The sequence below is a fragment of the Fringilla coelebs genome (assembly GCF_963513975.1).
Source record: "Fringilla coelebs genome assembly, chromosome: 16".
Classification (NCBI taxonomy): domain Eukaryota; kingdom Metazoa; phylum Chordata; class Aves; order Passeriformes; family Fringillidae; genus Fringilla; species Fringilla coelebs.
In genome coordinates this window covers 7,332,949-7,434,662 of record NC_140042.1, presented here as the reverse complement: position 1 = coordinate 7,434,662, position 101,714 = coordinate 7,332,949, and the positions used below count along the sequence as shown (strand labels likewise).

The window sequence follows — 101,714 nt, the reverse complement described above, 5'->3', positions numbered from 1 at the left end:
AACTTACAGATAAGAAAGCAAGTGTATTTTCAAATAATTTTGTTTAGCATAACTTAAGAAGTCACGACTTCCAAATATGGAGCACTGATCTGTGAAGTCCTCTAACGTGGAACACTCATGGGAGCAGCAGCCAGCCTTCAGCTCCACCGATCCTCTGTGCAGGTTTGCCAGCTCTGGTCACACAATCTCCACTCTCACAGGCCCAGAGAAGAGCAAGAGTCAGCAGCTGTAACTGCATAAAATGGCAACATTCAAGTAAACACACTGCTTCAACAGTAGGCAACCTTTAGTCCAGATATAATTTACAGGGCATAAAAAGAAACACTTTACAGCACAAACACTGGAGATGGACTTTTTTTCCTCTGTGTGAAATGACACATTATCCAAAAAGGGCTTATCTGAAGAGTGCAATTATGCAAAGATAGAAACTTATTAAAAATTAAACAAAAAAACCAGTATTACCTACAGAACCTGTTGGATTTTCAAAGACTGAGGATTGCAATAGTAGCAAGGAACCGCTGCAATGTCAGTGATTTAAGGCAAGCTGTTAGGACAAGAACATACATGCTCTTTTTACCTACTGTCTCCCATGTCCCCCTGATCTCTTGAAATACATGCCCCTCCTGACAGTGCAAGAGGTCACACCCCAAAAGCAGCCCTGGCACTGGAGGGATCTTGCAGCAGCAGTTGCCACAGCATCACACTATGGGGGATTTGCTGCGACAGCAACTGTGTTGCAGCTTGCTTTGGGGGAGGAAAGGAAGGGCACAGATCCCCCCCGACGCATTAATGAACACAGCTGAGCACCAAAGCCACTCTGGCATCTCCAGCTCTCTTAAGAACACTCCAGCTTTACTCAAGCACAAGGGTTTTATCCTGAGCAGGATTCTGACCTCAGGGAGAAAAAGGATGCGTGTAGCCTTTGCACTTTTGCAGCTCCCATCTTTGCTGGGTGGTTACCAGTCCAGTCCAACATGGAACAAAACACAGTATTTCTGATTAAAAGAAAAATACACTCATGGCACTGCATCAGGTGGGTTCCTAAAGCTTTTCAAGGGCAAACTAAAAGGCTGATGGCTCCCTCTTGGGGAGCAGCTGCTCCATCTTCAATTCACTGTCAGTACAGGCAGCCTGACCAGGGAAGAGGACGTGTGGTGACAGAAGCCCTGAGCCACAGGCCCTGTAGCTCTGCTCAGTCGCTCTATTGCACTCCAAAAGTAGCACCCAGGAGGACCAACTCTGGTTTGCAGCTTGACCCGGCCCCCTTCCAAAGGGTCCTTTGCATACAGGTTAAACACAGGATACCAAAAACTATGGCAAATAGATAATACTTAACTTGGGTCAATTAAAAAAAATAGATTACTCATCCAGGCATAAAATCCCGGGACGAAAGGATGGTAGCCTTAAACTATTCAAGTCTAAGAACAAGAGGTAGAGATACCTACGTACTTCATGGTGAAGGAGTTACAGCCTTCTTCCTGTCTTACAATCTCATGAATTTCACTTCAGTTCACACTATAAAACCAAAGGTTCAATCTTCAATAGACCAGAGAGAAAATGTTAACACTGGTGGGTTTGTTTGCACACAACAAAATTTAAGCAGACACTTTGCTTTAATACTTATTTGAAAAAATATGTTTTTCTCCATATTGAAGCACTACCCTGAAGAATTTTGAGTATCAGGTTAAGCATCTTCCTTTTTAATATGAAAGGCTAAACTCACATGCACATACTTTGAGCAGAGTGGGCTCAAGGGAAGAACTGGGTGCCCAATTTACTGAGGACCTGCTAAAAAAGCATCACACTGCAAAATGCAAGGCTGCAAGGCCCAGAAACTCACAATGACTATTATTTACCAAAGAATGGGAATGATGCAACCTCAGCCAACAAACTGTACCACAGCTGAGGTGGCTATTAACTACATGGTGTTTCTTTAACTATATTGGGCTTTTTTTGGAAACAAGGCTCATGTTGACAGTGTCACAAAAAGTCTAAGGTCACTGGTCAGTGCACAGGCCTGGGAACCAGGGGTGACAGGCTAGTCCTGGATCCCTGGGTTCTTCAGGCTCTGACAGACACACAGAGGGAAATAAGCCAGCAGAGCTGCTGCTGCCCCCAGCACTGCCCACAGCAGGAGGGGCTGCACCCTCTGCCCCCAGCCCGAGCCACCCAGCCCTCAGCAGAGCAGCCTGAGCTCATTCCATGCTCTGAACTGTGCCTGGCTGAGAACTGTCCTGGTTCAGAGCTGACCCAGGAGATCTGCTGGGCCAGCCTGGGGGAGCAGCTCTCACAGTGCCAGACCTGTGGTCATTCTCCTGTGGTCCTTTCACTAGGATTGCACAGTACTAAAGAGCTGTAATCCACCATGTAGAATAGCACCAGCAGCAAATAAACTCACAATTTGGTGTTCAATTCCAACTCACTGCCTCAGTCATGTTTTATGGCCAGCTATGGGCAGGATCTTTCAAATCCTTACTTAAATCAATAGACAGTCTTTGACCTCAGAAATGCACCCACACAAGTGACAATTAGCACAATTAAGCCTCCAGTTGATCTGGAAGCCAAATTTTAAAGGTGTTGCAAGCTATAATATGATGTAGGTGGTCAGTGTTTTATTACTAGGGGCTAAAGTTTACAGGAGTTGTATTTCTTTGCATATAAGAGAAGGCAGTAAAATGCCACAGATTGTGGATATCAAACCAGTTTTCCAGTATATTACTCCAACTATCTATATAGTTATCTATAGTTATTTATCCCAAGTTGCAGCAGATTCACTACATGCATAAAGTTTCCTAATGCATAATCTAATTTTTTAAAAAATTAAACAGTTGCAATGGATTCAAGGATTTCATCAGCATCACTGCTCACTTACAGTCCTGTGCCCTACACAATGAAGAATTAAATTATATAAAAATGAAGAGAGAATGTATTTGGCCTGTTCCACAGATATTCACAGTTTAACCATTAAACAAACGTATTTTCAGAGGCTCCAATATTATTAAAGATTTCTCAGAGACACACACAAACCCCACTCCCTCACCCCAACATTACAGAGTCCAGGCAGTCTTGTCAGGGATCACAAAATCACCAGGCAATCCAAGAGAAGGTCTGACAGCCCTGCTCACTGCCAGCACTGCCAAAGAGCTGCACCTTCAGGAGTTTAAAACTGACACAGATCTGGTTTGCATTCTGTAAATGGTAATTAAAGGACTAAAATTAGGCTAAAGATAAGTGATACTTCACTAGATAGATCATTTGGCTATTTCTGCACGTACCCTGCCCAGTGGGTGGAGCTGCTCCTGCCTGGCTGGAAGCAGCAGAACAGGAGCAGGGCTGTCCCCCACACTGAACATGTGGGTAATGGTATGTCCTTTCCCCAACAGGAAACCAGACTTTCCCTTCCTGTGTGTTCACCTCTGCCTTTAAAAAGCAGCTGTATTACCTCTGATACCTTAAAATGGCTGAGCCTGATGCACTACAGATTGATTTCCTCACTGCTGTCCACATTCCAACCACAAGATAAACACCTTCCTTAAAGAGCTCTATCCCTCATCCTTTGAGGCTGCTGCATGCTAGGGTGTAAATCAGAAGCTGCCATCTGGTGAGCTGCCCATTTGAACAGTTACTCTTCACACTCTGGACATTTTAAATTTCCTTTAGGGAAAAAAAAAATATAAGTGACGAACAAAGCATTTAATAGCTGAATGAATGAAGAGTCTCAAACTTACAAATACAGTCTTCATTTACTATCAAATCAGTCTCCATTTGGAACTTTTCCTAACAAAGCAGCCTCTGTTGGGGAATTTATTTTAGTCTTTTAAAAATAACAGCACCAGCAAAAATCTCACCATAAATTCAACTATTCCAGCACGAGTGCTTTGGCCTGCTTTGCTCACCAAATCAGAATAAGGTTTTGCTGCCCAACACTTTTGTGCCACAGAAAGTTAGAGAAGCAAGGACAAAGCTTTGGGTGTATTTACCCGTAAAACAGCAACTTCAGGGCTCTCCTGCAAAGGGACAGATTCAGCTGTATCTAAAACAACATTTGTTTACCACAGTTTGTCTCCCAGCAAGAGCAGCATGGACCAAGCTCTCCTTTTATTAGATGAAAGAGATGCTATCTGTGGCCTGTGGGTTTGTTTTTAAACAGTTTGCATTACCCACATCTTGTTAGTGATTTATGACCTCCAAGCCATTGCAGGGCTGCATACCAGCAAAGCCAGCCCCAGAATCTGGGTAGATCCTACTCCTCTCTCTGCTAACCCCTGTGGGGCACAACAGATGTGCAAAGCACGACACCCTGGACCTGGTGACAAGCTCACCACTTAAAACCTGTTTCCCTTTAGTTTTAAAACCCTTATATCACAAAAGCCATTAGATGCTAGGGATGACTGTCTAGGCTTTTGTTTTGTTTTGTTTTTTTCAGCTGAAGTTGGTTTATGATCCTGAAATGCAGCTCTGAAAATAAAAGGTGTGTAACAGAAGTGTATCAAATTCATTAAGCCAGCACTTGGCTATACAGAAAGCCTTGGCAATCAATCCTTTTACCAAAAGGTGTAAAAAAGTTGACATACTAAAATTAAAAAAGGTAGCATCAATAACCAAAAAAGTTTCAACCAGTGTTAATAAAACTCCCTTTAAGTCACAACAATTTCAACAGGCAAATAGTCCCAATACAGGCATTGTAAAATAATAAATTGACTCCTATCCAAATATTATCAAATCAGTCTAAAAATGACTCATCTACACTGCTGTCATTAAGAACACATTAAGAATTCACTTTGTCATCAGATGCCGATATTGTTGCTCCAGAAAGTGTGGAGTATTAACTGCAATTTAGCAATTAAACATATGCTTTAAAAAATTGGTTTGTCAATATTAATGCAAAAGATAGTTCCTTACATAGAAGTACTGTGCTTGCCAGACAAGTAAGGTAATACTTTAGGTATAAATCAAACAAATTAAAGCAGAATTATACCACAGTTTTCCTTGAAGACTTAGGATTTGTGTGTTGCTTCTCTCAATGTTTAGCAAACTTAAGAAGCAGAACCTTTGGTTCTTTTAGTCAAGTAAAAATATTCTCATGTAACCACAAAAATACAACTTCCAGAGAAAATGGAAGTCCATCAACAAGTCCACTTTCAATAAAACTGAGGTAGTACTGCTCTTTTATTATGTGAATGTGTAAAGAGATTTAGATACAAATCGTCATCTACCACTCAGTTGACTGACAGGTACAGTAATTTTATAAAACAATCCCAACATTTAGTTTGAAAGTCCAGAAGAGGAATGATCTGGACTCATTCACTAGGAGTTAGCTCAAAATGGGAATTAGCCATATTACAAAAAGCTGTTGCTTATGTTGGTTTTTAGAGCCTTATTACCCAGGATTAATGCATTTATAGTTAACACTGCTGTTCATCTCGGTATAAAACCTTAAAATTATTACAGCCTAAAATTTCAACAATGTAAACAGCACTACACACAGTACAGACCTGCCCTGACAGATGTAGTATGAAAAAACTTAATCTGGCACTGTATAATTTAGCAATGTTAATTTAACCTAACTAAAAAGATCTACATTGTGCAAGAAGTATCAGACTTACTTATACTAATCTGAAGTCTTAAAAATAAAATAAAATTAAAAAAAATTGCTTAACTTGTAGCCAGGGTCAAATATTTCAGGGCAAGAGTAAAAGGAATAACCAAAATTAAGAAAGTGCCTAAAACATGATACAGCATTTTAGAGCCCTTTCAAAGACAAGGCAGAAAAAGGTGTAAAGTAGAAAAATCTGGAGCCTCGGTAATTTCCAGAAACATCCAGAGTTTACATTTCGTCAAGGGCAACGAGTTGCTTTTGTCACTGCTGCTTGGCCGCCGCTAGGTCTGTCCGTCCGCACACGGCCCCTCTGTGTCCGAGGACAGAATGCATTTGGTTTCCTCCTCCTTTTTCCTCCGCTCCATTTCCCACTCCACAAAGGTATCGAAGAGACTCGGCCAGGCCTCGTCCTCGCTGTAGTTGCTAAGGTCCGGTCCAATCACCTGAGTAAAATTTAGAAACATGTTCCACGTGTCCCGGGAGATTCCCTTGATTCCTGAGGGGTTCTTGATTAGGAAGTGTAACCACTGGTCCAAAATAGGGGGCTTGTTTTGGGTGAAGACTAATTTCCAAAGGGCAATGGCTATTTCCCGATGTAGCGACCTCTGTCCCTCTTCAGAGTCCAGGCCAAACTGGAAGGTGAAACGATAGAGATCCTTGAATTTATCCTCCTGCTTGGCTTCGTTTAGGAGGCTGGGGAACCTTGCACAAATGCCATCAATGCTGTCTGCATTTATTGCTTTGCAGCCTTCAAAAAACTCCTTCCTGTTAAGCAAGAGAAGAGAAATTAGAGTGAGCCCTTCCCACTGACCTCATGAACGCGTCCCGTCTCCGTTCAGCTACACCAAATCTAAGGGGATCATCTGGACAGGACAAGGTGTACCCTCAGCCCCAGTGGCACACAGATTTTGGCAACTGTGTGGAGCCACTGCAACTGTGTGGAGCCATTTGGCAACTGGGAGCCACTGAAAGACAGACAGTTCCAAGGCATTCCTTAAGACCTGGGGAACACACAGCCCTCAGGTCTGCTGGGGCACTGTTAACATTTGAAAGATTCTGCTCTCTGGCTTTTCTGGACACTTCCACATCCTGGAATGCCTTTCACATTAAAAGGTGAATCTAATTTGCCACAGAAGAAATTCCAAATGTTTGAAACTAACAGATTTACCCCAACTTGATTCAATATTGCTGATGTCTGAATGGCCATGCTCTGGGCGAGCTATTTGCAAGAGACAGAGCAGTTGACTTCAACTATTGCTGTGGTTTGTGGTTGTTCTTTCAGCCTGCAAAACCAAAGGGGAGCCACTGGTGTCAGTCAGCAAGGCATCTGCTGGGAGCATGGAAGGGAGCACAGCATCACAGGGGCTACAGCACAATGCATGGACACTGCTCAAACCACCAGTCCTGTACCAAGTGGGACACGTTTAGCTCCAGTTTCTCTGATGCTTGTGAGCAGGTATAACAACCAGGTGTAACAATCAGGTGTACCAACCAGCCAGGAGAGCCAGCAGGCTGGCACAGGATGGGCTGGAGGGAAGACAAGAGATGGAGCAGCACTCAGGAGAACAGACCATGACGCTTTCCTTGATGCAAGAATCCATCAGCACCTGTACCATGGAGGGTGCCCTTCCACAAATATAACCTCTCACAACTGGATTTGTCCTCTCCAAGGAAATTAAAACCATGTTAATAATACTCATGGTAGCTGTGCAGAGTCACAGACACAACTTACAATTCCTTTACCATCTTAGCAAATACCTGTGCCATCAGCCTCCAGTAAATCCACATTTGCATTCCAGAGTAACTCATCCCTTTGACACACACCCTCAGCCACAAAGACTCTGAAGATGCTGTCCAGTGCACAGCAGAGGCTTGGGTCAAGGCTCTGAACACCAAAGTAATAAGCTCAGTAAAAATAAGCAGCATTACTCAAACCAATCTACATAGGGCAAAAAAAAAATTCCTTCTCTCCCTGCCAGTCCTTGTAGGCACTCCTCCCTTGCTCTTACCTGGACATTGCTAAATGAGCTGGGGGACTCTGCTGCAGTTTGATTTTGCCTATTGCTTAGTGGGGGGAGTTTTAGCCATTCCATTGTTTCCTGTAGCATCACATATGCTGTCAGCCTGCTGACTGAGCCCCTTGTCCAGAAGGGCACACAGCACTTTGAACAGCAATCATTTGTCAGCTAGTATGAAACAGCTACAAGTGTCAAAACCCCCACATTTCCTTCCCTCTCTATGCTTTAACAAGATTACTTTTGGAAAAAGACATTAAGTGTTACACTGGTTGGACAGGAACAATTCTGTCATTCTTTCACAGACTGTTAACAGAGTTAGTAGCAATTACTAAAGAATCTCACATTACTTTACAGGAAAAATTCATTTCAGTGTCCAATCTCATCACCAAGATAATGCTGGATACAGTAAATTGCTTCTGGTAAATCAAGAATAAATTAATGTCTACAGAATCTCACTACACTGTTCTTCACTAGCAGCATAATGGCCAAAACCACATTTTCTAAAATCCAGTGTGAGGGGAAGGGGAAAAGAAGACAATACAAAGCTTACCTTCTGCAGTGGTAGGAATTAATTTGATCAAAATGCAAGTGTTAGAAGAAATAAGTAAGTGAAGCTAATGAGGCTGTCTCTCCAACATTCTGCTGACAGGATATACTTTAACATATGAAAATAATTACAAGTTCTACAAGAACTAACCTTGTAAATTTGCACATGGTAGCAGCCTGGAATTTCCAAGCCAAAACTAGTACTTTAAATTCAGTGGGATCAACACAGAGGTCATTGCAAAATCGTTCCATTCCTTCTTCCAGTATGGCATCTTCCCGCTCGTCCTTATACCTCCTGAATAACTCCCCAATCCTCTGAAGAGAAGATTCCTCTGCACTGCAAACAGAGTCTTTCTTTGTATCTCCAGAAAACGTTGGAGGCTGACTGGACTCTACAGCAGCATCTGTTTTCTTTGTCCCATTCACAAGAATGTCTCCCGAAGCCTTCCCGCAAGCTGAGCCGTGGTCGTCTTTGTGGACTGCACTTCTCTTGCTGTGGGACTTGCTGCCAGATTCTCTCTCCCCATTTTTGCTGCCAAGGGTAGAAGAAGGGTTCTTGCACTTGGTGACACACTGGCCCATGATGTTGCAAGCCCAGCTCCTAGCACGGTCCCCCTGCCCTTGGACACCCTCGCAGCTGCTCTTCAACACATCTCACCATGCCATTAGCAGCACTCAGCTAACCTGAAAAACAGTTTCACAGTCAAACTGCTGTCTCTCTATAAAGAACAGCTGAAGTATTAAATGTGGGATAACACTTGCCATTAAGCAACCAACTTCAGGATATTTAAGCTTGCATACTGAAAAGGAGCAGTGTACACAAGGCTGGAATATGCCATAAATTTCAGGCAATTTCAGGCTGTTTTACCTAGAAATCAATGCAGCTCACTCAGTGGCTACACTATACTAACGGGTCCTAATAAAGGAAATTCCTAAAATTCTTACTGCAGCATAGGTTACAAAGAGGTTGATTCATGTACAGGCTTCATCACAACAGACTACTCTAACCCAGAAATACTTTAAAGGAAATGTTTTTTAAAAGTATACCCACATTTCATATATACAATATAAAACACTGAAACAAAGCAGGGAAAGCAAGACAGGGACACTGATGGGACAACTTGGCAGAGACCTAAGCATTGGATCTAGACTGTACCTCCAGCAAATCAGCAAAAGGGACTTCTCAGGGAGGGGGGAAGAGGGGGCTGGCTGTTGGCTGGCTTTGGGAAGGAGGAGAGAGAGTGAAAGTTGTGTGTTTGTTTTTAAACAGAGTTTGGAATCTAGGTTTTGTACTTAAAACATACACAGAGTGTGCCTGCAGAAAGGAGGCAACGCTTCTTATGCAAGAGGGTATTCAGAAATTGTTCATTGTTTCAAGTGGGCTCCTCCCTTCAGGTAAGGAGACAGACAGGGGAGGGGGCCTTCTTAATGAAACTTCTTCAGACAGACACACATGCAGATAAGAAGTAGTAATTCCAGTTCAGAGGGGTTTTTTTAAAACAAAAATTAAAGTGCCAAAATGATTTCATCATACTCTCTTTTTATAAATCACAAAGCCCTGCGTATTTGGAAAAGATATTTTGCCTAGAGAAAAGGGTTCTCCAATTTTCCCTGTTAAAACCAAACTAACACTCTGACACTGCCCTATCAGTGAGCAGCCACACCAAGGACAGTCTGTTTCTCAGAAATGTCAGCTCCAAGAAAGCAATTGCTTATCATAGTCCTCCTTTACCCACTAATTTGCATTTCACCTCTGCTGTCAGTTAGGCAAAAGCTTCAAACATAAAAATTTGGTTTGCTTTGACTTCGTGTACAGCTTCCAGTTTAGAATTAGAACAAGAAGGAAGAGAGATAAAAATTTAAAAATTAAGAAATACAATAGCTGTCATGTCAGTTTTACTGTATTCTTTTTTGGGCAAAGCTTTACTGAGACTGAAGTCCTCTTTAAAGCTGTAAACCAACAGCAGCAAAAAGTATAGATGAATTCTCAGATATTAGGATTACAAAAATAAATCTCTCAGCCATTATGTCTGTTTTGACAAAACAGCACGTGTGCAGCTTCATGAGCAAAAAATTTTGCCAGTGGAACTACAACAGGCAAGATGCTGGTTTTGACTACCCTGGCTTCCTTTTTCCTCCCCAGTCCCTTTTCTTAACTCACACACAAAACTAGCAAATACCTATTTTTTAAGCAGCCAAAGGAACAAAGGTATTATATATTCTTTCATCACTATGCTTTAAAGATTAACTTTGCAGCATCATTTTTATACGCAAGCAAAGTTTGATTTAATGTATTCAAGAAATTTGCAATAACTTGTATTTGAAAGGATATATAAAAATATGCATGTCAATATAAATAATCCATAAGACAATTTCACTGGTCCTTAGTACTTCACAGCTCTCTGAGTTGTGAAGCACAGCCTGGCACTGATTTCTGTGCTGCCAGGTGCCTGAGCAACATCATCCTCTCCAGTCTACACCAGTCATTATTTCATTACACCAAAACAAACAGGATATTAGTAGGCAGTGCAAAAACTGCTTAGTGATTAACTCCCACATACCAGCTTTCCCCCCCAAATCTTTAAATTCATCCAAATTCAAATGCTCAATCTACACTAATTCTTGTTCTTCCATCAGTTTCTCAGAGGCAGCTAGCACCACACTGGACAAATTTTTCTTTGGAGAGAAGTATGCAGCTAAAAGAACAGAATAAAAAATCCTGAGTACAGACTAGCATTGAGTTCAAAGCAGAGTTTAGGTAGTATAGAAAACTTTCTGCTTAAAGATGTAACAGCAGTTATTAGCTATTGGTGATTTGGAACACCTTTTCCCTATGGGGGGAGGCTAAGGAACAGCTGCCTATTAGTGAACAGTACTTTCCTCTAAAGTAGTCAAATCACACACATTGTAATTGGCAGATTAATCAAATTCACTTGAGGAATCCCAATTTGAATTTTTTTTAAAGCAGTTTGCAAGACTGACATACTGTGTCCATAATTTTCCTAATAAAAGTGACTCATGCTGTCACACTTCCTAAGCAACAGCTTGTATTATTGATGATAACAATCTAATGTTCAGGTTTCCAAAGTGACATCACCAATGTGATGAAACTGATGGGTTTTAAAGTCCTTTGCTGTCACAAAAAGAGCACTACAATTCACAGAGGGAAGATCTGCCAGCATTATTAGACACCTGTATGTAAGGAGGTGTCCCACTGGCAATTTCCAAAATCAAGCAATGCCAGTAGCATTAACCCCTAGAGGGCAAGTTATCCACCTCCCTCACATTATACCCCTTTAACAAACACATTTTCTATACTCCCACTTGCCTTACAAAGAGCTGAATGCTGCTCCTGAACAGCCACTGCATGGGCACTGCTAGCACTGCTCTTCTCTGCAGTAACAGAGTTTTTCCTTCCTCCTCCCCAGCAAGGAAGTTTTCAGAGCACAGTCCTACTCCTTATGAACAAAAACTAGAAGATGCTGATGTACAGTTGCTGCAATTCCTCACTTTTCTTCTACAAGAAACTTGATGCCATGTGCCAGATACTTAGAAGCATTCTACCCCAAAAATAGCAAAACCAGCTTGGAAAAAAAAAATCCAGACTGCATCCGCTGGCAGCTTGTGCATGTATCTGGTTTTGTAAGAGAAAAGTCTTTTGGCACTCCATCAGTTACCCTTTTGTAAATTGCCTTCGTGAGCTGGATCCACTTCACTAACTAGTCACCTCCGCTTCCTACGTGACTCAGGTTTCAAGGCATGAAAGGAACAAGAGCCTTGGAAGGAGACAGAAACAAGTGGGAGAGGCCGGGCCTTTTGTTGTGGAAGGCTGGAGAGAGGATCTAATTGCAGCATCAGGAGCTGCAGTGAAGCCAGAGCTCAAGGAGTGGGAGAGAGCACCCTCAGGAAGGTGAACAGAGCCGTGTGTTCAGCTGCAAAGTGACTGTCACACAGCACAAGGACCTGCAGAGAGATTTCCCAGCTGGATCAGGAACTATGAGTACAAAGTTATTGTGTACCCAGAGGTTAGACTGGATTGGTGGCAAAGCATCAATTCCCAAAAGGATCAGTTCCCAAGAGCAAAATTACTAAGAGGCTTGTACAGCATAAAAGCAAGACATAAAAGGCAGCAGTGACCACTGCTTTTGCTATTCTACTAAAAAGGATCAAGATTCAGGGCTAAGGTTGGAATGTGCTCAGTGCTACAGGATGCAGTGCTCCCAAAGAAGTCTATTACTCAGAAAAGTATTGAGCAATAATCTCCAGTACATATGAATCACCAAGATGCCCATGAGGCCATCTTCCTCTTTCAAAGCAGAGATCCACAATGACCTTCTCTGCACCTTTCCAGAAAGGAGTCAGCAGCTGGGAACACAGGAAGATGAGTGCTGGTGAATACAGCCAGCTAAAACCAAGTCACCCTCTAAGAACAAAGGATGTGCAGAGCCATATGGCCCCACACATTAAATGAAAACCTAGAGAAGATTACAAAGGCCTTGGCTAATGCTTGGGGGGCTTTTTGATTGGTGGGGGTTTTGAGTGGAACTTTTTTCTAAGTCCTGTAGGGAATTTGCAGCATTTTTCCTCCATTTTCAAGTGACCAGATCACACATAACCTAAAATTTGAAGGGAGCAAAACAAAGTGACTCAGTAATAACTCTCAATCATACAAGCACACCGTGGCACAATTGAAAACAGCACTAATGAAGTGTGGGGGGGGGAGCTGGCAGGAGGAGAGAAGATGCAAAGGAGATATTTAAGTAACCCAGTATTTTTCTATAATGACTGATGTTATTGTAGTAATAGAAATTATTGCGTATGTCCAGAGAATAACAAGCAAAACAAGCATTATGCTGTTTAATAAAGTGTTGCATCAGAAGGTATTTATAATGAGCTTCAAAACACAGAAAGTATCAAGAGAGTAGAGGAAAAAGCTTTCCATACGTTTAAGAAAACCTCAAAGACAAATTTAGGAAATCTCATAACAAAAAGGGAAACAGCTCACCCAACCATTAAATCCCTTTCCAAGTAGCACTGCACCAGGTAAGGCAAAGACAACATAACTAGAGCTTAGCTAAGCCTCAATCCAGCCTCAGCTTTTCACAAACACTTGAGCATAGTCTAAGAATTTTACAGAATTCCACTATGCATTATCTACCTTTTAATGGATAGGGACACATGACTTTAAAAACGGCTGAGAGTAGGGAACAGTATCGTGGATGCCCTGTCTGTTTCCAGCCCTGAACAGATACACAGAGCTTCCCACTGGGGAGGCAGGAGAGGATCACTGCCACTGCTGAAGCAGAAGCACTCGCTGCTCTAACAATTGTGCTGGACAAGTGATCTTGTAAGCAAACATCTAATACTTACATAGTTTCAGCTACACAAGGAATCATTCCACTAGCTTCACAGCTTCCTTCAGGCTCCCTAGGTTCCACATAGAATGCTGGAAAACAAAAGACCACACAAATCTTTACCTTTAGAAGAGGCTGTGAAAACCATGAAATGCACCAAATCACCGAGAACCAACTGTGTATGCAATAAAACCCTTCAGAGCCAAACTCCATTTGTTCAAAGAATCATTTTATGAAAAACTACTTAAAAGTAGCATTAACACCATTAACTCTGCATTGTCATATAAACCATAGAACAGGTACTGAAAAAAACAGACAAATTCAAATGTTTGTTTGCAGTAAGTACACACTTCCGGATACTTTCATGGCTTTCATCATGGGAGAGTTAATTCCTCATTTCATGCACTCAAAGCAAAGCAGAGGACATGCTATCACTGTCACTGCATGTTAGCTGAGCACTGTTTAATCTGTGAATGCCAGACAGCTGCTACCTAGCAAAGCATAATTTGGATCTGGAGAGTAATTCTCTTTTTTCATTCTCTAGCACATTCTTTTCCATGTTTGTTTTCCCATGTTCAGTCGAGCTGGCTCCACTTCACTTCTGTTAAATTCACAGCTCTGCTGTATAACTAGGAACCTCTGAGAGGACAGACAAAGGTATGTCTGGTTTGTGCAGCAAGAGCTGCAACTGCAGCCCCTAGTCAACACCTCTATCTGATCTAGTAGAAAAACACAACAAACAAGAAATCTCTGGCAAAGCTCCCCTGCTGTACCATACTAACATAAACACTAAAACATCTCGTTTTTACAGCTCTTAGTACATCTAGGGAGCAGACAGGTGATCAAAAGCTGCCTTGCTGCATACTTACCTTTTACAGGAGATTTACTTCTTAAGAAACAAGTAGAAACATTAGCTTGTTCAGAGCTTCCTTCAGCAGAAAGAGGGGGGTGAATATAGAAGGACAACCATGAAACAACATCTTGTCACACATGCCAATCTCCATGTGATCTTTCCCCAAACCTGAATCCTGTATGTGGATTAGGAAAATTTGACTGACACATAAAACCTAGTTCAGACCAAAGCTGTTGATAGAGCTTAAAAGCCTCAAACATTTCAAAATGCCTGGAAACTCTGGAGTGGTTCTTTCACTCATATACACACACAGAGCAAAAACATATCTCCAACGAATTATTTTTAGGCATTTACTGTTGAGATGGAGACCAAAAAGTCTACTTCACACTGGGTTTATATACTCTGCTCCCAAACCTCATCTTCCACACAAGCAACCACCCTTTTTCCCTCCTCCATGGCTTCACAGCTCTTTTAGCAGACACTCCAGTGGGTGCACAGCCACCAGGCATCTTAACATGCAGGGGAGCAGAGGAGTGTCTGCCTCTCTCACAGTGGAAGTACTAGCTTGAATTTCTTCCTATTTGACCACAGCATCCCATGAATTTCAAGAATTTAAGAAAATGTAGCATCTGGCACATCTATGTCAATTTCTTTTGGCCTCCTGCATCTAAATAATTCCTTTTATAAATCAACAGGGAGGAACACAGGGTGCTGTGCAACCTCATTCCCCAGGAACCTGTTTAAACATCTTACAGTTCACATTTTGAAAAATCATTGTCATGGCAACTTTTTGCTATGAGCTACTTTTCAAACATATCTGTATTTCTTTGGAAGAGATCTATGATCCCATGATCCACCAAATCGACATTTCCAGTTGACTTACTGCACATACTGGAAGCAAACACTTATTTCAAGTTCAAAAGAAGCTGAATCTGATGGAGATCAGCCTTACCCAGCAAAAGCCAAACTTTTTCAGGTTGTCTGAAGTCATTTCCATGTTGGCTGACCTATACACACATGCACACTGACTGGAGCCAGAAATTTTAATAGGTTAGAACCTCCAGCTAAAATTCTTCCCCTTTCTTTATATTTCTGTTCTTCAGAGTTGTCCATTTAACCTTTTCAAAATTTTTAATGTAGTAGCATGTGTAAACTTTGACAACACAATCATGGGCTATGGAACAAAAAGTTAGTATGAGTGAGCAGTTAAAAGATCAAGCTCTTCAAGGCTGTATTTAAAGGCTGTCATAGCACAGCAATGCACTGACTTCATCCTAAATCGTGTACAGTGAGTGCAGTGGGGAGAGAAGCATCAGCACTTTGGTGGCACAGGTTTTGATTCAGTCCCTGGGCCAGAGCTGCAAAGTGTAGCTGCAGGCTGTGGTCACCAACACCCCTCTCCCTGTGCTGCTGTGGAGCAGCAGCATCACAGCACAGTAACTCCCAACAGCCTGCACCGCTCATTAGCATCCCCTCAGCAACCTATGGGAAGGTAAGTAAGTAAATAGAGTGGCCCCTGGGGTGATGGAGGCCTTTGTTTTGTTCACCTGGCTCTTTTCACACCTGTGTCTAACCCCTGGGACTTGGCTCTCCTGAGCACTGGGCAGGAGGATCAGTGCAGGCCCTCCACACCCCCAGCAGCTTTCTCAGAGGTAAGAGCAGGCAGCCTTCTCACCAAAGGCAACTTTCTCTGCTCACCTGTGGGGAATCAGTGAAGGACCAAAAGCTTTGTTTCCGTCTTCAGCAGGCAGAAATTGAAAGGATCAGCTCTATGTGGAAGCTCTCACTGTGCAGTTCAGAGCTCTACACCACAGCACCAAGCACTCGGAGCACAAGTGTTACAGCATAAACCAAACTTCAGTCAAAGCCAACATGTTACAGAAACTGCTTATTTCAAGTCTGAACCTGCAATGACACTTTCTCAGCAGAAGTCCTCTGAGTGCAGCACAATGGCACATTATGGGCTCTCAGGAGCCCAGAACACACCTCACCACATCCCCAACCAAGCACTGCACTAACACCTGTGTCACGCTGATCTGCTCCACACCACTGCTGCACAAATACTTTTATGCAAAGTTACTCAAGAGGAAGTCTAAAAGCAGGAAAGTCCTGCTGCAATTAGTTAAAATGAATTATTAGTTTGTGAGGCTTCCTGCAGTTGAAGAACCTTTCAATAAATTGCAGAGAGTAATGGTTTTGTGGGCAGATACATGAGAACTTCAGCAATCTGTTCCAAAACAAGATAACAAAACTACTTCTGATTAACCTCAGTCTGAGCTTTGGAAACAAAACGGCTTTAGGAATGTGATCAAACTGGGTAAAATTTGTCTCTACAGAACATGCCTGCAAAGAGTAGAAGCTAGTTATACAGACACCTGAAAAGGCACCATACAGAGCTCCGGCTGCCACTTGGCAGAAGGCTGCATGGCAGTCTAGGGGAAAACCAAGCCAGGCAACATCAATGTTGGAGGCCTGAATACTTTCTCAAATAAGAATTGGACTTCTCTGAGAAAGGTCATACTTGAAAAGCTTAACTACCTTGGAAGAGAAGGCCAGGTACAAAAATACAAAAAAAAAAAAAATCAGAAACAACTTCACCAGTTTACAGTCCATCATGCTGGGCCAGGTCTCAGGGCCAAGAATCAGAGCTATCACCAAATCTCCTCCTAGAGGAACCCCCCCTAGTCACCAGGATGCAGGCAAAAGTCTCAGTCTCTTTACAGCACCTGAGCCTTTACTTGGTGTGCTATCACTCCAAGGCCAGAGCTTACTGATCAAAGGAGATTTTTCCATTCAAGAGTGGGCAGAAGAAACCTACTTTCTGCACCCTTGAAGAGCACCTGACTTTGCAGGCACTCAGGGAGCATGACACCACATTTCATGTTCAAAGTTCAACAAGGAGTCTCAGAAAAAGTGGAACAGATGTTTCAGATCTGTAGTTCACTGTGTACAGCTAATTGTGTAAGGCTAGTTTAAGGAAAATAAATAATAATGTAAAAAATGATAGGCAGAGAAAGACTTAAGCACCTTACTACTTTTTCTTATGGAAGATACATTCTTTAAGTAGCTTTTTCAGCAGACACAATTGCATCATCATTGAATCTCTCCCTTCCCTTTACATTCTCTAACCCCACAATACCTTACTTACTGATTACTTCTCATTGTTTTTCCTTTTGGCCCCATTAAAAAGTTTTCAATTGTTTCCTATTATGTGCTTCATCTTTCTTTATTAGGTGGGTGGAATGATTTGTTAAGATTATTGTATTTTCAAAGAACAAACCCAAGTCCGGTTAGCTAAACAGAATATAATTTTAGAAGGGTGCCTTCAGGTGCTTTTGTAATGTAAATAAATTAATGAACTAATTCAAGCAGCAGCAGTACTTGTTTTGAGAAGTCTATTTAAGCTATGAGCAAGACAATGGGCAGAGGGAAATCAAGACAGCCAAACAACAGGGCTGTTCAAGATCATGCCATCAGTTTTAAGTAAAGCTGAAACCAGAATCCAAATCAGATTCCATCCAATTCCCTACCTCGTACATACTGAGACATGAACAAGCTCATTTATTTCACTGCACATAATTCAACCACCTTCAAAAAACAAAGGTTCAGTCACTGAGCAATTTATCTCCATCCATTTAAAAACTACCAATATTCCCCTTCTCCCTCAAGATCCTTGTCAAAGGCCATAAAAGGTCCAGCATGTACAAAAAAAGCAAATAATCTTCTAATGAGAGTTTGTGTGTTTCTTCCCTTTTCATGTGCAAAGGTTGTAAAGGAATGATCCTTCAGTATTTTTCCAGGGTACACTGTAACTTTTGCACAGCATGACAGACCTTTAACACCTCAGTAGGTATTATGAATAATTAAAGCAGCTCATGGCAGGGGAAGAGCTACTCTGTGCTGACACAACCAGCTCACATCTCCACAGCAAAACTGCAGATTATGGGACCAAAAGAAACCACGGCCCCTGGGTATTTGACAGAGATGCATCCCACTAAAAGAATCTGAAAGTAGTTGTGCTACAAATATTTACCTTACCCTGGCTCAATCCATTCTGCACATTAACCTACAGAAAATTGCAACTCTCTGCAGCCAAACCAGAATAACTTTGAAAAACCACCTCAGTCTACAATCTACTTGGCTATGGAAAGAAAAACATTTACTTTTAAACTGAGCTGAGTGTGCACAGATTTTCTTCTACACTGAGTTCAGCTATCAGATTTCACCTTGAAGTGTCTGAGGTGCCTTCACCAATTACATTCAGCTGAATATAATTCAGGTCTATATCAAGTGACTCTTGTAATAATAGGATATGCTTTAAACTAATTGTAGTAAGTGAATAACTTCATATTTCTTGCTGTTCTCAACAATGAGGAAAAGACAGCAGTCACACAAAAAAAGGAAGCCCTTCCAGCAGCTCTGGCTAACAGTCTCCCTTCTCCAGCAGAAAGCAGCTGTGAGAACAGTGACCCACAAAGCACCTAACACTGAAGGGACAAGTCTAAAGACAAGAGCCAGACCACCTCATAAGATCCCTGCTGGCAGCAGATGCTCATAAGGAATTTACAGAAGGCCCACTGGCGTCTCAGTGAGTGTAACACAGTTTACAGGCTGCCAGCCAAAAGAATCACTCATTGCACACAGTTGTGTAGGAACTTCAGTACCAGCTGACCACATAAATACTGGAATCATATCTAAGTTATGTACAACAAATTGTTCTAAGTGAAAGCACTGACATGTGAAAGTGCCTTAAGAGCATATGCTTGGATTTTTAAACTGACTGAAGTTTCTAAAACAGAAAATACACATAGCCACCTGCAGAAGCCCTAATTCTCTCTCTTGACTTGATTTGCAACTTCCCTATTTCAGTGAACACCAACATTTCCCACTGTACAAGGATGCTGCAGTATTTTGATGCTAACGGTATCAGTAGCTTCAAAGGAGCTCCTTTGAGTACTCAAACTTGGTCATCAGTTGTAACAAAGACTCTCACCTCTCCTTGAGAAATCTGGTGGCGGCTTCAACCAACACACACCTTTTTTTCATAGGTTTTCACATATTCTTGATGTCTCTTGACATCCTGTGCCCACAAGAGATCAGGTGTGTAGGTGTCTATCCTGTGTTTCATGAGACATAATCACTAACTCCAAGCACAGGCAACTGCTGGAAGCTGGAATAAATACATCAGACCTTTGGCACTCCAGCCACCCATCTATATGCTGACCCAGAATACTCAAGGCTTTCTGTACAGATTCATGTGCAATGAAAATATTGAACAGTCAGCATATGACCAAAACCAAGAGCTAGGACATTTGTGTTTGTGAGTCTATTACTAAGCTACATGTGCCTCCCATAATCATAGGTGCTAAGATGATTTTCGCCCTCCCTTTTCATTTTAAAACAAAAGGATAAGACTGACTGCATTTCAAGTTCCAAAGTTGCAGGAGAAAAAGCATCACACACAAAAATAAAATAAAATAAAAAAAAAACCTGTCACTTTCTGCTACTACAGGGATGCAAAAATAAGACTGGTGTATTTCAGGAGCACATAATCCCCACTTCTGTTCACTAAACAGGAAAAGTGAGACAACAAACAACTATGACTGTCATACTGTCTCTGGCAGTCTGACTTTGTGGGAATAACAAACTGTGACAGGAGGTCAGGAACAGCATTCTCACATTTTGCAAAGTAAGTTTTGTCTTTCACAAAACAGATGCTGTAGACAGAACAGCATTTATAACTATTCTTTCTGAGACACTAGAAGATTATACTAGCTTACTCTCTTTACTGGAATCCTGTCTCACCACCTATGCTTTTGTTGGTTTCTCTACAGCATTCCTACTTCTGTGAAAGAGTTCTTTAATACTTACATCTAAGTAGTCCCCTAACTGTCATTCTTCTAGCAGCAAAATATTGCAATTAAATAACCTTTAACTAAAATCCAGATTTTCTGCTTCCTTTAGAGGCAGATCATTGGACCAGAGAGCTGCCCCCCAAGACACATGGATAAAATGGAGACCTAAATGGGTCAGTTCTCAGATTATCTTTTAGGCAAGAGGCTTTGATTCCTTATTTGCTCTGTTATGGTCAGCACCTGAAATCAGAATATAAAAACATCACCACACTACCACACCAAAGCCATACATGACAAGGAGAACCTCCTCCTGTCACCTCAAAGAACACTGGCACTTGTGCAGGGGAAATCAGAGCTCCCCTTGGCTTTGTCAACCCCCACCTGCCTGGGGCTCTCCAGTTCACTCACCCACAGCCCATGGACAAGAGCCCAGTGGATCCACAAACCCTCCTCAGGGAAGGGGGAAGCAAAGGTGCCAGTGAGCAATGGGAGCAGGTCTGCAAGTCTTGGCTTTCCTGATCACTCCCTGGGAAGGTTTCAGCCCAGATCTGTAATTACCTGACTCAAGCGAGAGTCAAAAGAAATGGGGGGAGGAGACAAGAGAGATCACTGACTGTTTCAAAAGACAGCTTACTGTACAGAAGATACTGAGAAAATCTGCACAGCCAGTTTACTTGTGTCACATGTTTACAGGGGGTAAATTGCAGTTGGCACTTTACCAGAAGGCAACATTTGCCTTGAACATTTGCCATGAAATTACCATTGTTTCAAGTCAAGTTACTATGTCATTACAGCTGGGTAACTTAAGAGTCAAGCACACAATTAATCCATGTCACCAATGCAGATAGTCTGCAAAACATTACAGCCATTAATCTAGTATTTTTAAAAAGGAGGAAGGGTTAAGAGACAAAAGAACTTATTAGACTTCCAGTAACCAGCAGACAAAGCCCATTAGTCAGAGGCAAATAGAGGAAAGGAAGCCAGCGAGATAAGATGCAGACCCCTAGGGAGAAGCAGCCAAAGAGAAGGAGCCCAGCCAGGGAATTCTGATGAAACTGTTAAGGGGGTTCCCCCTTATCTTCCTGTGACTACCAAGTCCCTCGAGTGTTTATAGATTGTTCTCTCAGCCTTCCAAGAATTCTGGCTACCAATATTCAGCTCCTTTTGCAGTTTTGAGGATCAAATAAAGGACTGTTTCTCTAATATCACAAGCTTCTATTTTTATAGTCTCTTCATACTCAGAGCAGAGTTTTCCTGTTACATTCACGTACAGACCCAAGTGCCTAATGGAACAATAACATTGTTTCTGCAATTTGCAAGTTCTTACAAACTGCCAAAATCCCATCATGAAGGATTTTATACTGCTCCAAGGCTCTAAATTAAATTTACCAACATTTCCCTGGAACCAGTAAAGAAAATCGAGTGCTTCAGCATGGGACAGATCTGAGCAGCGCTGGGGCACTCTCATTCCTCCCGACCTGCAGCCATGCATCTCTGTATCCAAACTCTGTGCATGCCTTTGTGCCATGAGGAAATGCAAGTGTAGAAGCCATGTCTGTTCCCTCTTCTTCCATCCCCTTTCCATCCACTTTGTACCCCACTGCACCCACACACACACCCTAGACAGAGGATTTCTTCCTGTTCCTTAAGCTGAACCAAAGCAAGCAGCAGAACCAAGCCTCTTCCTTATCCCCACACAAATTTCTCAGAACACGTTTCAGAAGTCTGTCAAACTGTCTGGCAGCCCTTCTTGCCCAAGATATACTTCTTCAATTAATTTCAGCAAGGGTCTTCCAAAAGAGCTGTTCTTAGTTTTCTGTCAAAGCCACTCCTTCATCTGATTGTCATTTTTCAACACAATTCATGCTAAATGGAAGCAAGATGTAATTATTAACTTCCAAGATCAACAAATTATAAGAACTACTGACACAAATCACTGAGAATTTGCTATGAACACAACATTCAACCTCAAAATAAAACAAGAATCTGGGCAGAAAAGGCACCTTGAAGAGCCTGATTACACGAGCTGATTACAGCTCATATTGCAGGCTGTCTCACAAAGAAAGCACCCAAGTAGTACCAAAGCTGGAGTTCCCCTGTTATTAGTTGTGTTACTTTTTTCTTTTAAAGAATTACAGTATTCATGCCTACGTACAACTTGCTATTAGGAAATAATCCGAGTTTTAAAAATCATTACAGGAGCCAGTATTTGCAGTAAGTTTGTAAAGCCAGTTGCACTTTGCTAATCTGAACTAATTCAACACAGATCACAAGCTCTCCTTTTTCTGCTGATGTGCAGAAAACCTTTGCTTTACACTGTGAGCTGCCTGTCATGTAAAAGGGAATGTTTTCCACAGACCACCATGACACACCTGCGTGGGGGAGACTTTGAGGACAGACTACAGAACTGACAAGAACACGGGGTGAGATCTCTTTCCTTTCACATGCAATCTTAACTAAGGGACTGTGTTTCCTTTTCTGAGGATTATCTTTCACCAGGGAAACATGCAGCAGTGTTCAGAGGCAGGCAAGAGACACAAGTACTCAGACACTCTCTCCTCCTATTGCTGTAGCCCAAATAAAGCACGAATACTGTAGCTACACATAAACTGTTTAACAAAGAGGTTTTTACACACGTAAGAATTTGTTTAGATAACGTCTTTTGGTCAACTGTTCTCTCAAAAACATACAGACCATGCCAATGAGGCCTGTAATTTTCAAAAAGGTAGGGCAGTTCTGTGCTTTCTGTTTGTACAGCTATGCCCCCTTTCTTTTCAGAGCACTTAACTCATTACCCCTTTAAATTCTGTGACAGACACTGTCATTCAAAAAAAGTAACCAGCTGTGGATCAATGCTGTGTTCTGACACTTGGCATCAGCCTGCTCAGTTATCAATGTAACATTTTGAAGGGCAGCATATCAGCAGTGTTAACTATTTAAAAGATAATCAATGATTCTTTCCAGCAACCACAGCACTGATAGGATAGGCATATTCTTCCAACCAATATTTGCTCAAAACACTGATTATGCAAATTATAATTTAAGTTGTTATGAGTAGCTTATTAGTACCACCACAGCCCCAGAGAGTGATTAATGCAGATTGCAGCTTGCACAGGAAGGGTAAACACGCTCACGGGAGGGAGGGAGAGCTGAAGCAGGAAAAAGAAGTGGCTGTGCAAAGGGGGCATGTTCAGACGGCGAGAACTACCTAGGAAATAAATCGCTTTACAGTTTATTTCTCTGTTTTTCTCCTGAAAACAAGTCGAACATTCACGTTCTAGCGTGACACGTGAGAAGGCTGGGCACGGAGCGCACCCGAACAAAGCAGCCGCTCTCCCCGGCCCTGGGGGGCTGCGGAGCCGCCCGCACCGACCCTCCAAGGGACGTGTCGGGAGCCCGCAGACGGCGCACACCGGAACGGAGAAAGCCCGCAGACCCCAGCCCCGGGGCGAGGCAGCAGCGCCGCTCAGGGCACGGCGATGAGTGCGGGGTGGGCACGGCCCGGCGGCACCGGACCCCACCGGCACCGCCCGGAGCAGCGCCCGGCCGGGACCGCCCCGCCCGCGGCACCGGGGCAGCGCCCGTCCGGCCGCTCCCGGCGGGCTGTCCCGGCGCCGCGGGGCTGCGCTTCGGGGGGCCCTGACGTGAGGGGGCGGCGGCGCGGGGCCCCCCGAGCACAACCGGCCCTGGCGGGGCTGAGAGCGGCGCGGCGGGCACGGACGAACCCCGCCGCCCGCGCCGTCTCCCGGGCCGTGCCGAGCCGAGCCGAGCCGAGCCCCGCGCCGCCCCCGCCGCTCCCCCGCAGCCCGGGCGGACGGGAAGAGCTTCGGTCCAATTCACTCACCTCCGCGGCGCCGAGCGGCTCTGCCTCCACCGCATCACTTCCGGGCGAGCGCTCAGCTGGCGGACGCGCCGTGACGTACCGTGACGTACCGTGACGTGCCGCGCGAGGGGCGGGGCGCGCGACGCCGCACGCGCGGTGAGGGCAGCGAAGGCGGCGGCTCGCGGCTCCCGCGCCCACCGGAGCGGGGGCACCCGGCGGGGCGGGGCCGCGGCACGACTGCACCAAGGTAAAGCGGGGAGGGGGGGAAGGCGGGCGTACACGCAGGGAGGGCGGAGGGAGGGGAGAGGCCGGAGACGTGTGCGGTGGGCCGATCCCCTCTCTCTGCTTTGCGCGTTGGTTCCGCCCAGCTGCGGGGGCAAGGCCGCCCCGGCCGGCAGGGGGCGCAAGGACGCTCTCCACACCCGCAGCGCCCCCCAGTGGCCGCGCGGTCCCGGGCCATGGGGGGCGGCAGCGCCATCTTAACAATGGCAGCGGCTGTGGGGGCGCCCGGTGTGGGCCGGGCACAGTGACCACAGCGCTCTCTGATGTGACCTACAGTGCTCAGTGACCACAGCGCTCTGTGACCCACAGCGGTCTGTGACCTACAGTGGTCTGTGACCCACAGCACTCCAAGCCCCCAGTGCCCACAGTGCTCAATGTCCACAGGCCTTGGTGCCCTCAGCTGTCCTCGACCCACCGCAGTCTGTGACCCACAGGAGGAGAAGGCAGCATCTTAATCCGCGCCAACGGAGGTTTAGGTTGGACATGAGGAAGAACATCACAGAAAGGGTGATTAGACATGGGAATGGGCTGCCAGTTTGGTGCTGGAGTCACCATCCCTGGAGGCGTTAAGGAAGGCCTGGACGTGCTCTGGGTGACAGGGCGGTGCTTGGTCACACACTGGACTTGGGGGGCTCAGGTCTTTTCTAACTCTCCTGATTCTGTGGCACACAGCCCTCCATGCCCACAGCTGTGCTGTGGTTCTCAAATAGCAACTAAAAGTCATGTCTATCAATAAGTTTCATTGAGTGACCCTCAGAATTAAGTAAGAAGAGGGTCAGGGAGGATTTTGTCTCTGCTAGCATTAATATTTATACCTGTTCTCGAGCTTGGGAGCGTTTCCAGTGCTGGGAAATATTTCTATTCAGGCATTCAGTTGCATTTGGCTGGAAGCCAAGGCATGAATAAGGTGCATAAATCTATACTGGAGCTTGTGTCTATGTTGTTATATTTCTGTATGCTTCTATATTATATAAGCAAGGCCATCCAAGGATAGCTGAGAATTCATTTTCTCTGCTAAATTTCTCATTCTGCATTAAAATCTTTCTCTGCTTGTCAGTAATAGAGAACTAAACACACAAGAGAAGAAAATGGTATGAAAGCATGAACAAGAGTTGGACAAGACTAGAGACGAGTTCATATTGCTTTAGAGTTTACCTGGACACTGTGTGCTTTTCATGAGAAAGCTAAGAAATAAGTAAAGCAATGTTTTTCATTTCTCTTCCCCCTTCCTACAGTCTAAGTCAGCATTTCTGTTCTTCCTGAGGCTCCTGCAGCACAGGAGGCACTCCCAGGGCAAGTTGTAGGTCCTACTAATACTAGATAATGCCTTGACCACATACTAAGAGAATGAAAAGCCAGTGATCTAAAGCAACTAGTTAAGGGTTTCCACCTTCATTTATTCAAGTAAAAAAATTTTTGTAGAACCTTAATTTTGTGCAAATTGGCTTATTTGAACTGACATAGGAAACAGTGATAAAATCCATGTCCTTGCTTTTACTATTTAATTATATTCTCTTTGCATGCAGTTTGCTTTTTCTGATCAAAAGACTGCTCCATATGCAAAAGCAAGTTTAAAAGAGATCCAAGTTTAGTCAGAAATCTGAGGCACAGATAGAACATCAGAGTTCCCATCCCAGCTGATGAACAATGTGAGTACAATGATTTAGGGAGTCTGGTTCAGAGGTGTTGATCGGGGATTCAGATCACTCCAGTTTGCCTGCAGAAAGACACTGGCAAGACAAAATCCTAAACCCTGTGAAAGTCTCCCTGCTTTTAGATACCATTACAGAATATCTTGGTTCAGTAACTTCATTATTTTTCACCCAAATCTGCATATTTTTATCATTGTAAGTGTAGATGGAAAGCATAAGAAATAAATCTTTGAGTCAAATTGATGAGAATGCCTGGAAATTTACAGGCTTGTGTCACTGGTAGAAATGAGGATGTAACACCATCATGGAAGAACATGACCTTTCATTCTAGTCATTTTTCACCATGTGGAGATAGAATACTTTAGCGGTGATTGAGGTTTTGCTAGAATTTGGTTTTGTCTAAATCTTTAAAAAAAAGTTATGAATGTTCAATCAAGAATGAAAATCAAATGAAATTTTCATTTTGCCAGTACATACTGCAGCCACGTGTGGTCAGCATTTGCAGGATACTGTCACAGGCCACTGAGTCATTGATTTGAGTAAAAGAAGACAAAATTACTTTTGTGGAACCTAGATTTTGAAATGTAATATTGCTGGAAGGCATGTGACCTATCCAGCTACCACAGGAATCTGTGACCCCTTCTCTGCCCCCTGTGCCACAGGAACTCATTGTCTCAGTTGTTGTCCCTCAAGGAAATGACAGCCCAAATCCACTGCTGCCTTAGGAACCACAGACTCATTGTGGCAGACTTGCATGAAAGATGAATATGGATTACTGACCTCTCGTTGCTGTGGAGAGCTCTGAAAGGAATGATTGATTATCTGCTGCATTAGCAGCAGGAGAGACACTGCAGATTACTTTTTAGCTAAGTGGCATCATTTAGCTCCTTAAAAAAAAACCCAGATAAGTGAATTTTTCTGCATCTCTTTAAATAAACATTAGCCAAAGAGGGCATTTGAAAATAGGACCGTGTAGATTGGCACACAGGCTGGATTGTCTTATGGGCACATGGTATGGAACATGGTGGTGTTCCCTACTACAGTGTTGATCCACCGTGGTCTTGAATGACACCATTTACTTCACTAACAGAGATGTGACCACAGCTTCATTTGGAAGGCAGTCAGCCCAGCAGTTTGTCACTGTCATTAGACTCCTTGCTAGTAGCAAACCAGCTGTCAAATAGAAATTGTGTTGCTGCTAAATAAAACATTTTACATCTGAGAAGTTCAAAGCTGCCTTTTCAAATTATTTCATGCAGGGTTTTGTTCCTCACCTCCCCTGAGCAAGTCCAGTTTCAGCACCAGCACTAGGTGTGTGCTACTAATACGTGCCCCACTTAGCTGGGATGTGAAAGAAGAGATCAGTTGTTTTAAAATATTTTTTCCCCCATGGGCTCTTCCTTTCAACTTTTATTTTCTAAAACCCTCTACGTACTCACTGCTGCCAGATTTTATGCTTAAAGTGAGTAGCTAATGCTTGATTGAAGAAGAAAAGATGAAATAAAATAGACTTACAACTTCACCAAAGGAGCTGTGCAGAGGAAGAGGGTGCTGGCCGTGTGTTCCCAGCCAAGTATCCCTTGCTGGGAAGCAGCTGAGGTTTAGCTGCCCCTGGATCTGCAGTCAGTCTTGGTGCAGCCTGTCTGCTGTCCTAGCTGTGCTTTGACACTGCACTGTTGGGGTCATTGGATTGTGCAGTTGGCAGATTCCTTTTTTTATTTTTATATGAACTTTTAGTTTAAATTCTAGACAAGCCTGCAAATATCAAAATAAGACTGGTGTTTCATTGATTATTCAGATTATTGAACTTTTGGGTCAACGACCTAACAATCCAAAGGAATGTCTATTTTTTTTTTCCTGAAAGAAAAACCTACTGCGTTTTATAGTCTAAGGGACTATTTGTTTTAATTCGCAGTGAAAAAGTTTGCATGTTCCCCATGCAGTGAGTCATTAAGTGCTCAGATCTCCTTTGGAGTTTGGGTACAATGGGATGTTCCAGGTGCTTGATTGATAAGAGGGGGTTATGTGGAGAGCAGAGGAGGTCAGAGCCCCGCGCTGCCGCCTCTGCCCAGCACGCAGCAGGGCTCCTTCGGGAGGCAGCGCTCGGCTCCCTCCAAAGCCCGGGTTCCGGCACTGGGTCCCGACTGCGACCTCCTCTCTTCCCCACCTTCCTTTGAGCTCTCCCGGTTTGCTTTGTGGCAGTAAACCCCCGACATTTGCTCAGCTAATACAATAGCCCTGTACTTTCTGACAGAAGCGCCTGTGGTTAACCACTGTGGGCTGCATGCTGCAGTAAAATGAAGGGTGATAGAAGTTAAACAATGGGTGTGACTACCACAAGATGGGTGTTAGTGGGAAAGTGGTGTAACATCCACTTAGCATTCCAGAGATGTGAAATATAATTATGATTTAAATGCCAAAGATGTAAGTTGCAAGATGAGTAACTACAAGGACATGAAAGCCTCCCTTATCTTCCTTTCTATCCCACTCAGAATCATTTTGCACACCCACAAAACTAATACAAGTAGTGTCACTTGATGAAATTGCACCTGATACATGACTTGTACCATCACTTACATTTCTGTCAGTGTGGGCTCTGTTTATACCAAAGGAAAAATTCCAATCTCATTTACAACATTTTAAGTTGGAAGTAATTTTGCTCTCAGTGGAATTACTCCCTATTTATACTCCCACTCAGATCAGAATCTGACCCAGGCTTTGAATTTTGTCTTATTTGCTCTCATCCTTTCCTGTCACAGACAGAAGTCCTCGATCTGTAAAGGGCTCCTCATACCTTCATTTATGTATCTTTGCAGAAATGGTTTTTGAGCAGGTCTGTAATGATAAGAATTGTTGACTAAATGAGCCCATCCAGCCTATGTGGGAAGGAGAGCAAGAATGCAGAAGTGCAGCCCATGCCTAGATGAGGGTTCTGTACCAATTTCAGCACAGAGGAGTTAACAAAAGTTTAAGGTGGGGGAGGGGTAGCAACTAGTGGGGAAAAGAATTGTTGGTTCTGGACTTTTCATTAAAATCTTTCTAAACAGATTCTTGGTATGTCTAAAATCCAAGGGCAGCAGGTGTAGTCAGCTCTGAACAAAGGGCATATGCTGTTCCAAGCTGTCACTTTGGAAATTGTCTGATGCATAGATCAGAATTGAAACCTGTATTTTAAACATTTTTACTCCCAACATTGTTCCTTGTATTTTCTCTTTGGATTACATATAAACCTAACCTGTTATCAGCTTCTCAGAGAAGACACCTTCAGATAAACGCAGAGGAGGGAAGTCAGGAGAGGCTCTAGGTGAGGCCAGGATTTGGGACCCTGCTTGTGCTAGGTTGACCCTTGTAACTGAACTGTTTCTTTTTTGTACAAAATATGCACCTAGCCAGGGGGAAGCAGTGATTTTTCAGATACTGGTACATCTGTGCCTTTGTGTCTGACTGATGTCACTGCCTGAAATGGAGCTCTAGAGTGGATAAAGTGAAGCACTTACTCCAAACTGTTTGATGAGCTGGGACTACGTAGTTATATTATTGTAGAATTCATTTCCTAGAAATACTATAAACATTTACTAGAAGTACTTTCTGCTGTGTAGGAAAAATCATTTTCTATCTGGGGGAAGAATATAGGATTGGTTAAACATGTTAAAATACAAATAGCAAAACAAAAATGTTCGTTCTTAAGAAGCAGAGAAAAATAGTTCTTGAAACCATGAAAGGTCTTTAGATGACAGCAACAGTTAAGATAAGGCTAGGAATTTATAGTTCAGAATTTTTTATGAAAAAGAACCATGAGCCAAATCTCAGGTTCGCATCTGTAATTCCAGCTTTGATGAGGGAAAGAGGGTGTGAGTGTGGAGCCACAGGAGGCTGGTTCTGGTCAGCCACCGTGCTGGAGGCAGCAGCTAAAGAACAGTACAGCCTGAGAGGCCTTTGGCTCTAGCCCCTCTTTTACAACCCAGAATCCCAGGAATTGCCACAGACTGCAGGGATTTGAGCCACAGCACACTGCCAAATTTTGGGTACAGCAGTAGGAAGCAGCTTTTCCTCATGGCCAAGAGTGTGCTCCCTCCAGGGGGAAGGTCAGGCTGTCTGAATTACTCTGCTGCAAACTGTCCATTCCCAGCACACAGGTCTGATTGCAGGGTAGATTCACCCACGGTAATTAGAGCTCCAGGTTGGATCCTGATAGTCAGATAATGTCCTGTCCCTGACACTTGTTCCTCATTGCATCCATGTACTTACTTGGCAGTGCTGCTGCACCTTCCTTTGGGACAGTAGGGTACCTCTGACAGCTGCAGTGCCCCTTAAGCAGAAGTCATTGTTTCTGTCAATTTAATTCTTGACTGAAATTTTGTTATCCAGAAGTGGATTTGTCTCAGGGATATTTGTGCTCTGTCATGAAACAGTGTAACCAGTTACATGATAAAATACTCATTTACATAAAGCAAGAATAAGATTTCATTCTTTCTTCTGACAAATAGTCTTACCACACCTGCAGGCTGCTTCAGTGGGCTCAGCGGGTACATAGCTCTCTGAAAATCAAGACATTCAGGACTTTCCTAAATCCTCAGTTAGTCTGCCTCTCCTGAGTGCTTAGATAAAATAGCTTTCATCACCTTTTCATCACTTCCAACTCCAGCTGAATCATTACTGCCATGGTATCACAAATAAGCCTCTCAGCCCCTGGAGCCTGTACAAGATTTCAGCAATATTGTGGTGGTTTTAGGATGTATTTCATTCACAGATTTGCAAAGATAGGGTCAGCATTGGTACAACAATGTCTCAGGAAGGGGGATGTGTAGAGTTTCGGTGACTTGCCCAATGTCTGTTGCAGAACATCAGTGAAACAGAACCCAGGCATTCCTGTACCAGACTTGATTCAGCAAAGCACTAAACCAAGTGCTTAACTTTGAGCAAGAGCTCAAGCTGTTTGAATGGAGATAGATTTAAGTATCTGTATAAATACTTTGCTGGACTGAGTCTTCAGCTTTCAACAGCTAATTATTGTCTACAGCTATTTCAGGGTTTTTTCACATAGCTCAGCATATCTTTGGATGGCGGAAATATTTTTAAACTAATTTAATGGCGTGAACAAATGTCCTGCTTTCTGGCCTTTTGGCTACTCAAATGTTCATGCATATGTTGGGGGGTTTGTCTTGTCTTTCTAGATGACACCAGCAACTCGACAAGAAGTGCTGGGCCTTTACCGCAGGGTTTTGCGAATAGCCAAGACCTGGCAGTCGGCATCAGGACAGACAGAGGAAACCGTGAGAGAGAAGGAGTACATCAGAAATGAAGCCAGAACGTTATTCCGAAAAAACAGAAACGTGAGTGTCCTCACGGTGTTGAATTTCCAAATAACTCTTCTCTTGCTCTTTGCACTCTGTGGTTGGATACTAAGATTGGAATGTAAGGGTTGAGTTTCCAAAATTTCATCCACCTTAAATGCTGGTGTGTTTGGGTTACAGTTTAAATATCATCCCTGAGAAAACTCAAACCATTTCAGCTCTTCATTAACTACTGTAGAAGTCTAAAAGGTCTTTTTTCAGTAAAAAAGTGCCAAGAAAAAATTAAATTCCAAAGACACTGCTTGTGTAATTGAAGCAGCTTTTGATCTTTACAAAGTTAGCTAAGTGTATCATTACCCATGCAATGGCAAACAGAACTCAGCAGCTTCTTTTTTTCTTTTCAAAGCAGCAATTATTGGCACTTCTTTTAAAAGAAGCACTTTAATTTTTTTCTTAAGGAAGAAATTTCAAACCCTGGTAATCAAAGGCCCTTCTTGTAATTCAAGATCACAACACTTATTTATATCCTATATTGGTCTGGTACTAAATTGAAGTAATGCAAAATCAAAAAAATGAATTTAAGTCATAATTCACACCACATTTTTCATTTCAAAGAGAGTTTCTGGATAGGATGATGACAGAATGTACACCAAGCAGTGTCTCTCCTTTCTCCACTGGTGACCTTGCAGAGTGATGAACAGATGAGCATGGTTTTTTCACAGATGTAGTGGTAGTTTACATGTGTATTGTCTTTTTACAGAGAAAATACCATGTTTGGGTAAAAAAACTTCTGTAGCCTCAGTCCTGACAGCCTCTGGGCATTAACATTCAGCACCATCAAGCCCAGAACTGCTGAGTCCAGGAAAAAACCAATGATACCTTTTATGGGTGTGAAAAATACAGTTCATCCTTGAGTTTGTATCCTTGAGTTTGCCAAAATAAGCTAGGGAAACCCACATGCTGGGCATCATTTACACTTGAGCTTCCAATTGCTAATTACTGTACTCATATAAACCACTTGTTTGTCTGACCATCACAGGTAACAGATCCAAAGCTGATTAAGCAGTGCATAGAAGAGTGTGAGGCAAGAATAGAAATTGGACTTCACTATAACATCCCCTACCCAAGACCTGTGAGTATAAATCACAAAGTCTTCACTGGTACCTGCTGAGCTTTCCCTGAACAACAAAACCATCAGTTTCCATCACTCTCACTGCACTGCATTTTTAGATGAGCTGGCATTTAAATGTGTGCTAAAGCAGAGCCAAATGTACATTGAGATGTTCTCTATCTTTCACTGTAAATTGGAGAATTTCTTCTCAAAATAAGGAGTTAAAGCCTAAATGGAGTTGCATGAACTAAATTCCCAAGGCCTCTGAGTATTTAGCCAACCAATGAATACAGAGAAACATGGTAATGGAATCAAATAATAGTAGAGAATGAGAGAATAAAAATACCTAATTACATCTGCCATAGGTACAATAATTTTTATAGCCTACATTAGTGTTAACTGTTCTCCTGGTCACAAATCAGGTTTTATGAAATACCTCTCTGTGTTGCTGCTTCTTTTCCCTTCTTCCTACAGAAGAACATGTCCAAAATTACTGAAATGCTGGAATTAGCAGCAAAGTTTTCTAGTGTACCATTCAATAGTTTCACTGCCCAGTCACTTCTGTCAGTAATACTTTATGCAGCCTCCCACAGAGGCATCCTCTCTACTCCTGTTGATGAGTAAGGGAACTGTTCACATCTATAGTTCCCTTATTAAGGCAGTCATGGGCAAAATTAAATTATATCTTTATCAGATGCTTGCTTAGACTATGGTCACTGTTACCATCTGTTTCAGTATACAGAATAGCAATGTACAGCTGGCAAACAATGTTCCTAGAAATGGGCTTAAAATGTGTGCTCTGCAGTGGTTTCAAAATCCCAAAGGGTCTGTTCTCTCAGACAAACTGGATGATTATTATTTTTCAGATTCTAGAAATCTCTACTGCTGCTTTAGTCAGTGCTTTTACTACTATTTGCACCTAAACACCCATCTTACAGGATGACAGCCTCAGCAACAGTAACACCTGACTGCTACCACCTACATTTTTCAGTCATTTCAGGGTTACAGCTGCATGATTCCCACTAACAGTCTTATGAAATATAAAGACTTTGTCAATCAAAGGAAGAGTCTGTCACCTATTGCTCCTTCTACTTATGGAGTCAATGACATTGATTGTGCATTTTAATGTGCCATATATATATAATCATGACAGTAAAAAGGCAGCCTTTCAGTACATACAGTTTGGGGTTATTTTGTAACTTGTTAAGTAGGTATGAATAAATCACACAGTGATTCAAGACATTACTCAAGAATTTTTAGGGTTTCTAGTTCTTGCTGTTCTGGAACATTGTCAGCAATCCTATTTCATCAAGTATTATTGCAGTCTGATACCAAACTGCCAAACAAAGTTACTAAGGCCTTGCATAGATAGAATTTTATTAAGGCCTAAAATATATGGGATTTTAATAAACAGAACAATTAGATCTGTTTTAGTTACACCACCAATTAGTTCTGAAAGTTACACCACTCTTCAGAGAGTGCTCCTCCTAGAAATCTAATAACCTGGCTTGAGTCAATAGAGTTATCCTCTCCAAAGTGTGAAGAAATTATTTAAAACTCAGTGAAACTTAGCCTGAATGTGCACCTAACTGGTGGGATTTTCTTTTCCAGATCCATCTGCCTCCTATGGGCCTTGCCCACAAACAAGGCCGTACATTACGACACCAGGAAAAGTTAAGGAAGATTTCTAAGCCAATATACCTGAAATCCCATGATGAAGTTTCATAAGCCACCCATTTCATTTAAGCTGTGGTGTGTAATCACATGCCTTAAAACTGTGAACTGCAATCCAGGTGATTTGTGTGCACGACTGTGAATAGTGTGGTCACTTGTTCACACATTTCCTGAGGCCAAAACGCCAATTGATCCATTGTGTATGATGGATAAGGTTGGTTTAGTATTTATTACATTTCAACCACTGACGTGTCAATAAAAGTAACACTTTTTCAGGAATGAGGTGTGATACAAAGATTACTTTGACGTCAGGACAAACTGCAGCAGGATTTCAGACTCTGTTTATCTGTAACAGGGTTCTCTGGTGGTTTGAGGGGTCTCTGTGCTCACCCAAAATCAAGGAAGCCTGGGACAGTCAAGCAGACAGAGTTCCTCCAGAGCTTCTGAATGCCAGTGGGAAACAGTCACTGCACTGTGCACCTGCTCTCCTTCCTCTCTGCTCCCTGCTCTGCCTGCTGTCCCTGGAGCAGAGCTCCAGTTTCACAGTACCCTTATGGGGAAGTTTTGTTTCTGGACAGTAGAAGAGACAGCAGAAGTGCCACTATTCCTTTGCAAACTGCAGAGGAGTGGCCTAGACTCTCTATGTCAGCTTTTTTCTCTCTTCCTTTGGAGAGGGTGTGGATGTGAAATGCAAAGTTTGGAATGCTATTACACAACCCTGAGTAAAACATTCCAGTGTTGGGTTCCTCAGGTTCCCATGTATGGACTGGCTGAAAACTCTGCCTTCAGGGTATCACTATGGGAACAAGCTTAGGATGCTTTGGTGTCCTCACTGTGTGTTTTCACATGGTCAGCTTTTCAGCATAATCAGCACACTGGCTTTCCCAACAATTATTTTAATTTTAGTGTTAGTTTTTAACTCTTACGTTATGGATTGAATCCCAACTTTAGTAAAAGAAAGTATCTACAAGTCTCCTAAGTTTGAGGGTTATTTCTGTTTCCCAGGTACCTCATGAATAGAAGTAAAATGAAATTAATTTCTTTTCATGGCCTACCAGTTGTTTTTCTCCTTTGCAGTCCTCTGACTTTACCAGGCTGTTGACATGTTCTCTTCAGGGAAGGTGGGGGAGTCTTCCATCCTTCAGGCTTGAAATACCTGTGAGGCCAAGCTTGGACAAGAGCCACACTGTACTGGACACTACCTAAGCACAGTCCAGAGCACTTAAAGCACAACCTATTCCAGCCTGACTTTAATAGTGGCAAAAAAAAAAAAGGAAAAAAGAAAATTTGACATATGCATGTGTGTATGATTTCCTTTTAAAAGTGGGAGAAATCAGTGAAATCTCATTTCTGAGCTCACCAAGTCATTCAAAACTCTCCAAGCTCTAATAAACAATGACAAAGAAATATTGCTGTCTACCTGAAAAGTAAGTTAGAACTGGTCCTGTGCAGAACAGACTGACAGTCCCTCTCCTAAAAATGCACTTTTAAGAGTGAAAAAATTACAAGCAGATGAGAAAGTATAAGAAAACAATGAGAAGAGTGAATCAGCATGACAGGTACTGGCTAGCCCAATTTCTCACTACCCTTTATGGCTCCAGTCCACAAAGGTCTCTATTCCCATATAATTATTTCCTGGGAATGCCTCATGTGGGGAGTAAGAGGTAAAATGCCATTGTTCTGTTAGTGGAAGCTTTGCAAATTTACTGCTGCCAGGAAGACACAAAACAAAACTCCTTTAGCCTAGGAAAAGGGGGATTGCATAAAGAAAGCAAAAAACCAAAAATTAACATGATTGCACACTCTGCTTAGTTCTTCATTGAAAGAAGTCTAAATGCAGGCTAATCTGATATCCTAATTGTGATACACCAGTGTAGGGATGCATCAACTGAGCCCAGCCAAAATGTGCAGAGGCAAGGGGTTTGAATGGAAGCTTAAGCTCACTCTTTGTCATTAAACTATCATTTGAATCTTTTGAATTGCTGAAGTTCATGTGACTAATGAAGGTACTGATGCTCTGACACATCAGGTGAATAAACAGCCATGGAAATGAGCAGTCTAAATTTACTGTCTGTGTTACAGTCACAACTCTTTCCTAAGCACATGCTGTAAAATGTAGATTATTTCCAAAGAAGAGCCCTAAAATTACAGAAGATTTACACCAAATTGAAATAACAACAGGAGTTTGAGTTTACTTCTGAAGGAAAATACAAAGAAGCAATTTTTAAAAGGTTCAAATACCTTCAAGTAACTCAAATGAGTATCCACATTCTTAACTGAGAAACCAGCAAGTAACAGCATCACATTATTTGAGGTGCCATAAAATGCTCGACAGCCTAATAATTCTTCAAAGGGTTTGAAAAATTATTAACTGGTGCTTCATCCTCATTACTCTCCATCACCAGAAGGCAAAGACTGAAATTTGTTAAAACTTCAAGCTGTTCAGCTAAAAGAAGGATTAGATCAGCTCTTTTTTCAAGTCTAGAGAGCAAACCCTTTCTTTCATAGCTTAAGTTAGTCAGTATGGAAAGGAGAATCTAACTAGAGTCCTTTGTTTTTGGAGGTCAAACTGACCAACTACCATTTTGAGGGAGTTTTCATTAAAAAAATTCATCTGCAATTCAGTCCAGCAGGTAGGCAGACATCTCAGCTGGTACTCCTGCATTAGATGCCAAGGCCCTTATAACTTCTGTCAAGAAGTATCCCAGTGATTGCACAATATGTCATTCCTGCACATTAATTTTACTTGCAAAAACAGGTTGTCCTAAAATGCCTCTGCTTTCTGCAGAATTTGAAATGCACTGGATTCACCCAGTCTGTGTACACCCTGTCCTGTACTTGCTGAACCTTCTCTTATTCCCCTTCCAGTAAATACTGTCATTTTCCAATTTATAACCCTAGTCAGGAGGTGTTTTAGAATAATTTACAAGAAAATGATGACATTAACTTAATATTCTTCAGGAATAAAAGTCCTGAGTCAGTTACATGAACTCTCCTGCAAGCCAGCTGGTAGGCAAGGCAGTGATAATTTGCACACAACCTTTTAAGATGGAGATGGCACCTCCGTACTGAATCACCCCCTCCATGTGGTCTGGGGGTGAGGAAATGCTCATTTTGCTGCAGCAGCTCCCCAGGGCAGCATCACAGCACCAAAAGGTTACCTGATCCATCTTCCTACTAATACAAGCTGCTTCTGGTAATACCTTTCAGATGGGAAGAAGATAAGGTAAGCAGAACCTTGCAGTCTGGGTGATGGTACCAGTAACATCCATCTTTTATCCACAGACACTGACACAAGAAAGGTCACTTATTTGATCATAACCATACATTCATTTCCAAGAATGCTTATTAGAGCAGAGACCTGCAACTTTCACTAGTAAGTCTAATCCTATTAGGCACAATATTCTAGCTGTAAGTGGAAGAATATGGAGTCTTTGTATTGTCTTCTGCTTTTTCATTGTGTCATTTTCCCCTTAACAGCCCAGCAGTGTTAAAATCCACAGGGGTAGTACTTTCTAAAAAGAATTTTTGTGTAGATAAGAGGAAGGTTTCAGTCTCCTAAGAAAATGTACAAACCCTGTCTGTCTTACAGCATCCCTAGCTGGAAATCTGTCTCTGCTAAGGGAAAATCTGTCTCTTGCTCTGTAATGCATTTTTTCCATCTGCCTTGAATTATTACCAAGGCTGTAAATCTACAATTTGAAGTAATTACAGGTGGGGTTTGTGGCTTATTTAATGAGTGCTTCTAATTAAGAAATGAGAATTCTAAACCTGTCAATCCAAGGATTCTAATACTACTATTACAAGGTACTTACTTTGTCCAAAAATTTTTCACATTTCTATCATGTCGAACTAGTGGCTGAGTTGCCTTTTTCTTTTTTCTAAATGCATCTCAGCCAAGAAAGGCTGTGAATTCTAATGTTTAGCCAGTTTGTCATTGTCCAGGAAGGTCTAGACAATGCTAAGGAAATAAGGTTGGGAAGCTCATTTCAAAGAACCACAGAAAATTATCTCTTAAGACAGATATCCCTTGACAGTAAATTCCATTACTTTTTCTGTACTAGGGAGGGCAGCCTAGGAAATCATGTACTGCTGTAATCATCAGCTAAAGCAGGTCAGCCATGCCTGATCCCTGGGAAGGGGATGCACAAGCCCTCTCTCACAGACTCCTCTCCTATCTATATATTTTTTATCATGTCTACAAAAGCTTAAAATACATTTTTAGTGACATTCCAAGAGATGCCTTCATATTAAATCTAAATATCAGCACAGATAGAAAATCAACATGGTAACAAGGACAGGACACAGGTCATAGCAAAGTCACTGTATATTCACAAGAACCACAACTGTCATTTAATAAACTATCAATTACTGTTTGTTCACAAAAAGGGGTTAACAAGCAACCCACATGGCAAGCTATTACACAGATTTCTAACAGTTTAAAAGTAATTGATCTCCATAAAATATAATTAGTGAATCTGACTTCTTAAAATGGTTTAATTTAGAGGACTTTGCAAGACTAGTATTATCTATAAGACACTGACAAACCTTCATTTTAGAGTTACTTGTTGTTGGCCCAGCCTCTCTTTCAGCAGGTGAGGTGTCACCAGGGCCTCAATAGAAGCTGTGTCTGAGCAGAAAGATCCCTCTGGGAGCAGTGACTGAGCTGATCAATCCATAGGGAAGGATTTAACAGCCAGGTTCTGCCCTCTGGCCTGCACACAGATCTTCCACACAAGGAGGCTCATGACTGGTTTATTATCTCTGACACCACAGTCACCTAATTAGGGATCTGAACTGTTGATGCAATTACAACAATTAGATGCAGACATTCAAAAATTGAGTAATCACCACAATGCTTTTTTAAATGTATAATACATTTCTGTTAATTTAAGTTATATGAAAACTACAAAGTATCTCGCTTATGAAGTCTAAGAAAATAATTTTTTTCAAGGACCAATTTTAATTAATTAATTTATAAATCTACTGAAACATGATTCTCTTCTTAAAAACTGTTGTCTGTTTGGATGAGTGTGCTGCAACAATCATAAACAAGTTTTATTTTGGTATAGGTGCCAAATATCATTTAGTCTAATTTGTTAAGAGTAGTTTCTTCCTCTCAGTAATTTGAAACACCTGCACATCTCTGTTCCTTTTAATAAAACAAACATCCTTTAGGTGTCCTGGCCTGACATCTTTGCTCTACTCCCACATACCAGTGATGCACCAAATGCCTGGTGCTGGACTGTTAATGAGGTGTCAGGTGTGGTGCATGAAGCTGCTGTTTACCTGTGCACCTTCCTGCAGAGCAGCACTGCACACACACCCCCAACACTTCTGCCTGACCTTGCAGTACCATTCTTAACAGTTACTGCTTTATGAATATCTGCATAAAACAAACCAGGGGTTAATAAAACAATAATGAACTGTTTTCACCTAAGGACAACACAACAGACAAATTCCTATGACAAGAACTGTGTCTTTTAAGGAGTTGTAGCAGCATCCCTTAATGCTTGGAGCAGGAAATGCCAAATGATGGCTGAATCTCTGACTTTGTGAGGCCTCCAGCAAGTCATTAAAATGCTGCAATTTGGGTAATGAAAAAAAAATACAAGACCCCAAATTAGTGGATGTCTGTTTAGTGCATGTTTTTTTAAATGTTTGCCTTGATCTTTGTGCTTCTCTTGTCCTGTGTACACAGCAAGTCTAATGATGCATCTTTAGTACCTTCTTGGCATGCTCTGGGGATTAGTTAATGACTGCACAGCTCTTTGAAGATGTTCGGGCTATTTTATTTTTAATTAATGTTTGCAAGCTACTTTGAGCTTCTCTGATGAAAGGGCTTAAACAAGTACAAAATTTCAGGCAGTTATTAGTCCAACATGCAAGAGGGCAAGATGAGGAAGTTGGGGTAGAGTTAATTTTCCTCACACTGGCTGGTATGGGGCTGTGTTTTGGATTGTGCTGAACACCGGGTTGATAACACAGAGATGTTTTTGTTATTGCTGAGCAGAGATTGCACAGAGCCAAGGCCTTTTCTGCTTTTCATACTGCCAGGCTGGGGAGGAATGTGGGGGGGCCTGGGAGGGGACACAGCCAGGACAGGTAACCCCAACTGAGCAAAGGGACATTGCAGACCATGTGACATCATGATCAGTGTGTAAAGTGGGGGAGAAGAGGAGGACATTTGGAGTGATGGCTTTCCAAGTCATCATTATATGTGATGGGCCCCTGCTCTCCTGGGAATGGCTGAACACCTGCCTGCCTGTGGGAAGCAGGGAATTAATTGTTTTGCCTTGTTTGTGTGCATGGCTTTTGCTTTCCCTATTAAACTGTCTTTACCTCACCCCATGAGATAGTGGGGGATGAGTGGCTGTGTGGGGCTGGGCTGCTGGCAGGAAGTCAAGTGAGACTATGGCTCCATGTATCAGGTACCTGGAATATGTAGGTAAATAATATTGAAAAAAAAAAGTTATATGGCACAAGTATACTGTTCTGGGAAATGGCAGCTCCCAATACATGTGCTGTGGAGAAGTTTTCCATGGAAATTCTGACACATCATCAAGGAACGACTACAGTTTTATAATACAGCTTGGGTAGTTCATTCTGTCTGAGGATTGGAGGATTTGTTTCATATGTTGACAACAGAATATTCTCATCTCCTCCCTCCTTGTCCTACATACTCCTGAGACACAGAAGTGGTAGACAAATCCAGAATCTTTTTGCAAGAGTTGTAAAGTAGATTCCCAGTAAAATCAGCATCAAAACCTTTAGGCCCAATTTCATTAAAAAGAAAAAACAAACCAGCCATGCAGCCATTGAGGAGTAAAGCAGATCTTTACAATCTCAATATTGCACCCTCTCAGTCGTCCAGCTGGCACAGGGCTGCCACACCTCTATTTATCCAGTGTTTCTGGGGCTTGTCTGAAGGGAGTTCAATGGACAGAACATAGTTGGTTGAGTGCCCAGTGGTGGATAAGACACCTCTTCTTTCACTTGTCTTGTACACAGGGCATGAATAGATGTTCTCATGAAGAAACTTGGAACTTTCTCCAGGTTTCAGCCATATTATGGGCAAAGGATCATAGAGGATTTTTGGTAGTGATTCTCCAATTACCAAGGATTCTCTATCCCATCGTGCACCTTCCAAAAAAAGGCCTCTCACATAAGCCCCATCTTCTGGCATTTTCTCCATTGTGTGCTCCTGTTTCATCACCTGGAATGATTAAACCATTGCTTGATTTTATCTGGAGTATACTAAATCCTGTAAGTGACAGTCTGAAATTGCTCCTTTAAAAAAATACCTTTTCATCTGAAAACTCTTATTTCTTGCTGCCCCAGAACATGTTCCAAGCTGTTCAAGAAAAACAAAATTCTTCTGCATTTTTCTTACCTCAAACTCAAATCCAATGTGGTCAATTGGGATGGTGTATTTTCTGGCAAAGTTTTGTAAAACACCAGTCAAAAAAGACTGAGTGAAGAAGAATCCTGAGAGCCAAAAGACTGTGGGTGGCCCCTTGTCAACCCATTCCTGAATAAGGAGAGAGAAAACAAATGTAAGAAAAATTCCAATATATTTGTGGCTTCACTGTGCCAATTCACCAGAAAAGGATGTCTTTTCAGATACACTCAAACAGCACAATGAGATCCAAGTCTTGATAAGACCCTCTGCATCTTTCCATCAATTTTATGTTTTCCAGAGACAACAAATCACAGAAGTCAGTTCTTTAGGATGCCATCACTCATTCTGATCACTCATTCTGAAACAACTAGAACTCAGTGCTACTGAGAAAAATTTCAGAAAGTAGCATAAGCATGTTTTGTTCAGTCTAGATAGTGACCTCTAAAAACAATAAAAGTGATTGAATTTGGACACTTTTATCAAAATACTTTCTTTTACAGTCTTGTAAACACCAATCTCCTAACATGAAAAATGGCCAAATTCTTTTCCATTCTTCACTGATCAATGTCTCTTCACTGATCACTGTGAGGGCATTCACTAAACCTACACATCAGACCCTAGCAGAGGAAATCATTCCTGTACAGAGATGCCACACAAGGATGTCTTGGACCTTGTCCACACAATACAGCAGGAAAAAGCAAACCAAGGGCAAAATGTCTTCACACTACTGTAGGTTATTTGGAGACCAAATGCTCTGATCCAGCAAACAGGAAACTCTGCCATTTATATAAATCTCAGACACTTCTTCCTAGCTTTCTCCTCACCTGACTTCTATGGGGTTTCACTACATCTCAGTAGCTCACTATTTAAGGTACACCCAAAATTTTAAGTAGTTTTAAGAGTGCAAGGGAAATAATGAAATGGCAAGTTAAAAATAAAATAGCCTGTTCAGAAGTGTGTGAAAGTGGTGTCACATTTGAAAGATATTTACAGACATGTATATGAAATTTCATAGTGCCTGTTATGCAGTGGTTCTAAAGCATTCGCACACCCAGCTCAGTGTCCTTTCAGCAAGGAAGTCATTAAGACACCAATTCAAACTAAAATGAACCTTCTAGAAATAGAAACTGGGAAACCACCAAAAGCAGCACTGGATTAGCACCAAGGGATCAAGCTCCCAGCTCACCCAGAGCAATTGCCCAGCTGACTGCAGTGCTGTTAATGCAGAGTGTATTTGGCCAGGAGTGTGTGTGAGCAGCTCACAGTCTGGAGCTACCCAGGGACTGCTGAGCAAGGACAGCACTGACACACTCTCCCCATCCACCTTTCAACTACAACTCCCCAGACCCCTCAGTGTCAGTTGAGCAGACCTGGAAGAACTCCAAGCGACAGAGGAGATCAGACACGTAACTTCCCAGAGGCTTCAGTGATGGATAGGATTTGGCAGCCCACATGGATGGCACTTTTCCCACTAGCATGCTGTTGAAAACATCTTCAAGCTCAGAAGACATCAACACTTGGCCTTTAATGGCCTTGCCTATATTAATGAGGCTGCTCCGAACAACTTCAGTAAGCCTTGAGAGAAAACAAAGGAATTGTCATTATTTACTTCTCACTACCTGGCTAAATACCCCTCAGTCCAACTTGAATGAAGGGCTGATAGAGGTGCTAAATGTCCTGTCACAAATTCCTTATCTCACCTGTAGTTATCAAAATTCTTACTTAACTTTAGAAAAGCAAACAAATTAGAAACACACACAGAGAAATAAAAGACAGTGAAAACTTTCACTCTAGACAAGGGAAATCAAGTGACAAGAGCTTTGTAGCACTCATTGTCATAGTGTGCTGTGAATATTGAGGCCTGGGTATCACAAAGACTAAAGTAGGCTGCTCTACCTCAGCACAACAAACTCAAATGTGATTTAAGTTCATACTCCAAGAATCCAAGTACTCTTGCTATATTCAGGTAGCCAGCTGCAGCTTTCAAGTCTTTTTAAAAGATTCATCCAAAGCAGGATCTAACACATTAGGAAAAATGTACTGTAAAAGACTTGTTTAAGGCTTGTGAGTAGCTAGCACTAATGGACACAAACATATTTCAGTTTAAGAAGTACTACACCAAACACTGAGCCATACCTGTTAAATCTAATTAGTTCTTGCCTAAGAACTGTGTTCATGGACTCTTCATAAAGTACTGGGTATGCCTTCATCACTTCTTCCATATCAAAGCTACTTGGTAGTTTGGATAGGATGTCCTGTGCCAAATCTTCAACAACTTCCTGAAGTCACAAGTTTGCAGTGAATAACAAATATTCCTTTTTCCCCTCCTATTTTTATTGAATAAATTCCACAAAACACCATGGATTTTATATTTTTCTGTATAACCACATAGGTATTTTAATCCATTTTCCCAAAGATACAGTGCTTTTATGCTCTTACTCACTTTGAGTGTCATCCTGTCTGTCTCTGCATGTGCCTGCTTGCTCCTTCCTTCTCAATAATTTTATATTTGTTAGTAATTTTTAATTTGCAACAAGATTTTAGGTGATTTCTAAGGAGACAGGCAGGAGAGCAGACAAGCACAATCCTATTACTGCCACAATAAAGGAAAAGATGAAGCATGCAGCATGGGCAAAATAAGGGGAAGACCTCCTGAATAACCCAGCCACAAGAGAAGCTTTACTTACAGAATATTAGACATCAGAGAATATGATCACTAGACAACCCTGCAGGAAATGAGGCTCCATCAATTCCACTTTTCAAGAATCCACTTGTGTATAAAATATAGGAAGTCAAATCTGAGAGGCTTGAAATGTTATTTATCCATATCCCAAAGGGGCATGGATTTGGCCTGAGTAAACTGAGCTGTCAGGACTTGTGGTATTAATCTGTTTGAATGCAAAATCATGAGGGTATCTTCCATCTTTAAAGGTGCTATGCCAAATCTGCTTCTCTACAGGGACATTCACATCTACTCCCAGAGCTACAGACAGGAGATGAGAGGTTTTGGATTACTCTTAGACCTAGGACATGCCAGGAAAGGGCCTTTCCAGAGTGAAAATCGATCTTTCTTCCCCAGTTACCTGAGGGGACTTGCCAGCTCCCCCTGCTTCTCTAGGCAAAGTCAAGAGCACTGCATGGAAAAGCTGGTTGGTCTCCTGGTTATCCTTGGTGATGTCTGCATTTTCATGAAGTCCAAACACTTCAGGGTGTGTTGTAATTGGCAAACTTCGTATGTACTCAATATAAGACTGTAAAACAAACATTCAGATACCAGACAGCATATAATGTGATAGTCATAAATGATCCAGCTGGGACAGAACCTTCCCATTTACAACTAAAGATGGTAGTTCCCTGTTAAACACATCCAGGAATTGACTGACTCTCTACAGAGATAAATATAAAAGTTCTGAGTGATTCAAAAACTCACGGAGGAGTTGTTATTACCACCCTCATGTAAGTGGCAAGAGAAAGGAAAGCACATTAGAAATATCCAAGGAGTGCAGGTAGGAGTCACAGAAATGATGCTGGATGTGTCATCCCTACAACTGTGGGATCTGAGCACATTCATTATCTCTGTGCAGCTGTTAGAAGGCAAAAAGAGAATGGAAATGAGTGTACACATGCCATTCCACCTCTTCCTCCTGATTGCTGCTTTCAGTGTCAGACTGGTTGCAAGAAAGTGCAGAAGTACCATGTAAATTCCTGCAGCCTGACTCCTGCTGGCCTTCTGGAACTGAATTGGAAACCTGCACAGGGGTGGTTTCTCTCTTCATCAACAAATGCCAGAGTATTGGATGGTCTCTACATCCCCATTGGGGTATGGCAGATATTAGATACCAGATTCATATCTCATTCACAAGACACATTCTGGCATGGCTTTATGATATCATGGGGTGTATTTTCTATTTGTCATATTCAGCATTATCCAAGCATAGTGTAAGTAAGTTCTTCCCCAATAATTCAGAGAATTTACACTTGTTGTCTTCTCACCTCATAGGGGCCATGTGGTGGTATGTAGTAGTCACCTCCAGTTGAGAGCATGTACTTCTCCTGCTCTATGTCCTTGTTGTAGACTATGGAAAGAAGGGACAGGAGAAGACGCCTGTCTTTATCATCTGTCACTCTGCCTCCATAGTTACACTCCCCTGGAAAAAGAAAAAGAAAACCAGGACAAAAAAAACTGAAATGAATGAACAAACAAAACTTTTTTGCAATAATATGAAACTCTAGTAAGTTGAAGCACCAAAGCTCCAGATCATCCAAAGTCTTTAGGTTTTATACTTCAACTGATTCAATGGAAATTGAACATCTATGGGCCAAATTTATGTGTCTTGATGATGGAAGGTTTAAGGAACACTATCAATTAGTCTGAGAAACTGCTACTCAAATCCCATATTTCTTTTTCATAAAGCTAATCATAATATTAACAAAAATCAAGAATGACAAGGCTGACAAAGGAGGTTCCAAAAAGCAGCCTGTCTCTCTGGAGGAAGAGAACAGAATAGCCACAGCAGCTGAGTTATTTACACACATCAACACCTCCTGCTTTAACCCCCTGAGTATTACCACATCCTCTGGTGAGGCCCCAAGGCTTCCTGTGTGAGTCTCACACTGATCAGCAAAGGTGAACCAGAGGCCATTGATGGTTTTATTTGATGAGCATGAAGCAAAGACCAGGAGGTTTGCTGGGCCATCAGTAATTGTAGCCATATACAAGACAAAACAACAATGACATCTGAGGATTTGGGATCCAACTCCAATTACAGTCCAACTCCAACATCCATCCAATGACAACCACATTGTTTGTGGAAGGCCAGTAAAACCCACCAGTGTGGAACCCACTCAATTTGTTGAGAACTCCCCAGTTTATCAGTGTATCAGCTGATAGTGCCCAGCAAAGTCAACAAACACATGTGGGAGGATGTAATGTCTGTACCTGTTAGATAGGTCAGAGCTTCAAATGGGATTTCTTCATATTCATTCAGAAACATCTGGATCTGTTGCATGCTGATTCTGAGGTCAGACTCGTTGAATTCGTATGGAATATTCCAACCTGTTCAATTCAGAAGAGATACACAGGGCAGTGGTGCAATGTACTGACAGCTGGGCACAGGAAATGCTGCTGTTGGTACTACACTGCTCCTACAGAGCTGAACATACAACTGCCAGATAGTCTAGAAGCTATACTGCTAGATAGTCTAGAAGTTTCACACCAAGTAAATACATGCACTAGGTTTGATAAAACAAAGTTACAAAAGCAGAAGAGAAGGTGGAATATTTTTAATTATAAAAATTTAAAACAGATCTGAATTTGATTGTTAATAAGAACCACAGTAATAAGTTAATAATTTAGTAAGCTACAATTTCATGTAACCACTGTATAATATATTAATTGGGAAAAATAGTACTTTCTAGTCTTCCCCACGGTAATACTTTTAATAGCTTCAAAAGTAGCTTTGGCTGAATAACAATCCCTGCAAATAACAGCTTTGAGACTTTATGATGTTCTGTGCAATGCAGATTGAACTCTGGTAATAGTGTTAACAATATCACAGTAAACAGTACTGCCTTTTTACAGACAGACTCCAGCAATGCATTTCAAAAGCACAAATCTTTTTTTTGAAATGAAGTGCAAAATAATCTAAAACTTACCCAGTGGGCCAAAGTTTCTCCTTTCCTGCACAACAGCATGAAAAAAGCAAAGACCAAAAAGCAGTTTCTGCCACATTTTTGGCTTTTGGCAGCTTTTAAAAAACACCGGGTCAGAGATGGGATCGTTCAGGTATGAGCGAAGGAGGTTCACCCTAACACCTTTGGGAGGCTCATTTGTCATTTTGATGCCATTCTGGAGGATACTAACAGGAAACTTTTCTGATGGATAGCTAGTTAACCACAACCTAAAAAGAAGTTTGACAAGCACATTATTAAAAAATCATATAATAGTAAGAGTAGTAGTAATAATACTAACTTCAAAATCAATAATATAATCCTGCATCTTGATCTTTAGAAGACTAAGTTTTACTACTTGCTTAACTATAAAGATAACATCCAAATTTGGTCTAAAATGCAGGCATAAAGTAGATTATATTGGACAGACAGAAAAGATGACCTCTTAATTTTTATCACTGCACATAAATTATATGAATGTGATACTCAGAAATTCTTACAGAAATATTTTAATTTCTTTTTAGCAGTGTCTTCAGCAAACAGGAAATGCTTACATTTAAAAGGGCAAAATATTAAAACTCCTACCTGAACTTGTCATTGGTATTCTCAGGCACTATAACTTCCTCACAGATTTTTTCCAAGGCAGGCATCCAGCTGGTTGCAAGATGGCAGTTTTGTAACACTACCCAGGTTCCATCAGTAATAGCCTGGTAAATCATTTTTTCTGCTATTGGGCCCTGGCCCTGGCCCAGTGAAACAGTTTGAACACTTGAGCTTCCCATGCTAACATCATCAGCAAATTTTAGCAAACCTGTGATGGCAAGTTTTATACATGCAAAAAAAAAAATACAAAGTTTATTAGAAAGTAGAATATGTTATATTCATCAATTTTATAATATAATTAAAGGGAGAAAAATCAACAAATATTTTACTCAATTAAAAAAAAAAAAAAAACCACAAAAACACCCCCACCTCAACAACCCAGAAGTAGTATCATATGCTGTATCAGTCACCACGTCTCTGAGGCATATGCTAAAATTTAGGGGTATAAGGTATTAATTGATAAAAAAAAACCCAACCCAAAAACTAGCCAGGTTAAATGGCTGATCTCTTCTTTGGCCCCAAGTGTTCAGTTCCAGGCTGCACAATAGCCCCCAACTCTCTCTGTTGGATGGGTACAATTGTTTATGGGAGTTGAGCTGCAAATTGGATCTTTATATCTGGCTAAAAATAGACCTCCAGCTTTGCTATCAAAATCAGTACTTTCTGGAAATACATCCTTATGGTATGGCTCTATATCACAATTCTTTTGGCAGAAAACCAGATTTAAAAATAATCTGGGTGGTTATACTTTAAAGGACATTCAACAAATGTGTTTTTAAGTGTGGCCTATACACCATTTAATTAGTAACTGAGAGGGAGGAAACTTACTGGAGGAGGGGTTGCAATAAAGACTGGGGCAAACCTCCAACACCCACTGAAAGAATTGTAATGCAGGTACAAATTATAAACTGGTCTGAATGCTTCAATCTGTTAGATCCCCAAATTGCTGCTCAGAGACCGAGACATTTCATCACCACTACTTTCACTCCACCCCCTAACAATTTTACTACTGTTGTTTATATATGGGCAGATGCCAGTGTTTGATATTCCATCGCTGTTGTATTGTACTTTAAAAACACTTTAAAGATCAAATGAGGGGGCCTACACTATTAACAGTTTAGTCAGACTCAGTGACATTTAACCAGACAAAAAAAGATTTTTTTAATACCAATCTCACCTGCCATAGGATCAGCACCAGGTGATAATATAAAAATCAAAGGGGCACAACAATTTGAGTCACTGTAACTTCTTCCAAGATCAAATGTAGGTGGTTCAATGAATGTTCTTCCCATGTTTTCCACGATGAAGATCTGCACTGCCGGGACAATTTTGTCAGGTCGCAAACACCTGAGAATAACCATGCGATCTAACCCCGTCAGTGAGTTCCAGTCATCTGGGAAGGCTTCCTCATGGGGCCTGACAGAGTCATAGATTGGCTTCCACTGGGAAGAATTGTCTCTGACGTGTTCCATTAGTCCCTGCAGGTTGGGAAGGCAAGATGCACGAACGAGCTCGGCCCACGATTTGTTAGACAGCCAGTCTGGAGCTGGATTGGGGTGAGGATTATCAAGGGCAACACCTCCTGTCAGGAGGAAACGCCAAACTGCATCATCTATCTGGCCTTTTCCCTTCATAATGCCTACTGTTAGAAGGAAGGAGAACAACAGCTTGTCCTTTTCAAACAGTGAACGACAGACATTATTGTAGATGCTCACTGTGAAATGTTCAGTTATATTTTTAATTCTCTCCTTTAGACGTCCACTCTTAACGCTTTTAGCAATAGATTGAACATACAAGTTAATGAACCAAATCAATGAATACTGGTACATAGGTTCAATGTTAGCCAGATCAGAGATGCAGAAGAAGACCACAGCTGAATGCACAGCAACTGGCTTATATCCCATTCGAGTAGAATCTATTTCCTTCTCAGTTACAGAGGCAATTTGTTGCTTTTCAGAGATTTCTGCAGATAACTCCTTGGATGAAGACAAAATATTAATTGCTGTTTCATCCTCTAAGATGTTTCCTTCTGAATGGGAAAGGACCTCCAGGATTTTATCTTCTAATTCCTTTAGTTGTTTCTTATTGGCTGCACTTTCTAGAATTAGTTTATTTTTCTTTTCTTCTAGCTCAGGCTTTTCCTTTGCAGCTACAATTCCAAGAAGCTGGTCCTGAAGACCCAAAGGTGTAATCATGAAATTGAGTAGACAAACTTTTACAGCAACTTCAGGATAATAATGAGGATTTCTTAAGTGGGTTGTCATGTAAAACCTGAAGTCTCTTGAATATTCAATTATATTTTCCCCTAATTTCATGTATTCTACTCCATGTTGTTTGAATGTTTGCTTTAATAAAATAGGTTCTAAGAAAGCATCTAATTCTTCACCAATATTTTCTAGCAAGACTGGTGTTCCAAGCTGAAGAGCAGTTTCTAACGTCCTCACATAATGTGTGTCAGATAATTTGATAACTGACAGCTTGTTACTTTTCTCCATATTTTTTATCCACTTATTAGCTTGCCTTTGAGGATCTATCATTAAAGACCACCTTCTTGAGTTAGAAACAATGACACCATTGTCAATGGAAAAAGAATCAACTGGCAATCCAGCAATCTGCCATGCACGGATTTTGACTGGATCCCCTAATGTATTACTTAAGCTAAAATCACTGGAGCAGGGAATGTTCTTTTCAATGCACAGATCCTGCCACTGCTTTTGACATTTTATGCGATAATCGACAGTAAAGGCTCCCAAATAAGCCACAGTTCCTGATGACAACAGCACATCCCCTACTAGGTCTATGTACTGAATTCCTAACAACCGTGCAGCTTCTGTCCACCTGTCCTTCTCTCCCCCCAGACCACTGATCAGCTGCTCAGCTCTCACCAGCTTTAGCGAACAACGCTCAATATTATTCTCTAACTCTATCTTTTTGTTATTCATTGCATCAAACTCATCTTGCAAAGCTTGGAGGCGATCTACAACCTCCTTAAGTTCTGCTTGTTTCACTTGCAGCTTCTGCATTTGAACGTCCAGGATGGCTTCAGCCTCCTGCAAGCGCTCGCGCTTTGGGGCCACCACTTTCTGGACACGGTCATAGACCTCCATGGCTCGCACCCACTTGCAAAGGCCTTCACAGGCAGATGAGACGTTTTTTACCACCTCTGGCTGAAAATCTGGATGATTCATAAACTTATCTCGAATTTTCTTCATTATAGGAGGAGGAATTTTATCCTTGTCATATGTCTTTAATCTGTCAAGGAACTTAATATCTGAAAGAAGTTTCTTGGCTGGCCCCCAGAAGTCTTCAATCATTTTACCTATATGGCAAATAAGACTAAAATCAGGCTCAATACAGGCATGTTGAAACTGAAAAAAATACTTTGAAACATAGTAGGAACAATTTACATCAATGATACGGCAATGGAATTTTACCATGCAAATACTATTAAATAGTTTGGGAAAATCATTACCTAAAGGAATTAATACAGGACCCTCAGCACCATCAACCAATGTCATATTCATTAACTGCACATTAATTCTAAATCAACAAAGCACATTGAGGGTAACAAGTTACTATCCAGTCTTTCTAGCATCATCTATTAGATAAATCAGTAACTGTAGAACTATTCCTTCTTAATCTAGATAAGATAATTTTGGATGAAAGGCATTTATATAATTCTTATTTTTAATTAGGAAGGGTTGAATGTAAAGGTATGAGGTAGGAGAAGGAAAAGGGTCTCTTTTCTACCTTGCAAATCCTGTGCAATCCCACAATAGCAACATTAAACCACACAGGAAGATCTCATTAGAATAACGTATGGTAGAGGTACAACTGGAAATCCCTCCCCCAGCATAACTCATAGTTTGGAAGCAGGCATTACAAGGGGAAACACAGGCAGATGGTGCACAGCACACCTCCAGCACCTAGAGTTCCTAAAGGCAATGCAAATCTCAAGGTCAGGTCAAAGCAAATAGAAGAGATGACTTTGTGCTGGTGACTGGGATCACGTTTACAAAGCTTGTACAACAGTGTCAGGCAAGGGCAGTATGCTAGCATGGCAAAATCAGCTCTTCACTACTCAGTGTACTTGTAACTGCCAGCAAAATGCACCTCCAGTGCACACAGCTGCATTCATGCCAGAAGCGCCTCACCAGCCCACCTCAGCAGCACCCACACATTCCTGGGGCAGCAATAACAAAAGCTGTGCCATTACCGCTGCCACTGGGGTCAGGCTTCCTCTCTGCTTTAACTCCCCTCATGACACAGATACTCTCCATGACGAGCTTGACAGGACCAGGTGGATTCTGCATGGATTTCACAAGAGTGATGTCAGAAGGATTCAGGGTGTTTAGAGCTGCCTCTGCTGCCTCCAGAGCTGGCATAGCCTCTGCAAGGTCTGCTTCGCATTCGTCCTGTGAAGACATTGGGCAGAAAGCTGTAAAACTTCACACGGTACCAGACCTGCAGCCTGAGCATCCCACTACAGCACAGCCTCAGAGAACCTTCTCTCTTCTTCAATACCCATTAACCAGATTCTGCACAGCATTGTGTTTTTAGGAGAGAAAAGTACATGCACAATTTCACTGCACAGTTTAAAGAGGGAAGGTTTGTAGATAAATTAATAACTTCCATAAACTGAACTGATAGTTGAAAAAGACAAGCTTTCAAGATCAAAGTCTCTCTGGTTTAGCAATGAGAATTAAAATAAATATTAGATACAGTTGTTCTGTATCTAATATTTATTTTAATAAATATTAGATCAGGTAAAAAATGGATACTGTGTAGCTTAAATTCTTTATCATATACTCTGATCTTAGCAATTATCCATATTAAATATCACTGACATTTCCAACTAGTTACAGAAAAAATATTGAGGAATCTTGAGGCTTCCCACAGGAAATTCTGTGTTACAGATGTCTGGCTGTGGCATTACCTCTAAAGTTATGCCTAATAGGACTACATGCAGCATATGCCAAATTACCTCAACTAACTCTAAATTAACTGTCTTTGGGCCTGGAAACAGTTAGACTCATTATTCAATCTGTTGAAAATGAGAATATATTAGTAGAGAAATAAGAGCTATACAGCTTTTGGAAGGTGAACTAGAAAGGGAAGTTATGCAGGACTCTGAGATGCAGACTCCAGACAGCCTGAATTTACTGTGTTTCTATTAGCAGTGTCATTCATCATCTGCAATTTTGTTGCTTTAAGAGCTTGGCTCACGCCATTAGCACATCATCACAGCTCCCATTTACTTGGAACCCATCCTGCTCCAGGCTCAAGCCCTTGTGCTCTACCTTAATACCCTGGGCAACTGCAGCTGCATCATTGGCCTCTTTTTCATCTGCTGACACTATTGCCTTTTTTGCATCTACTTCAACGGTTTCCTTTTCAATCTTGATCATCATTTTATCCGTTTCTGCAGATGTTTTAATCAGTTCAGGCTGAAGGTCAGTCAGTTCTTTCTGCATGTCTGCAACCTGATGAATACAACAGGAAATCAAGAAGAAATCTGTGCAAAAATTGCATGCATTTCATATCTTGATGTCTTAGGAAGAAAGATTGGAAACCCCTATAGTAATACAATCTAAAAAAGGACATTTGATCTAAAGAATTAGTTCTCTAGTTTATCTTTGTTATGAGCTGTTTCATTTAACAGATTAGATTTTAAAAGGCATATTTATCCTCATCTATGCAATACACTTGCTTTTTTAAGATTCATTCATGTCAATAATGAGAAATATATTGATTAATTCTATTTTTCCCTCACAGATAATGAAAGTCAAAATAATGCCTTAGTGCACAGGTGGAAAACAAAATCCAAAAGAAACCCAGAATGGAACACAGAATTTGTGACAGCAACAGCTGCAAACTGGATCTTCTTCTTCATCTAGAAGCCCCTTTAGTTTGTATCTTGGAAAGATCAATCCCTGGATCACATGGGTTGAAAAAGGAATTCTTTATCTGGAACCTGATCAATTTCCTACTTAGAATCTACTCAGGAATTAATGCTTAATATTGTCTTCGAATGTTTTGCAATTTCTCCCCTATTTTGGAAAGGATAATAGGTACCAGAATGCTGAGATGGATTCTCCATATAAAGTTTTCAGAAAATAATGAAATTTATAATATTTATTCCTTCAACATTTAAGGAGTACCTTCATTCTAATTTTGTTTTTTATTAAGAGCTATAATAGAAATGTAGAGATCACAGTTCTTCAACTTATTAAGCAGAAATCTAACTTTTCCTGCTGGCTTTCTACAGAAAGCTATCAATAGCATCATGAATACAGTGAAGAACAAATTAAGAAGTTTTATTTTTATAAGTTTCAACCATACAGACTCCACACTGAAGTATGCCTATGACACATATTCAGCATTTACATCTGAAACTTACTTGTGAAGCTGCAAAATCAAGCTTTTCAAGTCCCACAAGATAACGAGTCCTCATTGTGTCAACTTCTTCCCTTTTCCTGTTCAGCAGGGCCTTGAAGGTGAGAATCAGCTCCACGTAGGAAGTTGGTGTCACATAGTTGTGTCTGCGCAGCGTAGCGTAGTAGCCAACAGAGAGTTCTCTCACACTTTCTTGGAAATATTTGCACAGTGACACAACCCTAGGGAAAAATTTTCCACATTACTTTGAAAATACAGTCTGTCCTTATGTCAACTCTCAAAAAATTACTCTAAGCTTATGAAGTCATATTAATGTTAGGGAAGGCACGAATGTATTTTCCCCATTATTAGAAATATTATGGACTCTTCTGGAAGAGTGGTGTAGTTTTGAGAAGCCTCAGATACATATGCCTCAGTGTCTTTGACTTGTACTGAAATCCCAGAGTTGGCTTAGCTTTGTCCATTTATAAGGACAGATCAAATACATTGGGGACACAAGGGGCAAGGGAACAAACTTTTGCTTCACACATTTCTTGAGAAAAAAAACTCATACTCTTTTCTAATGTCATCTTTGAGCTCAATATCCTCTAAAAACTTGTTAGCAACCATTTCCAAAGCATCTGTAGGCCAGGTTTGGAACCAATCAATGGTGCAGCAGTTTATCAGTGAAGGGAACATCCGTAATCGATTCCGAAATGCATCTCCAATAGGACTCATGGCTGCCGAAATAAAAACACGATTGTCACCTAACTTTCTTTGCGGTTAGGAAGCAGAAAAACAAATAAACCTAAAAAAAAAACATTCTAAGAAACAATGCATTGTATACAGACCTAAGACAATATGCAAATTTTTCTTCACCCTTTCAATAAAGTAATTATACATAGCAAGGGGTGTGGCTTCAATTCTCCTGTTCTCCATCCTTGCTGCACCTTGCATTTTCTCAACAATTTCAGCTTTCTCATCCGCTTGAAAGATATTAGGCACATCCCCAGTATTTAAAAGCATGTTGATATCTTCTACGAACGATTCATCCTTTATTTGATTATCGCAGAACAAAAAGGACAAATTGTTGTTACTAACACCTGCTTTCAGCATCACTTGTTTGATATCATCTTTCCATTCATTGATGCCATAGGACTTGGTGATTTCTATCTGGAAGAGCTCAAAGGAATTCATGAAGGTGGCGAGCTTGGTCGCGCTTTGCCGGCCGCTGCCGCCAACGCCCACCAACAGCAGGTGTCCATTATCCTGTTTCAGTACCCTGCATATCCTGGAGATGTGCTCAATAGCAAACTGGAACATGACCAGGGACATGGGGGCCTTGCTGATATTGTTGTATTCCTCAAGGTAGTATTCCATCACGCTTGTCAGCTGCTTTAGGTCTGTGATTTCATCATAAATTCTGACAGAACTGCCCGGCTTTAAATAGTCCCCAAAGAACAGGGCACGAATATTATCATCAGTGACTTTTCCAGTAGGTGAGAGATGACTCAGTACCTAGCAAAAAGACAAGAATCAACAGATAATTCTAGCTATTAGAAAATTATTTTCCTTAAAGTCGTAATAATCCTTATCTACATAGCATTAATATTGCAGAAAGCACTGCTTTTCATGTTCTAGTTATAGCCTTGGTCTGGAAAATAATACTGTAGGTTGACAGGCAGGTTTCCATATATGCATACTCACAGAGAGATACTGCTGTCAAAGATAGGATAGTTCTAAAAAGGCTTCTCAGAAAGGTACCCACTACACCCATATGAGCATCCAAATAATTATCTTGGGTAAAAGCACAGAAAAATGCTGTGCAAGACATTTATTCAATTCCAGTTCATCCTCTGTACCAACACAGAATCCCTCAGAAGTTATGAATCATTCTCATATGAATACTTGATACTGTACAGAAGATTGTCCATTTTAAAATTCACTGATCAAAATACTGCAAAAAGCCTCCAATACTGATTTAATCTCAGTGTTTAAGTACTTCTGAAAATGCATCAGTATCATCTTGGTCCCAGCACATTACCCAAAAATACCTTATGAAAATTCTGCTTGAAGCTATTTAATGTTGTCTCTTGTACCATCTGAAAGAAAACATTCTTGTCATCGTCATCAACCAAGCGATCATAGAAAACTCTGTAAACCTCATGAACCCAAAGTCTGATCAGTTTATCTCCATCCTGAAAATGAAAATACAAAAGAATGCGTAAATATAGCTCAGGCAGGATTTGTTCAAAGAGAAAAGGTTAGAAATGTCCATCTGGACCTTGCTATACCTTGTACTAAACTCAGTGGGAATCTTTCAATCCCAAGCTATTCAGCACATGGCCCAGCATCTGCTAACTTAACTGGATTCCTCACCTACTTACCATCTTGTCCTTCCTGCCAACACAAACTGGGACTCTCATGTCAAAACACTTTTTCTCTACTATATCAAATCAAATTGTATTAACAAAATGGCAGCTCTCTCCCTCAGAGACAGACAGAAAATACATAACAAGGAATTCAGGGTCTATTCTGATCTTAAACTCTGTAAATCAATTGAAATCATTGTTCACGTAATATAAAAATAAACTTTTTTTACTGGTCTCTCCGACATCAACATAATGAAACTACAACTTACTTGCAAATGAGTGTGTGGACAGAGCAGAACTCCTTTAATAACCCTGGAAAAATCCCGTAGATTAAAGACATAGTGGGATTTTGAAGGAGTTGGGAGAAAATTATCAACTGCCAATTTATACAGCACGGAAGTCGCTTGGACCATCATCTTACCCAACCTTAGGAAAGAAAAGAAATACAAGTTTAACTTCTGCAGATAAATCACAGGGAAAAGACAAAGGTGCTACAGTAAATAGATCCCATTACCTTAGAAATGAAGCATCAAAGCCATTGCTGAAGTGCCAGTCAGTAACTGCAGTAAAAATCTTGCTTAAAATGTCATCATTGAAAGCACAGATAGAGACAATATTCAAGTGCCGTGTGAAGCGTCCTGGAACACACACAGAAGAATGCAAAGAGATTTAAATGGTCAAATATTTTTCCATTTTTCAGCTTTCTTCTTCTAGGTTTGCCTGTCATTGAAAAACGTTTCAATCTGGCACTAGCTTCATGATTTTGTTTCTGGCAAATTTTTGCCCTAGCAGTGAAGCAAAAGAAATATAAACTGGTCAACATTTTCTATAAGTATTTAACTTAAAACTACTGTTTTGAATATGTAAAACATGAATCATCATTACAAGGCTATTACCCAATTTAAAATTTCAGCTCACATCAGCCTTTTGATTATGATATGACACAGTAAAACCTTTACAAAGTCAAGCATCTTGTTATTGCCTTTCACCTAAAAAGAATCAGTTTACACACGAGTAAATTTTAGAAATTTAGCTGTATCAGAAGGCTTTATTTTCATAAAGCCTCCTTGGAACACACACAGTTATATCTGTATAATGGTTTTTATAAGAAGCAAAGCAGCATGAAGTGCCCTATAACAATGCAGCTGTATATAGCAAATAATAATGTAGCTGCAGCTACACTAGTGCCTTTATTTACATAATTTTTTCATTAGAAATATAACCCCCCCTTATGGTGCTGTGACGGAATCATGGACTTGCAGGTAACATTCCTGTAAATAAATGCAGGCAGCCTACCTTAGCAGCAGGAGATACAACTTCAGAAGAGACTTGCCAGAGACATGGCAAGTCACAGATGTATTCCCTCCCTTTCCAAATAACAGAAACCAGGAACAATCTCCATCGTTAATTTTAGAATAACTTCTGTCATTCACAGTTTAATCAAATCTAAAAATTGTTTCTAATGGTGATTAATCCCCCTCTGGTAGAGGTGCAGATTTGAACTTGAACATAACAGACCTGTACTTGGAATGACCCACTCAGTGAATGCACCTGTAGATCCATCAGTCAGAGATAAATGTCAAATTTGCCATCAGCAAACCTGAACCCACCCCTTAATTTCAGTCAGCTAGATAACCACCTGCCATAGTAATGTATTTCCTACCTGTAATGTCATTCCTGCCTCCCCCAGGGGGACCCATAGCTGTGACAAGCAGGACATCTATGATACTGAGGTGGGATGAATCCTTCCTGTCATACCAGTGCCCATGATCAATCCATTGCCTGAGAAGCTCAATAGCTGGCTGGGCTCCATACACTTCCTTTTCAGGCATGTTTAGGTCATCTATGGAGAAAACAGACATTGAACAAAAAAACCTCAGTGTCTGGGAATTCAGTTTTCTTCTAAGAAGGAAAAATAACTGAAATAGAGGTAGAAAAAGGCTGTGTGTTGTTATTCCTGCTGCCCATTGAACTAACCAAAATCAAATACCATTATACCTCACAGGCATAATTAGGGTGATGGCTTAACTTAGTGTGGCTGGTAATTTTGTTTTATTTCATGTCATGTCCCACTGCAACTCTAAGAACTATTCTGAAGACAACCACCACTTAAACCTCGCAGCAAGGGCAGTGCTAATCCTTTGGTGATTCCTCTGGGTCCCTTCCAGCTCAGGAGATTCTAGGATTCTCTGGATGCCTGAAAAAAGCACTGAGGCAATACAAATTTACTAGTCTTGGTGAACCACTTCCTTTGCCTAAAGCTAGAACAAAAATTATTTTTAAAAAATGAAGAACTATGTCTTACCCACAAAAATTATAGCTTCTTTCCCTGTTGGAGGTCCAAATAATCCTTTTCTTCTTCTGTCCAGCTTGGACATAATAATATCCTGGGTCTGGTTAGCAGATGTTCTTGCAGAGAAGTTGATGAAACTCGGGATGTATTTTTCCTTTGGTAGTTTCAGTAGAAAGTTGTTTGTTATAGCTGTTTTTCCAGTGCCAGTGGGACCCACAAAAAGCAAAGGGACACCATGCTCCACATATGTTTGAAGAAAAAACATTTGTCTGGCAGTTTCCATTGTTGGAATGATCAGCTCAGATACCTGTTACGCAGGAAAGTAAAACAAAAATGAAAATCAAACCTCTAATACCTTAATCAACATTACTATTTGCTAGCAACTACAGGAACCCTGTAGAACATATGCATTTAAAAAAGTTCTATTGTTCTGAAAACCTAAACTATAACAAGGTTCTAGTAAGTACTATGGCCCCACCTCTTGTTCAGGGCTTACACAGTCAATAGCACAACCAGTATTACCTACATTATGGTTCACAGATGTTATATAAAGCCTGGAGAACTACTGAGTTAAGTATGGCTTAGTTCTGCTCCCCTACTGTGCAAAGGGAAAGCAACACTGGTATGGAATATTTTTCTCTTCCTCATTTTTTACTTATAATTAGCAGCTGTGGATTTGATATCGAGAAAATATTTTCAGCAGCAGAATGAAATGCCATCTTACATCTCTCATGTACTTAATAGACAAGACAATGGCAACTACAGTGGAATGAAAAGTTGAACAAGCTTAAGTTATCTTGAAATTTGATCTGCAGATCTCTGCTGTGCTTCCTTTCCATTCAGTTCACAGCTGCCATCAAAATCTGAGTGCCCTTATTTGGAAATGGAGGGGATCCAGGATTCTCAGTACTGTTCCCCACATCCTAAAGTCTCTTTGCTTGCTTTCTCTGAATAATTCATAGTACAATATCATGAGATCAACCACTGAAAACAGAAATGAAGGAATGGAAATTCAGGCTTTGGCTTTTTCCCACCATGGTTTCCCCAATATCAAATGCTGTCAGAGAACAAAGCAGAACCCAAATTTTAACCACCAGGCAACCTCAGGGCTCCATGTACACCTGCAGCGCTCAACTACCAGTCTTAGCGGTACCAGAAATGAGACAAAAGCATGAAAGGGAGCTCACAGAGACTAATGAAATGCTGCAAAGCAATCATCAAACAGCCTCATATAATTATTTATACCTCTAAATTATTTAGTCAAATAATTATTTTGCATAATAAAGATACCAATGTGCACCTTAGCCCCCTGGGCGATAACTTGCTCTTCCTTTGTGATGTAGTCTGTCCACATGGACCACTGCCCATGGCCACGCTTGTTAAAAAAGAAGTCATAAACACTCCCTGTTAATTGAAAAACACAACATAAGAAAACCCCCCTGATTAAATTATAAAAATAAACTTCATTAATTTTAGTCTGAGATTTCCAAAACTGTGAGGTAATGGAAGCTTTCTAGTACACAAGATACATCCCCACCCCCCCAGTGCCATTATTATCACCAAGTGATTTTAGGTCAGATTCAGCCACAGTGTTTGAATGTAACTGGAGGCATATGCTACTCCAGGGGCACCCAACAGTGCAGCCCAAGGCCTGGCAGATGGTAACTCTGCTGCAGACTTAACATCTGCCAGGCACACCAAGTGCCAAGCTTTCTTACTGCTTTATAAAAGGCCAGGCAAGCACAGTTATGAAGAAGCACCTTTTTCTGGGAAGATATTGCTTTTGTTAATCTTCACATTTTTAGGGCGTGGGTTTTGCTCATTCATTCCATTGAGCAAGTTGCGGTAAAACGTATCAAATTTTCTTCTGCTGTCTCCGTCGATGATCCCTCCAATTGTCCACACCAAAGCAAAAAGGAAAAGGGCCTGCAGCCATGAGGTGACCTGCTGAGCAGACATGGTTTCACTGTCCTCTTCATCACATTCCTTAATTTCATCTAAAACACATATTTTGAATTTAAGTTAAAAGCCAGTAATAACCAGAAATCCCAATTCAAAATACATTTTTGTAAAAGCATTCTGAGACAAAAGTAGAGCACTGTCTGCAGTGGAATGAAGCCAATCTACAAATGGAGGATCTTATTTGTGTAAGATACTGTTTACAAATAAAAATGAAATTAGAGGAAAAACAGTCCTAACTCTTTTCTTCAGATGGCAGCAAACAGCAAGCAAACCATAGAACATACTTGCAGGGTCATGTTTAGTTTTGTAATGACACCAGTTTCCAAATGTGAAAGCTCTGTGTGCAAAGAACTATTGATAATACTGATCAGTGAGATCACTGACTGTCTTATACGAGCTCAACAGTAAAGAATTCCTTTGGTGTTTCTTTGCACCTTATAAGCTGCATTTTGTCCTGGGACATGGCAGGTAAAAAAAAGAAAAATTGAAATAAAAACCAGGCAGCTTAGGGTACTTACCAAGGAGAGAAGAATAGAGTTTCATCAAGCTGTTACTCAGGTGAAGAGCGGATGTTTTTACTATGAATTTGCAATTATGGTCAATAAAATCTAAACAAGGCTCAACTAGCCACAAAAACAAGTCATCGACCTACAGGAAGAAAAGGAAACAGCTGTGTGACAATGCAGGACTTGCCACATTCCCCACTGTCCCTCAATTCACCCTCACTCAAACATAAGGCATCAGAAATTGTCCAGGTTGGCAGGGAGATCAGGAAAGGGCTCTTGTGAGGCAGTACTGAAATGTTCACAACATCACACCACCACTGAATGATGGTGAAAACAAGATGCTTGTAACAAAGGGAAGTTTTCAGCAGGAATTCTGTTAGCCAGTTACTAATCCAGACAGCAGAGCAAAGCTCAGCCTAGAGAGACTCCTGTTTTGTTTGGGTAACAATAAAATTATTCCAACAGAAACAAAGGCAAGGGTTTCATCCTCCCTTACAGAGAGGCTCCCTTCAGAGGACCCAGCACAGATACTGTGCCACAGCAGAAATTTCAGCATGCTGGGGCTGACTGGGGCCTGCAGGAGTGCCAGAGCATGTGGGCAAATACTGACCTGGCTGGTGGTATCTGCTCTGTGAACTCCAACTGGAAAACAGGACAGAAATCATGACCTAACATTTTCCCAGGGACTAGTACTGAAGGAGATGCACTAAAGGGTCAGGCTATCTGTTGGTTACTTTACTCTGATGAAGAAAACTATAAAGAAAGAACTCTTCTAATCTTGGTACGTCTTTGGATTTTGATTCTAATTTCCTGCAAAAACTCAAAGGGAGTCTTCTCAAATCATATAAATAAGTTTTCTACAGCTCCAATCCTAATATTATTCCAATTATTTTACTAGATTTTAATGCCCAATAATAAGGACTTAAAATTTTCATTAAAAGCTGATTCTCACCAGCACCTTTTCTTATTTGCATCTACAGAAAACATAAGCACAAAGAGCTCTCCTTCATACAAGCAATGAAGTGAAAAAGGCTTTGAAGGCTAAACTGTTAATGGTAATAATAAAGAAGTTTTGATTCTGCATGCCTGCCTTCAAGTGGGCAAACTGTGAATGTCACCTTATAGTTAATCTTCTAATTAGACCTGTGCAAAAAATAATGAAGTCTCGCACCAGCTGTCGCTGTTCTTCCTGCAGGTTTGGAGGCAGAGTTTTCATGTAGGAATCCTTCAGCGGCCTCCAACCCAACTGTTGTGGGTCCATATAGATCATGCCACACCTGGGAAGAACAAATACCTCTGGTAGAGGAATACATGTGCAAGGTGGGACAGTTGAACCTTGAATGCTTTCACATTACCTGCTGACAGTTGCTGGAGATGCCTGCTCCAAGTCCGCTGGCTCAAAGATTAAACTCATTTTTGAGCTCATCTGAATTATTTCACCACTCATTAAGCATAACTGGAAGAAGAGCACCACATAAGCATGGTCTGGTCATCTTAGTGCTGATCATACAGTCAAAGCAATGTCAGTCATAAAATCACTGAACATTCCACTTAGTGTCACTGCTCATTCATTCATTTGTATCCTTACAATACATGATATTTTATGACCTTGTCTCAACTTTTCCACGTCTTACTGTAAGACTTGCAGAGACACAGAGAACAATGTTCTAACTTTAAATAACTCTGCAAGAAAAAGCAGTTATGACTTGCAGCTTTTTAAAAATTCAGTTATTCTCAAGGTAATTTAAGCAAGTTCAGTTTTCAGTCACAGAGCTGAGTCCATGTAGTTCAGTTTCCTAAAACAGTCAATAAAAAAGCCTCAATGATCAACTTCATTTCAATAAAGAAGGAGAAAGACAAGGCTTCTAGGGAGAAGTAATGGATTAATATTATCTAATACCATCTAAACCCACTCACACAACTGGGGAAATAAAGCAGTGCTTTTAGACACCTTAGCCTTTCCTGAATTTCACACCTCCTTTGACCAATGCAGTGACAATATTGCTACTACTAAAATTAAGTATGTTTATTCAAGGACGAGGGTAGGGGCAAAAATTAGGCTACCTTTTTGTTATCATCCAGCACAGTGTTCATGTTCTCTATCCAAACTGCATCCACAGGGCCATCAAAAATAATCCACTTGCGATCTTCTGTGGTAGAAGATGCTTGTTCCCTGAAGGCCTTTGCAAGAACTCCATCTGACCACTCATGACTAACAGGATCAAAACTGCCATACAACTGCCCCATAGTAATGGCTTTGGGATTAATAACTTTGTACTCAACAGCAAACTCATCCATGGCGTTCGCTGTGTAAAAAGGCAAATACATGAGCTTGAGAATGTGATAAGTTAGTTTTATTCAATAGCTAAACAAGATGATTCCTGAGGATCCTATTCCAGTTGCTCAAAGCAAAGAACCCAGATATGTGGGTCCTAGGTAGCAGTAAACAGGATATTCCCTTACTTGTACAAGGCAAGCAAGAAGTCTGCTCTAAAAAAACACATGAAAAAAAGAAAAAGCAGAGCAGCACAGATTTCATATATTTATGGGAGCTAGTTACAATATCCTACCAGAGCTAATTTTTTCAAGAGTGTTATGCACAAATAAAATGCCAAAAAAATGCAGAAAAACATAAACACATTAGTATAGCTTACTGTTCCAGTAGATGTAGAGAAAAATACTATCAGACAAATATACCAGACAAAAATAGTTCAATTAATAGAAATTCTGCAGTCAAGAAAGAAGAGTATAGGACGATTAACAACCTGGGCATATCTCAGCAAAGCAAAAATAACAGTCATAGAATTGACTTCATTGAATGAGAAGCTTGTGGCTGGACAATGTTACCTGCACACAAATCAGCCAGGGCTCCAGCCAGCACTTTGTATGAACTGGTTTTCCCACTCATAGGATCTCCAACAATCATGAAACCATGACGCACCAGCATCATTTCGTACACCTGCCAGGGACAGGAGAGCCAGTCCTTAGCATGGCACAAAAAAAGTGTTACATGTTATGTGAATGAAAATAGAAGTCACCCTCCTGCATTCAGATGTGGCATAGCCAGATCTCTGCACTCTGCTGGCTGACCAAAGACTTAATCCAAGTCAGAGGGCAGTCATGCTTTTATGGCAATTCTCACTGAAACAATTTAAGAAGTTGTTTTCCCCAGGCATCCTCCCTTTCACCTTGCTAAATGTCATCCCTCAACTGCAACAGCAGCACTGTACAGGGTGTGAGAGCACTAATCAGACACTGCAGATCACAGCCCTGAACTGAAATCAGTGGTTACCAATGAAGCTGACAAAGAGGGACTGAAACTACAGCTCTGAGCATCTGACATATGGTCAGTCCCATAGAGGCTGATTTTGGACTGCAAGAGTGGTAACTTCTTCAGTCACCCCACAACATACTATCAAAGCTCAAGGCAAAGTGAAACCACCATCAAGCAGACCTGTAATAACCCCTTAGAAGATTTTCTTTTAATCATGTTAAGGCTGATATTTCCTATTTTAACTTCCTAACCAGTTAACACTCCCCCTGTTTAAATGAAAGATACAGTATGGTTAGAAAGCAGCATAGGGCAAGTCTAACATAAGCCATGAAGTCTGAACTGCTGTTCATGGCCACTGATTACCCAGGCCCAGGCCACACATTTTTACCCTTGCCATTGCCCTGTCACTAGGCTGCACAAGAAAGAAGGTAAATATTGTTTAAAATGCCCCCAATACTAGAAAATGGGAGGCAGTGGGAACACAGGGCTGGAAGTGAAGCAGAAAGCAAGGTCACCTCTTTCAAGACTTCTCAAGGAGACTGTACAGAACTGGAAACAGAGCCTGATTCCCAGTCCAGCATTCTGTTCACTAGGCTACACTGTCTCAGCTAATAACAGATTCAGTTTAATTTTCTATCCTGAAGGACAAGGCCTACAATGTGGCTGCACATGTTAGCTCCTTCACAGACTGAATTACAAAATCACTATGACTAAAACAGGCTTTTATTCCATGATTTGTACTCTGTAAAAATACCCCATTTGTAATATTCCATTAATTGGTAAGGAAACTATTAGGTATTCATCATGACACAGACAGTGAATGAAGTGTTTCTGCTCTCATGCTTTTCTTCCCCAGAGGTATGTGAAAATAAACCTGAATAATTTTTCCAATGAACCATGGCACTGGTTGAAGATTCAATTTTTCAATATTTTCAGTTAGTGCCTTGATAAATACATCATAGTCTGGTGCAGGAAGAACCACTCCAGGAAACAGGTCAGATATGATACCCTGTTAAGGAAAGACAGAATTGAACACTATTTAAACACAGGTTACACAAAGTTCCCAAGTAAAACAATATCCATACAGATAACAGGAGCTTAAAACCAAATGTCCTCAGCTGGACAAAACTAACTTCTAGACAAACTGCAGCCATGGAAGTATTCTGTACACATGAAACAGAAACCTGTGCCTGCAGTTTTCATGAACACCTTGCTATTGCTTGGCAAATTTGCTCCCATCAGGATTACACAAAATGATGTGAAAGTACCTGAAAGAATTTCAGTGATTAAATAGAATGGTATGTGTTCCAAAACTTCAGAACAGTGACTCTGGCTGTGCTTATACCCTAGCTTTTAGTCTCAACATTGAGTGCTTTGTATCTTAATTTATTTGCTATTAAAGCAGCATTCAAACAGAAACATCATAATTTTTATTCTGAACTCAAATTTCTAAATGACCTTAACTTAATTATTCACAACTCTTTTGGAGCACAAAGCCAGAAAACAAACTTCAAAGAATGATTTCTGGGAATGAAACAGCCCAAGATGATTTTTAAGAAGATATAATCTAAAACATTTTATAGAATAACTTTAAAGGAACCACTGAAAGTTTGTTTTTCAAAATAATCCTAAAAGAACCAAAGAGTTCCTCCAGATCAGTGGACTGAAATAACTCTACACTAATATTTAGATCAAACTGTTCCAAACTAAGATAATGACCTGTATGAGTTCTTATAACAGATCTCATCATCATAAAACCTAAAACACACTGGCCTGATACCTTACCTGAAACAATGGCACATCCTGGGACAAGAATTTGGCCAAATTAACATCCATCAAAGCCCGAAGCAACAACACACTTTCATTTTCAGTTGGGTACTTCAGTTTTAGGTTCCCTGCTGCTGTCAGGACAGATTTCACCGCACGCATCCCATAATCATAGTGGTGCTGAGATGACAACTGCTCCGAGCACAAACGGTAAGTGGCAACAATTTTCTGGGCAAGACTGTGGATAATAAAATATAACATGTAGAGTGAGAATATCTCACCATGCAAGGAAAATAATTCACCTTCCTATATACACAAAGTATCTGCAGTGATTGTAAGACACAGCAGCTGACAAGATGGCCCAAGACACCTGGGAAGCAAGACTGTGGATTGCTACAGGATATGTGCATCATCTAGGAATTCTGTATGGTATTTTGATACATTTTCCAAATTATTCTGTTAGAAGTGCACATCTGGCACTATGAGTTAGAAAATGAGAATTGACAAGAAAGCAGGAGATTAAAAAGTACTCTAGAGAAACAAAATATGGACAGCCTTCCATTTATGCCTCAAACGCACATATATGCCTTATAGAGGAATGAGGTATATCAGACTCAACTCAGGTAGAAAATTCAGCATGTCTTACCTCTTAGAGTCCAGAAATCCCATTGAATAGAGTGAAATTTCCCCAATCAAGGCATAATCTGGGACCATCATGGCAACTGTTCGGAACAGTGCCTGTGAGGAAAAAGTAAGATGCCAAATTTGACTGTGGAATACTGTAATAAATTGTGCCTGTTTTGTAAGAATAACATCTCTCCATAAATTCATGAATGCAAACAATTCATGAACCATCTGAAATCTATCAGACTGCTTTAGAATTCTATTCTGATCTTATCAAGAGGTTCAAGAGGTCTGTGCTAAGCACTGCAGTAACAAATTCTTAGAAAGAGTCAATTCTAAAGAACTAAATAGAGGAAAAGGGACGTGACATTCATCTCACTTTCATAACAGACAATCCAGCACATGGTGTGGTTAATGCTTTGTAAAAGATCATGCAAAGAACTATGGCAATGTCAGAAAAAGAACCAGCACCATACCAGTCTCTCCATAGTGTCTCAGCAACTCACAAAGTTATAATAAATTTAGATTGGGATTTGGATCACCAAACCATTGTAAACCCAGAGAATTTCCAATTATGGAGAGCACAGCTAAAGCTGTAAACTGGTGTCAATATGATTATGCTGAGACCTTTCTTCTGTGCATTTTCTACAACCCTGACTGTTTACTAAAGCTTGGTGAAAAGCACAGCAGGATACACCTGAATAGGTTATCAGTTGTGTTAGTTTTGGCTGGGGGAGAGTTAAATTGTTTCACAGTAGCTGGCCAGAGGCTGAGTTTTGGATTTGGAAACAGAGTTGATAATTCATGTTTTAGTTACTGCTGAGTCAATGCCTTTCCTCCTCCTCACCCCACACACCTGCCAGGAGAATGGGTGCACAAGGAGCTGAGAGGGGACACAGCCAGCACAGCTGAGCCAAGGGATATTCCAGAGCACATGGGGTCATGCTCAGCAGAAGTAGCAAGGGAGGGGATGTTCATTTTCTTCCTTAAGCTAAGCAAGCATTTAGACATCAGTTTATTATTCAATTGATGACTTTTTTATTATTATAGACAAGAAGTCACAAATTCAGTTTAATTTCTACAAGAAAAGAGGATTTCAGATTACCTTCAGATTATCAGGCAACTCTGCCCGTCCAGCATAGCCAGGATTCATGGTAATAAACACAGCACATGTGGGGTTAAGAGAGATTTCTGTCCCTTCAAAGATGAATTTTTTGAGTTTGCGAATTATAGCTTGCTGGATGCTAAGTATTTGCTGGGCAACTACAGATAATACTTCAACCTAATGCAGACAGAACAGATTGGAAAACATAAGACACTTGGAGAACCAATATAAAATGATTTTGTTTACATATTTTGATGGCTTTATTAGCATTCCTCCAGGGAAAAAATCACCCTGAGCCTATGTATTAGCTGTCTATCGAAGGGATCCTCTGAAGGTTAGTGCCACTATTCTCTACTAGACTGACAGCGACTGATCAACAGAGGCTTTGAAAAGTCTCCTCAGGGAAACACTCTGTGCCTGAATGTAGACATCTAAGTTAGTTGGACAGGAACTCCCTCTGGAGGCCTCTCAAAGCACTTTCCCTTCAACTCAGACCAGAAAAACTGATTCACTCAATGCCCAAAATTGAGGGTAAATAATAGCTAAGCCTTGCTGATTGTTTGAAAGTATCAAAGTAACAGAATATTGGAAAAGAAATGCTAATGCTTGAATTCACTAGAAAACAAGCTGCAGCTGAAAACCAGAAAAATTAAGGAGTTAAAGATACTAATACAAACAAAATAGAATTTGATGAAATTTCCACATTTACTAGTATATACTTAAATGGAATTTCATCAAAGTAATGATAAAACTTATCCAAAGTCATCAGTGACCAAATGAAACAAAACCAAAAAGACCAGAGTAAGATCAAGGGGAGAATTAGATGTGTCAGTTTACACAGCTTGATAATCAGGTCACTCAGTCAGTGACACTCAGCTCTAGTCATTACAGGAATCCCTCCACTGGGATTTGTCTGTCCTGTGCTGAACACAGCCAAATGCAACTCCACGCCTGTAGCTTGATTTCTCAAGGAGAAGACAAGAACATTTCTTTCCCAGCAAATGAGTGGCACATACAAAAGAAAGAACTGTAAAGGAACATTTTTTTTCAGCTAAATTGACCCAGAATACAACACTACTGCAACACAGCACATGTGCTCCTAGAGCAGGCAGCAGAGTGCTTATTTGTGTCACTAATTATCAAAACAAAGAGGCCTTACCACAAGTAAAAGCAGAAAATTACCAATAATGCTGTCATGTCTAAATCTAAAACTTCCTGCATCTTAAACTGAAGCTTTCTTATTTTATTTGAGTTAAAACATTACCTCAATTCTGTTGAACTCATCAAAGCAGGCCCATGCCCCAGCTTGTGCCAGCCCCTTAAAGAACTTGCCCATTGCCTTGTAATCGAGGCCATCGGAGCAGTTAAAGACAACACACTACAACAAAAACACAGAGAACGTTTCTCAGTATTACCACAAAGTCTTCTATAAAATTCTTAGCATCTAAAATGGGAAGGGCTTACTGTTGCTTATTTTGGATTAGAAAAACAGGATGTCATATAGATACAGTCCTAAATGTGAGCTTGTTACCAACTATTCCCATGAATAAAGAACAGAATCACGGAATCATTAATCTGGGAAGGACCTTTAAGATGTTTGAGTCCAACTGTAAATGAATAGCTACAAAATAAGCAGCACTTGCTTAAGAATGGCATTTTAATATCTACATATCCAAATATAAACAGTAGAAAGCAAAAAAAAGGGAGTTTTGGTACCTGCTTAGCTATAGCTTTTGCTAGATCTTTTGTTGTTTCTGTTTTGCCAGTTCCAGCAGGCCCTTCTGGAGCACCACCAAGACTTAATTTCAAGGCACCCATTAATGTCCTACAATATCAAGAACACAGGCATTAGAAATAGCAATCTTTAACATCAGATTATTTCTGAATGGATTGACATGTACTTTCCTATACAGGCTTTCCTGAAAACAATTCACTTGTTTCTCTACTGACTTCACAGCTTGCCCTAAGAACCCAGTATTGTCTCATAAGTGATTTCTAATTGTGGAAGGTCATATTTGGCCACTTGGCCTAAAAGGAATGTCAAGGCTTTTATTACATGCATCCTCCTTGTACACCTTCAATTACACAAGCAAATGAACAGCTCCATGAGCAAAATGGTAGAGTCTGCAAAAGCACACATTTCCCTCAAGTGGCACTTGAACTGGCAAGAGCTTGAAGCTGGCTTTATAAATTCAGCCAATCTTTAGAAATGGATGAGAAAGCATAAAGGTTGTTACAAAAACCTGGGAATCACATTGCTTTTCAAGTGAACACCCTACTAAAATGAGATCCCTGTTAATACTGGAGTGATCTGATTATTTTACAAAACCATCATTCAAAGGCTTTGACTCATGTCTTGAGAGCTCACCAGAAGTGAAATATGAAATGCCTTTGAATATTTTAACCTTGAGGATGAAGTATTTCCATTACAACTTCTTGCAAGCCAGTGGAGGAACAGGAAGCTAACTGCATTCGAGTATCTGTGAAGGGCTTTTTAATTACCTCATTTATCTTACAGGCAGGCATACCCAAACTGTGTGTCTTAATTCAGATAAATTAATTGACCAGTGCTACTGTAGAATTCTTTGCAGTTCCAATACCACGTGCTGCCATCTCTTTTCAGAAGCACCTTCTTGGATACAGTAGAATCTATTACTCTACTGGTGTAGAAGCCTAAACATTGTAAATATTTTTACCATATTTGGGCAAAATCTACAAGAAAATGAGGTTCCTCCTATTTTTAACAGGGAAAAAGAAAGTAAACACAGATCAATCCAGAAAAAGAAAGCATTATTCACAGACAGTATGTCCTTACCTGTAACATCGATCTGTCAGCGGGGTTATAACCAGACGTTGTGAATTGCCCAGGTACTCATAACCATATTTCATTTCTGTTGTGATCATTCTCACTGTCACATCATTCTCTGTCCAGTAGTATCTCAGCTGAGAAATCCACTGGAAGTCATTCAGATCTGTGACTTTGTCTTCAACCAATTTTGAGACCACATCACGAGCTGTAGAGTAGGACACAGATTGTTTAAAAAATCTAGACTCTTCTGCTGAGGTAGTTAACTTATAAGTAAAGTAACATTTACTTAGAGCTATGTAAGAGTAATTCAACATTTAAAGGCTGGTGTTGATGTTAGAGAGGAATCTGCAATTGTTTTGCATAGGGAACCCGTTTAATTGTAACTAGATTCCAGTGTCTGCTCTAAGTAGATGGGAGACCCTTGTGCAGTACTGAACAATCCTTGTTTGCCCAAAGAGCTGAGCAATAACTCTGTAAAGGCTGATTCCAGTCACAGAAAGCATTTTAGGTGCCTCTCTCCAACAGGCCACCCAGCTACTGACAGCAGCACTGCCCCAGATGTGCCAGGGGAGCAGCAGCTGCACATTACCGTGCACATCAATGACAATGAGAGCTCCCAGGGTCAGCCGGGCTCCACTGGACAGCTTTCCTCTCACCAACTCAACTATGTCCTTGATCTGCAGATTGCTCTTCTCCAAGAAATTCTGCCACAGAAACAAACACAGCCATCAATGGGATGCTGGAGCCAGCTCCTGTGGGTGCAATCACTGGAGACAGCCCCTCTAACATGCAGGCCCCTGCCTGCATGTTTTTCTGAGGCTTCCGATGTAGAGACAGGAATTAGAAATAAAAATACATAGTGTTTAACAATGGTCTGTCACTTTTTGTTTGGTACTTTAATTCACACCAGTATCACTCATAAATGAAGTAATACATCTTCCTTCAGAAGGATTTCTCCTGATACATACCAAAGTAAATGGGAACAAACCTCTGCTAAGACCCAATGCAAAAGAAAAAACAAAATAAAGCACTGCATGAGTAAACTGCAATATCTTGTTGAGGATCTTCTTTGCCAGAAGGAGCTCTTAATTAATTAATCAGAGTTCAGCACATAAAAATAGAAAGTTAGAAGAAAATCTTACTTGCAAAGCTTTTTTCCTTATAGCCTCAGACACTTCTTCTGTCCAGTAAATGCATGAAACACAAATAACTGCCTGTCCAGGCCACTGAAGTACCCACTCTTTCCGAGGAACCTTAAACCAAAAGATCAATTTCAGACACAAGATGTCATATAAACACATTAGATTATAGCACTGAGAACAATTACTTTCCTTGAATGTCTTTTGTCTCATGCTGCAAATAAATGAGAACAGCATCTAAAGCTTTAATAATTTTTCTTCCTGAAACTTCAGGACTAAAACTTCAAATTGGTACTATTGAACAAGAATAGCTGGATTCCCCTTACCTTCAAACATGTTTCCTTGGTTAAGAATTTGAGCAACCTATTCATGTATATTTGTTTGTGAAATCTAATTTATACCATAGTTTAGGCATAATTACCTCGCTATATCCTTTTATGCCATCTTGAAGAACTTGTCTTACACTGGCCAACATCATTTCTTCTACTTGCAGAAGCCATTTTTCTACCATACCCTTCAAGAAAGAAAAACATTAAGAGTTAATCCACATTTCCTGGTTGTATTCTTCTTCAATGACAAATTATTTGAAATGTGTTAGGCTTAAATATGCTTTCTTCAGATCTGGGTGTTGTATGTAAAAGGAATAAAGGTTGAAATTACCCAAAATACGACTGGTAATACTGTAGTATACATGGTCTCAAGGCAGGTATATAAAGACAACCCAGCTAAAGAAACAGCTGGATATATATCATATAAACTTAAACAAAAAACACAGATTGCATCATCAGCTAAGCCTGCTCATTTTAACCCAGGGCAGGCTTTGTTCCTACAGGATAAGGGAAAAGAGTGTCTGTAACTCACAACATGCCCCACCTTTCAGAGGAATTTACTGCAAAACTGGTATGTCTTACCCCTTTTTGAAGGAAATCCTTTTTATTCTAGAATACCAGTCTGCACTCTCACTTCCTAAACTCCTTTCACGATGTGATCCCAAATGGTTTCAACCTAATTCCCTCGAAAACATTCACTTTATGCAATGTATTATGTATTAATCTAATTTCATATAGTAAAATTAAAAAAAAACATTTACATTTGCTCTCATTGGATAGATTTTATCTATTAAAGGAACTACTTCTTTCTCTGAACTGATCATGCCTATGATCTCCAGATCTTCTGTGAACTCCAGTTTAGCAATTCCTTCAAAACACTTCTTTAAATGTGGTTGTACTCGAAGTGGATCCTTTGTCTCAGACAGTATTTCAAGCAGCTCATCGTTAGACAGGAAGAAGAATCTGCCAGAAAAATACAATTACTTTCCAATCATGAAAATTTCCATTAATAATCTACTCATACAATTGGTAGATCATTGTTGCTTAAGATACTAGTGTATCAGAGAGGAAATTATTATCTCAAATCCCTTTCCTTAAGCAATTTTTAAAATTCCTCACATATGTTTTTTCAGAATTTAATGCAAAGGAAGAATAAGGGTTCTTAAACTCAGGGAGGGAAGACCACATGGCTCAAGCCAGCCATTAAGTACTCTGTAAAAACCCTGAATCCTGCTCCTCATGATCATGAACAACTCCCACACATCACACACCTCTAAAGAGGGTGGGGCAGGGACATAATTGCATATCAGCCATGGGAAGGCTCCTTCAAAAATACCCTACAAGTAATAGTGCCCTTCTAATCCAAGTTTACATTGTGATAGACAGATTGTGCCTCCCCATCCCCACCTGTTCTGGCATTTCACAACTGAGGAAAATTAGTTATGTCTGGAGATGAGAACAGCTTTTCATTTTTTGCTGCATGTGACTGTGTCCCACATATGTTTATAAAATTAGACTTTTAAGTAGAAAGACATTCAGTAGACATTTCAGTAGAAATGGTTTGAAAGAGCTTACAGCTTCTTGTTTCTAACTGAAGCATGTATCATTAATTTACCTTGGGAAAAATAATCTTTTTGTCTCCAGGTAAGTATTCAGCCCCTTTTGAATGTCCTCTAAGAGAGCATTTGCTTCATGAAGTCTGTCTAACATCTTGGGCTGTTCAGTTGCTACAAGTACCTTTGTGTCTTTCACCTTTATAAAAACAAACACATAGCAGAAACTGCTAAAACTTGCAACAAGTTTTACATTAAAATTGTAAGCATCGATCACATATACTGCAGGAGGCTAAAATGCTGTAATTCTTCTCTATAGTCTGTTTTCATGGTATTAAATACATTTGCATTATTTGATAGTTTTGCTTTTCAGACTGTCAATTTTACCAACTTGAAATTCATAGACATTAATGAAGGAAATACCAGCAAATAAGATCTTTGGGACTTGCTCCCGTGTCTTGAGCTTGCCACGTTGTTTTCCACTCACAAGTAAGTTCTATCAGAGACACAGCACATGACAATTATTCCCTGTTCTCTCTCTCTGATAACACTCCTCTTCAGAGGGTTCCATTTCAGTACAGCCTCATCATTCTCAGAGTCTGAGCTGTTGGACAGGTCTCAACTCCTACTTAGCTGCACTGATTATTTCAACACCTTTATCATACAACCACACACTCCCAGTGTTTTTGACAAACATCTCAGCTCACTCCACCACTGTCTGGCCCTTACTCAACTTCTTATTTACAGGAATTGAACAGGTTACCAAATTGCACTTCCTATCCCCCTTATCTTACCCTGACACATTACTGTGACAGTCCATATTCACTAAATTTTTTAATAACCATGCTGTCACATATTAGAGAACAATTGCATGAAAAAAAATCAATTTAGTTGCTCCAAAAGTGTGTACACCCTGTAAGTCTAATGCAAATTCTCACTGTATCCAGACAAAGCTTTGCACCTTGTCAATGAAGTTGTAGCCACATACTGAAAGCACAAATCACTCATCTCTCTACCTAATTCTGACCATTTAGCCATAAGAAAGCTAAAACATTTAGAATTAATTTTCTTTGAGCTATGATTCACCCTTCAACATCCAGCTTTACAGAAATCTCAATGTAACAATGATGTAATCTAAAATTTCACTGCAAGACTAGAATTTCTTGGACTTTAGTAAAGGATTTTCCATTCCATCAATACAAATACTCAACTACAGAAAAGAACAGTGTATGCACATGATATTAATAATCATGTTACCAGGTGTGCATAAAAATGCATAATTTATCAAATGTTAGCACTTACCACTTCTGTCATAATGTTTTTCCAGTATGAATCCACAATCTTAAACTTTCTGCCCTCTTCAGGCATTTGAGCTATAATGTCTTCTGAACTAAAAATTGGTTCCAAATACAACCATGTTGCCTGACATTTTAACCAGTTATCTATAATATCTTGCATTAAACACAGCTTATCTTTCCAAGCCTGCAATGAAAACATTTAGGAGTTAAGCAAAATTACGACAAGAAAAAATATGAATATGTATTCTTAGTTAACAAGTGTCTAACGTCTTATAATGTCAAAACACCCTGAAGCACTTGAGGAAATTTATTATGAGACATGCAAGCTCAGTCAAACTGGCTTTTCCTTACCAGACATTCAGCTTCTATTGGTTTGATGAAGGGAGAGCCACACACTGTCTGAGTCTTAACAATGTGATCATCCAGCAAAAGCTGGATGTCATCCACTGCCGACAGGATGTTGATGTCCTGTGAACACATCACATTTTGGTAAGTCAAATGGCAGTCACTGTATTTCACCCCTCATCCTGCTTCCCCCTACTCTATCATGGGAAGATATCAAATGGAATCTCTTCTATACACATTTGTTTCAAAGGTCCAGACAGATTGTTTTGTGATAGGAAGCTGGTGCCTTCTGACTCAATCTTTGCACTGTGACTCTTCTTTCCTCTGGGCAAGTTAAAATTTTGCTACTGTCCAGCTTTCCATACCATACTGGGGAAGTCCTCAGGCTCACAGATTTATTAGGATGAGCACATGAGATCACAAGCTCCCCAGATACTTAAGTCCACATAAAAGGAGTTATAATAATGGAGACATTTGCTCAGCTGTGGGCTAAGATACAACTTTCCATTGGGCCACAATGAATCAGCAGCAACATCCCTCTAATATTTCTCAATTGGTATTCAGAATCAAATTAATTATTTTCAGATATATATACTGATTTAGTGTTTACTTACAGAATCCCTGTACTTGGACAAACCAAAATGCACATTGACCCACTCCAATTTCATTTTCTCTATTGATTTCTCTAAGGAATACTCCTTACTTGCAGCTGCTCCAATAGGTTCTATTCTAAATTGAAATGAAACATACATTTGAAATGTTTTTGTAACGTAGCTGAAGAGCAAAATAAAAAGCAGTTGTAGGTAGAGCTGCATATCAGACTATCTTTCATAATAATTTCTTAATAATATCATACACTTTCTTCAAGGAATATTTTTCCACTTTCAGCTTCACCAAGATAGAGATATTGACATGAATTGGAAGACAAATACAGACAGAAAATTCTGAATGAGCAAATTAAGTGATTTAGGAATACAACTGGATTTTTATGCCTCTGTGTTACAAGAACAACTGACAGTTCACACCTTGATAAATACAGCTGATTTTACAGCATGTTCTAACAGTACAAAAAAGCCCAAAAGAACTAGTATTTGGTATCTGAGCTATGAAATACAATGTCTAAAAAATGAGACTAGATTAAACTTCTTACTCTTCAATAAATTTTGAGAGTCCACCTTCCAACATGTATTTAAGGTTAGTTTTTTCATCCAGTTTGATCTCACATCCTACAATTTTACTAATCTGAAAATAAAGTAAGAAATAAATCTATTATCAAGATGCCTTTTTGTAAAATACTTTCAAACAGCAAGCAACCAATAAAGTGTTAGTCCAACACCCTAATTTGCTTTTCTACAATAAATTATTAATTTAAAGAAGCTTCTGCCTGTGACGTTACAAATTTCAAAACTGGATCTATGATGTCACAGGACAAAAGATATTGAACTGACAGCTTCTATGGAAGAATATTTCCACAGCTAAAGCAGAGTTTAAAGTACCTGTTGCCAGTGTCTCTCCTTCATTCCACGATTGCAGACAATGAACAGCACGGGAAGATGCTGTTTAAATTTATCAAGCTTGAATTTCATGGATTCTGCCATGCGCCTGGGCACAGGCACATCTGGGAAGCTCTTACAGAGCTTGTACATGGTCCTCCACATACTTCCAACCTCTTCATTAATTTCATCAGCATTCAACTGCTGAAGAGGTCCTGAATATAACAGCAGAAAAAAAAAGCACAGCAGGCACTTCAGCACAAGGAGATTCCCAGGGTGGTTTAATTACAGCTATTTTTCATCATTGTCCTCTAACTGGAAATCAACTGTGCTACAAAAAATTATCTTAATACAAAATCCACATCAATAACTCTATTTCACGCTGCTTAACAGCATTTATTCCTTAAAATTATTTTCTCATGACTAATCAACCCTCTCAGCTTCTGCTTAACTAACTGCAAATAACATGTTTCTTCAAATGAACATCAAAGCCTCACCATTCATCCATTCCTCAGATTTGGTATGGAAAGCATATGCTGTTAACCAAAGCTGCTCAAAAGGTTCTTTGGTTGTAATTATAGATTGCAAGAGAGGAAATTGACTCTTCTCTATCCCAAGCAAATCTTCTTCATAATTAATACCCTTTAGGGGGAAAAAGAAAAGTATTTTATTCCCATCAAAAATTCCTATTGTTGTTTGAACTTCTAAACAGACAATACTGTACACAATTATGTCTTAAAGCCAGACAGATCTGTTGATATAGGCCTATAGATTTTAGGTGCATAAAGTAATGGTGCTCTTGAAAATTCCCCTGTTTTTTTCATAGAAAATCATAGAGTTATTTTCCAACCTAAACCATTCTAAGATCAAGTCCAATGGTTAACCTAGCATTTGTGGACATCTTTTACTGCTCACATAAATTTTAAAATCCAAATCCATTTTGGAATAAGAAATGTACCATGGAATTCAGTGAAAACAAGGCTCACAATTTTCCAATCAACAGTGAAATCTAAATGTAAGCCCCTCAGCTAGAGAGGCTTGCAGGATTTTTTTTTAAATTTGTGATTAGGTTTTTTTCTTTTACAGAATTATCTGGGAGCTCCCACCAAAACAGGTGTTAATTGCTGTATTTATTCATGGTAAGGCATTGTCTTCATCCAAAAGATTTTACAGTAAAAATCAATGTGCCAAGATTTAGATTCTTTAAAAGTATTGTCTTCATTTTACAGGTAGAGAGGTAAAGCACAGAGAAATGCTGTCTGAAATGTAGACACTGAATTCAGATTGAGTCCTGAGTCTGTGCTTTTATAATGCTAACAGGCCTTTCATAAAACTTGTAATCATTCAATATGAGCTGCAGGCAGAAAAAACATGAAGATTCATATTCCAAGACAGTATTTAAATTCATGTATTGCCTGAGCTAATTGTCATGTCATTTAAATTGTGTGGACACACCTCTCATTGCAATCATGTATTAAGAAACTTGGGCTTAATTAGTTGTTCTGATCTACCTATAACACCATATCTGTGCTGTAAACTCACACTAATTAAATATACTAGATGCATTTAAATCAGATTAATAGTGTTGATGTGTAGGACTACCAGTTTATTTAAATTCTGAACTCAATTAATTGGTTCGATTTTTTTCTTTTGAGTGGGACTTAATTAAAATCTTGACCCTTATGGCTCCATATATGGAGAAATCTCATTCTCTCACTGTGATTTAGAAGATTAATTAAGCCTCACAATGCCTGTGAGATCTCTCAAAGACCCCTCTAATTTCCCAGCAGAGTCACAGCTGAGACAAACTGTTCAACTTAGGATGACAGTAAATTGGACAGAGAGCCCTGAACAGAATCTAGAAATCTTGGTCTTCAGTTTGGTTTTTAGCATTTGAAATTTCTGTTACATGTTAAAATGTATGTTTAATGCCCATCAGCAGTAAAAGGAAATTATACAAACAGTTAAAAAACATTTGGGTTTAATTAGAGAACAAGCAGAGGGACTGAAAACACATCTCCAGAGCACAAACCACGACTCAGGAAAAATGCCAGCTCCCTTACATTTTGCCTCTGCCAACACTGCCAGAAGAACTGCTTTCTCTGGATACCATCTTGGTACTACTGACTTGGAAACACTGAAATTCATTATTTCAATTTTAAAAACTCTCTGAAATATTTTTTTACCAAAATTTGCTCTTCAACTCAGTAGTTAGGACAAATCAGCATATAGGCACATGAAGATATTTGCCACATCTTGGTGAATTTGGAAATTTTAAAGCCATCTTAACAATATATGGCAAGAACACTGAAAAAAAAGTCAGGGCAGGAACCAAACTTTTGCTCATCCAGCATATTGTAACCCACTCCATACTCAGTTAATAAATACTAACCTCAAATTCTGCTAGAGCATCAGCTATATTCTTATTTAACTTTTCCAACTTCGCAGTATTCTTCCTCAATTCTTCTGCAGTCAAGATATCTCCCCGCTTTTTGAAGCTTTCTAATTCTTTATTATAAACTTCAAGAGTTTCCTTAAACTGATTACACCTAAGATAAAGATAGCTAAGGTAATATGATGTTGTGTTTCATTCCTTTTCAGGCTTCATTTATTTTATTAATTACAACAGGCGCTGTCACTTGAAATCTGATTCAATTCTAGTGAAAACACAGATGCCAGTGAAAGCTCACTAATCACTTATATCAATATTATGCAGTTCACAGGATTAGAATTCAAGGCTCATTTTCAACCCTCACAATTTATTTACTTTACTTAACATTTGCTACCTCTACTACCTGGAGAAAATAAAGGAAGAGTGAAAACAATGTAACAAAACTATGTGTACTGCTGTACTAATCAATATAACAACATAAAATTATGAATATTCTGGACCATTCTTCCAGTCCTCCTTTCAGATCTATTTAAGTGTAGGGATACTCAAATCCACCCTTATCAATAGTATTTTTCAGAAATCTCCATAATACTACAAGCTAGATTTATTCCTTGCTTTCTCAGGTTCCTTCTAAGTTTTCCTTCTTTGGAATTATCTCTCTTCTACTCATACTGAGATTTTTCTTTTCTTTAAAAATACCCAGTGAAAAAAAATTACTTAACACCATACCTTACAAACAATGCCCTCTCCACCTGAGCCCTCCTGCTAGTCAACATACTTTTACTGCTTTCAAATACTTTCTTTATCTCATCAAGCCAAAGGAAAACTGTGCTGTTCAGGTTTATGTCCTCATCTAAAATAAAAAATATAGTCACCTTTAAGAAAATTGCTTTTAACCAATGATTTAATAGAATGGTTATTAATAATAGAATGGCTACTAACAAGCAAAATAGTTAAACTATGTTTAGGAATAAGCCAAGAAACTGGTGGCTGGATTATTTTTACTGCAAAGAAACTCTTCCCTAAAACAAGTCTGATTGACAGCAAAGCTGTAAAATCAAGTTAAGAATGTGAAATTATCTATATAAGATGTTAGCTAGGCAGAGACAGTTAGTAAGAACAGGTATTCCAGAATATCTATTCCATTCAGGTATTCCAGAATATCAATTCCATTCAACTACACACAGAGAGACAACTCCTAACTACATGTATATTATACCTACATAAATTGAATAAATGTTTAAACCATTTCTAGTCCTCAATCTGTAAATGCTGGATTATTCAGAAAAGCTAGAGCATCAGAACTACAAGATGAGCACACATCTCCATATTTGTCTGCTTGCTCAATGCACTTAGGTCATTATAACTAAGGTAGGACACATGTTTATAAACCCAGCTACACAGAAAATGTAATTATGAAATACTGAATTGCAAACACTCCAGTCCAAAACGTAACAGAAAATTGTGCTGGCTTCCATAGGCATCCTAATTTTCATCAATAATGAAGTTTTATTTCATGTTTATTAAACATGAAATATCCTTGTTATTTCTATCATTGTTTGATCCAAGAGTGTATTCTGCTTAAGGAAACAGTATTGTCCTGATATAAAAATCAGTTTGCATTCATTTATCTGCTCTCCCTTTTTAGGTGCAGCAAATAACAGACTGCATCTGTGAATTACATTTTTGGTTTGGATAAAAACACACAGTAAAAGGAACTTCTCCAGCTGTATCTTCAGTTTTACAGAACAGCCTTCATGTTAACTAAGATCAGCAAACCATGACAGCAAAGCAACTAAAGGCCTGTTCTGATCTAATCCTCAGCTGCAGAGATGCAAGTTGTCACACTGTCTACAGGCTGTCATAGAGCCTCTGGCACGTGGCTTTTTGGATGGCTTTTATGTGGAGAATTTTTATTTAATATAACAGAGGTGTAACATCATTTGGCCAGATTACATAACATTGAGCAGATAATACCTAAAACAGGTCAAAAAGCTCTGTCTGTGCTGTGTGCCATTCCTCTACCATTCCTTGCTGCACTGGTACATTTCAGCCTCTATTGAATTCTTTTTATTTCCTTTCTATCTCTTTTGGAACTTTCCGTTAGCACCCTAGGAAATGCAACATTTAGGCATGCAAACCCCATTATTTATATATAAATATTCTCATATAGAAATTTTATATTCTGTAGTTAGACATACCAGAGAGATCAGCATAGTCCATGAGGATTTGCAGCCTGTGTGCTGCTTTTTCGAGATCCTTTTTCAGTTTAACAACAGTAACTTCATTGGATTTCTTTAAGAATGCTTCATATTCCACTAGCTGTTCAGTGGTCTCAGGCACTTCACTCATTCTCTTTGCAATAAAGTTAAAGTCATCACAAATTCTTCAACAAAAAAGAGAACAGACATATCACTGGGATTGTAAATGAAGAGAGAGGCAAGATCTAGTAAAATTATTTTGTCTTTGAAAAAAAAAATTAGATTTCTTTATACATTGAACTTTTTTTTTTCCCTGTGAGTTCTATCCCAAGTTCCCTGTTCAGCCAGGCTGCCCATCTTGCACTTGTCTGGTCAGCACTAAAAACCCCAGCAGAGGAGTAAAGGTATCTCCCCCACAGAAATACAGCATCAATGCAGGCAGACACCAAGAGCCATCCATGCAAACAGGTACCTTTGATTTAACTGCCTATTTTCCTTCACTTCAAATTCAATCAATGTGTCTTTCAGATTCTGGGTCCGACTGCAGAGTTCCTCATTCAGCTGCAGAGCATCCAGACAGAACATGGCCAGAGGAACAGTGATATCCATAGAAGCAATCTCTTCTTTCAGTTTTGTGAAGCCATCAATCTTCTAAGAACAGAATATAATAAATCTGTTATTTTTCCTGAAAGTCTACACCTGAAAAATCTGACACAACGAATAGTTTCCATCCAACAAACTGGATCATTTATTCTTAACAGAAGAAGGAAAACTCATTTTTATCTTTCCAGAGACCTGCTCTTATCCACAGATTCCAGGGCTGAAAGCTTTGCACAGTAATTTGCCAAAGTAGGGAAGACCCCAAGCTGCCTAGCGAAGCATTTAGCCATATGCTAACTCAGGGATGCAAAGGGAATAGACAGAGCTGATTGAGGACAAGACATTTAAAAGACAAGCAAGCTGCAGATTGACCAAATACTCTGGGCAGCCTTTTTGCTAAGAAACAACAACAAAACTGACAGAAGAAGGTTACAAAGAAACCTCCTCCTACACTTGCACAGCAGCCCTAAAGCAAGGGGCTAAGTAAATTGATCACTCCCTAGTATTCCCAAGGGTAAAATAAGTGATTTGTTCTTGAGGCAGTAAGTTAGGAAGTCATGTATGATGTTTTAGCAGCTGTATGGACGTGCTGCACTTGTCAGGAACACATTACCTCAGTTAAAGCATCTAAAGAAGGAACTTTTTCCAAAAATTTTGAGACATCTTGCCGTGATTTGTTGTTCAAAAGGTTGCTGTACTTCTTGTACACATTTAAGTACCTTAAACACAGAAGACCACAAAAACAAACATAAGTTTCTGAAGCAAATTTCCTCTATAGAAAGAAACAAATACACTCAAACTGTCTATTTAGTCAAATTGACAGTGCTATGAAACTGAGGGTTTGGAAGGGCAATGGAGTTACCAGCCAAAACTTACTTCTGTGGACCAACTATGTTGCTTTCAAAGATCTTTTCAAGTTTGTTTATATACTCTAAAAACAATGACTCCTGTGGTTTGACTGTATTAAGAGTGAGATCACTTCTTTGTAAGTCAGGAAATAGAAGTTTCTCTACCTAAAGGAAATCATTACAAATACTGTAACAAGACACAGAACAGCAAAATAAATAAAGTATTCTATTACTCATTCCCCTACTACATTTAAAAAAATAATTATTTGGTAAAAACAGTGCAATGTGAAAAGGCTCTGATCTATAATTAACACTTGGTTACTCAAATAGGTTGCTTGAGAAAATAATATGAAAATCAAACCAGTGCTTCAATATAACTTCAATCTGAAAAATATCTTCTATAACCAAAAAGCTTGCACAGTTCATGATTCACAATCCTCAACTTTATCTTCTATGTCAGCCTTCAGCCTCATTCATAATTTTTTATATTATAGATAGTTGTTATTAATACTGTATTTTGTATGCAGATATAACTTATCCAGCACCTTTGGGAGCTCCTCAGCACTCTGCAGGATCTTCTGGAAGCAATGACTGATTAAATCCCAACATGCTCTCAAAGGTGGCTCAAAGACAATATCAGGCTCTTTCACACGGAGTTTGACTATGAGTATCTGAGATAGGAAGAACTGCACTCCTTGATATGGTTCTTCAAAGTCATTGCCATCCTTAGGGAAAAGAAGGAAAAATTTACAGAACAAGGAAGTGAGCTATAGGAATGAAAATTTTTTAACTGTTCAAACTCCCCAAACATCCTTAATACACAACAACAATAGGATCATCTTCCCTGATATTTATACAAAACCTGATATTTCAAACAAGATCCTATGGTGCTGACTCCTAAATGAATCTAGAAAAGCTAGAATTAAGAAACTGGATTTAAGCCTAATTGCCTTTTCTCTTAACTAACAGAAGTACATCACTATTACAATACAGAATAAAATTTATTTTAAGAAAGTAATCTATAACATCTATCAGAAATAAATTGTAGAATCTAGTTTTAATTGTCCTTAATTGTATGGTCAGTAAGAAGGGCACTACCCCCAAATTGCCTTGACAATAATGGAGTCCTAATCCATGACTACACTCTTAATGCAGGTGTCATAATGAGTAAAAAAAAAACAAAACAAGCAACAAAACAAAACAAATAGAAGAGCCCACCCAAACAAAACAAATAGAAGAACCCACCAGATGAAACTAAAAAAAAAAAAAAAAAACTCAACCATTAGCCACACAATCATCATCCAGATGCAAAGCTTAGTCTGGCAGTAAATTGCATCACGCGAGTGATTCAATTAAATACTGCAATGCAGTATTTAACCCACCATATTTATTAATTTTGTCTTATCAAGGTACCTGGGTGATCCTATATTTAAAAAACCCATTTCATCAAAGAAGCAACTTTAGGGTAGGCAAAACAATGGTAAGAACTCCCATGGTGTAATGATTATTGTTATAATTCTGTGCATTACTTGAAATTATATAGGGCACTCACTGGGTATAGACAGGGACAGCACACTCATAAATCACCCCTGCAAAGGATTACACACGTGACTGTGCCCACTTTTGTCTTCAAAGGGGATTATTTCTGTGCTTTTAGAGAAATACTGTAACTGGTTAAGACCAAGAAAATTAAACTAAAAAAAACTAAACTAAACTAAACTAAATGCACACTCACTCCAGAGTGAGCTGAAATCTGCTACCAACTCTTACTTGTAACCCTAGACCTGCCACGTGATCAGTCAAGTCAGCCGTTCTTGACCGTGCAAAAAATCCACCGAGTACACACAGGCCTTTGAAGGATACAGCCATTTTTTAGGAAGCAAGAGCCATTTGGGACATTTTAGGTTTCAAAGAGCATTAGATTTCATAGCCATATGAATTATCTCCATGCAAGACAGAAAATTATACATATACCTGACAGCACATACCTTGTGGATCATAAAAAATGCAAGAAGATCTTCTAAGGAGTTAATAACCATCTCACGCAATTGTAATGACATTAGAGCTGCCACAGAGCTAAAGTAGCTTTCAACTTTCTTAGAGGAATCAGAGTCCCTTTGAGGAGCAAACTGAAGCCACATATGTCTCTTATCAATAAAAACAGATGCACAAGCTGGAATCCACCTACAATGAAATAATACGAAGTTTTTAAAGGCTTGTTAGCCTTACTTTGCTCCTTGCAATGAAATGCAAACTCAGAAATTACCCAAAGAATGAGTAAAATCCAAAGGGCTAGAAGAGAATTGATAATTAGATATCAAACAAAACTATACCTTCCAGGAGTTAGAGGAAACCTGAGTTTTAAAGCTAAGGATGCTTGTTATAATGGACCACTATGATTAGATTAAATTAATAGACAAAACAATAGTAAATTATATTGTTTTATTAATTGTGAAACAATATTCAATTATTAGCATCAAATGAGAAACAAGTTTGGAAGATATCTCAGGCAGCAGAATGGAAACCCTTTCTATTGTGTGTCTCGTATATTCTCTTTCTTAAATTGACTGATTTCCGTAATTTAAAAAAAAAAAAAGATTTTCCATAACCATTTTTACAGATACAGACTCCACTCGTCTCATGGTTAGAAACCTTCTGAATTCCAGTCTCCATTTATTCATATTTTATTCCTATTTATTCTTGCACAAGCATTCCTGCGGTTCCAAAGGCTCTGACAGCGTCCCGATGTTTATTCCTCTGAGGACTATTCCCCCCTTTGCTTTGGCAGCCTTGTGGCAGGGACTGCTGTCATCTCTAAGATCCGTTTTAAAAACGGGCCTTGATGTAAGTCAGACCCTGAGATATTCTATTTATCCACAGCTACCAGAGCTGGCACTGACTTGTGCTGAAGGATATCCCGAGCTTCCACGCAGTGCCTTCGAACGACATCCTCGAACTCCGCGGGCAGCAGCGGCAGGTGGCCACAGAGCACCTCTGCAGTGCGAACAAACCGCAGGTGGCTGTACCTAGGGGAGGGGAACACAGAGGAGATCCTCAGGGAATACTGTTTAAGGAAAAAATATCCATCAAATATAGTCAGGAAGGCCTCAAGTGTCTTATAAACACTAAAAAGGTAATTTCATTTATAAGCATCACTCCATCACCAAGCTGTCCACCAAGGGCATTTCTGATTGGGTTTTTCTATCAATGAACAGAAAGGGTTTCAAAAATTTTAGTTGTACTTGCTGTATTTAAAACTCTTAATACTTTGCTAAAATTGCCTTCTCCTTTTCCTAGATTCATTAGTGTATCCAGTCATTAAAGAACATACAGAATGAAACCTACTGCTTCTATTCCATATTATCAAGTATCTATCCTGACTACTCTATGGGGGAAAAAATGGCATTTCAGCAGTATGGTATATACCACAGTATGTAACATACAAGCCTAAATTCCTGCACATGTTTCTTAAATGTAAAAACAGCTCTCAGAATTACTAATTACCATATTTAACTTTTTAGGATAACATATCTCCATTTTCAAATTTCACCAGGGCTAATTCAACTACAAACATTTTAAAGATATTCAGTTTTAAGAATTAATATACATACAGCAACCAGGATGATTCCAAATCACCATTTACTTGAGCACTGGATGTTAATTTAGGCATAGCACCTTTTATCAAAGGGGATGATCTTTTCACATCATGTAACACTTGTTCATTCTGTGATTTCAGGAAACAATCATGTTATGCTGAAATTCTAAGAGGCTCAAAAAACCAGAATTATTTAGAAAACAGACATATTTTGCCACTTTCTACCTAGTGGCTCCCCCAGGATTCTCTGCAGAGAAGTCAGCAGATGCACTCTAACCAAATCATTGAATAAAAACATGCTACATTTCATTAAGGACCTATGAACAAGCCATCTTACTGAGAAAGCCAGAGCTCCTGCAAAGTGGGCATCATTGAATTCACTATGAACAGATTGCTTTCATTCCAACTTTTTGATTCTTTGTAAGAGCTGTGCCATGGGACTGGTGCACACACAATTCTCCGGGGAAAAGGGCGTGGGGTGCTTTGAATAGAAAGTCTCTTCCTCTCAGCTGGATCCAACAAGACATAATCAACTAGAACAAATCATATATATCATGGTTAGACTGCATATATAGCCAAAACCTACATTCAAAACCACTATATCTTCATAGTTCAGGAAGAAGCAGAATTCTGCACATTTAAAACTAACATAGTCATATAGTTATTTGTATGTTTTTAGCATAAATTACAGCACAATAATCAAATTACAGATTTGACTCTAAACTATTAAAGGGAAAACAAAAAGAGAGAGAATTGGTCCTAATTCTAAAAATAGGAGACAGGAGAAAGAATTTTTCATTCCATCTCTTCACCTGATGGGATGTAAGGTTTCATAAATAGATATTTGTTGAAATTATTGAATGCTGTATAGCATGATCACAGGTTATTTTCTCTCAGAGATCTACTGTAGCTCTACTGACCCCAAAGGAATTCTTCAGGGAATGCTAAGAATAGAAAGAGACTTGCTTTCAAAGTGCAGTAAATGTCTACATAGCTGGAACTGCTCAGAGATTGTGAGTCTTACCAATGGCTTTCATGATGCTGATACGATAGTCTTTCCTAATCTCTTCTTTTATATGTTCCAGGAATTTCTCTGGCTCTGGGCCAGGGAGAATGTGAATTGGAAAATGTTTTAAAATTTTATTCACCACTTTCTTATCCTGAGGTGCCAGCATGTCTTCTCGCACTCCATTATGTATGTAGTGACAGTACCGCTAAAAAAATGTTTAAAAGATTACACTTATTGCATGAATTTTGTGACGGATAATTAATTACTAAAAAGTATTTTTAGCTTTTTCTATCACTTTTCTGTAATTGAAAGGAGTTTGAATATAATGGATTTTGGGTATCTATCTATGCTCCTTTTAAAGCACTGATGTCTTTACAATACATCCACTGGTTGATGCAAGCACACAGACCACTAGAACTCAGTTCAGCATAATAAATTACTGATCAAAAAAGAACAACATGAGAGGTTAAGAATTTGGGAAGATACTTAACTTGCAAAAATCAGAGTAGCTACAAACAAATGAAAAAGGAGTTGACAATATTTAACAGCAGTTTGCTATACTGAGTATTTACATCTCCAAAACCTCATGTACTGCCTGCTTTTCTCAGCTACCTTTTAGTAAACAGTTCCTAGATATCTTGAAGATGATTACTACTGCTACTTTCATCTTAAAAAGAAATTATATAAATACCTCTAAATCATCACATGAAGGTATCTTTTCTCGCTTACTTATCTCCTTCTCATGTAAATCCATGAGAGCAAATTGTTCTTCTGGGGTCAGTGGCTGGTTGGTTGTATAATTTATGACATGCAGTTCTGGTGTATGAACAGGTACACTCAGTGAAATGCGACTCACACTCTTTAACAAATTACTTTTGAAAAAAAAGAATACAAGTTTGGTGAATAAAGAAGCAGTAATGTCTAAGGACAGATGACAAGGATTATATAAACCACTCATGCTACACTGAGGACAAGTATGACCTATGGAAGTATTTCAATTATTCAATAAAAAAACCTCTCATTAAAATTACATAATACAAAATACTACTTTAACATAAAGGATGGAAGCATGCAATCCTTACAACTGCCCAGGATCACTCAGACAGGCAGTATTTTGTGAGCAGTTCTATCAGAGTCAAACCTACTAGGACAGTCATTTAAGTTGCCCAATACCATAACGCATTTTCATGTGATTATCTTACTAAAATCTTGTGACTCAAAAGCCAGTCTTGATGCACATACATTTTTTGTAGGGCCTTAACTTCTCATGCTTGTATGCTTAACACAGCATTCAGTAAAAAGAAACATTAAATCACAACTGAAACCAGATTTACTGTAATAATCTGTACCTTTATAACATTACAGTACATTACCTGTCAGAACTCCATCGCCTCTTTTTCTTTGCAGCTTTAAATCTCAGTTCAGAAAAATCACATACAGACATCTTTTTCAAGTAAGATATTTCATATTGGTGAAAAACAGAACTAAGATAATTCTCATATAATGAAATAAGAAAAAAACACAATGTCACAGAGAAGCACTGCATGTGATTATTTAGAGGGATGAACCTAACTAGTAAATGTGACACATTTATTGAAGTTATGCATGAATTGGCAAATTTGTCTATACTGACTCTGAGGTGATAAGCTTGTAAATGTTCATTAGGGATAAGTGATGTTTTCCAGGGAAGATGCTTTAGCAGATAAAGAATTAGAGAAAACAATGCACAGAACAAGCCAGCCTAAACTTATAAATACATTCAAATATGGATACACAGTGAAGGCTCTGACATTTCTATCATTGAAAAGGACTTCATTTTTTTGATATATTTTAATTTTAAATCCCGTGCAGTAGGAGTGTAGTTATTAGCTATGGAGTCGCTTGGACTTCGGTAGTGAGGCTGTTCTTTGAAGGGAGCTGCCAAAGTCCATGATGACTCCTGCATCAAAGGAGGATAACGGGCTTTCTGAAGGACAAGCTGAAATTAGAAAAACAAAAGCCAAAGTTTTACAAAGCACAGTAATTTTAAAAGCCTTCTTAAGGCTTGAACTGGATTAAAAATCAATTAGTACAAAAAGCAATAACATAGGTCAGACATGCATTTGACCATCGATCTATTTTTAGATAACTGTGCTATCCACATGAATAAGGATAATTTTACAGAACCCTTCAGTCATACTCAGGTTTTTCTTTTCTTTGCATAATCAAGGTATTTTTTATAAATAAGAGAAGACAGTACATTATCTAGCTCTTTCTACTCCCCCACATCTCTATCTTGCTTCTTTTCTTATATTTGCTTAGATTTAGAAAATTCCTATTCCTTAGGCCTTTGTTATCTACTTTGAACACTCAGTCCTTGTAATAGTTGAAGAATAGTACAAGTTAACAAATTCAGCTCTCGTCTTTCTCTCACATCAGTAAGGATTTGTAATAGACTTCTTTTGTCTGTTCATTCCATGTTTTCTGAGGTGACTTATTGATGGACTTTTCATCAGTCCTGATGCCTGAATTTTACCAAGACAGCTCACAGGCAAGTGAGATGCATGTCTCAAAATTCCCTCAGAGATAAAAGTACAAGAGATACAATCATGAATATACTTGGAATCATTGGATCATTAAGGCTGGAAAAGACCTCCAAGGCCATCAAGTTCAACCTCTGATCCAGGACCGCCATGCCCACTAAACCCCCCTGCAAAGAATGGGAATTTGCCAGCACATGGAATGTGTGCATACCCTGCCAGCAGGGGAGAGAGTACATACCTCATACAAGTCTGCAGATTCATCTGAAGCAGAAGCAGCAGCAGGTGGAGGTGTGCGCCGGAACGATAATTTCACTGACTGTTTTCGATGACTCATATTGCACATGGAATTGTTTTGTGACTAGACAGAAATTAAAATCAACTTCAAAGATATTCATGAAATACTCTGTTTCAAAAAAGATTCATGAAGAAGGAACAGAGTCCTTCAGTTTTCATCAAAAATTACATATGGCAACTTTTCGAATTTTAAGGAAACAGCCATTCTTTGTGGTGGGTTCCTCATCAAAACGTGTTTTTTGCAATCATTTTATAAAACTTCTAAACACCAGTAAATGCCAGTTTAAAAAAATCTTATTTTTATATCCCGTAAAAACACTTAAAATTAGTTAAATACTTTAAATTATACTAAAAACTCCACATGTTTGTAACAGTATAAACTCTGGACAGTAGAATGTTAAATCCTACCAGACTGCCAAATTGACAATGAAACTGTATTACAGAGGGGAGGGGAAAGAACCCTCTAGATTTTTTTAATGTCTACAAGGAGCCATTTATAGAAGAAGCTATTACCAGGATGCTGCTGGAAAAACAAACTGCTCACTCTGTAAAGTGTTGCACTACAAATGTCAGGATATCTGACATGTTTTAGGATTATGTTTCACCTCTTCAAGGTGACGATACTTTGAGATGGCCTCTAGGATGCCATACAAAGTTCTGTCAGGATATATTCAGTAAATTATTAAACCTCACAGTGGTTTAAGATGCTTTTGAATGGTAATCTTCTTAACATAGCCCAAAGCTTCACCCATAGCCTGTTCTGGGTTTCCTAAATCAAACTTGTTTAGGAGATTCACAAGGAACAGTTTCCTGAATACTTAGTGACACTGTGAGAAAAAGGAGGTGGAAGTGTGTTGTATCTGAACACCAGTGAGTTAAATCACCATGGAAGAGGAAGTTACTACCCAATACAATTACGTTTTAATAAGATAAAATCTTTTTTTTACATAATTTTAACACACTTTCAGCACATGGTTATTGCTTTCTCATGTATCACTGAAAAAGAGGCTGCTGGAACCTAGTTTCTAGCAGACAAAATTGCACCCCCCCTTAGTATCAAAGAAAAGCCCATTTAAAACTAAAATTTGAGAAAGGACTGATTTGATTTACCTCCTTGTTATTCCTCAGCATGCCTGCACACACACAGAAATAAAGACATTATCACTGCCAGACATAACTCATTAAAGAGAGCATGAATTCCTCTTGATTAATGACTAAAGGATTGGGCCTTAGGGTACTTTAAAAATGAATAAATGATACAGTTCATTAGGATACCCATTCATTCTTTCATTCTTAAAGGTACAAGAGTCATTAAAAAAGCCATCGTTCATCCTAAAATAACTCACGACTTATATGCCAAGTAACCTTTCAAACACATAATATTTGAACAAAGAAATCCTTAATAAAAAGTATGTTATAAAGGATTAAGTCCAAAGAATATTTAACAAGAACATGTATCTTTTAATAAGCCTTCTTCCAATATCAAACCACTAACCACCAGTAATGGCCAATTGCATCTGAAGTTTTGACAAAGTTATTGATCTTTCACAGTCACAGTGGAAGGAACTTACCCTCAGGAGACTTGGGCTCTCTGTTGGCTTTATTTTGCTCTGGCTTTTCCGTTTGCTTAGAATTTTTTGGTCCTCTCCCTCAGTATGAACATCCCTGTTGTTAAATGCACTGGAAAAGAATGAGAGACTCATTTCAGGTACTAAACAAGGTGCCAATCAGCTTCTATCCCAGTTGCCAGGAAGAACAAAAATAAGCTCTCACACTCCTTGATTACAACAATAAGCTCTCTCTTCCTCCAAACCTCCATGCTCTTTTTTTCACCGTTCCTCTCAAGCTCAGTTTTCACCTTAATCTTTCTAACTCCCCCCAGATATCCTTCAAGCACGACTTTCTTAAACCCTGCCCTTCCCACCTTCTCCAACACCAGTTTCCTCTCTGCTGCCTGTTCTCTTCTAATGTCCCAGGGACCCTGGGCCCCCCAGCTATGGTTTACAGCAGAACCACAGATTAATTCCAAGAAGAAGAAGGCCAAGTCAAAATGAATGAGGAAGAGAAAGAGAGAGATACCCTGCATGCCTCACCCATCCACAGGATGCACAGGTGAGCAGGGTAAGGGTAGGTACTACCTGCAGGCGCCCTCGTTACCAGTCCCTCTGCCTGTCACAGCTTGGTGAACTGCTCTGACACTCTGCCTCTCAGTCCTCAGCTCGGTTGCCCCAGTTACAGCATAGCTGGTGCTTGGAGACAGAATTCCCTCCTCCCCCAGCAGAGAGGAAACAGCCCCTTTCAGTGTTTCAGTTGTGCCAAGCGGTGGTCAGGGAGATTCAGTTGTGGAACCAATGAGGAACTGTACAGGCTCCTTTTACCTCTAAAAGTTATGAACAAATGTAGTCCTGAGATACCTGAGATAACCTAACTTTTGCATGAAAGCACTGCACAGAGCTTCCAGAGCAGTAAAGGCTATAAACCCAAATTTTCTTAAAAAGAATTGGAAAAAATAAATTCTAGAGTCAAAATCTTGAATCCAAACACCTCTACCACTTTTCCACCATTCCGAATCAAATTCCCTGATGATCTGAACAAAGCAGGTGGGATCGTGTCAATTCCTCTAAGCCTGTATGCACTTGCCTCCCACTCACAGTCATTACTACATCCTGAGTCTTCATCCCATTCTTCCACAAATAGGAATTACAACCATCCAACATGAAATCTAGCACAGTCTCTTAATACCTACCCTCAAGAGGGCCTTGCACATCTTCTGCCAACACAACAAGAGTTCAAGTTTAAACCTTTTCCCATCATCTTTGCTATTTTTCATCCAGTTTTCTGTGAGCTGTGAGAATGGCTGATATCCCTGAGTTAACAGCACAGTTTTCCTTATGTCTTGCCCTTATATCACCTACAAGTGGAACATTGTTGTTGGCCACTGTTCTTTAAACACGGGCCAGCAGTGCAGGGTACAAAATCAGCACTGCTGCTGCTGGTAATTGCTTGGCTAATGTGTGCTGTAAGTCTCCAAATACTTCAGTGCTGCTTTGTAACATGAGTATTTTCCTGCTAATTGGAGCTGACACTGGCATGAAGACAAGCTCAATTAAGCAGCAGTTAAGAGTAACTACTGTTCCTCTGTGCACAGCAACTCGGATGCTCATATATGCATGCCCTTCTAAGCTGAAATACTTATCTCTGCTGCTTGAAAAACATTAAAACCAGTTGTTTTGTATAGGGGAAGATTATATATGAATTTTTAGCAGAAGAGATAAATATGCATAGCAAGAAAATAATTTACTAAGAAGTATGAGACTATCTTCAAAACTGCAGCTATGGCATGCTTGAAAACAGCCAGAAATTAACAATCTCCAGTATACTTTAAATTCAGCTTCATTAAACCTTATAGTGCCATTATCACTGAGTTATGTCACACTGCAATTCTGCCAGTAAGTTTTCCCTATGTTCACTTTTTAAAAAGGTATACAAACCAACAAATTTATTATGATACACCCTAGTGTACCAGGAATATCAATCCACTATGCACTTTAATAATATGAGAGATTAACACAGTAAGAGCTTAAGCAAAATATACTTGCCTTGACCATTCTCTTCTTGCAGGTATCTTGTGCTAGGCTTTTAGACTCCACAGTGCAAATACGTGTTAATATGCAAATCCTATTCCCTCTGTCTACACAAATCCTGGTATCTGCAGAGATCATTGAAATCAGCACCTCAAAGACACAGAGCTCCAGCAGTCTGATAAGTCTAACCCCCCATACTTCATAAAACCTCTTTCTGCATTAATTTCCAAATGAAACAGGCTACTTATTTTGCTGCCTCTAAAAAATAATCACGAAACTGTTAACATCCATTTTTGTAATACTCTCATAGGTGGCACCAATTAAATGATTAAAGCAGGCACGAGAAACATGAATATTTAACTCATTTCTGATTGCAATTTACAGCATGAAAAAATCAGCGCAGCAGAAGCTGGGACATCACTGAAGCCTCACGCTCGCCGGTTCATGATGGCTCTGGAGAACAGCCAGGCCAAACCATCGTGCGACACACCTCACCGAGCACCGCTGCCGATGAGGTCCCAGCCAAAGGCTGAGGCACTGCAGCCGCATTGCTTTTGCTGAAAACCCGGCTGAATTCCTAACGCAATTACTCCTCACATGGCACATCTCCCCGAACAGGTTTGCCACGTGGGCACCAAAACACCTGGAGGCAGCAGGACAAGGTGGGGACGTGTGGGAACAATCTCCGGGACGGGGGAAGGTGGCGGAGCCAGGTGAGGCGTCCCACAGCGGTTCTTCCAGCGCTCCTCACGGCGCCACCGAACCCTCCCTGCGAGCTGCCTGCCAGCCTGGGGACGGTGGCATTACAGACACCCACGGAGCGACTGCTGGCACCGCGGCCGAGCAGCCTCTGCACGCCTCCACAGCGGCACGGACACCGCAGATACCCTCATTTTCCGTCCTCCATTCCAAAAAGCTCCAGGCTGCATGTCCTAAAACAACACAAACCTCTGGGACGGACATTCATAAGGGTGCCCGGACTGAGCGGCTGAGGTAGGGCTGGGGTGAAGGACAGGACAGCAAAGGGGACGCGATAAGGCACCCGAGGGGCATCAGCCACCGCCGCAAGCACCAGCGGCCTTTGCAGCCCAGCCCGGGCGCCGCACGCCCACGGCCGCGCTGCGCCGCCACAGGCGGGCCCTGCCCGGCCCCCGCGGGGAGGAGACAGCGGCGGGAGAGCGGCGCTCCCCCAGCCCGGCAGGCCCGGCAGCCGGGGGCGAGCGGCCGAGCGGGGCCGCGGCCCGAGAGGCGGCAGCCGCAGGTGAGGGAGACATTGCCGGGGCCGGCGCCGCCCCGCTCCGCCCGCCCGGGCTCCGGCACTGCCCGGCTGGGCGGGAGGGCCGCGGCCCGGGAGCGCTGCGGGAGCGGGGCCGTGTCCCCCATTACCTCCGGGGGACGCACGCCTGGGACCCGCTGTCCGCCCGGGGCGCTGGTTGGTGGGGGTGGCTGCAGCGGTGACCGGGGGGTGATCGCTGTGCCCTGGCCGCGGTGCTGGGTGCCGGTGCAGGCCGCGGGCGGTGGCCGAGGTAACGCCCGGGCTCGGGCGCGCCCCGCGGGCAGCTCCTGCCCAGCGCCGCCGGCAGCCGGGGCTCACCCGCTGGGTGTGACAGTGCCGAGGGCCCAGGAGGGCCCGTGTGTGTGCGGGGGCACGGCAGGGACACCGGCGCCCTGGCTGCTCGGGGTAGCAAACGGGAAGATGCATCCTCTAACCTGCCCCTTGTAAGGGTCCCCCTGCAACAACAGCTGGATATTTCCAGGTCTATTACTGAGCTGAGGTTTCCCTGAAACTGACACAATTCAGTATGTGCAGAGCATCTGAAAGAATTTTGCCTTAATACGCCGGGTTTTGAAGCTGTGTGGGGTGTGCTCTCGATGCTGAGCGCAAGGAAACTCACAGAAATAAGTGTCATTAGTGTGTTACCGGTTTCCAGAGCCCATAGCAACAAATTGTCAGTGCAGGTGGTTAGAAGTGATGTTTTTACTGGTAAGTGAATACCCTGACGGGTAAGCGCAGGGTTAATGTTACAAAGGAAGAAGGTAAGAGTCACCTGTATGTTCTTACTTGGCTGTGGGAGTTTCAGAAGAGCTTGCAGGGACAAGCCTTCTACATTAGATGTGCTTTTGTAAAAGTAATGTTTTAGACTGTGTATCACTTCAGCTGAAACCTGCGTTCTCTTGTTATATAAAGGAAACATTTTCAAAAAGCATCTGTATGAGCCTGTTACTAATTGTACCTTAATTTTAAGGGAAATTGGATGGCAGAGTGAGAACTAGCTGTAAAGAAGAGGTCGTGGCTGAGGATTAATAACATGTCTAAAGAAATGCAGGAACTACAGAAGCAATGGCACTTCGTGATGCAGACCATCCACAGCAACGCAAATGTAGGTCTGGATTGTAATATGTTCATAAAGCTATTCCTTTTGTAACTATCAGGATATCACACCCTGGTTTATTTAAATGCACTCCCTATTTTTTAAATGAACATTGTAAGGCCTATGGGAAGTCCTGTCCTCCCACACCTTCAGTCAAGAAAGAGGGAAGCCTGTTTTCCATTTTTGTGTTTTACTGGCATGACCCTTTGAGATAGTAGAGCAAGGCCCCATGCTTTTGAAACAGAGGCAAGAGGTGCTCCCTAGTCCAGCTGCAGACTGACAAAAGATCTATCCTACCTGTGGTTCACTACAGTAGCAGTGGTCTGTGAAAGTATCTGTGACAAGAGATTAAAAAAAAATCTAAAACATTTTTCTTTCATCTGCAGGTTGTTGCCTTTATGAATTCTCGTGTTGGCCAATATTTAGATGACCATCCTTTTGTTGCCTTATCACTCCTGATGTTTATTGCAGTGTCAGCTGTTCCTGTTGGATTTTTCCTGGTTTTTGTTGTTACAACAGCTGTTATGGCCTGTATTGGTGTGATAGTCATGGAAGGTACTGTATTCATTCCTGGAGGTACTTACCTGTTCCCTTTTAAGGCATGTTGTCTTTTTCCTTTTTAATTTTTCCTTCTGGAGGTCTGAGTCCCAGCAATTGAGGGTTTCTGTGCATAGTCCTCAAGTCTCAGCAGTAGTAAAACTCTTAATACAAGAATAGTAATCTGATTAAGTGTAGTCTATACAGGGGAAATCCTCTTTTCCTTTCTAATCTCAGCCACCAGGATATGCCTAAACCAGTTATCTTGAGCATGCATAGCTTTTAAGAAGGCTACCCAGATGAGTGAGGAAGATGGTTTTCCCAAATTGTTTGAAATTGGGGGTTACTGAATGTCTGCTCTTCTATTTGTACACAGACTTGTTTAAGTAACAGAGTGATGTTTTGTTTTTATTAGGTGTTGTCATAGCCATAGGGGGCATAGCCCTCCTGTGTGTGCTGTGTGGCCTGGGAGCCCTGTCCCTGGGAGTTTCTGGAGTGCTGAGTGTTTCTTATGTTGCACTTTCAACTCTGGTCAACTACTGGTGTGCATCAAGGTGAGTATGGATGCCTTGATCCATGCTTGGATTTCAAACTCTGTAACTGTACTATTGCATTCATTGTTTCATGTTTTTTCCTAAATGAGCCACTGTTGCTTAGTTTACCAATGTTTCTTAAATGCTTTGAATCATGAGCTACCCTCATGGCTTAAAATGCAGCATGCAGCTGTCTGGTCATTGATAGGTATTCAAATGAGCTTTAATTAATGCCCTTTTTCCTATTTGGGACAGAGGAAACATAAATGGTCTTTAAATGTGAATGTGCTAACACAATATGACATCAGGCAGTAAAATACAACTTTATCTCACTCCAAGGTGTTGCTTTAAACACCACTAAAACCTACTGCCAAGTTGAATTTTGTGTAGGAGATAAACCTTTTGCAATTTTTCATTCATGATGACCTAGCTATCTCTGCTTACCTGCCTTTGCAGAGTTAGGGAACAAAATGCATTGTAGATTTGGGATAGGCAGAGGAGTACTTAAAAAGGACAGTGTGGTCAAAATAAAAATAGCAGGTTTTGTAGGATACTGCACTGTGTAAGTTGCCAGTTGTGCCTCTCAGGACTTTGGAGGCCTGTTTCAGTCAGCATTGCCTTAGCCAGGCAGCTGAGAGCAGGAGGCAGCAGCAGGCTGTGCTGGAGTGCCACCTGTGGCCCCCTGAAATACCTGCCAGGGAAAGAACCACAGTAATTACTGGGCCATAGGGAAGAGCAAGAAGAACAATCCCAGCTGCTCTCTTGTAGGCTTCCTCAGTTAGCTCCTTCAGCACAGCTGTGTTTGCACAGCTCTTGAGGACACACAAAGCTGCCTGAGATGGCAGCAGAGTGACAAAAGCATGGTGCAGGGCCCAGTTCCAGGGTATGCTGCCGCATCCACAACACTGCCCACCAGTTCCAGAAGACTTCTGCTTTCCATAGCAAATCCAAATGCTCAACCCATCCTACACACCAGCCCTGTTGAGCTACAGCTTTGATGTTAAACCAGATAACACCATCTATTTTTTGTTCCTCTGTCTTTTGAGAGAAGCTTGGTTAGAGCAGCAGATACAAACCTGTCTGGGACATCTCAAAAGCTCTGCTTTTTTGATCAAAAAGTTAAAAGACAGTCTTAGGGAGGAACAGACAATAAAACCATTCTTTTCTCATGTACACAGGGCTCAGATGAGGAAGCAAGATGCTAATGGGAGTTTACCACAGAAGCAGCCTGTCTTGGATCTTTCTGCCAATATTGCAAAGAGTGAATAAGTAGGTTTTTTCCACACTTCATAGGCACTTAGCTGTATAATCGCAGCATTTGCTATGTAATTGTTTACTCGTTAGGCATTCAATCATTGTGTCCTCCTGGAAACTGAGAAAAAATCAATATACATCTTACACTAGCACTGTAAGAGGGATCTTAAGAATAACCAAGAAGCAGCAGTGCAGTGGTATGAGTATGTGCATGATGGAGTCTTCAACAGAGTTTGGTAAAGGGATGTAGTAATAGTTGGTACTGTTAATTCAATGGCAAGTAGGTGGACAAAGTGGAGGGAGATATTTGATTTCTCACATACTGGAGTTCTGAATGTACACCTTTTAGTACATAGCAGTGGTCATTTTGATACAGAAGTATCACAGTTCAGAACGGTAGAAACACATTTTGAATGTGGAAAAATATTTGTAAGCCTTAACAACCTTTGTTAAAATAGTATGAGTACACCAGGCCAATGCTTTCTATTCATTATAAAGGGAAAAGTGGGTTTGTCACGTGTCATGGTCTAAGCTTTTTTCTCCCTTTAAATGTTGTGTTATTCCAAAGGGATATTTTACTTATTCTCATTGCCTCATCATATCAGGGGTATGCTTAGGTCTCATTTAGGTATTTAAATTGCCTGGTTTGCTTCTCAGTTGTAACTTTGTGTATGTTATTTAAACTTTTCATTTTCGCAAATGTTATTGTGTTTTTAAGCATAAAGTATCTAACTATTTTAGTTTAATAAAGTGCCATTTGTTTACCCAGATTGTCTTATTAGTCTGGTTTATTCTACAGTAAAAGCAATTTTTCACATCTTGTTTTAGGAAGGCTAAAAGTGGAGCTAAGGTTTTCTCCTTGAATAAAGTATTTTATATAGCTAACATTGCTGATCCACAAACTGCAGATTACTCCCCTTCTCATGCCTGTAGAGGAAATTCAGATATCTAAGGTCTAAATTAGTTCTATTTAGTTTTGCATGAACCAACCTGCTGCTTGACTAAAACATAGACACAGAGCCTACCTGAGCTGTAATGTGCTTCACACAGTAGTGGTGGTAATAGTTTCAGCTCTTAGGCTAAGCTGGCCTCACACTTCAGCTGGAGAGTGAAATAATCCCCAGAAGATTTCTAGGAGCCCTTTCTTTTAATGGCACATTAATTCAGCAAACAGCACAAAGCCACAGAACCAGCCTGCCCTCAGGCAAGGCTGCCTGCAAGAGCTTTCCAGGAGGCACCTCTAAAGACAGAGCAATAAAGCCCTTACACCTACCTGAAGTTAACACTCAAAATCTTTATAGCACAACTCATAGATGAATACACAGCTGAATCCTTTCCCCTCATTTTCCTTTATGCCCTTATCTTCTGAAGGGAAGAGACATTACTTAATAAAATCAGCAGACACTAAAATAAGTTAATCCAGTCCCACTCAGAGTCTGACCCAACATGAACCATTTCCCTCTGCATTTTAAATGTACTTTGCCTTATATAATTCCTTCTGTCCTCAGCACTTAGCAGGAACTAAAACTGTGAATTCTCAGTTACCTGCAGGTAAACTTGGAATAGTTGTGCTCCTGCTGCCCTGACCTTTGCATGCTTATCAGCCTGTCACTTCAAGGCTTCTCACTGTGTCCTTGCACCAAGAGCTGCTTTTTCTGCAGTGCCATCACCAGAGTAAGGTTTCCAATTGAGAGATGCTGAAGAAAAAACTAGGTCAGCATAGAGTAGATGTTTTACTGGAGACAGTAAGGCATCCCTTAAAAGGAGGGCACAGGTTATTTTCTGCTTTGAATTATTAAGGACTGCAGTAGAGATAAAAAGTTCTTATCAAGACAGGCTGGAGAGATCCTGCCAAGTCCCCTTTTTCTCAGTTGCTCTCAGCTTTCTGCAGAACACCACCAGCCCACAAGAATCTGGCAGGAGACTCCCACCCCATGGCCCCATTCCCAACCAGCTCCTCAGCCCACTCAGCTCTCACAGATCTGGTTCCCTGCCCCTTCCTTTAGGCATACAGATGCCTTAAGAGGCAGCCACTCTTGTGGCCCTACAGCCTGAGGGACCCCAAATATCCCATGTCTAAGGAGATTTGGAGCAACCAACTGTGGTATTGCTCCTGAAGCAGCTGCTTGAGCTCAGGCTGGAGAGTCAATGCTGCCTCCACCTGCAGCAGGTTCCCTGAGTAATTCCTCTGCCTTCTCGTGCAGCACCATCATCCCCACCTCACCCTGCCCTGTGTTGGAAGAGAGGAACCTCTGCCTGAATGCAGGAAAGGAATAACTTTTACTTGTAAGACGAACTTAAACTTTCCAGATAACACACTTTAACTGGGAACAGAGAGGCAGCAGCACACACAGAGGAAGTGCATGTGGCTGGGCTTTAGGGTAAGTTATGTACAAAATAAGGAACACAATCCTGTGTTTCCCTTGATTTAAATTAAGAGTCTTCATCCAAAGCACCCCTGCAATGTCCCTAAGGAGCATTAAATGAGCCACCCTGAGAGAGCTCTAGTTAACCCTCCCAGAAACCAGGGGCAGGTCTCCTCTCACATGCCACATATGAAGTCTTACCCTAGGCAAACAATATCAGCCAGGGGCAGAAACCAGGCAAGGACAACCTTCTCTTTGACCTAGATGGCTGTCACCATGTGCAAGCTTTGTCTCACCTCCTCAGGCAATAAAAATAATACAAAAATAGTACATAATAGAGAAGTTAAAGAGCAAAGTAAAGCTCTCGCTGCTTCCCATGCTGAAGGTACCTGAGTTATTTTAAATACCTCCACTAGTGCAAATCTGCAGATTCACATATACAAGAAATATTTTAGCTTATTGGGATGTCAACTAGCATGTTCACATGTCACCGTACCATTATTTAGTAAACTCCAACCATCCTAAATCAAAGGATGGTTGGAGTTTGCTAAATAATGTTCAAACTTCAATAAGATACAAGGAAACTTCTCTACCTGAACACACACAAAGATCTTTTCCCCACACTTC

At 40.4% G+C, this 101,714-nt stretch overlaps 4 protein-coding genes across 4 annotated transcripts; 2 read left to right on the top strand and 2 right to left on the bottom strand.

Annotated features, from left to right (window-relative positions):
• Positions 1–2,499: 2,499 nt before the first annotated feature.
• On the bottom strand, positions 2,500–24,112 carry DCUN1D3 (defective in cullin neddylation 1 domain containing 3). Its single transcript, XM_084216290.1, has 4 exons — positions 24,070–24,112; positions 13,534–13,609; positions 8,315–8,847; positions 2,500–6,364 (listed from the first exon to the last, which is right to left on the bottom strand). The coding sequence occupies exons 3-4, from the start codon at positions 8,743–8,745 to the stop codon at positions 5,881–5,883; spliced, it is 915 nt and encodes a 304-aa protein (XP_084072416.1). The 5' UTR covers positions 8,746–8,847; positions 13,534–13,609; positions 24,070–24,112; the 3' UTR covers positions 2,500–5,880.
• A 48-nt stretch (positions 24,113–24,160) lies between these two features.
• Positions 24,161–34,996, top strand: LYRM1 (LYR motif containing 1). The gene is made up of 4 exons (XM_084216462.1): positions 24,161–24,295; positions 31,157–31,315; positions 32,316–32,408; positions 33,999–34,996. The coding sequence occupies exons 2-4, from the start codon at positions 31,157–31,159 to the stop codon at positions 34,113–34,115; spliced, it is 369 nt and encodes a 122-aa protein (XP_084072588.1). The 5' UTR covers positions 24,161–24,295; the 3' UTR covers positions 34,116–34,996.
• Positions 34,997–40,923: 5,927 nt separating this feature from the next.
• Positions 40,924–90,481, bottom strand: DNAH3 (dynein axonemal heavy chain 3; the record flags this gene model as incomplete). Its single annotated transcript, XM_084216588.1, has 60 exons — positions 40,924–41,277; positions 41,455–41,592; positions 42,834–43,038; positions 43,600–43,742; positions 44,547–44,714; positions 45,457–45,611; positions 46,403–46,519; positions 47,119–47,363; positions 47,719–47,944; positions 48,914–51,055; positions 51,953–52,151; positions 53,037–53,219; positions 54,137–54,353; positions 54,686–54,851; positions 54,963–55,629; positions 56,166–56,309; positions 56,753–56,909; positions 56,998–57,121; positions 58,147–58,326; positions 58,789–59,083; positions 60,077–60,180; positions 60,537–60,773; positions 61,257–61,386; positions 62,416–62,521; positions 62,600–62,700; positions 63,309–63,550; positions 64,092–64,203; positions 65,393–65,527; positions 66,304–66,523; positions 66,932–67,023; positions 68,015–68,191; positions 69,279–69,392; positions 69,731–69,839; positions 70,830–71,028; positions 71,413–71,527; positions 71,966–72,076; positions 72,384–72,476; positions 73,053–73,254; positions 73,907–74,043; positions 75,147–75,326; positions 75,494–75,610; positions 76,102–76,216; positions 76,638–76,729; positions 76,984–77,195; positions 77,478–77,622; positions 79,373–79,529; positions 80,102–80,225; positions 81,574–81,758; positions 82,046–82,224; positions 82,787–82,892; positions 83,050–83,186; positions 83,567–83,746; positions 85,010–85,205; positions 85,922–86,047; positions 86,954–87,149; positions 87,641–87,830; positions 88,317–88,497; positions 88,999–89,032; positions 89,399–89,603; positions 90,386–90,481. 60 exons carry the CDS (start codon positions 90,479–90,481, stop codon positions 40,924–40,926), a joined length of 12,114 nt encoding a protein of 4,037 aa, XP_084072714.1.
• Positions 90,482–95,163: 4,682 nt separating this feature from the next.
• On the top strand, positions 95,164–99,482 carry LDAF1 (lipid droplet assembly factor 1). The gene is made up of 5 exons (XM_084216456.1): positions 95,164–95,286; positions 96,272–96,406; positions 96,784–96,952; positions 97,350–97,488; positions 98,646–99,482. The coding sequence occupies exons 2-5, from the start codon at positions 96,335–96,337 to the stop codon at positions 98,734–98,736; spliced, it is 471 nt and encodes a 156-aa protein (XP_084072582.1). The 5' UTR covers positions 95,164–95,286; positions 96,272–96,334; the 3' UTR covers positions 98,737–99,482.
• The last annotated feature ends 2,232 nt before the right edge of the window (positions 99,483–101,714 follow it).

Excerpts from the sequence above, each read along its gene's own strand:
- DCUN1D3 (XM_084216290.1), bottom strand. The coding sequence starts at position 8,745 with ATGGGCCAGTGTGTCACCAAGTGCAAGAACCCTTCTTCTACCCTTGGC. Across the intron at positions 6,365-8,314 it reads ACCATGTGCAAATTTACAAG|GAAGGAGTTTTTTGAAGGCT; the intron begins GTTAGTTCTTGT and ends CTTGCTTAACAG.
- LYRM1 (XM_084216462.1), top strand. The coding sequence starts at position 31,157 with ATGACACCAGCAACTCGACAAGAAGTGCTGGGCCTTTACCGCAGGGTT. Across the intron at positions 31,316-32,315 it reads TATTCCGAAAAAACAGAAAC|GTAACAGATCCAAAGCTGAT; the intron begins GTGAGTGTCCTC and ends TGACCATCACAG. Across the intron at positions 32,409-33,998 it reads ACATCCCCTACCCAAGACCT|ATCCATCTGCCTCCTATGGG; the intron begins GTGAGTATAAAT and ends TTTCTTTTCCAG.
- LDAF1 (XM_084216456.1), top strand. The coding sequence starts at position 96,335 with ATGTCTAAAGAAATGCAGGAACTACAGAAGCAATGGCACTTCGTGATG. Across the intron at positions 96,407-96,783 it reads CCATCCACAGCAACGCAAAT|GTTGTTGCCTTTATGAATTC; the intron begins GTAGGTCTGGAT and ends TTTCATCTGCAG. Across the intron at positions 96,953-97,349 it reads TGGTGTGATAGTCATGGAAG|GTGTTGTCATAGCCATAGGG; the intron begins GTACTGTATTCA and ends TGTTTTTATTAG.